The sequence below is a fragment of the Zea mays genome, chromosome 7 (genome assembly GCF_902167145.1).
Source record: "Zea mays cultivar B73 chromosome 7, Zm-B73-REFERENCE-NAM-5.0, whole genome shotgun sequence".
In the NCBI taxonomy this organism is placed as follows: domain Eukaryota; kingdom Viridiplantae; phylum Streptophyta; class Magnoliopsida; order Poales; family Poaceae; genus Zea; species Zea mays.
In genome coordinates this window covers 179407922-179528126 of record NC_050102.1, presented here as the reverse complement: position 1 = coordinate 179528126, position 120205 = coordinate 179407922, and the positions used below count along the sequence as shown (strand labels likewise).

General features: G+C 46.5%; 3 protein-coding genes, 1 long non-coding RNA gene and 3 pseudogenes across 12 annotated transcripts; 2 read left to right on the top strand and 5 right to left on the bottom strand.

The window, feature by feature from the left end:
* The first annotated feature begins 35158 nt into the window (after window positions 1-35158).
* On the top strand, window positions 35159-38371 carry LOC103634425 (cytochrome P450 734A5). The gene is made up of 2 exons (XM_008655948.3): window positions 35159-35619; window positions 36893-38371. Exons 1-2 carry the CDS (start codon window positions 35316-35318, stop codon window positions 38167-38169), a joined length of 1581 nt encoding a protein of 526 aa, XP_008654170.1. The 5' UTR covers window positions 35159-35315; the 3' UTR covers window positions 38170-38371.
* Window positions 38372-38718: 347 nt separating this feature from the next.
* Window positions 38719-43734, bottom strand: LOC109940777 (uncharacterized). Of its 5 annotated transcripts, none has more exons than XR_004851621.1 (3): window positions 40693-43734; window positions 40537-40596; window positions 38719-40350 (listed from the first exon to the last, which is right to left on the bottom strand). It is a non-coding gene; the product is annotated as an uncharacterized lncRNA (long non-coding RNA). The 5 variants fall into 5 exon arrangements; XR_002263472.2 differs by having other exon boundaries at window positions 38719-40254; XR_004851622.1 differs by having other exon boundaries at window positions 38719-40254; window positions 40537-43734.
* Window positions 43735-45805: 2071 nt separating this feature from the next.
* Window positions 45806-48460, bottom strand: LOC103633507 (probable galacturonosyltransferase-like 4). The gene has a single exon (XM_008655190.3). It carries the CDS (start codon window positions 47558-47560, stop codon window positions 46469-46471), a length of 1092 nt encoding a protein of 363 aa, XP_008653412.1. The 5' UTR covers window positions 47561-48460; the 3' UTR covers window positions 45806-46468.
* A 15778-nt stretch (window positions 48461-64238) lies between these two features.
* LOC100274896 (protein phosphatase 2C pseudogene) lies at window positions 64239-67840 on the top strand (annotated as a pseudogene). Its single transcript, NR_158647.1, has 6 exons — window positions 64239-65156; window positions 66716-66847; window positions 66947-67020; window positions 67099-67240; window positions 67325-67377; window positions 67466-67840. The product of NR_158647.1 is annotated as a protein phosphatase 2C pseudogene (transcript).
* LOC103633502 (SAC3 family protein B) lies at window positions 67812-72888 on the bottom strand (annotated as a pseudogene). Its single transcript, XR_004549241.2, has 7 exons — window positions 72657-72888; window positions 72494-72585; window positions 72317-72410; window positions 71284-71376; window positions 70217-71196; window positions 70010-70124; window positions 67812-69760 (listed from the first exon to the last, which is right to left on the bottom strand). The product of XR_004549241.2 is annotated as an SAC3 family protein B (transcript).
* A 14166-nt stretch (window positions 72889-87054) lies between these two features.
* Window positions 87055-99583, bottom strand: LOC103634424 (SAC3 family protein B; annotated as a pseudogene). 2 transcript variants are annotated; one of them, XR_004549239.2, is made up of 11 exons: window positions 99267-99583; window positions 98870-99094; window positions 98522-98760; window positions 98298-98398; window positions 97639-98188; window positions 97476-97567; window positions 97299-97392; window positions 96266-96358; window positions 95199-96178; window positions 94992-95106; window positions 87055-89000 (listed from the first exon to the last, which is right to left on the bottom strand). The product of XR_004549239.2 is annotated as an SAC3 family protein B, transcript variant X1 (transcript). The 2 variants fall into 2 exon arrangements; XR_004549240.2 differs by having other exon boundaries at window positions 99336-99583.
* Window positions 99584-107008: 7425 nt separating this feature from the next.
* LOC103633506 (SAC3 family protein B) lies at window positions 107009-112180 on the bottom strand. Its single transcript, XM_008655189.4, has 8 exons — window positions 111851-112180; window positions 111454-111678; window positions 111128-111366; window positions 110904-111004; window positions 110482-110574; window positions 109415-110394; window positions 109208-109322; window positions 107009-108957 (listed from the first exon to the last, which is right to left on the bottom strand). The coding sequence occupies exons 1-8, from the start codon at window positions 111988-111990 to the stop codon at window positions 107170-107172; spliced, it is 3681 nt and encodes a 1226-aa protein (XP_008653411.1). The 5' UTR covers window positions 111991-112180; the 3' UTR covers window positions 107009-107169.
* Between the last annotated feature and the right edge of the window lie 8025 nt (window positions 112181-120205).

The window sequence follows — 120205 nt, the reverse complement described above, 5'->3', positions numbered from 1 at the left end:
TCTTGTTGATTCTTTAGATTACAACTTGCTTTCTGTTTCTCAATTATGTCAAATGGGCTACAACTGTCTTTTTACTGATATTGGTGTCACTGTCTTTAGAAGAAGTGATGATTCAATAGCATTTAAAGGTGTGTTAGAGGGTCAGCTATACTTAGTAGATTTTGATAGAGCTGAGCTCGACACATGCTTGATTGCTAAGACTAACATGGGTTGGCTCTGGCACCGTCGACTAGCCCATGTTGGGATGAAGAATCTTCACAAACTTCTAAAGGGAGAACACATTTTAGGATTAACTAACGTTCATTTTGAGAAAGACAGGATTTGTAGCGCATGCCAGGCAGGGAAGCAAGTTGGAGTCCATCATCCACACAAGAACATCATGACGACCGACAGGCCGCTTGAGCTACTCCACATGGATCTATTCGGCCCGATTGCTTACATAAGCATCGGCGGGAGTAAGTACTGTCTTGTAATAGTGGATGATTATTCTCGCTTCACTTGGGTATTCTTTTTACAGGAAAAATCTCAAACCCAAGATACTTTAAAGGGATTCGTGAGACGGGCTCAAAATGAGTTCGGCTTAAGGATCAAGAAAATAAGAAGCGACAATGGGACGGAGTTCAAGAACTCTCAAATAGAAGGCTTCCTTGAGGAGGAGGGGATCAAGCATGAGTTCTCTTCTCCCTACACACCTCAACAAAATGGTGTAGTGGAGAGGAAGAATCGAACTCTATTGGACATGGCAAGGACCATGCTTGATGAGTACAAGACTTCGGATCGGTTTTGGGCGGAGGCAGTCAACACCGCCTGCTACGCCATCAACCGGTTGTATCTTCACCGAATCCTCAAGAAGACATCATATGAACTCCTAACCGGTAAAAAGCCCAACATTTCATATTTTAGAGTCTTTGGTAGCAAATGCTTTATTCTTGTTAAAAGAGGTAGAAAATCTAAATTTGCTCCTAAGACTGTAGAAGGCTTTTTACTTGGTTATGACTCAAACACAAGGGCATATAGGGTCTTTAACAAGTCCACTGGACTAGTTGAAGTCTCATGTGACGTTGTGTTTGATGAAACTAACGGCTCTCAAGAAGAGCAAGTTGATCTTGATGAGATAGGTGAAGAAGAGGCTCCATGCATCGCGCTAAGGAACATGTCCATTGGGGATGTGTGTCCTAAGGAATCCGAAGAGCCTCCAAATGCACAAGATCAACCATCCTCCTCAATGCAAGCATCTCCACCGACTCAAAATGAGGATGAAGCTCAAGTTGATGAAGTAGTAGATCAAGCAAATGAGCCACCTCAAGATGATGGCAGTGATCAAGGGGGAGATGCAAATGAGGAAGACAAGGAGGAAGAAGAGCAAAGGCCGCCACACCCAAGAGTCCACCAAGCAATCCAACGAGATCACCCCGTCGACACCATCCTCGGCGATATTCAAAAGGGGGTAACCACTAGATCTCGTGTTGCTCATTTTTGTGAACATTACTCTTTTGTTTCCTCTATTGAGCCACACAGGGTAGAGGAAGCTCTCCAAGATTCGGATTGGGTGGTGGCGATGCAAGAAGAGCTCAACAATTTCACAAGGAACGAGGTATGGCATTTAGTTCCACGTCCTAACCAAAATGTTGTAGGAACCAAATGGGTCTTCCGCAACAAGCAAGATGAGCATGGTGTGGTGACAAGGAACAAAGCTCGACTCGTGGCCAAAGGATATTCACAAGTCGAAGGTTTGGATTTCGGTGAAACCTATGCACCCGTAGCTAGGCTTGAGTCAATTCGCATATTATTAGCCTATGCTACTTACCATGGCTTTAAGCTTTATCAAATGGACGTGAAAAGTGCCTTCCTCAACGGACCGATCAAGGAAGAGGTCTATGTTGAGCAACCTCCCGGCTTTGAAGACAGTGAGTATCCTAACCATGTTTATAGGCTCTCTAAGGCGCTTTATGGGCTCAAGCAAGCCCCAAGAGCATGGTATGAATGCCTTAGAGATTTCCTTATTGCTAATGGCTTCAAAGTCGGAAAAGCCGATCCTACACTCTTTACTAAAATTCTTAAAAATGACTTGTTTGTATGCCAAATTTATGTTGATGATATTATATTTGGGTCTACTAACGAGTCTACATGTGAAGAGTTTAGTAGGATCATGACACAGAAATTCGAGATGTCAATGATGGGGGAGTTGAAGTATTTTCTGGGATTCCAAGTCAAGCAACTCCAAGAGGGCACCTTCATTAGCCAAACGAAGTACACTCAAGACATTCTAACCAAGTTTGGGATGAAGGATGCCAAACCCATCAAGACACCCATGGGAACTAATGGGCATCTCGACCTCGACACGGGAGGTAAGTCCGTGGATCAAAAGGTATACCGGTCGATGATTGGTTCATTGCTTTATTTATGTGCATCTCGACCGGACATTATGCTTTCCGTTTGCATGTGTGCAAGATTTCAATCCGACCCTAAGGAATCACACCTTACGGCCGTAAAACGAATCTTGAGATATTTGGCTTATACTCCTAAGTTTGGGCTTTGGTACCCTCGGGGATCCACATTTGATTTGATTGGTTATTCGGATGCCGATTGGGCGGGGTGCAAAATTAATAGGAAGAGCACATCAGGGACTTGCCAGTTCTTGGGAAGATCCTTGGTGTCTTGGGCTTCAAAGAAGCAAAATTCGGTCGCTCTTTCCACCGCCGAAGCCGAGTACATTGCCGCAGGACATTGTTGCGCGCAATTGCTTTGGATGAGGCAAACCCTGCGGGACTACGGTTACAAATTAACCAAAGTCCCTTTGCTATGTGATAATGAGAGTGCAATCAAAATGGCCGACAATCCCGTCGAGCACAGCCGCACTAAGCACATAGCCATTCGGTATCATTTTCTTAGGGATCACCAACAAAAGGGAGATATCGAGATTTCTTACATTAATACTAAAGATCAATTAGCCGATATCTTTACCAAGCCACTTGATGAACAATCTTTTACCAGACTTAGGCATGAGCTCAATATTCTTGATTCTAGAAATTTCTTTTGCTAAGCTTGCACACATAACTCATTTGAATACCTTTGATCATATCTCCTTTATATGGTATGACTAATGTGTTTTCAAGTCTATTTCAAACCAAGTCATAGGTATATTGAAAGGGAATTGGAGTCTTCGGCGAAAACAAAGGCTTCCACTCCGTAACTCATGCTTTGCCATCACTCCGAGCAACTCTCTATTCCTTGGGGAGAAATGAGCATCAAAGAAAAGGACTTCATCCTTGGGGGAGAGAGTAAAAGCTCAAAAGCAAAAGGATCGAACTTCATCTTTGGTATAATCTTAACTCGTTACTTATGACCAAAGGGGAAGAAGTTACTTCGAGGGCTCTAATGATTCCGTTTTTGGCGATTCATGCCAAAAAGGGGGAGAAATGAGCCCAAAGCAAAAGGACCGCACCACCACCACCAAATTCAAAAACTTAGTGCTTTCCAAAAGTATTTATCATTTGGTATCCTATTGTGTTCAAAAGGGGGAGAAAGTAGTATTTCAAAAATGTTATATCAAAACCCTCTTGAACACTAAGAGGTGGATCTCCTTTAGGGGGAGTTTTGTTTAGTCAAAGAAAAAGCATTTGAAACAGGGGGAGAAAATTTCAAATCTTGAAAATGCTTTGCAAACTCTTATTCATTTACCTTTGACTGTTTGCAAAAGATCTTTGAAATGGATTTACAAAAGAATTTGCAAAAACAAAACATGTGGTGCAAACGTGGTCCAAAATGTTATATAAGAAAGAAACATTCCTTGCATATCTTGTAAGTAGTTATATTGGCTCAATTCCAAGTAACCTTTGCACTTACATTATGTAAACTAGTTCAATTATGCACTTCTATATTTGCTTTGGTTTGTGTTGGCATCAATCACCAAAAAGGGGGAGATTGAAAGGGAATTAGGCTTACACCTAGTTCCTAAATAATTTTGGTGGTTGAATTGTCCAACACAAATATTGGACTGACTAGTTTGCTCTAGTGTATAAGTTTTACAGGTGCAAAAGGTTCACATCTAGCCAATAAAAAGACCAAGTGTTGGATTCAATAGAGGAGTAAAGGGGCAACCGAGGGCACCCCTGGTCTGGCGCACCGGACTGTCCGGTGTGCCACCGGACAGTGCACAGTACCTGTCCGGTGCACCAGGGGACTCAGACTCAAACTCTTCACCTTCGGGAATTCCAGGGGCGACTCGGCTAAAATTCACCGGACTGTCCGGTGTACACCGGACAGTGTCCGGTGCGCCAAAGGAGGTCGGCCTCAGGAACTCGCCAGCCTCGGGTTCGCGCGGCAGCCGCTCCGCTATAATTCACCGGACTGTCCGGTGTGCACCGGACTGTCCGGTGTGCCAGCGGAGCAACGGCTCCCTGCGGCGCCAACGGCTCCCTGCGGTGCATTAAATGCGCGCGCAGCGCGCGCAGTCGTCAGACTCGCCCATACCGGTGCACCGGACATCAAACAGTGCATGTCCGGTGTGCACCGGACACCCAGGCGGGCCCACAAGTCAGAAGCTCCAACGGTCAGAATCCAACGGCAGTGATGACGTGGCAGGGGCACCGGACTGTCCGGTGTGCACCGGACTGTCCGGTGCGCCATCGAGCAGAAGCCTCCAGCCAACGGTCAAGTTTGGTGGTTGGGGCTATAAATACCCCAACCACCCCACCATTCATGGTATCCAAGTTTTCCCACTTCTCAACCACTTACAAGAGCTAGGCATTCAATTCTAGACACATTCAAAGAGATCAAATCCTCTCCAATTCCACACAAAACCCTAGTGACTAGAGAGAGTGATTTGCCGTGTTCTTTTGAGCTCTTGCGCTTGGATCGCATTCTTTCTTTCTCTTGTGCTCTTGTGATCAACACTCAATTGTAACCAAGGCAAGAGGCACCGATTGTGTGGTGGCCCTTGCGGGGAAATTTTGTTCCCGGTTGATTGAGAAGAAGGAAAGCTCACTCGGTCGGAGGGACCGTTTGAGAGAGGGAAGGGTTGAAAGAGACCCGGCCTTTGTGGCCTCCTCAACGGGGAGTAGGTTTGCAAGAACCGAACCTCGGTAAAACAAATCTCCGTGTCTCACTTGCTTATTTGCTTGGGATTTGTTTTGCGCCCTCTCTCTTGGACTCGTTTATTATTACTAACGCTAACCCCGGCTTGTAGTTGTGTTTATATTTGTAAATTTCAGTTTCGCCCTATTCACCCCCCCTCTAGGCGACTATCAAGAAGAAAGGTGGGAAATGGAGGATGTGTGTAGACTACACTGGTCTAAACAAAGCATGTTCGAAGGTTCCCTACCCTCTGCCTCGCATCGATCAAATCGTGGACTCCACTGCTGGGTGCGAAACCTGTCATTCCTCGGTGCCTACTCAGGGTATCACCAAATCAAGATGAAAGAGTCCGACCAGCTCGCGACTTCTTTCATCACACCTTTTGGCATGTACTGCTATATTAATATGCCATTTGGTTTGGGGAATGCAGGCGCGACATACCAAAGGTGCATGAACCACGTGTTCGGAGAGCATATCGGCCGAACGATCGAGGCCTACGTCGATGACATCATAGTCAAGACGAGAAGAGCCTCCGACCTCCTCTCTGACCTTGAAACGACATTCAAGTGTCTGAGGGTGAAGGGCGTAAAGCTTAACCCCGAGAAATGTGTCTTCGGAGTCCCCCGAGGCATGCTCCTGGGGTTTATCGTCTCCGAGCGGGGCATCGAGGCCAACCCAGAGAAAATCGCGGCCATCACCAACATGGGGCCTATCAAAGACTTGAAAGGAGTACAAAGGGTCATGGGATGCCTTGCGGCTCTGAGCCGCTTCATCTCGCGCCTCGGCGAAAGAGGCCTACCCTTGTATCGCCTCTTAAGGAAGACCAAGCGCTTCTCTTGGACCCCCGAGGCCGAGGAAGCCCTCGGAAACTTAAAGGCACTCCTTACAAGTGCGCCCATTCTGGTGCCCCCGCTGCAGGAGAAGCCCTCTTGATCTACGTAGTCGCAACCACTCAGGTGGTCAGCGCCGCGATCGTAGTCGAGAGACGAGAAGAAGGGCATGCACTGCTCGTCCAGAGGCCGATCTACTTCATCAGCGAAGTGCTATCCGAGACCAAGATCCGCTACTGAAAGGGAAATGTACCCTTGGACCATTTCTAAGTGTTTTGGTGATTTAGTGTCCAACACAAGTGACTAAGTGTCAAATGGTGGACAAAGTTCAAATCAAGTAAAAAGGTATGTTTCTCAGACTTAGTACATTGTTTTAGAGACTAATGTATTGTGTCTAAGTGCTGGAAACAAGAAAAGGACAATTGGAAATGTCTTGGCTCGAGCAGCCAAGACTCTGCTCAGTCTGGGAGCACCGGACTGTCCGGTGGTGCACCGGACAGTGTCCGGTGCGCCAGGCTGGCTCAGCCGAACTGGCCGCTCTCGGGAAGAATTCAACGGCGTACGGCTATAATTCACCGGACTGTCCGGTGTGCACCGGACTGTCCGGTGAACCAACGGTCGGCCGGGCCAACGGTCGGCTGCACGATCTGCGCGAGACACGTGGCCGAGCCAACGGTCGGGAGGGGGCACCGGACTGTCCGGTGCGCCAACGGCTCCAAGGCTGCCAACGGTCGGCTTCGCCAAATAAGGAAGGAAATCTGCACCGGACAGTGTCCGGTGGTGCACCGGACTGTCCGGTGCGCCAGGCGACAGAAGGCAAGAATTGCCTTCCCGGATTGCTCTCAACGGCTCCTAGCTGCCTTGGGGCTATAAAAGGGACCCCTAGGCGCATGAAGGAGAACACCAAGCATTCCTTGAGCACTCTTGATCACTCACACTCCATTCTTGCGCACTTGTTCGACATTCTAGTGATCTGAGCTCCGTTCTAGTGTGCTAGCCTTTTGAGCTTAAGTCTGGGTCTTGTGTGTGCGTATTTGCTATGATCTTTGTGTCTTGTGTGAGTTGCTAATCCCTTCCTTACTCCGTGCTTCTTTGTGAACATCTTTGTAAGGGCGAGAGACTCCAAGTTGTGGAGATTCCTCGCGAACGGGATATAGAAAAGAAAAGCAAACACCGTGGTATTCAAGTGGGTCTTTGGACCGCTTGAGAGGGGTTGATTGCAACCCTCGTCCGTTGGGACGCCACAACGTGTAAGTAGGCAAGTGTTGAACTTGGCCAAACCACGGGATAAACCACTGTGTCTACCTGTGTTGATTCTCTTGTGGTTATTGTGTTTCGCTAAGACTCTTCTCTAGCCACTTGGCAATACTATGCTAACGCTTAACCAAATTTTTGTGGCATTAAGTTAAAGTTTTACAGGATCACCTATTCACCCCCCCCTCTAGGTGCTCTCAATTGGTATCGGAGTCGTTCTCTTCAAGAAAGGGACTAACCGCCCGAAGAGATGGATCCTAAGGGGAAGGGAATCGTGATCAATGATAAGGAGAAGGAGTCCTTCGTCAACAAGCCGAAGGATGACAAGCCTACCGACTCAGGCTCATGCCACAAACGAAAGGATGGGAAGAAGAAGAAGACAAGGCGCATCAAGGAGATCGTCTACTATGATGACAGCGACGAGTCCACTTCTTCCCAAAAGGACAACGACGACAACGACTACGAGAGAAGGAAACCGGTTAATTCGAACTTTTCTTTTGACTACTCTCGTATTCCGCAAAGTACAAATGCTCATTTGCTCTCCATTCCACTTGGCAAACCTCCTCACTTTGATGGAGAGGACTACGGATTTTGGAGCCACAAAATGCGTAGTCACCTGTTCTCTCTCCATCCGAGCATATGGGAGATTGTGGAAAGTGGAATGAAATTTGATAGCTCGGATAGTCCTATGTTTATCAATGAACAGATTCATAGAAATGCACAAGCTACTACTGTGTTGTTAGCCTCTTTGTGCAGGGACGAGTATCATAAGGTGAGCGGCTTGGACAATGCCAAGCAGATCTGGGACACCCTCAGGATCTCACATGAGGGGAACGACGTCACCTTACTCACCAAAATGGAGTTGGTGGAGGGCGAGCTTGGAAGATTCGCAATGATCAGGGGAGAGGAGCCAACCCAAACATACAACCGGCTCAAGACCCTCATCAACAAGATAAGGAGCTACGGAAGCACACGATGGACGGACCACGACGTCGTTCGTCTAATGCTAAGGTCCTTTACTGTACTTGATCCACATTTGGTGAACAATATCCGTGAAAATCCTAGGTACACCAAGATGTCGCTCGAAGAAGTTCTTGGGAAATTTGTAAGCGGGCGAATGATGATCAAGGAGGTGAGATATGTCGACGACGCGTTGAACGGTCCAATCCATGAGCCTCAACCCATTGCTCTCAAGGCAACGAGGAGCAAGGAGGCGCTACCTAGCAAGGTGGCGCAAGTCGAGGCGGCCGGGCTCAATGATGAAGAGATGGCCCTCATCATCAAACGCTTCAAGACGGCGCTAAAGGGTCGCAAGGGGCAGCCAAGCAAGACCAAGACAAAGGGGAAGCGCTCATGCTTCAAATGTGGTAAGGTTGGTCATTTTATTGCTAACTGTCCCGACAATGACAGTGACCAGGAACAAGGGAACATGAGGGAGAAGAAGAAGAACTATAAGAAGGCAAAAGGCGAGGCACATCTTGGCAAGGAGTGGGACTCGGATTGTTCGTCGTCCGACTCCGACAACGAAGGACTCGCCGCCACTGCCTTCAACAAGTCATCCCTTTTCCCCAACGAGCATCACACTTGCCTCATGGCAAGGGAAAAGAAGGTAAGCACTCGTAACACTAGCACTTATGATTCTTCTAGTGATGATGAGTCTAGTGATGAAGAAATAGATTACTCTAGTTTGTTCAAGGGATTGGATAGAACTAAAATAGATAAGATCAATGAATTGATTGATGCCTTGAATGAAAAGGATAGACTTTTAGAGAAACAAGAGGACCTTTTATATGAAGAGCATGACAAATTTGTAGAGGCACAAAAATCTCATGCTTTAGAAGTTAAAAGAAATGAAATGCTTTCTTGTGAAATATCTTGCCATGAGACAATTTCTAGCTTAAGGAGCATAAATGATGATTTGAATGCTAAGTTAGAGATAGCCAGTAAATCTAACTCTTGTGTAGAACATGTTACGATTTGCAATAGGTGTAAAGATTTTGACATTGATGCTTGTAGTGAACACCTTGTTACAATTTCTAAATTGAATGATGAAGTAGCTAGTCTTAATGCCCAACTTAAGACTAGCAAAAGCGAATTTGATAAGTTAAAATTTGCAAGGGATGCCTACACGATTGGTAGACACCCCTCAATTAAGGATGGACTTGGTTTCAAGAGGGAAGCCAAGGACTTAACAAGCCATAAGGCTCCCATCCCCGCCAAGGAGAAAGGGAAGGCCCCTATGGCTAGTAGTGCTAAAAGGAACCATGCTTTTATGTATCATGATAGGAGACATGCAAATAGAAGTTATGATGCTTTTGATTCACATGTTTATGATTCATATGCTATGTTTGCTTCTAGTTCTTCCTATATGCATGATAGAAATGTAGCTAGGAGAAATGCTATTAATCACATGCCTAGGAGAAATGGTGTTAATGTTCCTAGGAAAATTAATGAACCTTCTACAATATATCATGCTTGCAATGCTTCATTTGCCATTTGTAGAAAGAATAGGAAGGTAATTGCTAGAAAATTAGGGGCAAGATGCAAGGGAGATAAAACTTGCATTTGGGTCCCTAAAACCATTGTGACTAACCTTGTAGGACCCAACAAGAGTTGGGTACCTAAAACCCAAGCCTAAATTTGCCTTGCAGGTTTATGCATCCGGGGGTTCAAGCTGGATTATCGACAGCGGATGCACAAACCATATGACGAGGGAGAAGAAGATGTTCACCTCCTACGTCAAAAATAAGGATTCCCAAGATTCAATAATATTCGGTGATGGGAATCAAGGCAAGGTAAAAGGGTTAGGTAAAATTGCTATTTCATCCGAGCACTTTATATCTAATGTGTTTTTAGTTGAGTCTCTTGGATATAATTTGTTATCTGTTAGTCAATTATGCAATATGGGATATAATTGTCTATTCACAAATGTAGATGTGTCTGTCTTTAGAAGAAGTGATGGTTCACTAGCTTTTAAGGGTGTATTAGACGGCAAACTTTACTTAGTTGATTTTGCAAAAGAGGAGGTCGGTCTAGATGCATGCTTAATTGCTAAGACTAGCATGGGCTGGCTGTGGCATCGCCGCTTAGCACATGTGGGGATGAAGAACCTTCACAAGCTTCTAAAGGGAGAACACGTGATAGGTTTAACTAATGTGCAATTCGAAAAAGATAGACCTTGTGCAGCTTGTCAAGCAGGTAAACAAGTGGGAGGAGCACATCACACCAAAAATGTGATGACCACATCAAGACCTTTGGAGATGCTTCACATGGACCTCTTCGGACCCGTCGCCTATCTAAGTATAGGAGGAAGTAAGTATGGTCTTGTTATAGTTGATGACTTTTCCCGCTTCACTTGGGTATTCTTTTTGCAGGATAAATCTGAAACCCAAGGGACCCTCAAGCGCTTCCTAAGGAGAGCTCAAAACGAGTTTGAGCTCAAGGTGAAAAAGATAAGGAGCGACAATGGGTCCGAGTTCAAGAACCTTCAAGTGGAGGAGTACCTTGAGGAAGAAGGGATCAAGCACGAGTTCTCCGCTCCATACACACCACAACAAAATGGTGTGGTAGAGAGGAAGAACAGGACGCTTATAGACATGGCGAGGACGATGCTTGGAGAGTTCAAGACCCCCGAGCGCTTTTGGTCGGAAGCCGTGAACACGGCTTTCCACGCCATCAACAGGGTCTACCTTCATCGCCTCCTCAAGAAGACGTCGTATGAGCTACTAACCGGTAACAAACCCAATGTTTCGTATTTTCGAATTTTTGGGAGTAAATGCTACATTCTAGTGAATAAGGGTAGGAATTCCAAGTTTGCTCCCAAAGCCGTAGAAGGGTTTTTGTTAGGTTATGACTCAAATACAAAGGCGTATAGAGTCTTCAACAAATCATCGGGTTTGGTTGAAGTCTCTAGCGACGTTGTATTTGATGAGACTAATGGCTCTCCAAGAGAGCAAGTTGTTGATTTTGATGATGTAGATGAAGAAGAAGTTCCAACGACCGCAATACGCACCATGGCGATTGGAGATGTGCGGCCACAGGAACAAGATGAGCAAGATCAACCTTCTTCCTCAACAATGGTGCAACCCCCAACTCAAGATGATGAACAGGAGGCGTGTGATCAAGGGGGAGCACAAGATGATCATGTAATGGAGGAAGAAGCACAACCGGCACCTCCAACCCAAGTTCGAGCAATGATTCAAAGGGATCATCCCGTCGATCAAATTTTGGGTGATATTAGCAAGGGAGTAACTACTCGATCTCGATTAGTTAATTTTTGTGAGCATTACTCCTTTGTCTCTTCTATTGAGCCTTTCAGGGTAGAAGAGGCCTTGCTAGATCCGAACTGGGTGTTGGCCATGCAGGAGGAGCTCAACAACTTCAAAAGAAATGAAGTTTGGACACTGGTGCCTTGTCCAAAGCAAAATGTTGTGGGAACCAAGTGGGTGTTCTGCAACAAACAAGACGAGCACGAGGTGGTGACAAGGAACAAGGCACGACTTGTGGCAAAAGGTTATGCCCAAGTCGCAGGTTTGGACTTTGAGGAGACATTTGCTCCTGTGGCTAGGCTAGAGTCCATTCGTATTTTGCTAGCATATGTCGCTCACCATTCATTCAGGTTGTTCCAAATGGATGTGAAGAGCGCTTTCCTCAATGGGCCAATCAAGGAGGAGGTGTACGTGGAGCAACCCCCTGGCTTCGAGGATGAACGGTACCCCGACCACGTGTGTAAGCTCTCTAAGGCGCTCTATGGACTTAAGCAAGCCCCAAGAGCATGGTATGAATGCCTTAGAGACTTTTTAATTACTACTGCTTTTAAGGTTGGGAAAGCCGATCCAACTCTTTTTACTAAGACTTGTGATGGTGATCTTTTTGTGTGCCAAATTTATGTTGATGACATAATATTTGGTTCTACTAACCAAAAGTCTTGTGAATAGTTTAGCAGGGTGATGACTCAGAAATTCGAGATCTCAATGATGGGCGAGTTAAGCTACTTCCTTGGGTTCCAAGTCAGGCAACTCAAGGATGGAACCTTCATCTCCCAAACGAAGTACACACAAGATTTGATCAAGAGGTTTGGGATGAAGGACGCCAAGCCCGCAAAGACTCTGATGGGAACCGACGGACACACCGACCTCAACAAAGGAGGTAAGTCTGTTGATCAAAAAGCATACCGGTCTATGATAGGGTCTTTACTTTATTTATGTGCTAGTAGACCGGATATTATGCTTAGCGTGTGCATGTGTGCTAGATTTCAATCCGATCCTAAGGAGTGTCACTTAGTGGCTGTGAAGCGAATTCTTAGATATTTAGTCGCTACGCCTTGTTTCGGGATCTGGTATCCAAAGGGGTCTACCTTTGACTTGATTGGATATTCAGACTCCGACTATGCTGGATGTAAGGTCGATAGGAAGAGTACATCGGGGACGTGCCAATTCTTAGGAAGGTCCCTGGTGTCATGGAGTTCTAAGAAACAAACCTCCGTTGCCCTATCCACCGCTGAGGCCGAGTACGTTGCCGCAGGACAGTGTTGCGCGCAACTACTTTGGATGAGGCAAACCCTCAGGGACTTTGGCTACAATCTGAGCAAAGTCCCACTCCTATGTGATAATGAGAGTGCTATCCGCATGGCGGATAATCCTGATGAACACAGCCACACAAAGCACATAGACATCCGACATCACTTTTTGAGAGACCACCAGCAAAAGGGAGATATCGAAGTATTTCATGTTAGCTCCGAGAACCAGCTAGCTGATATCTTTCCCAAGCCTTTAGATGAGCAGACCTTTTGCAAGTTGCGTAGTGAGCTAAATGTCTTAGATTCGTGGAACTTGGATTGATTTATAGCATACTTGTGTTTATGCCTTTGATCCTGTTCCTTATGCATTTTGTTGTTTATTTATGGTGCTCAAGTTGTACAAACTCTCCCCGGACCTTACAAGTCCATTTGCAAGTGATGCACAAATTTAGGGGGAGATGTGCTACAACTTGACCCTTTGAGACTAACTGTGTGCTTGAGTTTGATTGAATTAGTCTCAAAGGAAGATTGAAAGGGAAAAGGTGAACTTGGACCATGCAAGACTTCCACTGCACTCCGATGAACGAGTAACTTCTTCCAAGTTCATCTTAGTACTCTTATTGCCTTTTACTCTGAGTTAAAGATTTTTGGTGAGGCAATGGGGTTAAAGGGCCAAGATTAATCCCGTTTTGGTGCTTGATGCCAAAGGGGGAGAAAATAAAGGCCAAAGCAATAAATGGATCAGCTACCACTTGAGAAATTTTGAAAATAGTAATATAGAGCTTTTGGTTTGTCAAAACTCTTTTATTATCTCTTTTGTCAAAGTTGGCTTCTTGTGGGGAGAAGTGTTGATTATGGGAAAGTTTTTGAAATCCTTGGTTAATTTCCTTTGGAATACCTCTCTTTATGTTTCAACATGTATGTTTGACTTAAAGATAGGAAATTGAGTTTGATTTGCAAAAACAAACCAAGTGGTGGCAAAGAATGACCCATATATGCCAAATTTGATTCAAAACAAATTTGAGTTCTTATTTGAATTGATTTTGTACTTGTTCTACTTGCTTTATGTTGTGTTGGCATTAATCACCAAAAAGGGGGGAGATTGAAAGGGAAATGTACCCTTGGACCATTTCTAAGTGTTTTGGTGATTTAGTGTCCAACACAAGTGCTAAGTGTCAAATGGTGGACAAAGTACAAATCAAGTAAAAAGGTATGTTTCTCAGACTTAGTACATTGTTTTAGAGACTAATGTATTGTGTCTAAGTGCTGGAAACAGGAAAAGGACAATTGGAAATGTCTTGGCTCGAGCAGCCAAGACTCTGCTCAGTCTGGGAGCACCGGACAGTGTCCGGTGCGCCAGGCTGGCTCAGCCGAACTGGCCGCTCTCGGGAAGAATTCAACGGCGTACGGCTATAATTCACCGGACTGTCCGGTGTGCACCGGACTGTCCGATGAACCAACGGTCGGCCGGGCCAACGGTCGGCTGCGCGATCTGCGCGAGACACGTGGTCGAGCCAACGGTCGGGAGGGGGCACCGGACTGTCCGGTGTGCACCGGACAGTGTCCGGTGCGCCAACGGCTCCAAGGCTGCCAACGGTCGGCTTCGCCAAATAAGGAAGGAAATCCGCACCGGACAGTGTCCGGTGGTGCACCGGACTGTCCGGTGCGCCAGGCGACAGAAGGCAAGAATTGCCTTCCCGGATTGCTCTCAACGGCTCATAGCTGCCTTGGGGCTATAAAAGGGACCCCTAGGCACATGAAGGAGAACACCAAGCATTCCTTGAGCACTCTTGATCACTCACACTCCATTCTTGCGCACTTGTTCGACATTCTAGTGATCTGAGCTCCGTTCTAGTGTGCTAGCCTTTTGAGCTTAAGTCTGGGTCTTGTGTGTGCGTATTTGCTGTGATCTTTGTGTCTTGTGTGAGTTGCTAATCCCTCCCTTACTCTGTGCTTCTTTGTGAACATCTTTGTAAGGGCGAGAGACTCCAAGGGTTGGAGATTCCTCGTGAACGGGATATAGAAAAGAAAAGCAAACACCGTGGTATTCAAGTGGGTCTTTGGACCGCTTGAGAGGGGTTGATTGCAACCCTCGTCCATTGGGACGCCACAACGTGGAAGTAGGCAAGTGTTGAACTTGGCCGAACCATGGGATAAACCACTGTGTCTACCTGTGTTGATTCTCTTGTGGTTATTGTGTTTCGCTAAGACTCTTCTCTAGCCACTTGGCAATATTGTGCTAACGCTTAACCAAGTTTTTGTGGCATTAAGTTAAAGTTTTATAGGATCACCTATTCACCCCCCCTCTTGGTGCTCTCAGCTACCCACAAATTCAGAAGCTACTGTACGCAGTAATTCTAACGCGGCGAAAGTTGCGACACTACTTCGAGTCTCATCCGGTGACTGTGGTGTCATCCTTCCCCCTGGGGGAGATCATCCAGTGCCGAGAGGCCTCGGGTAGGATAGCAAAGTGAGCGGTGGAGATCATGGGCGAGACAATCTCGTTCGCTCCTCGGAAGGCTATCAAGTCCCAAGTCTTGGCAGACTTTGTGGCTGAATGGGTCGACACCCAGCTACCAACAGCTCCGATCCAACCGGAACTCTGGACCATGTACTTCGATGGGTCGCTGATGAAAACAGGAGCACGTGCGGGCCTGCTCTTCATCTCACCCCTCGGGAAGCACCTCCGCTACGTGTTGCGCCTCCATTTCTGTAACACCCCGTCCAATCACTGGACCGACGGTACTTACTCCTGGCAGCTCTCTAGGATCATTTATCGTCCCCACAGACCAACATGAGCCTTTTGTGCACACTTTGTCCTCACTCATGCGCACCCGAGAAAACTTCCCGGTCGGTCACCCATCCTAAATTGCTCCAAGCCAAGCACGCTTAACTTGGAGGTTCTTTCGAGATAGGCTTCCGAAAAAGAAGATGCACCTTGTTGGTATGATTACACTATTAATTCTATTAAGCCTTGGGCCAGGACATCCCATCCTAGGGGCCAGGATATCACAATCCACCCCCCTTAGAAGACCGACGTCCTCGTCGGTCAACCCCAATCCAGGAACCTCCCCTCTTGGCCACGTCTGTATGTCTAGTGTCGTCATATGCCATGCCATGTGACCACTCCGGGCCCACATGCGCCATGCGCCATATACCCGAACCCCCTAGCCCACACACGCCCGTGAAACCGCGAGGGTCGGCTCTGATACCACTTGTAACACCCCGTCCAATCACTGGACCGGCGGTACTTACTCCTGGCAGCTCTCTAGGATCATATATCGTCCCCACAGACCAACATGAGCCTTTTGTGCACACTTTGTCCTCACTCATGCGCACCCGAGAAAACTTCCCGGTCGGTCACCAACCCTAAATTGCTCCAAGCCAAGCACACTTAACTTGGAGGTTCTTTCGAGATAGGCTTCCGAAAAAGAAGATGCACCTTGTTGGTATGATTACACTATTAATTCTATTAATCCTTGGGCCAGGACATCCCATCCTAGGGGCTAGGATATCACAATTTCCCGGCGTCAAACAACATGGCCGAGTATGAGGCTCCGGTTAACGGATTGTGCATCGCCATCGAGCTAGGGGTTTGGTGCCTCGACGCTCGTGGCGACTCGCAACTTGTCATTGACCAAGTCATGAAGAACTCCCACTGCCGCGACCGGAAGATGGAGGCCTACTGCGACGAGGTTCGGCGCCTAGAAGACAAGTTCTACGGACTCGAGCTCAACCACGTCGCCCGACAGTACAACGATACTGCGGACGAGCTGGCTAAGATAGCCTCTGGGCAGACAACGGTTCCCCCGGATGTCTTCTCTAGAGACATACATCAACCCTCCGTCAAGACCAACGACACGCCCGAGCCCGGGGAAGCCTCGGCCCAGCCCGAGGCACCCTCGGCCGCCGAGGGTGAGGCACTGCGTGTCGAGGGAGAGCGGGATAGGGTCACGCCTAATCGAAACTGACAGACCCCGTACCTGCAATATCTCCACCGAGGAGAGCTCCCCCTCGACAAGGCCAAAGCTCGGCGACTGGCGCGGCGCTCCAAGTCGTTCGTCTTACTGGGCGATGAAAGGGAGCTCTACCACCGCAGCCCCTCAGGCATTCTCCAACGATGCATATCCATCGCTGAAGGACAGGAGCTATTGCAAAAGATACACTCGGGGGCTTGCGGTCACCACGCAGCACCTCGAGCCCTCGTTGGGAACGCCTTCCGACAAGGTTTCTACTGGCCGACCGCGGTGGCCGACGCCACTAGGATTGTACGCTCCTGCCAGGGGTGTCAATTCTACGCAAGACAGACGCACCTGCCCGCTCAGGCCCTGCAGACAATACCCATCACTTGGTCGTTTGCTATGTGGGGTCTGGACCTCGCCGGTCCCTTGCAGAAGGCACCCGGGGGCTTCTCGCACCTGCTGGTTGCCATCGACAAATTTTCCAAGTGGATCGAGGTCCGACCCCTAACCAGCATCAGGTCCGAGCAGGTGGTGGCGTTCTTCACCAACATCATCCATCGCTTCGGGGTCCCGAACTCCATCATCACCGACAATGGCACCCAGTTCACTGGCAAGAAGTTCCTGGACTTCTGCGAGGACCACCACATCCGGGTGGACTGGGCCGCCGTGGCTCACCCCATGACAAATGGGCAGGTGGAGTGTCACACCCGGGTTTTAGGGCACCAAGACCCGGGCGCGAACATAAACACCATATATGCTGGGACCAAGTCTCACACATATGATGTATAGTGGCACAGGATCGAATGTCACATCTTTATATATAACAGGAGTTCTATACAAAATAAATAATTACATTATAAGGAGACAACGGTCCAGCAACCCAAAGTTGACTGGGAGGCGACGACCTAGATCTCTCACGAACTCATCGCAGCATCCTCCTTGCGCCTCATCCTGTGGTACCTGCTCTTGACCTGTGGGGGGGGGTGTGAGACAGCAAGAGTGAGCTCACATACGTTCATCGCTCAACAAGTTGTGGAGAATAATGTGAATGAACTCGCCAAAGATGGGAGCTCATGTGAAGTGTAAGGCTTACCAACGGAGATGGTTGAAGCTGAGCATTGCTTTTAAAGTTGGTCAAAATTTTATTAGCAATTACTAAGTATAAGTAAATACCAACCCAATTAAATAGTAGAACAGAAGTAACAACATCACCTGCGATGCAATGCATATGACAAATTGAATTTAGTTCCATAAGTTAATCATGTGAGTGTCCGAGCCGCTCATGACCGTGAGCACGGCTAGTATACCAGTTTTACACTCTGCAGAGGTTGCGCATCTTTACCCACAAGTCATGTTACCCATCTGCCAAGGGATCGCGACTTCCCATACACCTCTACCGAGGAGGCGAGGCAGGGTAACACTACGAGGCCTTTACAAAGTTCCACTAGCTTCAGAAAACCCGCTACAGTTTATAGGAAGCTCCAATGCAGGAATCCCTTGCAGGACCGCCATCACAGCAAAATCCTCCTGAGGGCCTCCCCAGGAATCCCTTGCAGGACCGCCATCACAGCAAAATCCTCCCGAGGGCCTTCCCAGGAATCCCTTGCAGGACCGCCATCACAGCAAAATCCTCCCGAGGGCCTCCCTACACTGACCACTCCCCTACTGCCCTTGCCCCTTTCGGGTAAGGTAGTCTTCCACTAGCTTTCCTAATTAATCGGCCAAGGGCGTCCCATTAAACCCTTGTGGTAGCACTGTTTTCCCGGGTGGTTCTCCATGTTCCAATTAACATAATGATCTTATCATGAACAGTGATAATAAACAGATAATAAAAGTGTGATCATGAATAATGTATCTTCATACCCAAAACCACATAAAGCACTAGCAAGTACTACCCAAAAAGTTCAGTGGTAAACAAGGTATAAAGATAGACAAACTAGGGTAACCTATTGGGTCCCATCAAATTAACCTATGCAGATCATTATGATTAATTAGAACATGAGTGGGTAAAAAGAAGTGATCAAGGGCACAACTTGCCTGGGACTTGAGATTCCAGGTACCAGGATGATCTTCAGATTCTCGTGACCTCACTGCTAGTCGTAGCAATACCAACAAACATGGTATAGGCAAAATTAACATCACACCAAACATATGAACAAAATACATAATACTAATCTACACATTAAAATGAGATCACAGGAACAGGAATCATTAATTTTGGAGTTATAGATTTTAAGTTATGGATTTCCAAAGATTCTAGGTGTTTTGTACAAGATTAATTAGGATATCAATTTTAATATGGTTTTCATGTCAAAACAGAGACACGAAATGATAAACAATAATATTACAAAATTATAGGAACTGGAATGGATCAATGTGTACTTAATATGACTTTTCTATGAATTATTCAAGTTTCTAGCATTTATTTTCTCATTAAAAATCATTTTCTAATTACTTTTACTGGATTTTCTAATTCTCTAGACTGGGCGCATAAATATCATAAACTACAGGGGCAAGAGCGCAAACGTGTCTGAGACTCAGCCACCTCCGCGCAGGACGGCGGGTTTATATCAATAAAACCCAGGGACTCTTTTGTAAGTTGGGACGGCGAAGGGGTATGGGTGAATATCTGTCGTCCGATCAGATTCAACGACACAGATTAGAAGTTACCCATACCGAACCGGTATGCAATCCGAGCCACCCAACGAGCGATTGACGTCCTCGATTTAAAACAACCCAGAAACGATCTCGCTCGTCCGTCCACGATCAGTGGCCCAGATCATATCTCAACGAATCGTTTTTCCCCCCGCTAATCTCACCCGTTCAATCTACATCTGGCGGTCGCAACATCACCAACCCCAGATCTAATCTAAACCGTTGATAGAAGATTGAACGGCCAGGGGCTATCTTCTTCCTTTGCCCCGGACGGACACTGTGCAGTGGCAAGCTAGCCCACGACGGCGCCCAAGATCGAGATTCACAGTTAGGCGCCCAAGACTTTTCCAAAAGCGCGGTACAAGTATCTTACGAGGGCAACACGGTGAATGCCATGAGATGGTTCTTACCGGTAGAAGAGGAGGTTAGCAGGTTCAACCATGGTGTTCGGTGGCCATCAATGGAGCTTTAGTTGACCACCATCGCCATTCCCCGCGCCGGCCATCCGGACCGCGAGGCACTCTATCGTCGCGTCGTAGACAGGCGCAGCGGCGCGGCTGCCATATGTACGCGAGCGTGGGCGACACAGGCGGAAGCCGGTTCAGCCGCCATGGCTACGAGAGGTGACGCAACGCCGGAGAAAACCATGGGCCATTGGGGATCAACCGGCTCCAGTACATCTCCTACCTCCAGTCGCCCAGCATAGCCACATGACTTCGAAGCAGTAGCAGCCGCGCGGGCAGCAACAGCAAGCGACGGCGTGCATCAGGGCGAGGGCTTGCTGGTGCAATTTTCTTCAGGCTTCGAATCTGAGCTTGGCGAGGAGGAAATAGCACGGCCCTGGAACACGCACGTTGCTAATATTGGCGCCCTCGGTGACAGCCTAACCGGTGTGGTGTGAGACGGCGAGGGACAGCGAGGGGAGTAGTTGGTGGTAGCGCGACGGGGTTGCGGCCGGTTTTATAGAGATGGGCAGGGCTGCAGACTCCGCCTGAGATCCGAAGCTCCTAGCGGCGGTTGTGTTCGAGGTGGCAAAACGGCCAGCGAGAAAAATCCGGCCAGCATATATCTTCCGCATGGGAGTTCGGATGAGGAGAAGCAAACGAATCCCGGCTTCCTAGCGATCAAATCTTAACGAAACGGCTGAGGAGGAGATTCTGGGATCATGGCCCCACATGGCGGTCTCAAGAACATGAGAGCGCGCTGGGGCAAGGAGTGGCAAACGGGGCCCACATGCTAGTGAGATGATGGGGAGCGCGCGGGTGAGAGTGGGCCGGCCGGATGAAACAGAGGTGGGCCGAGGCAGGGGTTTGGGTCCATGCAGCAGTTTATTCTTTGCTCTTTTTTTTTCTGTTTCTTATTTCAGATTTTTGTTGAATTTGTCTCAAGTTTTGAACTTCAATTTCTGAAACTACTTCAGGTCTAAATTTCAACATGTTTTTGTAGAAACATTTCATTTATTTCTACAACATTCATTTAAATATTTTAAATTTCCTAGTTATTGAAAGGCATAACCCACTTGTTTTGTTATGAGAAATTGTATTATGACTATATATCTAATTCACATGTTTTAATGATATCATTACATATTTTTGAGACTAAAGGATAGTCTCAACTCATCCTACCTAGAGAATATATATATATTCTAAGTTAAGTTAACCCAAAGAAAAGTTCAACACAGAAGCCAAATATAATTTAGTTTTTAAGTTTATCTTCCCACTTCTTCATGTTAAATTTTGAATTCCGGTTGGGTCTAAATATTCAGATTCCCATTATTATGCACTTATTACAAAAAGACAACATCATGCCATGCATTTATCTATTTTATCTTGTTCATAAAGGATGAGCACCCCTATTTACATATTTTAACCCTACTTTCTTATCGCCTAAGAATTGGGTATTACAAATCCTACCCCCCTTAAAAATAATCTCGTCCTCGAGATTAGTAGAAAAGGGATGTTAAAAGGTTTATTTAAAGTTTAGCCTTTAACTTCTAATTAGTTTATGAATAAGAAGTTTCATGTTATTTAGAAAGTGGTTATGAAAGCATGGGTATATAAGTATATAGTCATTTTATTATGTAGGACGAAAGATGGGTAGGTTAGGGCAAGAATAACCTGGTGTAAGAAAGTTTATGGTGAGAAAGAACTCCTTGTTGGGTGGTAATGTATCTGAAGATCGAGTTTGACTTCACTCCTTCCTTGACGAGGTTGATTTTTTTCCTTCTCCGGTCTTGGTCTCATTGATTCAAGGTTAGTGTATATCATCAGAGTTGGGGAATATGGTTAAGATGGTTATGGATGAGATAGACTACATGGTGTAGGTCAAAAGTTTGTTTGATGTTAGGTGGGGATAGGTAGATCATGCAATCCATCAAGACTCTATTGGTTGGGTTGGTCTCTCATTCTTTATTTAGTGTAGGGTGAACTAAGTTAAAACATGTGGAGAGGGTCTAATCTATTTCACAAGTATTAACTGGTCCATTAAGTAACTCACTTTAGATTAGATCATATTAGGTTAGATGGGATCTAGATTAGATTGGTATGACTAGCTTGACTAGATAGGATCTAATTAATTTGCATTAGATCATGGTTGTTAAACTAGCGCGGGATAAATATGCTTATTGGGGTAAGATGAATCCATAAGGATAAGGTAGAATCTTTTGAGGTCAGATAGATCTATTAGGATAAGATAAATCTTTTCAAAATAAGATAAGAATCTATTTTTTTAGGATAAGATGGATCTATGAGTGTAGGATAGACTTTTTCAAGATAAGATGGATTTTGCTATGCTAGATTCTTTGATGAGGGATAACCTAGTTCATTTAGATATTTTTATCGCCGTTTTTTTCTATATGTATATGCAGATGTGATTGTGGACATTACTCCACAACTAATCACACTCAATCAAAGATCCAAATCAAACAAGTATCATAAGAACAAACATCAAGCATACAAATACCTATAAAAATAGTTTTGTTTTTGTTCCTAAGAGTAGGTCTCCTATTCCTAAAGGTCACTTTAACCACAGGATTTCAAAGTGTGAAATCCAAGTTTGTCTTTAGAAGTGAAAATGTAAGAATAATCAGAGTAAAGCGGAAATAGATGAGAGAAGATTAAGATAAGTTTAGAAAGAATCAGAGTAGTAAAGGTAAGTAGATAATGGTTGTCCAGTTCTATCTAGGTTTCGTCCTACAGTCAACATTCCTATGATACCACTTCTGTCACACCCGGGTTTTAGGGCACCAAGACCCGGGCGCGAACATAAACACCATATATGCTGGGACCAAGTCTCACACATATGATGTATAGTGGCACAGGATCGAATGTCACATCTTTATATATAACAGGAGTTCTATACAAAATAAATAATTACATTATAAGGAGACAACGGTCCAGCAACCCAAAGTTGACTGGGAGGCGACGACCTAGATCTCTCACGAACTCATCGCAGCATCCTCCTTGCGCCTCATCCTGTGGTACCTGCTCTTGACCTGTGGGGGGGGGGGGGGGTGTGAGACAGCAAGAGTGAGCTCACATACGTTCATCGCTCAACAAGTTGTGGAGAATAATGTGAATGAACTCGCCAAAGATGGGAGCTCATGTGAAGTGTAAGGCTTACCAACGGAGATGGTTGAAGCTGAGCATTGCTTTTAAAGTTGGTCAAAATTTTATTAGCAATTACTAAGTATAAGTAAATACCAACCCAATTAAATAGTAGAACAGAAGTAACAACATCACCTGCGATGCAATGCATATGACAAATTGAATTTAGTTCCATAAGTTAATCATGTGAGTGTCCGAGCCGCTCATGACCGTGAGCACGGCTAGTATACCAGTTTTACACTCTGCAGAGGTTGCGCATCTTTACCCACAAGTCATGTTACCCATCTGCCAAGGGATCGCGACTTCCCATACACCTCTACCGAGGAGGCGAGGCAGGGTAACACTACGAGGCCTTTACAAAGTTCCACTAGCTTCAGAAAACCCGCTACAGTTTATAGGAAGCTCCAATGCAGGAATCCCTTGCAGGACCGCCATCACAGCAAAATCCTCCCGAGGGCCTCCCCAGGAATCCCTTGCAGGACCGCCATCACAGCAAAATCCTCCCGAGGGCCTTCCCAGGAATCCCTTGCAGGACCGCCATCACAGCAAAATCCTCCCGAGGGCCTCCCTACACTGACCACTCCCCTACTGCCCTTGCCCCTTTCGGGTAAGGTAGTCTTCCACTAGCTTTCCTAATTAATCGGTCAAGGGCGTCCCATTAAACCCTTGTGGTAGCACTGTTTTCCCGGGTGGTTCTCCATGTTCCAATTAACATAATGATCTTATCATGAACAGTGATAATAAACAGATAATAAAAGTGTGATCATGAATAATGTATCTTCATACCCAAAACCACATAAAGCACTAGCAAGTACTACCCAAAAAGTTCAGTGGTAAACAAGGTATAAAGATAGACAAACTAGGGTAACCTATTGGGTCCCATCAAATTAACCTATGCAGATCATTATGATTAATTAGAACATGAGTGGGTAAAAAGAAGTGATCAAGGGCACAACTTGCCTGGGACTTGAGATTCCAGGTACCAGGATGATCTTCAGATTCTCGTGACCTCACTGCTAGTCGTAGCAATACCAACAAACATGGTATAGGCAAAATTAACATCACACCAAACATATGAACAAAATACATAGTACTAATCTACACATTAAAATGAGATCACAGGAACAGGAATCATTAATTTTGGAGTTATAGATTTTAAGTTATGGATTTCCAAAGATTCTAGGTGTTTTGTACAAGATTAATTAGGATATCAATTTTAATATGGTTTTCATGTCAAAACAGAGACACGAAATGATAAACAATAATATTACAAAATTATAGGAACTGGAATGGATCAATGTGTACTTAATATGACTTTTCTATGAATTATTCAAGTTTCTAGCATTTATTTTCTCATTAAAAATCATTTTCTAATTACTTTTACTGGATTTTCTAATTCTCTAGACTGGGCGCATAAATATCATAAACTACAGGGGCAAGAGCGCAAACGTGTCTGAGACTCAGCCACCTCCGCGCAGGACGGCGGGTTTATATCAATAAAACCCAGGGACTCTTTTGTAAGTTGGGACGGCGAAGGGGTATGGGTGAATATCTGTCGTCCGATCAGATTCAACGACACAGATTAGAAGTTACCCATACCGAACCGGTATGCAATCCGAGCCACCCAACGAGCGATTGACGTCCTCGATTTAAAACAACCCAGAAACGATCTCGCTCGTCCGTCCACGATCAGTGGCCCAGATCATATCTCAACGAATCGTTTTTCCCCCCGCTAATCTCACCCGTTCAATCTACATCTGGCGGTCGCAACATCACCAACCCCAGATCTAATCTAAACCGTTGATAGAAGATTGAACGGCCAGGGGCTATCTTCTTCCTTTGCCCCGGACGGACACTGTGCAGTGGCAAGCTAGCCCACGACGGCGCCCAAGATCGAGATTCACAGTTAGGCGCCCAAGACTTTTCCAAAAGCGCGGTACAAGTATCTTACGAGGGCAACACGGTGAATGCCATGAGATGGTTCTTACCGGTAGAAGAGGAGGTTAGCAGGTTCAACCATGGTGTTCGGTGGCCATCAATGGAGCTTTAGTTGACCACCATCGCCATTCCCCGCGCCGGCCATCCGGACCGCGAGGCACTCTATCGTCGCGTCGTAGACAGGCGCAGCGGCGCGGCTGCCATATGTACGCGAGCGTGGGCGACACAGGCGGAAGCCGGTTCAGCCGCCATGGCTACGAGAGGTGACGCAACGCCGGAGAAAACCATGGGCCATTGGGGATCAACCGGCTCCAGTACATCTCCTACCTCCAGTCGCCCAGCATAGCCACATGACTTCGAAGCAGTAGCAGCCGCGCGGGCAGCAACAGCAAGCGACGGCGTGCATCAGGGCGAGGGCTTGCTGGTGCAATTTTCTTCAGGCTTCGAATCTGAGCTTGGCGAGGAGGAAATAGCACGGCCCTGGAACACGCACGTTGCTAATATTGGCGCCCTCGGTGACAGCCTAACCGGTGTGGTGTGAGACGGCGAGGGACAGCGAGGGGAGTAGTTGGTGGTAGCGCGACGGGGTTGCGGCCGGTTTTATAGAGATGGGCAGGGCTGCAGACTCCGCCTGAGATCCGAAGCTCCTAGCGGCGGTTGTGTTCGAGGTGGCAAAACGGCCAGCGAGAAAAATCCGGCCAGCATATATCTTCCGCATGGGAGTTCGGATGAGGAGAAGCAAACGAATCCCGGCTTCCTAGCGATCAAATCTTAACGAAACGGCTGAGGAGGAGATTCTGGGATCATGGCCCCACATGGCGGTCTCAAGAACATGAGAGCGCGCTGGGGCAAGGAGTGGCAAACGGGGCCCACATGCTAGTGAGATGATGGGGAGCGCGCGGGTGAGAGTGGGCCGGCCGGATGAAACAGAGGTGGGCCGAGGCAGGGGTTTGGGTCCATGCAGCAGTTTATTCTTTGCTCTTTTTTTTCTGTTTCTTATTTCAGATTTTTGTTGAATTTGTCTCAAGTTTTGAACTTCAATTTCTGAAACTACTTCAGGTCTAAATTTCAACATGTTTTTGTAGAAACATTTCATTTATTTCTACAACATTCATTTAAATATTTTAAATTTCCTAGTTATTGAAAGGCATAACCCACTTGTTTTGTTATGAGAAATTGTATTATGACTATATATCTAATTCACATGTTTTAATGATATCATTACATATTTTTGAGACTAAAGGATAGTCTCAACTCATCCTACCTAGAGAATATATATATATTCTAAGTTAAGTTAACCCAAAGAAAAGTTCAACACAGAAGCCAAATATAATTTAGTTTTTAAGTTTATCTTCCCACTTCTTCATGTTAAATTTTGAATTCCGGTTGGGTCTAAATATTCAGATTCCCATTATTATGCACTTATTACAAAAAGACAACATCATGCCATGCATTTATCTATTTTATCTTGTTCATAAAGGATGAGCACCCCTATTTACATATTTTAACCCTACTTTCTTATCGCCTAAGAATTGGGTATTACATGGAGCGTGCCAACGACATGATTCTGCAGGGACTTAAGCCGAGGATCTACAACGACCTCAACAAGTTCGGCAAGCGGTTGATGAAGGAACTACCCTCGGTGGTCTGGAGTTTGAGGACGACGCCAAGCCGGGCCACGGGTTTCTCACCGTTCTTTCTAGTCTATGGGGCCGAGGCTATCTTGCCCATAGACTTAGAATACGGTTCCCCGAGGACAAGGGCGTACGACGACCAAAGCAACCAGACCAGCCGAGAAGACTTGCTAGACTAGCTGGAAGAGGCTCGGGACATGGCCTTGCTACACTCGGCGCGATATCAGCAGTCTCTGCGAAGCTACCACGCCCGAGGGGTTCGGCCCCGAGACCTCCAAGTGGGAGACTTGGTGCTTCGGCTGCGGCAAGACACCTGAGGGCGCCACAAGCTTACTCCTCCCTGGGAGGGGCCATTCATCATCGCCAAGATTTTGAAGCCCGGAACATACAAGCTGGCCAACAATCAAGGCGAGGTCTACAGCAACGCTTGGAACATCCGACAGCTACGTCGCTTTTACCCTTAAGATGTTTTCAAGTCGTTCATATACCTCATTTGCTATACATACACAAATAAAGTCTAACCGTCAAGGAAGGGTCAGCCTTGCCTCGGCAAAGCCCGACCCTTCCTCGGGGGCTAGAAGGGGGGAACCCCCTCTGCGTCAAAAATTTTCCTCGGAAAAAGTCTTTCTGCCAGAACATCTTTCGCGCTTTTCGACTGCTTCGATAGCGGGATCCTGAAAACGACGGAGTACACGTAAGCGGCAAGGTCCACCGAGCCGAGGGACTCCTACGCCTCCAGGATACGGATACCTCACTCATCACCTTCTGCGATAAGTAACTCACGCTTGGATAAGCGATTCTGCTGACCGAACAAGTCTTAACGCTCGAAAACTTTTCTGGCAGAACGATTTTCGTGCCTTCTCGACAATATCGATAACAGAATCCTACGAACGAGTAAGAGTGCACGTAAGCGGCGAGGTCGACCGAGCCGAGGGACTCCTACGCCTCTGGGATACGGATACCTCACTCATCACCTTTCGTGAAAAGTAACTCTCGCTCGGATAAACGATTCTGCTACCGACGAACAAGTTATGATACTCGAAACAAGAGGAAAGGAAACACAGCTTTACAACACAACAATGATATGTTTGGGCCCTGACGGCCGCGAAAAACATACGCACACTACAGACAAACTCTCCCTGCAGGTTCAGACATCAACAGAGGGAGCAGCAGCACCCTAAGCGTTGTCTCCACCTTCGCCGGGATCTGGCCCGGCCTCGGACGGTGACGCGGGCGGAAGGATCTCCACCTCGAAGGAGGAGGCCAGCACCAAGCTCGTGCCATCATAGTCGAGATCTCCGTAAGGGTCCCGACCCGGGCAAACACCTCGACCGGCCGCTCTGTAGCCTCAGCCAGCTGTCCCCCGAGGACATCAGCCCGGCTCATGGCCTCGGCAGCCTGACTCCAGGGTCGGTCCCGCCAGCGGACGACCTGGCCAGGCTCCAGCCGCCGCTGCTGCACCTCCTCGACCAGGGAGGCCACGTGCTCCTGGGCCAACGAAGCTTCTTCTCGAGCCGACTCCGCCCCTGTCCACGCTGACACCGCTGCCTCCAGCTCTGGCTCATTGCAAAGCAGTTGAGGGTTCTTTAGCTGAGCAAGAGAAGCCTTGGGTGGCAAGGCCGACCGAGCCGAGGGACTCCTACGCCTCCGGGATACGGATACCTCACTCGTCACCTTCCGCACAGAGCAACTCACACTCGGTTAAGCGGTTCAGCTAGCCGACAGGCGAGTCCTAGTGCTCGAAACGAGGAAGAAACACAGTATTACACTCAAATACCTAGATGTTCAGGCCTCGACAGCCACAATGAACAAACACCGGCACTCAAGGTGCCATTACGAACGAAACTCCGGTTCCACTCCCGCGGGTATGAACAACCTCCACACCGGAGGGCCTGCGGGACGACAAACTACGGGTAGCTCGCCGCCGACCACTGTAGCAGCGTCAACGACCTCCGACTCGGACGGCAAGACAGCTGCAGCGACGGCCTCAGGGCAAACGCTGCTGCTGGAGGTCCCTCGCCCACATCCCCACACGAGGGGCGAGACAAGCCGCCAAGGCCGAAGAGCTGGAGGTCCGACCGCAGGTGGCGCAGACGATCTCGTCGGCGGAGAAAACTTCTCTGGCTGCCACCACCTCAGCACCGACGACGACAGCCACCTGCCTACCAGCACCGCACCAGCGAGCGCCGGTCGCCCCAAAGCGCACCGGCAGGTCCTCACTCCCGTCCTCGCCGCAAGAACGAGAACGGGACCGTCTCAGAACACGAGTACCGCCCTCGCGGCGTACGACGTGTTGTGAGACCCTCTGGTGCGGCTGGCCACAGTCGCCCGTTCCTCGAACGACTCGCGCACGCGCAACGGCTGCCCCGCGAACCACCCGTCCCGTCGCATTAACTTCGCGGCAGGACAGGCGACACCTTTGGCAGGCGAAGCGGGCGACGTTTCACCTCCGCCATGATGACCGTGTAAAAAAAGGTGCGCCACATCGTTTAAATTCGTATCCGTTTCTTCTTCCCCTTTCTCTCTCTTGCTACAGGGGCCAGGAAAGGGGATATTTCGAAAGGGATCCTTCTCCGCGAAGGAAGCGGGCCCCGAGCCCTCCTACTGATCAGAAGTTCGAAGGCTGACCCCTCGGAAGGGTTCGACGACCGCCCTAGAGCACTCGGGCTTCAGGCTCACTACTGATATGAGGTTCGAAGGCTGGCCCCTCGGAAGGGTTCGACAGCCGCCTTAGAGCACTCGGGCTCTGCGCCCACTACTGATCAGGGGTTTGAAGGCTAGCCCCTCGAAGGGTTCGACAGCCGCCCCAGAGCACGCAGAGCGAGGGATGACTCTGGGTACGTCCGATACATGGCCGAGGCTCGGGCTACGCTCCCGAGGTACCCTAGGACATTTTCGAGACCAGCAGGAGCGATTTTGTAACGGAATCCCATCAGAGGGAGGCATCGAGCCCTCGGACCATATCAAACGGGACCAGGTCCGGCAAATCACCTGCAGGTACTTTTGGAGCGCGCCTCTGGGCCACTAGCCGACCCTTATCGAACGGGGCACGGGCGTCCACTCGGATCACCCGTTAGCAACTCACTGGAGACACCATGTTTGGCGCCCTCCGAGGGCAACATGGCGCTTTCCCCCCTCCTCCTTGCAGAAAGGCGACGAAGGGGCGTATGATAAAAGCCGAGTCAGTCCTTGATCATCCTCTCGCTCTGTGCAGAGGCTCGGGGGCTGCTCTCGCAAACCCGGCTCCGGCCAAACCGTTGACGGCGTCAACAAACCAGCCCGAAAACTCGGAACCTGACCATGCACTCGGACTACGATCAGATCGCATGAGGGAACAACCAGGTCAGCCAAGGCATCACGAAAGGCATTAAGACCTCGGAGGAGTCAAACCACTCCTCCGAGGCCTCGGAGGCTACACCCGGCGGGTGCGCTCGCGCGCACCCACCGGAACAAAATATAACCGAGAAAGGCCGGTCCCCTTGCTAAAAAGTGTGACAAAGCCTCCAAGCGAGTACCAACACTCCCTTTGAGACTCGGGGGCTACTGTCGGGTACCATAATTAGGGATACCCCCAACACTCCTAAACTCGGCTGGTAATCACCATCAGCGCAAACTGCAGAGGCTGATGGGCGCAATTCAGGTCAAGGCTTTGTCTACTCAAGGGACGCGATCTCGCCTCGCCCGAGCCCAGCCTCGGGCGGGAACAGTAGTCCCAGACGGATTCACGCCTTGCCCGAGGGCCTCCTCAAGCAACGGGCACTCCCTCGACTCGCCCGAAGCCCGGCTCGGGCAGGCTTCGTAGTGAAGCAACCTTGGCCAAATCGCATCACCAACCGACCGTATCGCAGGCGCATTCAATGCAAGGATCGCCTGGCGCCTTATCCTGACACGCATGCCTCAGTCGACGAGGTCGAAGTGACCGCAGTCACTTAGCCCTCCCACTGACTGACCTGACAGGAAAGCAGCGCCGCTCGCCCCTCTCCGACTGCTGTGCCACCCGCCAGGGTGAGGCTGACAGCAGCTGAGTCCAGCCTCAGACGCCACAGGAAGCTCCGCCTCGCCCAACCTTGGGCCTCGACCTCAGGAGAAGTCTCCGCCTCGCCCGACCCCAGGGCTCGGCCCCCGCCTCGGCCTCGGAAGATGGACTCCGCCTCGCCCGACCCCAGGGCTCGGCCTCGACCTCGCCCGACCCCAGGGCTCGGCCTCGACCTCGACCTCGCCAGGAATCGCGTCCTCGCCCGACCCCGGCCTCGGCCTCAGGAGGAGTCTCCGCCTCGCCCGATCTCGGGCTCGGACCGACCACACCGCAGGGGGTACATCATTACCCTACCCCTAGCTAGCTCAGGCTACGGGGAACAAGACCGGCGTCCCATCCAGGCTCGCCCCGGTAACAAGTAATGATGGATCCCCGCGTGCGTCCATGACGACGGCGGCTCTCAGCCCCTTACGGAAGCAAGGAGACGTCAGCAAGGTCCCGACAGCCCCGACAGCTGTGCTTCTACAGGGCTCAAACGCTCCTTCGACGGCCACGACACCATGTACACAGGGCCCTAGCACCTCTCCGACAGCCACGTTGGCATGTACATAGGGCTCCGGCTCCTCTCTGCCGGACACGTTAGTATATTGCTACACCCCTATTGTACACCTGGACCCGCTCCTTGCGTCTATAAAAGGAAGGGCCAGGGCCCTCATACAGGGGGTGGTCGCGCGGGACTCTCTCTTTCCCTCGCGAACGCTTGTAAACCCCTACTGCAAGCGCACCCACTCTGGCGCAGGACAACACGAAGCCGCGGTTTCCCCCCTGTGTTCCGTCTCGCGCCAACCCATCTGGGCTAGGGCACGCAGCGACAATTTACTCGTCGGTCCAGGGACCCCCCGGGGTCGAAACGCCGACAAAATGATAGTTAAATTAATTACTAAGAGCTTGTGTATTATTACAAACCAGATCATTTTCCATTCATCGGGTCAATAAACCTTAATTATCTAAATCAAATCAATATAGATAATCAAAGTTCAAGCAAACATAAGTAGATCACCAAACCTGGATCATGTACCAAGTAAAGTGTAAGTTTTCCATCATATTAATATGAATAATAAATCTAATACTTAAAGTTTTCTTTACTTTGTGGCACTTAAAAGCCTTAGAGAAAGTTTAAGGCGAATACTGCACCTAAATGCAAATGAACCGTGGAAGTCTTCGAGTTGTAGGGAGTGCTCCATTTAATGACGTACGTGTGTAAAACATGCTCCTCTGTTTCAAAATAGAATTTGTTTTATACTAAATACATATTTATTCAATAACCTATAAATATAGTTTATATATTTTGAATATGGATGAAAATAGGAGAGATATAAAAACTTACATTTTAGAACGAAGGGAGTATAGCTTATATCAATATTAAAATAGCTTGAAAATGTATGCAAGCATGTAAATCCAAAATATGGACCCACACACGTACAACATTATATTTTCAAAATAGCTTGAAAATGTTTCTCGAAGAAGCACGTGTACACCCAAAATATGTTTAAGTATGTTGTTCATTGCATTCATTAGCTTAGTTTAATGGAAGAAATATAAACCAACCTTTTTAGCAACATTTTTCCAAAAAAATAATAAAGATCAAAACATTTCCTTTGTATTTTATAAAATCTGGTCGTTCAATGGAAGTTAGGTTGCGAGCTACAGTTCCTGTCGGGAAGAATGAAGAGGTGAAATCCTATATCAAAATGTGGCTAAAATTGAGAAAAAATAAAAAAAAATAGTAAGAGAAACATAAACCAAACTTTCCTAGCTATACTTTTCTCTCTAAATAACTAAATTTGAGCAAAAAGAACAATATAATTGGCAATTGAAACATAATTAAGCCAAACTTTCATAGCAACTAATAAAAAAACATTAATTACCAAACATATCTTTCTCTCTCTCCATGCATACAAATTAACACTTGCACCATTCATTAACCAACTAATATTTCTCATGGATAAACTGATTTAAGAACTAAACGTTAAAAAGAAGAGATGATAGACAAAATCTAACCATCTTAAGCAACCTCATTTTAGGAAAACATTGAAAATAACATAAATATATTCTTCTCTCACACACGATGAAAACCTAGATCTAAAAAGTGGCTAAAATTGAGTAAGAATGAACAAAAATTGACAAGAGAAACATAAACCGACTGTTCTTAGCAACCTTTTTTCCCCAAAAAATGAAGATCAACCCCCTTGTATTTTGTGAAATCTAGACCTTCAAAATCGCTTCCAATGGAAGTTAGCCGCGAGCTACAGTTCCTGTCGGGGAGGACGTAATGGTATTTATAATATAAAGTTCACTGGCGGTTCTCTTAACACACCGCCAGTTGAAATGTACGATGTCCACTGGCAGTTCCTTAAGCCGGGCCCATATATTTATTTTCACTGGCGCTCTATAACTGAAATCACCAGTGAAAATTTGTGCATGTTGCAGACTTTAAGCTCTTTTCTACTCGTGTTTCCGAAAAAACAAAAAAGAAACACGTAGAATTTTGTACTGATGTTGATAATTACTCCATCCATCCTAAGATACTAGTCGTTTTAGTTCTTGTTTTTATGTCTATTATGAAGATGAACCTAGATATATATATATATATATAACACATACATTAAATATTGTATAAACCGTTAATTAACTAAAACAAATTTTAATTTAAGATGGAGGGAGTAATTCATTAGTTATTACTGTAACAACGAAGCTTTGATCCCACGCACGCTCCGCCGCCGAGTATTTTTGTGACGAATTTAGCCAAAAATAATGTCAAGGTCATAAGAACAACTTTGCTATATGATATATGAACTTTAACGATGTTTTGCTAAAGAATTTATAAATTTTATGGCTGACCCGATAAACGCCCCTAAAATTCGCCCCTGTGGCGTGCATCTATTATGTGACATGCATGCTATATCTAGAAGGAATACGTGGTAGGACGAACCGACCAGAGGGGCGGGGGATGCACGCTATGCTATCGCTATCCATATGTGACATGTGTACATTGTGAGTTTTTTTTTTCTATTCCCACTTCCCTAATACTAGTAGTCAAGAATTCAATGTACTTAGGGAAGAGCTTAAAGTCTGCAACATGCACAAATTTTCACAATGTCAAGGTCATAATACGTGGTAGTCAAGAATTCAATGTACTTCAAGATTAGTATGCCTCTTGCGGTGCATATATATACTATGTCGATGGCAAACAAGTGGACTGCATATATACTAGCTAATTATTAGTATCTCTATCTAGATAACGTTTTAGACTAAAAATGCATTCATTAATTAATCTATGAATATAGTTTGTAGGTGCGTCCGTATTTATTATATTGATTTAATATGGATGGAAAGACTAGAAAGAACTAAATTTTAGGACAGAGGAATATGTTTTATTTTCTACAAAATGAGTATGTACGCGTACTTTAAGAAACAAAATGAGTATATCTGCATATATATATATATACATGTACTGCCAGCAGGGAAGCATCTTAGTATGCGTTTGTATATCGTCTTAGTATTTGCATATCAATAAACGCCGGTAGTACATATACGCACCTGGAGAATTAATGTAGATGTAGATGGCAGCAGCACACAGTGCAGACATGCAAGGAAGTCGTAGGCAAACAAAGCATGTATCTATCATATTCTAGTCTAAAAAGTAGGAAGCAATCCAACCACTAACACCATAAAAAAGGGTAGAAATGACAAGGATTTGCATGCAAAGCAATACCTGTACCTGGTGACGGAGGGTACGTTTTGATCTGGCTTTTCGGTTCGAACTGAACGGTGGTTAACGACCACGAAAAATAAAGGCGTGTCAGGTCCGGTATTCGTATATATACCAGTGATGTCTGAATATTATAAAACATGAAAAAAATATATATGTAAAGAACAGCTAGCTACATTCCGGCATCAGGAATAGAGAGAAGGAAGGGGGATCGGATCAGCTACCGGCCGGTGCGTGTACGTGGCCAACTGTGCCGTGTTGTGCCGTGCATGCGCGTGGCTGGCGGCGACAGGGCCCCGACCGTACCAACCCCCCGCGCCACGCCTTTTTCCCGGACGGACGACAGCAACACAGCAGGCAGCAGCCGCGAGTGCATGCGCGCGCGGCGCGACCTGACCAGACCTCAGGGTGCCTCAATGCAAAGCTAGCTAGACCTAGACGACATGGAAATCCAACTCCAATCCGGAGTCCATCAGACCAAATTAAAGCAATGTGAAAACCTCTTTTCCCCCCCTCCGAGACTAGACTAAAATTCCGCAACAATGGAGTATGTGTGTGTGTGTGAATCTTGTAGGATGCTTTCATTCGTTTCAAACTTTGTTGACATTGCTCACCTACCCCCTACCATGCATGAACGACGAAGAACAGTCCTCCAATTCCCTGCTTCATCATCAGACCCATATACAATTCAATATATGCTCTACTACAAAGTGTTAATAAATAAAGAGGAAAAAAGAAAAATTCCGTGGATGGCAGCAACCTGGAGCACAGATAAGGCCTCTGTATTCAATTCAATAATCCAAATACGAAAAGCTGCCGATCGACATCGCAGTCTCATGCATGAATGCATCTCATCCTTCCCACTGCTGTCGCCCAGCAGCTAGCTATGTGCCTGTCTTCTGTCTATATAAACCTGGCGTCCCGCGTAGGGAAGGCGTACTACCAGGTCCCCATTGCGGCCTCCTGCCTCCACTCCACCTCGAAAGGGCGAGGCGGGGCAGCTAGCACCGCAGCTGCTGCTTCTTCCTCCACGCCGGTGCACCGGCAAATAACCCCCCCGCGGGCACCCGCCGCCCCGAGCGTAGCGCGCGCCATATGACGACGGCGTGGTGTTGGCCGTGGCCGTGGCAAGCGACCTTGCTCGCGGCCGCGGCGTGGCTGTGCCTGCACGCGGCCGTGGCGCGGCTCATGGAGGCGCTGTGGTGGCGGCCGCGCCGGCTGGAGCGCCACTTCGCGCGCCACGGCGTGCGTGGGCCGGGCTACCGCTTGTACCTGGGCAGCTCCATCGAGCTCAGCCGCCTCATGGAGGACGCCTCCTCCCGCCCCGCGCCGCGCGATGAGCCGCACCGAGTTCTGCCCCGGGTGCTCGCCTTCCACCACCATTGGGACAAACTCTACGGTACGGTATATCGATCGACACCCCACTAGTTGGCCTGTTGCATGCCTAATCTCTGCAGTGCATCCTGGATCAATAATCAACTAATTACTTAATTAATCCATCCAGTTCTTCTCTTACGATCACCTGAGATTCGTCCATCCATCGAATTCTTCAAAACATTATTCCCTTTTTTTATTTCCTTCGATCGAAAACCTTAGCCTTTGACAAAGCCAAAAGGAAGAATCAACGACGGTGCAACTTTACAGGTTTACCGGTTCCAACTCCGCATGAATGGAAATTAAACAAAAGGCGTGCATTTGCGCGTATGCATATACAAATCTATATCATATTTTTTAAATAAATAAATAAATAAAAGAGTGGACGTACGACGCGCGCGCGCGGGCGGGAAAGGAGGCGACATGCTTCCATGCTTTTGGCAGACAGAAACACAACAACTCATCTAAACTATGCTCTATTGTTGAGTAGAGTGACCTTCATTTCGTCATCTCAGTTTCGCTTTGAATTCACCAACTCAATCTCACTTTAAACATATGTGGATCCATCCGTGCGGTACGTGCAAGCGGCCGGCTTTCATGCTTGCTTCGTGCTTCGTGCAATCTCACTTTAAACATATGTAGAAGTTGTAGTCAGAGTTGATCGAGCGAGGATCCAAACCCGTTGGTTGCTTACTCGCTGTTAGTTTATGCTATATTATGCTAATCTTTGCGGAGATCGTTGATGATAATTAGTCGACGCGGTTTGTGGAGTATAACATGGAAAGGACAACCCTAGCCAGCTACGACGACTTACCTACACATGCTATAGATCATGCGCATGCATGCATGTGCGTTTAAAACACTGAAGCAAAGTGCTGCGGCCTTAGCTTGGCTGCACGGCAACCCAGTACGCCTAGAGATTTTATCATTGCCTGCTTGCACTTGCCGCGTTTCCCATGGTATGGTATCACATGCATATGCGCTTGCTTGATCATGCTACGTCGGATGCAGCATATATGATTTCATATGCCAACTTGCATTTTGTCAAAAGAATTATACTAGACGTGGTTTATATATTCACTCACACACACATGCATGACCGATGAAAACCAATAAGGTTTTCTCTCTCCTTTTTTAAGAGAGACAAGCAATTGGATTAATTAGTTCTATGTTCAGGTCTAATCACCCCATTTATATATATTTTGGCGCCTCGCATCATGATTCATGCTCTAATTACCCATTATATTTATATATATTTTGGCGCCTCGCATGATGGTTCATGCATATGATGCATGCAGGTCCAATGCATCTGATCTGGTTCGGGACGACGCCGCGGCTGGTCGTGAGCTCGCCGGAGCTGATCCGGGAGGTGCTGCTGTCGCGGTCGCAGCATTTTGACCGGTACGAGGCACACCCGCTGATCCGCCAGTTCGAGGGCCTCGGCCTCAGCAACATCCACGGCGACGAGTGGGCGCGCCGCCGCAAGATCCTGGCGCCCGCCTTCCACGCCGAGAACCTCAAGCTGCTCGCGCCCTTCGTCGCCGGCACCGTGCAGCGGATGCTGGAGGAGCGCGTGCTGCTGCCGGGCGGGCCCGGCGAGGTGGAGCTGGACGTCGCGGACTGGTACCGGCGGCTGCCGCAGGAGGTCATCACCGTCGCCACGTTCGGCCGCAACAACAGCGACGAGGGCAGCGCCGTGTTCCGGCTGCAGGCCGAGCACGCCAGCTACGCCACCGAGGCGCACAGCAAGGTCTTCTTCCCGGGCTACAGGTTCCTGCCCACCAGGAGGAACAGGCGCGTGTGGCAGCTGGACAGGGAGATCAGGAGACTGCTGGCCAAGCTCGTCGCCGGACTGCAGAGCGGCGGCAGCGGTGATCACCGACACCAGGGCCGGGACCACGGGCGCGCCGGCGGCGGCATGAGGGACTTCATGAGCTTCATGGCCCCGGCCATGGCGGCGGACGAGATCATCGAGGAATCCAAGAACTTCTTCTTCGCCGGGCAGGAGACGCTCACCAGTTTGCTCACCTGGGCCACCGTCGCGCTAGCCATGCACCAGGAATGGCAAGACCGCGCTCGCGAGGAGGTCATGGAAGTCTGCGGCAGCCGGGCCGTCCCCACCAAGGACCACATACCCAGGCTCAAGACGCTCGGGATGGTCATCAACGAGACGCTCAGGCTCTACCCGCCGGCGGTGGCCATGATCCGGAAGGCGAAGCGGGACGTGGAGCTCGGCGGCTGCGTGGTGCCGGCGGGCACGGAGATCATGATCCCCATCATGGCGGTACACCACGACGCCGGCGTGTGGGGCGACGACGCCACGGAGTTCGACCCCGCGCGCTTCGCGGACGATGGTGACCGCCGGCCGCGGCAGCAGATGGCGTTCTTCCCGTTCGGCGGCGGCGCGCGGGTGTGCATCGGCCAGTACCTGGCGCTCATGGAGGCCAAGATCGCCTTGGCTACGGTGCTGCAGCGCTGCAAGTTCCGCCTGTCGCCGGCGTACGTGCACGCGCCGAGGGTGCTTATGATTCTCAACCCACAGCACGGCGCGCCGGTCATCTTCCGGCCATTGTGAAGCCAGCCATCTCGCAGCTTCGATCGAATTCAATTGCTTCTTGTAAATAAGTTATCATCTCTCATTGCCAATTGCAAATATATAAAGTATATCATACTTACGTGACAGGTGTCAGATGTACAAAGAAGGATAGAAACATTTCTAGCGACATTTGTTCACTCGTACCAATTCGTATATACGTATTTGGCCTTGAGAAATTGAACCGAAGTGTACGTGTCCTTTGGAAAGAAGAGGAAGAAAGAAGAAGGGGAAGGGAAAGGAAGAAAGAAGATGAAGAGAGAGAAAAAAAGAGGAAGAATAAGAGAGAGAAAAGAGCAAGAATAAGAGAGAGAAAATAAGATAATCAGCCTCGACACCCATTGCAACAGATGGATCCACTTGATGACAATCTTACTCATATAAAATACTACACACCCTCACCCAATTTTCTCGATGGTACCAACACCAAACCACAGTGCAGTTTATTCCTGCAGCGAATTCTGCTACAAGTGCATAAATCAATGAATTCCGATACGAATGCTAAGTGTTTCACACGGAGAATGCAGTTTGTGGCCAAACCTTTTCCATATATGAAAAACAAGCTCCATACAGGGCAGCACATTACACAGGATGTCTTCAGAACTTTGAGGTGAGAAAGGGTTCCTGAACATCAACATCAAGGAGCTATGTTCGAATTTCCTGAGGGTTTATACTGACATCCGCGCAAGCTTCTCGATTTCTTTGATAATTAAAATGGGGCACATTATTAGCGCTTCAATGCACATCACTCAGAAATCTTAACATCGAGTTCCAATCATCATATTCTGTTACTCTATTACTAGCATCGATTGCTTGGACACAGAATAGGGTTAGGGTTAAGTTAGAATTAGGCAATACAGTAGTAATACCTTTGCTAGTGGGGAGATTGTGGAGTAGCTTCAACAGTTCTCTGTGATTGTCAGCCAAAACCTGAGATAATCTCTCGAGGTTTGTTTGGATTGGCAACAAATACCTGCATCCGCGTAGTGAAAATGAACCTTCCAAAAAATGGCAACAACATAGTGCTCACGCAAAGCTATGATTAATTCAAACCAACAGCTATCCAACGTAAAACCGAAAGGGTAAACGTATACCTTCAAAATGTGCAAGGAACATATCCTGATATTTTTGGTTGAATCCTACAAAAGACACTGGCTAGTACTCCCTCCGTTCTTTTTTATTTGTCACGTTTTAGGTCAAAAATAAACTAGCGGACGACAAATATTCGAGAACGGAGGTAGTACTTAGTAGAGGCATTAAAAAAAGAATGTGTATAGCATGAAAAAGATGGCCACTAGTTATGAAGATGAAAACAAACTATCTATGACTAACCTGTGTTGTTTTCATCATTTGTCTTAAAAGAAGAAAATTTGTAGCACTGGCTAGTTGGCAAGTGTGTATATTTGGACTACTTTTTTTCTCTCAAACAACGCAGGAGATTTGCGTGTCATTTCATTTAAGAAGGAATATTTGAACTACTTTTGTATTAGAAACTATGAGAACTGCTCGAATACTCACTGTTAGATACAAGATGACTGGGGTACCCAAGCAATACATAAATAGCCCAGAGAAATAAAATGGTAGTATTCAACATGAACAATGGTGCTATGCAATTTAGCTATAAACAGAAAGCCATTTAGATCTGAATGGCCGGATCTCTGGCAGTCACTAAAGAACAATTGCAAGAGTATAGTTCTGCACGTATATCTTAGTCTCTGAGGATGACCTTTGCTTGGCAAGATATCCAAAAGCCAAAGCAGGATCTCTCATCTATTGTGCTAATAACAACCGCCATTTTTCACAAGATAATGGCACTAAAATGTCATAACTACTTAAGTGAAAAATCAAGAAACAGAGGAAATGAGAAGGGTGATCAATATCATTGCTGATTCTTTAAATATAAGCAGGGAACTTATACTCTAATACCTTCAGAAGACCCACCATAATGTTTAAGTAACGAACTTCGAAAATGAAACTCTTCACTATTGAGCATTTGGGGCCTCTAACAGAAACTCTGAACGAAACTGGCATGCAGCGAAGTGCCTTAAAGCATCGCATTTTTGTACCCTACAAGAAATTGCAATTTAAATAGTCTAACCTTCACCGATTGTCTTTGTGTAGAGTAAAAACTGCGCATGTTTACAATGGATCGGCGCTTCAAAACTTTAGCAATACAAAAGAACAATTATTCATTAAAAGCCAAACCAACCTATGCAAAAGATGACACGGAGGAAGATACAAAATGCAAGGGACAGGGTGGAGCAAAACTATTGGTCCTCTTAATTATTTGGAATAAACATTAAAATTATGAATTTCATTCGTTCTACATAAAGGTATTATTTGGCTGACCTGTTCATAATTTGAGCTCAGGAATTCAGAGACTTGATCTTCATGTTTGGTTAGCAAATCCTGCAAGTATCTTGTCAACAGCAAACATCAATCCTGAAGAAGCAAACATAAATCCATTTTTTATTTTAAAGATCAAATTGACAAGATTATATTTACCTTGAAGGTGTTCAGAGCATCAGAAGCAATATCGAAGTTTGGCAATTCAACTTACTGGAAAAACAACTCGAAGCTACTTGACTCCAATATATATCTGAAAGAGCAGTATAAAATCAAATGTATGAAAACATAATCATTTGCAAAATTAACTAACTCATTTATTTGTTTGTTTGCTTTAGTTTTTTTTGCAAAATCTAACATCTGCATACTACAGAGTACATTTCCATGACTGCTTGTTTTAGCGAATGCATTATGTACTATATCTGTCCATGCATGCAACTACAAAGGGCCAGAGGTTCTAAAAAAACAGATGTCAGGCGAAGGCATATATGCTGGAAACTGTATGCTATTGCAGATCCACTAAGAAAAGAAAATATAGTTGAACAAATATTCCAAACCTTACTTCCAAGTTCTTGTAGCTGGTAAAACATAGTTAAATCAGTCAGGCGCAGGAGTATTACAATGGCATATACTACAGGAGCAGTTCATAGACAAACACACAAAAATAATGCAAGTCCTGCTATACAGCCTTCTTCATGGGTTCCATTTCATTTGAGCCATCGAAAAGATTGTGGAAGACTTGGGCTCCCTCAAAATGCAAGTTTTTCCTTTGGTTGTCAATAAGGAATAAGTGTTGGACTGTTGATAGACTTCAAATGAGAGGATTGCAATACCTGGTGTGTCCCCTATGTGATCAAGAGCAAGAAACAACCCAATATCTCCTTTGCACTTGCAGTTTTGCTAGACAGTTTTTGCATCATATTTTGTCGCTCATGGGACTGGGTGATCTCACTTTTGATATTGATGAGATCTCTTTTGCTGTGCGGTGGGGAAAGGCTCTTAAAAAAGTGCATAAGAGCAGGATAAAAGGCTTCAATAGTGTCATAATTCTAGGGGCTTGGTGCTTATGGCTTCTTCGTAACAAGGTTGTTTTTGATGGAGTGAATCCTTCCATTAGCACTGTCAAAAGACTGTTTTTAGATTAATTGATCTGCTGGGATAAGGCGGGTGCTAAGCATCTTGAGAGTCTTGGGCTTGCAGTTGCCTTAAATAGGGTCTTGGCTACTTCTAGTGCTACAGTTTAGACTAGTCGGGTCTGCCTTATCCTTTGCTTATGTTTCTTCTCTTGTGTTGTTGGAGAGGAGGCATGGGTGTTAGGTTCATGGTGCTTACTGCTTACGTCCAGTTTTTTCTGCACTCCGGGCTTTGTACTCTGGTCCACTTTAGACCTTTTCTCCTCTCTTAATATAATGATGTGCAACTCTCTTGTGCGTTTGAGGAAAAAAAATAATGCAAGTAGAAGTGGTAAAACTATTGCATATACTACAAATGCATTTCACAAACAAACACACAAAATAATACAACTATGCAAATATAAGTGGTAAAAATAAATAGCCATAGGAAGCAATCAGTTATCTATATATTTCTGCAATTGCATTCCCATTTCCAGCCAAGAAACGAATCAGCATGCTCCAATTCCCTGTGTTCCAATCCAATTCATAACTTCAGAAACAGGCCTTACCAAACAACAAGGAAATCCAGAAGATCAAAATGATTTTCAATATACTGGAGCAACATAACTCCGCCTACGTTGTCTCAACATAGCAGGTTCGAAGCCCTAGTAAAGGAAGAGAAGGGTTGTGATAGGCTTGGCGAGCCAACGTTGAATATAGCTATTCTCGTGGAGACAAGACACGGAAGAAATCCGTTGGGGCACCAATAAGGCTAATAACACAGTGAAAAAGGTTGTCACACTCAATTTGTGAATATACATACCTCCCAACCCTTTCTTTCTTCTATTAATGCAATGATATGCAGTCCTCCTGAATTTCAGAAGAAGAAAAAAACATACCTCCCAACCCAAGGAAGGAAGATTCTGAACAAAGAAGGAAATAACACCCTCCTTGCAAATCTCAAGGGCTATCTGCAGAACCTGCTCTTGATTTGGTTCCACTTCACCAGCAAGTGTATGCCTAAACGTAAGTATGTTTTTCTCAGCATCCTCAAGAGCCTAACAGGAGCATGCACAAATTCATGAGCAACATGTTTTTTGTACCATGGTGTTCACTGCTCAGTGCACAAGAAATCTATACAGGGGCTACACATCAACCAGAGAACAACTAAAACTGTAAATTAAATAAGTAAACAGGTTCTCACTTAAAGCTGGCTCAACATACATATCTAATTATCTATTTCCATGCGAACAGTGTTGAAAAGAACATGAGAGAAGTGCAGATTCGGAAGTGATCTGGCTCTTGCAGTTGTTGTATGTCAAAGATCAATGATATGTTGCAAAAAGATCACAACTGCTAACTTATACATGTGGTGAACAAGTAAGACCAAGTGTCATCTCACTGTCATGATTAACTTTATAACTACATCAAACAAATGAGTGTAGAACCAAACTTCCATTACCACCACCTACATGGAGGCACAAATGTGCAATCCAGTGGCAATTGCAACCTCACAGCCCTCATTACAATCCACTAGTCAGTTGTTTTCTGAAGCTTTGAGCGACAAGCTAAAGAGACAGACCAACCATTCAAACCGCCCTGACAATTAACAAAGTATCAGGCAATGCCCCCATCAATACCAGCAATCTCTACTTGCCGATGTCAAGCAACATTCGTCAACTGACAGAGAACTGGAGTACTGTCAGTCTGTCACCAAGAAAAGGGAGTCTACCAAAAAAACGCGACTCTATCTCTATGGGACTCCGCACAAGTCCAGAAACAAAAGCAACTCAACCTCGTTGACAGGACCCAAGATGATCCGGTTGGTGGGTGGACGAGACGTTAGCGGCGAGCCTGCAGTCCTGCACACGCGGATGGAATGCGGGACCAAGATGTTGGAGGGCCGCGCATATACCTTCGCGCCGCCGCGCCGGTCATGGTGTCGAGGGCGACGAGGGGGGTCCTTGACGGAGCGCGCGATCTCCTGCGGCTACGGGCGCGCTTTTACGGAACAAGAAGGACATCTCGCCGCTATGTTACGGCTGATGGCCGGCACTGCAGTAGTAGAGGAATTGTTGAAGATTGTTGTTCAGTTGAGGATTAGGAAAGAGGTGGCAATAGCCTTCAGTGTCAGGAACTCAGGATTGAGTATTGGGCCGTTATTGGGCCATGCAAGCGGAGAGTAGGATGGCAACACGTTATTGGGCTAGTTTGGCAACCTTATTTTTCTATGGGATTTTCAATTTCTCAAGGGAAAATGAACTAATTTCCCATGAGAAAATGAAAAACCCTTGGGAAATTGTGGTTCCCAAACCAGCCCTAAGGTGCGGATTTTGGTGTGAAATTGTACCCACGGGTACGGTTGCGAGCTTGGTTTTCAATCGATAATTTTTTTTCTCGCGGGTACGAAAATATTATACTCATGCCCGCAAATCTGTGTACTCACAATAGATATATATGTGTATAAATGTAATTATATATGTGTGTATATGGTATATATTTGTGTGCGCGCGCGTGTAATTATGTGCTCACGGGTATACCCATGGGTTTATGGCAACCTATAGTCATAGGTATGGATAATATATTATATCTGTCGTGGGTAATAGGTACGGTGCGAGTTTAATATTAAACCCGCGAATACGGATTTAAAAACCCTCTACTCGTGAGTTTTAAACTCATTGTCATCCCTATTGAAGAGAGAGGTTCATGTAACCAGGCTTATGCGTAGCTAAAAGATAGAGAAACAAAAGTTTTGAATGAATTTTGAAGTAGCTTAACGTTGTCAATGATGCAAAATCATTCATTAGCTTTTTGTCATTTTCTACAAATGATTAAAATTGTTGTCAAAGGTGTCGGCAAAATTCGTGAGTCGTCACTGCGGTGCAATGCACGTGCATATTATTTTCTGAAAAGGATCAAAACCGTACACCGTAGCCCATAGCGCATGAGCTAAAAATTCATGACCTGGGACCTAGGTACACATGTTCAAATGGGCCGCCCCGACAGTGGGGCCCGTGATCTGGCACGTGCACGATTTGGCCCAACTAAAAGCGTGTCCGATCCGGCCTAGCCCGATAGCCATGTTGGGCTTTGGCCGGTGGTGCAGGTACGGGTCTGGTCTGCTTGAGTGACTAGTTTTATAACGGTTAGTCTGTTTTAGCTATAATACTGAAGATCCTGTTATTATATGAGAGTATTTATAATTATGATATGTGTTTTTATGTGTATCTGAAACTATTTGTCTAAATATGTATCTAAAATTATAAATATAATTATTTGAATCTAAAATAAGTTCGAATATTGCCTTTAAATTCTGAATTTTGGAGTTTTTTACGGGTCTGGGTCCAATCCGGCACGGCAGGCCTGTCGTGCCTTCAGCCAGACACGGTCCGTGTAAAAATAATCGTACTAGGTCTAGGCTGCGTCAGCCTGTCCGCGGGCCACCCCGGCCCAGCACGATATGAACCGTGCCGGGCTTGGATTGATATCCCTCGTACCGAGCCCAGTCGTGCCTGAACTGGCTCGTTGAACATGTATCTCCTTGACTTGACATATATAGAAGTGATAATTTTTTTGGGCTTTCCCGAATACAAATTATTCGATGAAGGGCAACATGGTCTTTATTTTCCTTTTGTGTTCTCTCTCGGTGTGTTGTTCGGTATAGGGATGGCAATAGAAAATTTTCCGTCGGGTTTTAGTTTCCCTTACTCGACCCCGTGACAAAAAAAAATTCCGCGATAATCCTGACGAACGCTTGCAGGGGATATTTCTTCCCCATCCATATTCCCCGCAGAGATAAATCAGTGTCGGGGATCTCTATCCCCACTTAAATTATAATTAGATCGTACTTAATTTGTTATTAATGTAAAACATTGTAACTTATACACATTGTTAGATCTAAAAAATCATTATGTGTACATTAAAATGAACATATTTGTACAACGGGTGATCTCTTGATAAAATAATTATTTATTTTTATCATTAACCATTACATATGAAAACATCGTCACATTTAAGTTTAACGGGTCTCCATGGGGATGGGGAATGTTTCACCATTCCCGTCCTCGTTTATCCGTCGGTGGATAATTTTTTCCAGTTTACATCCCCGTGGGGGAAGAAACTTTTCCATCCCCATCCCCGTGACAGGAATTCCCTGCGGGAAATCGGAAATCGGGTCCCGTTGCTATCTCTAGTTCAGTAGTATACAACTCGGTTTTGTTAGTGTGTAGTATCCCCTCCACCGCATCACCCTAGTCGATCTCTTTACAAATTACAACACACCACCAACCCTCTAGATCTGATGACCCCCACGAGATGATGACCTATAATGTATACAATACAAAAACGACGACGTACGTAGGATCTCGGATCGACTAACAAACCCAATGAAGACGTACGATCGAGAGGAAGAGCGAGCGAGTGAGGTGTCTCGATCGAGACATGCACGATTATTCCCTCCGGCCGACCTTTTACACACGTACTACGTACGATTGGCTGATCATCCACGCATGCATCGATCTTCCGCCAATGCAACTCACCGTCTCCTCGATCTCCTCTCAGCAATATACGTACAATCCTTCGTCGCTCATCTTGATCGGAGTAGCTAGTTCTCTTCTGAAATGATGCATATGCCCTAGCTGCTCGCTGCCGTGTGCACACGGCACACACGTACGCACGGACACACCTCCTCTTGGATCGATCGTCTCCCTGCTCGCCGCCGTCGGCCGCCGTCGTGCCCCGGGTCGATCTCGATCGTTGACCCATGCATGGCCGCCAAGACGCATTCCGGTGTAGCTTGCTTAGCATGGACGGACGGGTCACTACTACTCCTCCAGCGCGGTGGCCGCGGCCTTGTAGAGGTCGTAGGGCGCCCAGAGGTAGTCGACGGTGCAGGGCTTCCGGGAGTCGAGCCGCAGCCAGGGCTTGCCCTTGCCGCTCCAGTGCAGCAGGCTGATGGGGCCCGGGTGCAGGCTCCGGCACCTGCCCTCGACGTTGTCGCCGCCCAGGCCGTGCTGGTTCCAGCGGTGGTCCACGGGCCTGATGTCGCCGGCGAGCACCAGCAGGAACGGAGGCAGCGACCCCAGGTGGTAGATCCGCTTCCGCTTCTGCACCGCCATCCACTCCTCCACCCGCCGGGTGTACCCTCCCCGCCGCCAGCGCGCCACGTCCATGACCATCACGCCCGTGTTGAAGTAGCAGGGGCGGCGGTCCCGGAAGGCGGCGCGCAGCTCCCGGTCGGACCAGAAGGCGTCGGTGAAGTACTTGGTGAAGTTGGCGTGGCAGTACTCGGGCGCCGCCACCACGTGGCGCTCGCCCAGGTCCACGGACCAGAGCTTGCGCACGTCGTCCACCACCACCACGTCGGAGTCCAGGTAGATGACCCGGCGCACGACGGCCGGGAGCGTGTCGGCCAGGTAGATGCGCGCGTAGTTGAGTGGCTGGTCCAGCGCGTGGCGCACGGAGCGGGAGATGCGGCCGCGCACCCGGGAGGGGTCGAACCGGTGCACGCTCGGGTCAAGGTACGGGAACGTGGCGCGGATCGCCGCCAGCGGGTCCGGGTCCGAGTCCGAGTCCGGGTCCGCTGCGGCGGCTAGGAAGTGGAACGCCACGTTCTCCGGGCACGCCGTGTGCTGCAGGATGGAGAAGACGGCCGCCATGGTGCCGCGCAGGTAGTTGGCGTCCAGCGTCATGGCGACGTCGACGTGGCCGTCGGGGGAGCCACGGGGCGGGCACTCGTCCCCGTTGCGGAACGCGGGCGCCTCGCGGAACGCCGGGGGCGACGGCGGCTGCGGCGGCGCGGACGACGATGATGATATCCGGACCACGTCCACCCGGATGGCCGACGCGGCGGCCACGAGCAGGAGCAGGAGGGCGGCTGCTGGTGCTGCAGCCATCCTGCAGCAGGCCCTCGCCATGGTGACCGGACCGGACCCGACGACCGGGGGTGGTGGCAGACGTGGGAAGGGGCGCCACGCCCCCACCGCGCGCCAGAGGTGTTTGTGGGGTGGTTGGGCAGGGGAGGATAAAGTTGGCAAGGGAGGAGGCGGGACGCGCGCGCGCGAAGGGCGAGGTTGGTGTCGAGGGACGGACGGACGGCGTCGACGACGCCCTGTGCGCCTATGCTATACTTAGACGATGATCCATATCATCAGTAGGTGACTGACGGCACATGCGCCACCATGCCAATCATCATCCATATGATCCGTCTCCACATGCCTGCGTATGTGCTTTGCAGCTCTCTTGCCTGACCTGCCTATCTATCTATGTTTCTATGTATATCTGCTAAGTATCTGCTCGGTCGTCAGCCGCCGTAGGCTGCAAATGGACAGGATCGTCGTGTCTGCGCTGCGGCTGCGGCTGCGGCGGCCGGCGGCGTCCTGATTGGACTATTGGAGAGGAGAGGAAGCCGCCGTGCCGCGTGACAACAATGCTGCGGCTGGAGGGTGGCCCGACCAGTTTATTTATACCTGGGACACGTACGACGTGCGGCAGAGCCTAGAGGGAAGAAGACAGGAAATGATGGGGATGGGGAGAGGAGGAAGACGACGGACGGACGGACGGACGTGTCGGCGAGCAGTCCAGCTTGCCGCTGCGTGTCCAACTCCAAGGTCAAGGCCGGCCTAGGCTCCACTACCACTATATGCATCCATAACAGCCAGCTGCTCCTCGTGACATGCGTGCACATGTGCTGTTAGTTGCACTGCATTATGTTGCATGTACGCACGCAAGCCTGCCATTCCTCTCAATAATCAGCGGTTGTTGGATGGAGGGTCGTCTCCTGGGGTTATTCTATCGTTTAGCCGTCCTCTTGGCGAGTTCAGATGAAGCCATGGAATATATGGTTCCCGAAACAACTCAGTGGAACGGAAGATGCCAGCTGAATGTATCCATGCTTATTTGGATTTTCCCTCTAAAGTTAGCTTCAAATTTTAGCATATCTCACACTAAAATTTTAGAGTTTATTTTTGAAGTTCTTTAAATTTTTATAGCTCTAAAATTTACTAGAAGATCTAAACATACATTTGTTAGAAAATTAGGCATTATCAGTTTTAATTTAATCCAGAAAACCAGTGTGATGTATGTGACGACATGTATGTGCATGTATGTATGACTACTCGCATAAGCAGTAAACAACAGTAAAAAATGCACAATTGTTAAGAACAGAATGTACCCTGCTGTTAGCAACCCTCACCGATAGAGCATGAATCACTGAACCAGACAAAGCATAACTCAAGCAACAAGTGCTGGATAGATGGAGTTTGGGAAGGAAACAACAAGTAGGGAAATCACAGCTAGAAGGAAGATGCTATAATGTTCTAGAAGATCCGGGTACAAGAGAGAATTGGGGAAAGAAGAACAGCGCTAGATAAAGCAGGAAGATGAATAATAAAAGGTTCTCATATTTTCTCTCATCCTTCCTTCGTGCTGACCTTCACTGCGCCTTTGTAGTATTTTTCCTTAGCTACTTGGGCCGGCATGGACCGTTAGACATAATGGGCCGATGTCCCTAACATTCTCCCCTCCTTAAAAATCGACTCGCCCTCGAGTCGATGTAGATTTTGTAAACCAGGATCCCATGACATCTGTAGTTCTTTGGTGCTATCCTGTGAGAGGAATCCATCAAGCAAGGCTAATTTGGTCAGTGAAATCACCACCCCACTTGTGTTGATGTGATGCTCTATAAGTGAAGTAACATGTGCTCTGAACTTGCTCGGTTGCCGTAAGACTGAAAGTCCAATCCTCCAGCATCATCACCTGTCAACTTATCGTGGTGCTGGGCACTCAGAACTGCAGCCAAGCCATCAATTCATTCTACATTGAGAACTAGATGGCCCAGAGAAAATAAAATCTCCCTGTCATCAAAATTCATGGGAAAGGGAGCACCAACTTCATCAACCTTGTCGAACCATTGTACCGTGACCATGATGCATGAATTAATATCCCAATAGAGATCGGCCAGATGAGCAATAAGTCTCTTCATCTTCACTCAAGATGTATACAAACTATGCTTCGAGAATGGAATTCTTCTACAACAGAAAATTTTGTAGTGCTTCAAACGGTTGTTGGCAATGCCATGGAGCTCCCAACCATGTGAATAGATTTGAAGCTTCTATATAAGAAATAGCCTTCGAAGCAGTAACTTGAGTGCTGTCATCATATGAATCCCTACTGCACGTATTAGCCATTGAGGAAGAACCACAAATATAACCTATCATCAGCATCATTTCAGCCTTGACATCTCCTTGCTTATGTTCCTGGCATTGTAGCAGCAGCTCTTGCAACACTGGAATGGCACCTGAAGCGGTCAATGTGCCAGCACGATCACCAGGATCCCAAACAAAGATGGAGAAATTGCCTTGCCAAACACTGACAGCACCCAGACCAGAAGTAACCAAGCCGCGATCACCAGGATCCCAAGCAAAAATGGAAAAATTGCCTTGCCCAACCAAGCCAATGCCAGCACCAATATCTGGACCAATAAGACTGTGCCCAGCGCCCATGCCAGTGACTACAAGCTGATCACCACGCAACTTCCTGAGGTCTTCCTCTGCTGTCGTCGCTAACAACATGGTGGAAGCCAGGTAGAAAGACCCGATTGTGCATACCCACTCGCCATTCCGCACCAAGTGCTTGCAGCACTCTGGCAGTCCCTTGCAGATCTTCATCTGCTCCTCGTCTGCCAGGCGGCCGTGAACCTTGGCCAGGTACAAATCCGCGAGCTTGCCCACCGTGTCAGGGCCAAGCACGACGAATTCCTCGAACCAGCAGATGCGACTGACGCAGAATCCGCCTTGCAGGTTGAGGCTGTTGCTCTTGGTGTCAGACGAGAACCAGCACGTCGTGCTCTCTGGTGAGGAGCCCATGGGCGTGACTTTCTCGGCTGGTGAGGGAACGACCATTTGGGACACCTTTGTCGCCATGGCCGCGTCTAACGCGCCGGTCGAGTCCACGAGCGAGACCAGGCGCTGGCATCTTTTCACGGCGTCCACGACAGTGTGCCACAACCCATGCTGCATCTCCTCCAGCGCCTTCTCTGTCATCCGCACCAGGCTCGGCACGGCCTTGGCCTCAGGCGCGTCTGCCGCTGCCATGTCCAGGAACTCTGCCGACCAATGCGCTGGCTCATGGCTGATGCATTTTGTCAAACACTTGTTGAGCGAGTAGCTGGTGGTGGTATCCTTGACTGCAACTCGAGCTGCTTGTGATATGGTCGGGGATGAGAACGACGAGGGTGATGCCGCAGATGCCATGTACTTCTCGCTGGTGGTGGCGAAGGTTGCGACGCCGTCGACGATACCGGTTGCGCACGCCGCGAGGGCGACCTCTCGCCTCGCATCGGCCCCCCAGTTGTCGGCGATGATGGGCTCCTCGAAGAGCTGTTCGTCGGAGTCGACGCCTCTGCCGAAGAGGCCGCCCCAGTCGTCAGCAACCACGTTTAGCCACCCATGGGTCGCGGCGACCTGAGTGTCTTGCTCCGCCCTCAACGTTGCGGATGGCGCAGTGGCCACCGCTACCTCCAGGTCGTGGATCGACGTCGAATGGTGCGCTATTATCGACTCCCGACCGTGCCACTGTGCTTCCTGGGCAGCGAGGCGGGCACTAATCTCGCGAAGGATCTTCGTGTGTTCCTGGATTGCGAACCGCAGGTTGGGCTCCATGGACTCTGAGATCGGTGACATCGACTCCAGAGCTCCGACGTCGTGGACCTTGCGCGCGCAGATCTCAGACCGGCGCGCGTCGTCGATGCCCGCGAGCGACATCACCGGCGCCTTGCCTCTGTCCTCGCGCACGAACGACGTGTCCAGCGTCTTCTCCCCCGCCGCCGTTGTCCGGAGGAACGTAACGCGCTTCGAATCCGCTACGCGGGACTCCAGGGCGGCGACGCGGAAGTCCCATTTGCGGTCGCGAGCCTGAAAACGCTTGTCCAACGCCGAGAAGAGGGTGCATGTTTGATGATCTAGCGCCTGGGTGACGGTGATGTTGGTGCCGATGGATGGAGAAGACTCCATGAAACGAGGATCCGAGGACCGATGAATCTGATACCACTTGTTAGCAACCCTCACCGATAGAGCATGAATCACTGAACCAGACAAAGCATAACTCAAGCAACAAGTGCTGGATAGATGGAGTTTGGGAAGGAAACAACAAGTAGGGAAATCACAGCTAGAAGGAAGATGCTATAATGTTCTAGAAGATCCGGGTACAAGAGAGAATTGGGGGAAAGAAGAACAGCGCTAGACAAAGCAGGAAGATGAATAACAAAAGGTTCTCATATTTTCTCTCATCCTTCCTTCGTGCTGACCTTCACTGCGCCTTTGTAGTATTTTTCCTTAGCTACTTGGGCCGGCATGGACCGTTAGACATAATGGGTCGATGTCCCTAACACCTGCAGAGGATCCGATGCTAAAGGTATCAGTGGCTCCATTCACACGAGACTCTCGTGTATATGTTCGAAGCAGGCAAATGTACGTAGTGCAGTCACTCGAACGGCACCGAGGACGAGAAACTTGATCAGCATTGGTCGAGCGGACGAAACGAGCAGTAACGAATACACTCCCCAAAAACCTGATCGCTCGCACACCCGTGCAAGTGTAGCTCAGCGAACGACGATTTCAAAGGCCTGCTCTCCAAGGTCCGATCTACCACGGGCCATGGGCCACGTCCCGGCGGGCGACGCGTGCGTGTGGCAGTCCTTCATCCTTTTCTCAACTTCTCAATAGATGCATCAATGATCCACCTATTTAAGTTGATTAATTTGTCCTTTGAACTTTCGATATGATACTAAAGTATTAGTACACCGTAGCATTAAAGTGAGTCTTAAACATTGACTATTATTGAATATTAATTTAGGCTAGACCCACATTAATCCAACAACCTTTAGTATAGATAACACGACTGATGACCGACTCCGTATCTTATTGGTTAACTCGTTGATCTTGATCAATATGCACAATAAAGTTATCAAACCATCTTAATATCTTTACATTCATGTTATTAATATAAAATAGAGGTCTTTAAAGATGTGTTTGGTTTGAGGTCAAAGTGAGATGAGGCGGGGGCAACACCATACCCTCGATTTTTGGGATCACGCCGCCACAAAAAACTACTCCGGTGTTTACCTCGGCCCTACGTGAATCTCATCTAAACACTATAGAAAATGTAGCCGCCCTCTTCTATCCCTTCATGTACATCCAACCAAACACACTCTAAAGGGAGCATCCCATGAAAAAAATAAATTCTACAAATCATCACATTAATTAGAAAATATCCAGCATAAAACTTGTTGTAACAATATTATATTAAAAATGTAAAGACTTATCTAAAATAATTAGTGCTCGCCTATGCCTGACTCTAGGCCATCTAGACGGCATGATGCAAGTCTTGAGGTTAACCACTAGTTTAACCCCTAGACTTTAGGCTAGATGGCTAGATCGCCTAGACAATCAACTTCGGTCAAATTATAAATGTGGGAGATAGACAATTATTAGACATAATTAGATGATCGTCTAGACATCCTAAATTTAAGTATAGGTTCCTAAATTCAAGTATAGGTGATGGACCGTGTCGTGGACTGGGACTGCGTTGAGCATCATGCTTGTTCATTGGAGGTCGATATATGAGCCATAGATGGCCCGAATACGCAAGAGACACTCTCGGTTGATTCTTGTTCGGGCCTCTACGCCTTACATCAAACAGTATGGCCTTTCCCCATACCAGGAGATACCTAATCGGGAGTTGTTACAACCATGGAATCAAGAGAGCTTGGCTGAGAATCAGGATTATGCTATCCTTGGTTATTGGCTATCACTAAGAGAGCTTGGCTGAGAATCAAGATTCTGTTATCCTTGGTTATTGGCTATCACGTTTGATTGAGTGATCAAGGACACAGTTCCCCAACAGGATCCCATGTTTCTCCTTATATACTATGAAGAGAATGGGGTGTACAAATCGGTTGGATTCTAACATGGAACTTCTTGGCCTGCTACTTTTGACTTCTTTGTCTTATGTCACCATATACTGAGAGCACCTAGAGGGGGGTGAATAGGTGATCCTGTAAAACTTAAACTTATAGCCACAAAAAAACTTGTTAAGTGTTAGCACAATTATTGCCAAGTGGCTAGAGAGGAGTCTCAACAAAACACAATACCACAAGAGATCAAACACAGAGATGACACAGTGGTTTATCCTGTGGTTCGGCCAAGACCAACGCTTGCCTACTCCACGTTGTGGCGTCCCAACGGACGAGGGTTGCAATCAACCCCTCTCAAGCGGTCCAAAGACCAACTTGAATACCACGGTGTTTTGCTTTGCCTTTCAATATCCCGTTTGCGAGGAATCTCCACAACTTGGAGTCTCTCGCCCTTACACTTGAGATTCACAAAGAAATACGGAGTAAGCAAGGGAATGAGCAACGCACACAAGACTTCAAAAGATCAGAGCAACACGCACACAAGCAACAACAAGAGCTTGCAACACAACCCAAGGAGTTCACAACTCCACAAGAGCTCTATATGCTATCACAATGAAACGAATGCGCGAGATTGATGTCTTGGTGCTTAGGAATCTTGTAGGAATGCTTGGTGTCTCCCTCCATGCGCCTAGGGGTCCCTTTTATAGCCCCAAGGCAGCTAGGAGCCGTTGAGAACAAATCTGGAAGGCCATCCTTGCCTTCTGTCGTCGGGCGCACCGGACAGTCCGGTGCACACCGGACACTGTCCGGTGCCCGATTTCTTTCCTTAAACGGCGCAGCCGACCGTTGCCGACCGTTGCAGATCTGGCGCACCGGACATGTCCGGTGCACACCGGACAGTCCGGTGCCTCTTTCCAACCGTTGGCCAGACCACGTGTCGCGCGCAGATTCCGCGGCCGACCGTTGGCTCGGCCGACCGTTGGCTCACCGGACAGTCCGGTGCACACCGGACAGTCCGGTGAATTTTAGTCGTACGCCGTCGGCAAATTCCCGAGAGCGGCTTCTTCGCCCGAGGCAGCCTGGCGCACCGGACAGTCCGGTGCCCCAGACCGAAACAGCCTTTTGGCTGTACACAACCAACTCTTCTTTTCTTTTCTTCTTTCTGTTTCTAACACTTAGACAAGTATATTAGTACACAAAACCAATGTACTAAGGCTTAGAAACATACCTTTACTCATGATTTTCACTTTGTTCATCCATGGGCATAGATTCACATTTAAGCACTTGTGTTTGCACTCAATCACCAAAATACTTAGAAATGGCCCAAGGGCACATTTCCCTTTCAATCTCCCCCTTTATGGTGATTTATGCCAACACAACATAAAGCAACTAGAACAAGTGCAAAATCACTTCAAATAAAATAATTCGAGTTTTATTCAATTTTGGCATATATGGATCATCCTTTGCCACCACTTGGTTTGTTTTTGCAAATCAAACTCAAATCTCTATCTCTAAGTCAAACACACATGTTGAAGCATAAAGAGAGTCATTCCAAAAAGAGATTGATCAAAGATTTCAAAAACTCCCCCTATTTCCCATAATCAACACTTCTCCCCACAAGAGGCCAACTTTTGACAAAAGAGACAATACAAGAGTTTTGACAAACCAAAAACTCTACTCTACTATTTTCAAATCTCTCAAGTGGTAGCTGATCCATTTATTGCTTTGGCCTTTATTTTCTCCCCCTTTGGCATCAAGCACCAAAACGGGATCAATCTTGGCCCTTTAACCCCATTGCCTCACCAAAATCTTCAATTAAGAGCAAATGGCAATAAGAGTTCATGAGATTAACTTGGAATAAGTTACCCTCTCATCGGAGTGCAGTGGAAGTCTTTCATGGTCCAAGTCCACCTTTTCCCTTTCCTTCTCCTTCGAGACTAAGTCAAGCAAACTCAAGCATATGATTAGTCTCAAAGGGTCAAGTTGTAACACAACTCCCCCTAAACATGTGCATCACTTTGCAACGGACTTGTGAGGTCCAGGGAGTGTTTGTACAACTTGAGCACCATAATAAACAACAAAATGCAGAATGAACATGATCAAAGGCATAAACACATGTATGCCACAATTCAATCCAAGTTCCGCGAATCTAAGACATTTAGCTCACTACGCAATCTGCAAAAGGTCTTCTCATCTAGAGGCTTGGTAAAGATATCGGCTAGCTGGTTCTCGGTGCTAACATGAAACACTTCGATATCTCCCTTTTGCTGGTGGTCTCTCAAAAAGTGATGCCGGATGTCTATGTGCTTTGTGCGGCTGTGCTCAACAGGATTTCCCGCCATGCGGATAGCACTCTCATTATCACATAGGAGTGGGGCTTTGCTCAAATTGTAGCCAAAGTCCCTGAGGGTTTGCCTCATCCAAAGTAGTTGCGCGCAACACTGTCCTGCGGCAACATACTCGGCCTCAGCGGTGGATAGGGCAACAGAAGTTTGTTTCTTAGAGTTCCATGACACCAGGGACCTTCCTAAGAATTGGCACGTCCCCGATGTACTCTTCCTATCGACCTTACATCCAGCATAGTCGGAATCTGAATATCCAATCAAGTCAAAGGTAGACCCCTTTGGATACCAGAGCCCGAAGCAAGGCGTAGCAACTAAATATCTAAGAATTCGCTTCACCGCCACTAAGTGACACTCCTTAGGATCGGATTGAAATCTAGCACACATGCATACACTAAGCATAATATCTGGTCTACTAGCACATAAGTAAAGTAATGACCCTATCATTGACCGGTATGCCTTTTGATCAACGGACTTACCTCCTTTGTTGAGGTCAGTGTGTCCGTCGGTCCCCATCGGAGTCTTTGCGGGCTTGGCATCCTTCATCCCAAACCGCTTCAGCAAGTCTTGCGTGTACTTCGTTTGAGAGATGAAGGTGCCGTCCTTGAGTTGCTTCACTTGGAACCCAAGGAAGTAGTTCAACTCGCCCATCATTGACATCTCGAATTTCTGCGTCATCACCCTGCTAAACTCTTCACAAGACCTTTTATTAGTAGAACCAAATATTATGTCATCAACATAAATTTGGCACACAAACAAATCACCATCACATGTCTTAGTGAAAAGAGTTGGATCGGCTTTCCCAACCTTGAAAGCATTAGCAATTAAGAAATCTCTAAGGCATTCATACCATGCTCTTGGGGCTTGCTTAAGTCCATAGAGCGCCTTAGAGAGCTTACACACGTGGTCGGGGTACCGTTCATCCTCGAAGCCAGGGGGTTGCTCCACGTACACCTCCTCCTTTATTGGCCCGTTGAGGAAAGCGCTCTTCACATCCATTTGGAACAACCTGAAAGAATGGTGAGCGGCATATGCTAGCAAGATACGAATTGATTCTAGCCTAGCCACAGGAGCAAACGTCTCCTCAAAGTCCAGACCTGCGACTTGGGCATAACCTTTTGCCACAAGTCGAGCCTTGTTCCTCGTCACCACTCCGTGCTCGTCTTGTTTGTTGCGGAACACCCACTTGGTTCCCACAACATTCTGCTTAGGACGAGGCACCAGCGTCCAAACTTCATTCCTCTTGAAGTTATTGAGCTCCTCTTGCATGGCCAACACCCAGTCCGGATCTAGCAAGGCCTCTTCTACCCTGAAAGGCTCAATAGAAGAGACAAAGGAGTAATGTTCACAAAAATTAACTAATCGAGACCGAGTAGTTACTCCCTTGCTAATGTCACCCAGAATTTGGTCGACGGGATGATCCCTTTGAATCATCGCTCGAACTTGGATTGGAGGTGCCGGTTGCGCTTCTTCCTCCATCACATGATCATCTTGTGCTCCCCCTTGATCACACGCCTCCTGTTCATCGTCTTGAGTTGGGGGATGCACCATAGTTGAGGAAGAGGGTTGATCTCGTTCATCTTGTTCCTGTGGCCGAACTTCTCCAATCGCCATGGTTCGTATAGCGGCTGTCGGAACATCTTCTTCATCTACATCATCACAATCAAAAACTTGCTCTCTTGGAGAGCCATTAGTCTCATCAAATACAACGTCGCTAGAGATTTCAACCAAACCCGATGATTTGTTGAAGACTCTATACGCCTTTGTATTTGAGTCATAACCTAACAAAAACCCTTCTACAGCTTTGGGAGCAAATTTAGAATTTCTACCCTTCTTCACTAGAATGTAGCACTTGCTCCCAAATACACGAAAGTAAGATACATTGGGTTTGTTACCGGTTAGTAGCTCATACGACGTCTTCTTGAGGAGGCGATGAAGGTAGACCCTGTTGATGGCGTGGCAAGCCGTATTCACGGCTTCCGTCCAAAAACACTCGGGGGTCTTGAACTCTCCTAGCATCGTCCTCGCCATGTCGATGAGCGTCCTGTTCTTCCTCTCTACCACACCATTTTGCTGTGGTGTGTAGGGAGCGGAGAACTCGTGCTTGATCCCTTCCTCTTCAAGGAACTCCTCCACTTGAAGGTTCTTGAACTCGGACCCGTTGTCGCTCCTTATCTTCTTCACCTTGAGCTCAAACTCATTTTGAGCTCTCCTGAGGAAGCGCTTGAGGGTCCCTTGGGTTTCAGACTTATCCTGCAAAAAGAACACCCAAGTGAAGCGGGAAAAGTCATCAACAATAACTAGACCATACTTACTTCCTCCTATGCTCAGATAGGCGACGGGTCCGAAGAGGTCCATATGCAGCAGCTCCAGAGGTCTTGAAGTGGTCATCACATTCTTGCTGTGATGTGCTCCTCCCACTTGTTTACCTGCTTGACAAGCTGCACAAGGTCTATCTTTTTCGAATTGAACGTTAGTCAAACCTGTCACGTGTTCTCCCTTTAGAAGCTTGTGAAGGTTCTTCATTCCCACATGTGCTAAGCGGCGATGCCACAGCCAGCCCATGCTAGTCTTAGCTATTAAGCATGCATCTAGACCGGCTTCTTCTTTTGCAAAATCAACTAAATAAAGTTTGCCGTCTAATACACCCTTAAAAGCTAGTGAACCATCACTTCTTCTAAAGACAGACACATCTACATTTGTAAATAGACAGTTATATCCCATATTGCATAATTGACTAACAGATAGTAAATTATATCCCAGAGACTCAACTAAAAACACATTAGAAATTGAGTGCTCATTTGAGATTGCAATTTTACCTAACCCTTTTACCTTGCCTTGATTCCCATCACCGAATATAATTGAATCTTGGGAATCCTTATTCTTGACGTAGGAGGTGAACATCTTCTTCTCCCCCGTCATATGGTTTGTGCATCCGCTGTCGATAATCCAGCTTGAACCCCCGGATGCATAAACCTGCAAGGCAATTTTAGGCTTGGGTTTTAGGTACCCAACTCATGTTGGGTCCTACAAGGTTAGCACAAATATTCTTAGGGACCCAAATGCAAGTTTTGTCTCCCTTGTATCTTGCCCCTAACTTCCTAGCAATTACCTTTCTATCCTTTCTACAAATTGCAAAGGAAGCATTCAAAGCATGATATATTGTAGAAGGCTCATTAACTTTCCTAGGAATATTAACAACATTTCTCCTAGGCATATTATGAACAACATCCCTTCTACCAACATTTCTATCATGCACATATGAAGAACTAGAAGCAAACATAGCATGAGAAAAATCATCGTACGCATTATAACTCCTATAAGCATTTCTAGTTTGTCTCCTATCATGATACAAAAAGGCATGGTTCTTTTTAGCACTAGTAGCCATAGGGGCCTTCCCTTTCTCCTTAGCGGGAATGGGAGCCTTATGGCTTGTTAAGTTCTTGGCTTCCCTCTTGAAGCCAAGTCCATCCTTAATTGAGGGGTGTCTACCGATCGTGTAGGCATCCCTTGCAAATTTTAGTTTATCAAATTCATTCTTGCTAGTCTCAAGTTGAGCATTAAGACTAGCCAATTCCTCAGTTAATTTAGAAATTGAAACTAAATGATCACTACAAGCATCAACATCGAAATCTTTACACCTAGTGCAAATCTCAACATGTTCTACACAAGAATTAGATTTACTAGCTACTTCTAGTTTAGCATTTAAGTCATCATTAACACTCTTAAAAGTAGCAATGGTTTCATGACAAGAGGATAGTTCACTAGAAAGCACTTCATTTCTTTTAACTTCTAAAGCATAAGATTTTTGTGCCTCTACAAATTTGTCATGCTCTTCATATAAAAGGTCCTCTTGTTTTTCTAAGAGTCTATCTTTTTCATTCAAGGCATCAATCAATTCATTAATTTTATCTACTTTAGTTCTATCCAAACCCTTGAACAAACTAGAGTAATCTATTTCATCATCACTAGACTCATCATCACTGGAAGAATCATAAGTGACATTGTTTTGATTACACACCTTCTTCTCCCTTGCCATAAGGCATGTGTGACGCTCGTTGGGGAAGAGGGATGACTTGTTGAAGGCAGTGGCGGCGAGTCCTTCATTGTCGGAGTCGGAGGAGGAGCAATCCGAATCCCACTCCTTTCCGATATGTGCCTCGCCCTTGGCCTTCTTGTAATGCTTCTTCTTTTCCCTCTTGCTCCCGTGTTCCTGGTCACTATCATTGTCGGGACAGCTAGCAATAAAATGACCAAGCTTACCGCATTTGAAGCATGATCACTTTCCCTTGGTCTTAGTCTTGCTTGGCTGTCCCTTGCGACCCTTTAGTGCCGTCTTGAATCTTTTGATGATGAGGGCCATCTCTTCATCATTAAGACCGGCTGCCTCAATTTGCGCCACCTTGCTGGGTAGCGCCTCCTTGCTCCTTGTTGCCTTGAGAGCAATGGGTTGAGGCTCATGGATTGGGCCATTCAACGCGTCGTCCACGTACCTCGCTTCCTTGATCATCATTCGCCCGCTTACAAAATTTCCAAGAATTTCTTCGGGCGACATCTTGATGTACCTAGGATTTTCACGAATATTGTTCACCAAGTGAGGATCAAGAATGGTAAATGACCTTAGCATTAGGCGGACGACGTCGTGATCCGTCCATCGTGTGCTTCCGTAGCTCCTTATTTTGTTGATAAGGATCTTGAGCCGGTTGTATGTTTGTGTCGGCTCCTCGCCCCTTATCATCGCGAATCGTCCGAGCTCGCCCTCCACCAACTCCATCTTGGTGAGTAAGGTGACATCATTCCCCTCATGAGAGATCTTGAGGGTGTCCCAAATCTGCTTGGCATTGTCCAAGCCGCTCACCTTGTGATACTCGTCTCTGCACAAAGAAGCTAGCAACACAGTAGTAGCTTGTGCATTTTTATGGATCTGTTCATTAATAAACGAAGGGCTATCCGAACTATCAAATTTCATTCCACTTTCTACAATCTCCCAAATGCTTGGATGGAGAGAAAATAGGTGAGTACGCATTTTGTGACTCCAAAATCCGTAGTCTTCTCCATCAAAGTGAGGAGGCTTGCCAAGTGGAATGGGGAGCAAATGAGCATTTGAGCTATGCGGAATGCGCGAATAATCAAAAGAAAAGTTTGAGTTAACCGTCTTTTGTTTGTCATAGTCGTTGTCGTCGTTGTTCCTTTGGGAAGAGGAAGATTCGTCGCTGTCGTCGTAGTAGACGATCTCCTTGATGCGCCTTGTCTTCTTCTTCTTCCCTTCCTTCCGTCTATGGCCCGAGCCGGAGTCGGTAGGCTTGTCATCTTTGGGCTCGTTGACGAAGGACTCCTTCTCCTTATCGTTGATCACGATTCCCTTCCCCTTAGGATCCATCTCTTCGGGCGGTTAGTCCCTTTCTTGAAGAGAACGCCTCTGATACCAATTGAGAGCACCTAGAGGGGGGGGTGAATAGGTGATCCTGTAAAACTTAAACTTATAGCCACAAAAAAACTTGTTAAGTGTTAGCACAATTATTGCCAAGTGGCTAGAGAGGAGTCTCAACAAAACACAATACCACAAGAGATCAAACACAGAGATGACACAGTGGTTTATCCCGTGGTTCGGCCAAGACCAACGCTTGCCTACTCCACGTTGTGGCGTCCCAACGGACGAGGGTTGCAATCAACCCCTCTCAAGCGGTCCAAAGACCAACTTGAATACCACGGTGTTTTGCTTTGCCTTTCAATATCCCGTTTGCGAGGAATCTCCACAACTTGGAGTCTCTCGCCCTTACACTTGAGATTCACAAAGAAATACGGAGTAAGGAAGGGAATGAGCAACGCACACAAGACTTCAAAAGATCAGAGCAACACGCACACAAGCAGCAACAAGAGCTTGCAACACAACCCAAGGAGTTCACAACTCCACAAGAGCTCTATATGCTATCACAATGAAACGAATGCGCGAGATTGATGTCTTGGTGCTTAGGAATCTTGTAGGAATGCTTGGTGTCTCCCTCCATGCGCCTAGGGGTCCCTTTTATAGCCCCAAGGCAGCTAGGAGCCGTTGAGAACAAATCTGGAAGGCCATCCTTGCCTTCTGTCGTCGGGCGCACCGGACAGTCCGGTGCACACCGGACACTGTCCGGTGCCCGATTTCTTTCCTTAAACGGCGCAGCCGACCGTTGCCGACCGTTGCAGATCTGGCGCACCGGACATGTCCGGTGCACACCGGACAGTCCGGTGCCTCTTTCCAACCGTTGGCCAGACCACGTGTCGCGCGCAGATTCCGCGGCCGACCGTTGGCTCGGCCGACCGTTGGCTCACCGGACAGTCCGGTGCACACCGGACAGTCCGGTGAATTTTAGCCGTACGCCGTCTGCAAATTCCCGAGAGCGGCTTCTTCGCCCGAGGCAGCCTGGCGCACCGGACAGTCCGGTGCCCCAGACCGAAACAGCCTTTTGGCTGTACACAGCCAACTCTTCTTTTCTTTTCTTCTTTCTGTTTCTAACACTTAGACAAGTATATTAGTACACAAAACCAATGTACTAAGGCTTAGAAACATACCTTTACTCATGATTTTCACTTTATTCATCCATGGGCATAGATTCACATTTAAGCACTTGTGTTTGCACTCAATCACCAAAATACTTAGAAATGGCCCAAGGGCACATTTCCCTTTCATATACTCCTTTGTCATGTAACAGATTGCCAACAATGTCGCAACCACTTTCTGATGTGTCTTTGCTGCCTGATGCTTGACCATTAGGTGTTATCTGCCACAACATGCCTCTCCGGGTGAGCCTTCTTAAGGCTTCATCCTTGGTGCACAAGGTGCTTCTCCCACCTAGAGGGGCTAACGAGATGGCCTAGAGCCCTCTACCCCTAAGGTCGAAGGAGTCCATTGTTCTAATGTGTCACGTTGAGAGCACATAGAGGGGTGAATAGGTAATCCTGCAAAAATGACTTAAAACAACCTAAACTTGGTCTAAAAATAAAGTTAGTGTAAGCTAGAACAAAGCTTGAATAAAGAGAAGGGAGACAAAAGTCCTGTTCACTTGATTGCTCTTTCAAGATGTGAATTATACTAAGAGCAATATCGCAGGTGAAGTAGAGAACTTAGGAAGAAAGAAAATCGCAATAAAGGACAAGAGAGACAACAATTTTATCTCGTGGTTTGGCAAAGCCTACATCCATGCTGTGGTGTCCTCCTTTGGAAAAGGGTTACAATCCATCCCTCTCAAGTGATCAGGATCCGCCTCGCGGTTATGCTCGGCAGATACTTGATCGGTTGCTCCGCTCCATGGACTTGCTCAGCAGGGGTCTAGTCAATCGCCTTATCTTGTGGACGTGCTCGGCGGGGACCTGGTCGGTCAATCTGGGTCGCAGCCTTGCTCGGCAGGGACCTGACTGGTCGCTCCGCGCCGCGGACTTACTCGATAGGGACCTGGTTAGTCGCTTCGTCTCGTGGACTTGCTTGATAGGGAGACTTTGGTCTGCAAGAATGTTTAATGGGTCTTACTTTAGATACCCTATTCCTAGGTACCCACAATACTTTCTCTCTCTTCTCTCATCTATCTATTTTTTATACTTTAGGTAATCTTCTTCTCTATTTATTTTTATACTTTAAACAATAAATTAAGCAAACCTAAAATATGTATAAGGCATTTGATTGTATGGTAAATATGTATGTAAAAGTCTGAAGCAAAATAGTATATGTATAATATAGAGGAGTAAATCTTTTATGAGGTGTTTGGTTTGATGAATCACTCTATCCAAAATGAAGTGGTGCATCATGGGTCCATTCCTCAAATTCGGTGAGATGACTCTATTCCAAATATTAGTACTGAACAACTAACTATGAGGAATGAGGTGGTGATGAATTAACTCACTTCATTCTACAAACCAAACAAAAAAGTGAGGAGTGAGAAGATGATGGACTATATCATTCCTCAAACCAAACACTTCATTAGAGTCTATGATATTTTTTTGGTTTTAGAGTCTATTTAGACAATGACTCTGTTTTATATTATGAGAATAGAACCATTTTTTCTGAGCCATTTTGTTTTGTATTTTGTTTTGTGTTTGGTTTTAGAGTGAAGAAAAATTGAGCGATTCTATCCTATCTTTTGTTGAGTGGACAGAGGAGGAGGAATTGGTCATGAGCCACTAAATTCGGTCGATTTGACATATAATAATATCTATGAAATATTGGAACGGTTTCCTTTCAAGAATCCAACCAAACCCCGACTCTGTCCTAGAATATGTCCCAGTCAGATGAGTGTCTTGCGGTTGCTTTAAGCCTTTAACTCCCCGAGCCTGCAAAATCACACACCCACAGAGCAGAGAGGGGGAGAGGCTCCAAACCCTAGCCACACACGACGCAACGCAACGCCGATGGGGTGCGCGCAGGGCAAGTGCTGCCTACGGCGGCACCCGAGGAGGGGCTCCGCCGCTGCCGCCGTTGGCGGCGGCGCCACGCTCGGCCGCGCCGCGGTGCCCGGGGCCGGGCTGGTACTGGAGTACGCCGCGCTGGCTGTGGCGGGGCTGTACCCGGACTCCACAGCCCGGGAGTCCCAGGACGCGCACCTTGTCGCCACGCGCTTCGCGGGGGACCCGGACCTCCACCTCTTCGCTGTCTTCGACGGTCATGGCACTGCCGGCACCGCCTGCGCTGGGTTCGCGCGGGACGCGCTCCCGCGCCTCCTCGCGTCGCTCTCCCTCGCCAGCGCCGCCGACCCCACCGCGGCGTTCCGCGAGGCCATGCTGGGCGCCAACGCCGAGATGCACGCGGCTCCCGAGGTCGACGACTCCATGAGCGGGACCACCGCCGTGGCCGCCCTCGTCTCCGGCGGCGCTCTCCACGTCGCCAACGTCGGCGACTCGCGCGCCGTCGCCGGGGTCTGGCGCGCCGGCCGCGTCGTCGCCGAGGACCTCTCCTGGGACCAGACTCCGTTCCGCGCCGACGAGCGCGAGCGCGTCAGGGCCTGCGGTGCCCGGGTCATGTCCGTCGAACAGGTGGAGGGCATGCGCGATCCGGAGGCCGAGCGCTGGGCGCCCGACGAGGGGGACCCGCCCCGCGTCTGGGCGCGCGACGGCCTCTACCCCGGCACAGCCTTCACGCGCAGCCTCGGTGACCTCGCCGCCGAGGCCATCGGGGTCATCGCCGAGCCGGAGGTCAAGAGCGTCGAGATCACTCCATCGCACCTCTTCTTCGTTGTCGCCAGCGATGGCGTGTTCGAGTTCCTCTCCAGCCAGGAAGTTGTTGACAGGGTACCGGCTTTCATTCTCTGCTCTATTTTCCTTCTTTCCTGTTTGTTTGCCCTTTTTTTACCGGGATTCCCGCATATCGTTGTCTACGGAATAGACAGGTAGTAGAGTAGTAGTTGTGAATTGCAATGTGGTTGGTCTAATGTTTGCAAGTTAGCTGTTACATTCTGCCTTGATTACCTACAAGAAGTCAAGAACTACAATAATCACACGTGTTTGTGCATTTCATCCAACCAACTGCAGTCCTGGTATACAGCTTTAAGCTGTACACTCGAGAGGTAGTGAGGTACTATGGAACATTGGAACCTAGCTGATTGCATAGTGCTAAATGATTTCAGATGAGATCTGTGTGTGCTATTAGGAATAGGATAGAGATGGTGTTCACTGGTCGCTAATAATTTGACAGTTTAGCTACACGTACACTATAGTGTCCAACTTTGACTTGCTGTAAACAGAAACAGTACAAATGAACCTCCCGTTTTGACTTTTAACTCTTCTTCTTTTTCTTCATTGTACCTCCCATTTTGACTTTTAGCTACTATTATTTTTCTTCATACTATAAAGTTGCTTTTCTCAGAAAGCTGAAACTGCAGGATGGTGTAATGATTATGGAATAGTGAGGGTTCCAAGGTCGATCGCCGTTGTCATCATTATTAAAGCTTGCTTGCTCTCCCTCCCTCCCTCTCGCTGAATAAAGTTCTGCCAAAGTGGAGGTAACTTTATGGAGTAGTAGAACAATAGACTAGCATTTGAGCTGTGATGGAAAATTGGCTAATCCGAAGTGTGAAGAAAAGTGGGAGGACAAGCTAGGCAAATGGCTGTAAGGACAAAGTAAACTTTCCTAAAGTACTGCTGATAAAGTGGTAAAAAGGAATGTTGGCTATCTTGTTGGTCCCAAAACTGACATATCATTTCAGATTGAACTGATGATTGCTGAATTACTAGGGTCGTACCTGCATTTTGTCGATTTTATTTTGATTTGGTCCAAAGGTTACTATAGTTTGGATGGTCCCCTTTATCATAACCTCCTACTTTTCCGCCCCAACATTTCCTCCAGTTTTGAAACACTATATACTTATACAACGAAACCAGGCTGCTTATAGCTATTTCCCGTTCTCATGCTTTTTTTATGTACTCCCTCCGTACATAAATATATGACACTGTTGACTTCTTTTGAAACTTTGACCACTCGTTTTATTTAAAAAAATTGAGTTATCGTTTATTTTGTTATGATTTGTTTTATTACTTACTGTTGTTTGAGTGTGACTTAAAATTTTACATTTTCAAATAAATATTTTGAATAAAACGAGTGGTCAAAGTTTTGAAAAAAGTCAACGGCGTCATATATTTGTGAACGGAGGTAGTATATTATTTTGTCCTGTGGTACGAGTCGGTTATTTATGAGTCGGTTATTTATGCCATGCTTGGGGCAATAAAAAAACTACCTTAATTTAGCATGACTGCTAGAACTTTTTCAGTTATGAACCAATGATAAATATGCGATTTTTCTTGCTTGGCTTTATCTGTGTCGCTAATGCTAAATTCTTCCTTGTTTCCTACAGGTTGCCACGTATCAAGATCCTCGAGATGCCTGCTCAGCAATCGCTGCAGAGTCATACAAACTATGGCTGGAGCACGAAAATAGGACAGATGATATAACGATAATCATTGTGCATATCCGAGACATGGAAAGTGTAGGTGCACCAAAATTTTAAATTCTGCAAGCATAAACAGAAGTAACTTATTCAGTGACTGACAGAAAATTTGTTGTTCTTCCCAAAATTTACTGTCAGGCCCTGCAGGGAGTGACAAAGCGGACTACGGTAGCGTGGGAGCGTCAATAGCTGTGCACGCAATACAGTCAGAGGTACCTGTATTTGTAGAATCAGAAGCAAGTCACATGAACAGATCTTTCTCCTATACACCCTTTGCTGATGCATGGCAGAATATCAGATGCTTCCAAGCCCGTGCAAAGCGAGCAGCGAGCTGCATCACAACCGGTGCAAACTTGGCATCAAATGGACGGGGGTACTGGATTGGTCTATGCAGCAAAGCATCCCACCTCCAACCTCCTGATGAAAGTGGAGGTAAATCTGATAATCTTCTAAATCCTTTGCTATGAAGGAGAAATTGCAAACCAGCTCACAATAAGTGTGCACATTCTATTGCAGAATGGAAGTTGAATGACAAAAGGAGGCCTCGCAATAACCCACCGCCATCCTCCGTAAGATATTTGTCTAGAGACCTTATTCTTTTCTGTTAGATTTTTGGAGGAACCATTATTGTTATTGAGAGGCCGTTGTCTTTTGCAGAGAGCTACTAACCGTACAATGGATGTGATGTCTGCCAGCAGCAAATCTCGTGTTGCTGCTCTTGTTTTGGTAGAGCATCTGCTGCTGCCGACGATGCAAGGTTTCTGATCCTGTGTGGGATCTAGCCATGAGCAAGGTTTCCGTGGAATGGAGTGTAGTTAGGTGGGTGTCAATGTATGTTTGGAGCTAAACCCATATCTGCGATCATTTTAGTTTATTTTTGTAATTTAAATGTCTTGGGTCTGCCTGGCACGATTATACTGACAGAACGTGTTTAGATCTTGCTCGTGGCCTACCGTGCTGGTCTGACCCAAATCGTGCTTTAGGTACTTTACTGACAATGACATGATTCGAGAAGAAAAATGACGCTTCTATATTTCATTCCTGCCAAACAAGAACGCTTTAACTTGGCAGTGTTAGTTTTCACTTCCACAAAATCTAGCTTTACAAGTTACAACAAATGTGGAAGGATGGTGTAACAAAACCCTTCCAGCCTTACTACGGGGCTCAAAAGTATATGGAAAGTGTCTCATCGATCCTGTCCTGCAGCTTGGTGCACTGCTCCAGTAGCCGGGAAAGCTTGTCGTCCGTCTCGATGGGCATCACCTCGCCCAACTCTACTCTTAGCTGGGAAAGCTTGTCGTCTGTCTCGATGGGCATCACCTCTCCCAACTCTACTCTTCTTGGTATGTACATTTCATCAACTCCATGCACGCCGTTGTTGTCAGCAAGTGCCTGAGGTTCTTCATGAACATGCACAGGCAGTCGTGGTGCCAGAGTTACGGGCTGCGCATCAACAGCATCGAGGTCACAACTGATCTCAATGATTTCGTCTAGTGTGATGCCGGTTGAAACAGCAGGCATCATGATGTGATCCACAGCATCGCTGCTGGCGGTGTTAGCAGTAAGCCCTTGTGTGGTACCATTTGAGCCAGCTGCTGCAGGAGCCTGATACAGGTGCTGAGTCAGAACATAAGCTTCGGAGAACTTTCCGGTAGAGAGCTTTGCTAGCCTCCAGTTGTAAATACGACGGAAGATCGCCACCCATCTGGGAGCGAGATAGTAAGACGAATCCCGGAGTTCAAGGCCAACACAATTCTGCACCATAACATTCACTTCGGTGACCACCTGGCTTTCATCTAACAGCCGGGCTGATTCGGTCAAGTATCTCGCCAAGCACTCCTCAAGTAACTTCTTCTGATCCTGGATCTGCTTGCCCATGTGAGAACCATGGTTTAGCCAAGATAGATCGTAACTGAACTCTGGAATCTTGCAGCTATTAATGGCTGCAAGCAGTGGCTGGATCCTTGATGGCGAAGACCATCCAATGCTAGGCAAGAACATTTCTGCATATATCCTCTCATTGCTTGTTCTCTCCAGAAGATCAATCTCGGGAGCTGGCCATTGGCTACGGTTTGCGTTTGCTGCAGCCAAAATCTCTTCTGCAAGTTGATTGACAGCATTGTTGAATACTGAAATGCAATCGCCAGGACCAGCTCCAGGTGCAACATGGGTGTTAAGCAGCTCAAGTTGTGGATTCAAGTATTCCAGAAGCAATTCATGGGTCTTCACAAGAGTGACATCAGGCTGCACTGGCAAACTACTTACCAGCCACTTCAGGCCCTCACGCAGTTTGTCATCATCAAAGAAACCATTGGCATGGTCTTCTGTGTAGTTTTCAACAAGAAAAATAACCAAAGACGAACCGATCTTTCCTCTGTTAAGACCATTGAGGCCAAGCCTGTTGATGATGTACTTTGACGCATACTCGTATCCTTCGTTATATGTATCGCCACTGAAAATCAGAAGAGGAAGATTGGATTCATCTGGTATGCAGGCTAAAAGACTGTTAAACCGTTCCTTCTGCATTTCCCATGAAATGCTTTCAGACACTACAAATACTATACAGCTTGTACTGTTAGCAATATCATTATCAATAACTTGTTGATCGCTGGCCCTAACAACAGACAAACAACATGCATTTGGAAAACTGATCCACTCTGTCCAAATTGATAGGCCTGCTGAAGAAACAACCAATCCAATATCTCCGATTCCATAACCCATGAGCTTTCTAAGTAACCATTTTGAGACAAAACTGTTGGTCTGGGATTCCATACCGGTTGGAACAAGTACAAGCAACTTCCAGCAGAGGCATCTAGCATCAGGGTTATTTTCATTTAGAATGGGACCAGACAACTCCGAAACATTTAGCCGTGACCAAGACCTTTGCTTTCTTGCTTGTCTTTCTTTAAAGGCGTGGCCAATATCTAGTTCTTCAACTGCTAGCTTAGACACCTTCATAGTAGTATAGTACACAAGTCTTAATCATTATCACTTTTTAACAACACTAGAAAAAATCACTAAAACATCAGTTCACACAGAAATTTCACCAAAGTTCGATGATTTATCAATTAATAATAGAGGTACACAATTCCATCCAATTTAATTTTTATCTTGCAGAAAGTGATATTTATAATGCAGCGAGAGAAGAAAAGTGATACCTCAATTTACTGATACTGGAAAAAAAACTATGGCATGTCTTACCGTTGTACTTTTATGAACTGGTGGGCCAAGTGATAGAGAACACAATGCTGCAACAGCAAGAGCATTCTTCTGCTCCCTAAGTAATCGCTTGTCAGCAGCATGCTGCCTCCATTTCCTGAAACACCACAATAGGAATCAAGCTTTTATAAGTTACCACCAAAGTTCTACTAATGGGAGCATAAACGAATAGAACAAGTATAAAAGAACCTCAGTATTGCTTTCAGGTTTTCATCAGAAATTAGTTTCTTTGCGGGCATAACAATTGGTAACCAATCATCATTTGTGCCGTTACTAATACTATGATCCTCATATTCCTCATGATAGGACAAAGGGGAGCTAATAGGCAATCCAGCTCCAATAACCAGACATTCATGATCTGGTGGAGTTCCCTCATCCATATCTGCACCGATGCCAGAAACATGTGCCCTGAAGTCATCTTCCGCTCCATACATACTGGAGTAATTTAAAGACATGCTATCTGCAAGAGGATGTGAAATAATTGGTTCTGCCAGAGCATTGGCGTTTTGCGTGTTAGCTTGTGACCACAGTATGTCTGTTTGCATCTCTACCTTCTGAGGGATCTCAGCAACACCACTATCCTGGTCTTCAGCTATAAGGCCATTAACCAATTTGGTCTTGCCTTCAGCTTTTGGTGAAGCTACTTTTGGTGTTTTTGACAGTATGTCCCTCTTGCCAGTACGTGGAGAAACAGCAGTAAGGACAGATGAAAACCTGTCTTTTCTACCATCAGTTGGGGAGAGAGGCTTTGGATGTGTTGAACTGAATAGTTTGCTGGCAGCTCTTGGAGAGAAAGGATCTGAAAACAATGGGCTAATCTGTCTGTCAGGAGTGATTGAAATAGGCCCAGGAAATGAAGGATCCAAATCCATTCTGCCATCAGGAGGAATCGCAGGAGCATTCTGTGGTAGAAATAGATCTCTTTTGCCAGCAACTGGTTGACTAGTATATGGAAAGACAGTCTTTTCTTTGCTAGTTGGAGCACAATCTGGCCCAGAAGAAACATCATCAACGACCCTCTGCGATTTTTTAGAATGCACAAGCTGTGAACAGCCAGATGGGAAATCACTTTCACTGTTAAGAAAAGGTCCTTCTTTGACTAAGTACAGTTCTTCATACTGCCTCAACCCAAAACCATGGTATTCTAATAGATTTTCAACATCCTCGTCCTTGAAAGAGAAAATGAAGGCATATAAGGATTTCACAAGTTCCCAGTTCAGAATTAGTTTCTGTCCAAAGGAAGAAAACATACTAACCTCCATAGCAAGCCACACCACAACCTGCGAAATAGGGATGCCTTGGCCATTCTGAAGACCACTGTGCAAGGAAGCGAGTGCTTGCCTCCTTAGCTGGGAAGAGACTTCGCTTGTTAATTTACAAAAAAAAAGGTGCACTTGAAATTGAACAGCAGCCTACTACATGAAAGTACACCGAAGTAGTGATTTAGAAGTACTGAAAGACACTGCTATCACAAAATGATCTAATGCTAATAACCAAATAATGTGTAACAGCATGCACTCATTAAGTCACGATGAATTAAGTTCAGAGGATTTTAAAGTTAGAAATTCCAATGTGATGCTCAAGATTTTAGATAATTAGACAGTTTAGGTGGTTCTTTGTCCACTCTTTTAACTTGTGGAGCTCTATCTCTTATTTTCTGTATCTTTGTGCATGGACTCCATTTATCATATAAATATAGCTTTTACTCTCTGTAAAGCTTTTCCGTAACGTTATCAAAATGTTGGAAGTATACTGAGCATGCAGTACGATGCCAGGCATATGATATACCGAGTGAGTTCAGTGCCTTTTCCAATCATTGAGGTAGATGATAATTTGCCACCCTTGAGCAGTAGTCACCGGCAATGGGCCAGGGTGGCAAAACCTTTCCACTCAATCGAGTGCCAAATTGTTATAGGACAAACATACAATGGTAAGCATGCAACAACTGAAATGAATCAAGTTTATCTTTATACCACAGTAGATTTTTTGCATTGTGAAAAGAATGCTCGCATTCTAAATCCATTATCACAGGTAATTCCATTATATTATAGGAACTGAGCCTAGCTCAGTTGATTGAGAGTGTGGATGCACCCGTAAGCCACCCAAGTTCGATTGTGCCTATTTCTTCTTAATAAGAAGTCACCTAGTTCCTACCAGGTTGGTCATTGTTTTTTTGTTGCCATTACAGTATTTCAAACACAGTTGGCCTAGGAAATATAAGAGCTTAGGAAGAATAAATTCCACTGAAAGGGTATGTTGATGAACAGCTTTTAGAGACAATAATTCTACCTTTGCAAAATGAGCATGCATCAAACAGGCCTGCAAATATGTAGCTTTCCTTGCAAGACGGAAGAAGGAAATAAAGTTCCCCATTCTGCATGCTCTGAATGTATAGGAAATGTAGGCATTAGATGAAAGCTAGTACAAATATGATAAGCACAAAATAATGCTTGATGGTATGACTACCTTGCAACTTCTCTTGCAAACAAGATCTCTGGACTGCCTCTAATTTCACGAGACATCTTAGCAAGATCCAGAGATAACTCAGCAGGTTCAACCTAATTCAGATGTATCTATGAGTCAGCAAATATCAAAACGCAAAAGACCAGATCTGCTCAAGTTGCCTCACCTTGTAACCAGGATGTTTGTCTAATTTGAGCAGTGCATAATAACCCCGAAACTCCTTTTCTGTTGAGAAGAGAACACCTTCTCTCCTATGGTCATCATACATTTGAAATAGCTCAACTGATGTTTTATTCATCTGCTCAATGTTGAGGTGTGCATCAAAACCCTCGGGAAAACCTTCTCCTTTGTTGTATTCACATAATTCATGCATCGCAATTATGTGGAGCCTTATCTGCTCAACAAAAGACAGCTTCAAGATGAAACATTCCAGGAAATAAGGGTGCCCACAGAATAAATTCATAGTGGCTGATGAAATAAACACATGACAAAACAGGGATATATATCTCAAGCATAGAAATAGCCTCTTGATTGAAGAAATGCTGCATTCTAAGATCCATTCTTATTGCTCGCATCCTATCCCACAAGAAGTTGTATAAGCCCAAGAAACTGTCATCATATGTGTGATCCAGCAAACTAAGAAGATACTCCATTGTCTTCTGTAAAATTGGCAGAGGCCTTATCAAGTCTGCATCTCTCTCAGCAGTCCTATTATACTGTAACAATCACATAATGTATTCCATCAAACTTCTTGTTATCAGTGATTAGAAATAATTCAAATGAAATACTGTCATACTGCCAGCTTACAAGGAATGTAGTATGTACCTTTTTAACAGCGAGAAGCTCAGTAGTTAGGTTTCTGTCTCCGTCCAATCTTTCATACCTATCAAGATCTCCTTTTCTCTCACGCTCTGCCCTCTCAGGTTCTAAAGGGAAACAAGGATATATATGCAAAAGATATATTAGTTCTGTATGTTTAGAGGAAGGTATATAGAAAAGGCAATGTGAATAACTAAATAGTATCGTGTGAAGACGATCTAAGGAAGAACCTGGGCACATATCAGGGCAAAGCCCAACTATTGCAGCCAAAGCTGTGGAATCCATGTCAACCAAAGTATTGTCATCGGTGTCATCATTTGTTCTCAAAGGAGTTCTTCCCACTGATGTGGCTTGTTTGGACTTATCTGCAGAGCTTTTAACTGTTTTCACAAAATCATTAGTATTTTGTACTGGCCTGCTTAATTCAACATGGAAACGAGCCAGCCGCTTGGCTTTTGCTTGTTCCTCCCTGCACAAAATGCTTCATGAGTAACGCCAACAGGCAACATACCTAATCATTAATAAAGTATTGTTGCAAGGAGAGAAAAGTGAAAAGCCATCTAGTGGATAATAAGTACCTCTCAAGTTCAGTTGAAGGGGTCAAATGATCATCATCAGTAGCATCCAAAGAAGAGATCCCTGTTCTTCTGGTAGCACTAAGGATAGAAGGCTTTGGTGGAGAAATAGCTAACGTGTTTAGTTCATTGGAGTCTGAAAGATGAGACATCTGTTGTGATGGTGAACATGCACCACCAATGCGTGATTGTATTTGATTTCTGAACTTGGAAAAGGATGCATCAGACCTGTAATAATTGCACAAAAAACAACTATTAGTATCAATGATCAACAGGCACAATAAGAGCTCTCACTTTTTTTGCTAACTACTGCTGCATGTTAAAATGTTAGCACTACCCAAAATCAACACTCTAACCAAAACTAACATGAAACGAAACAAATTCAAAGAAAAAAAAGTATTACTTCTTGTTAGACTACCCGTCTAGGGTTTGTGTTATTCCCCATGTAATGACCGTCATACCCCCAGTGTAATGGGCCTGGCCCAGTTACCTACTCTATTAATATCACTCCCAACCCTGTTTAGGATATGGGTTCAGTTTCCTACATGGTATCAGCTTAGGTTTTTCCTCCCTCCCAGCCGCCAGCCGCCGGCTCCTCTTCTCCTCTCTCCTTCCCCACCGCCGGGCGCCGCTTGGGCTGCCGGATCCGTGCCCAGGAGCCCCTGCACCCATCGGATCCGCGACCAGGCCAACCTCCGCCTGGGCCGCCGCTCCCGTAGCCGCGCCCCCGACGCCACGCGCCACCAGGGCTGCCGCTCCCGACGCCGCGCGCTTCACCCGCGCGCTCCAGCGACCTGCGCTGCCGCCGCACCCGCGCGACTCGACCGGCCCCGCCCCTGTCCCGACCGCGCCAGGCCGCGACCGGAGACTCGCACGCCAGGAGCCCCGTCGCGCCCGACTTGCCGCCGTGCTCGGTGGCCGCTACCCAGCCGACGGCCGCCCGCTGGGCTCCCCAGCCACCGGCGTGGCAGCTCCCTGCGCCGCCGAGCAACCCCAGGCGCGAGCCGTCCGCGCGCCGTGCCCCGGCCTCCCCGCGGCCGGATCCGAGCGTCTGCCCCGACCGCGCGCCCGCCCGCTGCTCCAGCAGTGAGTGAGGGTGGTAAACGTGTCGGACTTCAGCCGAAGGGGGAAAGTCCAAAGGAAATGAGAGTAGTCGTGTTGGCGCTGGTGGAGGAAGTCAACACTCTAACCAAAACTAACATGAAACGAAACAAATTCAAAGAAAAAAAATTACTTCTGGACATCAGCATATGCATGAAGATTCTGGACTGAGTTGTTGCTGCCAAAATCTACAGATGATGACCTGATATTGCCTCTGGTATCCGATGGTGGTGACTTGACCATGCGTGTGAACTCTGATGCAGGTGATCGCATCCTTTTTGAGGCTTCAACATTTTCATCATTGATGGTATCCGAATAGTCAACCAGTCTGCAAACAGAGCAGGGGGGATATTGCTCACGTTAGCTGAAAGCCCATAGTAAATCAGTCGTGGCACAGGGCTGTTAGGTTGTGCGTCCAGGCAGCAGCCCCCAGACCATTGATTCTGATCGCCTCGCGGCTGGGATATGTTGCCTAGCAGACATTTGCCCGCGAGGCCATCAACCAAACACGGGCTAAGTAGATGTGTGGGACATTCATGCTAGCTTTCATAATAGCAGAATATATATATATATATATATAACCTCTTCCTAATTTAACATTTCCAGAAAACCATGGGACAAAATGAAGACAACAAAAAATATTGGTAGGAAATGAAATAAAAAATCAATCCATTCGAAAAATTCAACACAGCGACAGAAAAACGGAAAAACTAAAATAAACGTTAATATCATATAAACTTGAATAAGGGACTAATGGTTCTGAACAAAACAAACCAAAGTGCAACAAGAAAACTCCAGGAAACTTACTACTCATAAACAGAAGAAATTGTTACATGGTTGCCCCTGTTCGAGGATGCAACTTCGTTTTTACTCCTGTTTTTTAAAGTTTGCATGTATGCCCGTAGTTTTTTTTAAAACTAACACCTAGTTTGCCCCTATTCCATTATCAGCACTTAATGGTGTTAAATCAGTCCACAAAGATACCCATGCACCATTGCGCTCTTTTTATTAAATGTTTATAAACTTGCCCCATTTTAATATGAAAGTTTGGAATATAATTATAACATAAATTTGATCACAAATTTTAAAAACCAAAATTTTGACTTTGAATTTAAAATATTTTGAAAATTTTGATGAAAATGAATTGAATTTAACACTAAAAGTTTGGGGGGGATGGCAAGACTATAATTTTAAAATGTTTTAGTTTTAATATATTTTCAAAAATATAAATAAATTGTTGTCGGTTTGTCAAAATTTAATGCCAGAATCGTTTTTTATCGAGTTCGAAATATTTTTAATTCAAAGCTCAAATATTGATTTTCAAAACTTATGGTCTGATTTATGTTATAATTATATTCCAAACTTTCATATAAAAGTGGGGGCAAATTTTTAAAAGGTTAGTAAACAGAAGAGCAATGAAGGGCGGGCCTGGTGCAGCGGTAGAGCCTATCGTCTGTAATCGGAAGGTCCCAGGTTCGAGCCCCACCCTCTGCATATTATGCAGGTATAAGGCTTGGCGCTTAAAGATACCCTTCCCCAGACCCTGCGGTGCGAGAAGCCTGCGGCACTGGGTACGCCCTATTTAGTAATATTTAGTAAACACAAGACCAATGGTGTGAACATTTTTTTGCAAGCTGAGTTAACACCGTTAAGTGGTGAAACGGGCAAACTGGCTCTTCATTTCAAAAAAGGAGGGGCATACGTGCGAACTTTAAAAAACTGGGATAAAAACGGAATTGCAACCCCGAGTAGGGGCAACCATCAATTGCCCCATAGAAGAAACATTCACAACAGTATTTTTGCCAAATAAATATGTAAGCATGCTCTTGTTGCTTCAGTTTAATAATGATTCCAACCATATGGCAAAATAATTCCTAATGGATTTTTTCTTTCCAACAGAAAAGTACAAGGTAGCAAAAAAGACAATAAAGCGAGCTGTAACTTTGGCAAAGGGTAGGGCGTACGAGGATGTTTACCAAAATCTGAGTACAAAGAAATGAGAGAATAATATATAGGAATATAGGATGACTAATGTCCGTGAGAGAAAGACAAGGGACTTCAACCAAGTTAAGTGCATTAAGATTGAAATGGGGCAGCTCTTAGTGAAGAATGAGATCAGACATAGATAGCGGGAGTATTTTGACAAATTGTTCAATATTGAGAATGGGAACACAACCTTTCAGTCGAATGACTCTTTTGATGACACCAATAGACGCTTTGTGTGTAGGATCTAAAAATCTGAGGTTAGAGAGTCATTGAAAAGTGTGAAAGGGGGTAAGGCAATGGGCCATGATGGTATCCCAATCGAGGCATAGAGATGCCTCAAGAACATAGTTATAATATGGCTAACTAAGTTGTTCAACCATATCTTCCGGTCAAACAAGATGTATGACGAGTGAAGTATATTGGTACCGATAAAGATGGTGGTTACCCACTACCCTAAACCCGATGGGTTTTTGCTCTATTTGGGCATGAGTTTGGGCTATTTTTTCTAACCATGGGTTTGTTCATGGGTTCAAAAGGAAACCGAGTATGTGAACATGGGTTTGTTCTTGCACTACCCATACCCGCAAACCCATGGGTTTTAAAACCCCGCCTTAAAATCAACATAACTTGTGAATGCCTCATAACACTACTAATTGAATATGTTCTAGTTGAAATGAACTACTTGTAACAAAGTTTAAGGTAAAGTTAGTTATCACTTGTTTCTTTTATCCTTGCTTATTAATATATTGAATGTCATTTACGCGATGAATTATTTTTCATGTTGATGTTAGTGGGTATGGGAAACTCGTTGGGTACCCAAAACCAGCATGAGTAAGGGTTTGGGCAAAAATTCGTACCCATCATGGGTATGGTTTTTTAGCGAGCGTGTTTTTTCTTCGTGGGTATGGTTTTGGGCAAGAGATACCAATGGGTTTTTACCCACTGCCATCTCTAGGCACCAATCTACAAGAACAAGAGAGATATTCGAGGTTGTACCACTTACCGAGGAATTAAGTTGTTGAGCCACAATATGAAACTATAATAGAGTCATTGAGCATTGTTTGGGAGGAATAAAAAGGATCCCTATGAACCAATTTGGTTTCATGCACGAAAGGTCAACCATGGAAGCCATTTTCTTCATAAGATAAGTGATGGAGCAGTATAGGAAGCATTAGGACCTAGACATGGTTTTCATTAACTTGGAGAAGGCTTATGACAAAATGACAAGAAATGTTATGTGGTGAGCCTTTGACAAACATAAAGTTCAAATGAAGTATGTTGGACTCCTTAAGGACATGCATAACAAAGTTGTGACTAGTGTTCAAACAAGTGATAGAGACATGGATAACTTCCTAATAAGAATAGAACCACATCAAGGGTCAACTTTGAGCCCTTACCTTTTTGCCTTGGTGATGGATGTCTCACAAGGGACATATAATAGGATATCCCTTGGTGTATGTTTTTTGTGGATGATGTCATGCTAGTTAATGGAAGTTGGACAAGGATAAATAATAAAGTGGAGTTGTAGCTGGAGACTCTGGAGTTGACTCCATAAACTAAAACCGAATATATGAGATGTGACTTTGGCACTACTACACATGAGAAAGGAGATGTTAGTTTGGAATTTGGAAGGTTAAATAGTGCCCACGAAGGATACCTTTCTGTATTTAGGATCAATGCTATAGAGAGACGAGGATATTGATGAAGACGTTAGCCATTGTTGGTGTAAATAGTTCAATGTAAAAGGACCTCCTTGTATAATGGAGTAATATAGTTTGTGGGAGCTGCAGCCCGAGAGGGTACAGCACAGTACACCAAACAACATGGTATTCGGAGCTAGGGTTAGCCTCCCCTACCGTCGGTGCTGCCATTGGAGCTCGAGCTCGAGCTCGCACGCGTGAGGGAAGGGAAGGCCGCCCATCGGCCCCGGAGCACGTCGGCGAGCGCGTCGGCGGTTGGGAGGAGGCGGCTGCTCCCGGCCGTCCACCGGCCCTGGAGCGAGGCGGCTGCTTCCGGCCGTCCACCGGCCCCGGAGCGCGTCGGCAGCTAGCAAGGAGGCGGTTGCTCCCGCACCGCGCAACTCGTCGCAGAACCCGCCACCGGACCGGCCCGCCGTCACCACGGTCTTTGCTGGCACAACGCCGGCCTGTTGCTGCTGGGCACTGCTGCTGCCCCGTGGGTGCTGCTGCTGCCCTGCTGTCTCGAGTGGTGGCCGCGGCTCAGGTCAGAGGAGGAGGCGGACAGCTAGAAATTGCTGTCGTGGTGCAGTAAGAGGAGGAGCTGGTGCGGTAAGAGGAGGCAGCTAGAAGGAGTTGGTGTGGCTGCAGTGCTGCTGTTATTGGAAGTTGTGTTTGCCGGTGCTTGTTGTATAGCTGCTTGATTCGGTGTGAAGATGAGTACAGAAGAGATGGATCCCAAGAGAAGGGAAGAAGAGGCTGCAACGAAGGGAACAATTGGTGGTGGTTCAGGTGGGATTACAAAGAGTGAGATGATGAGTGAGATGAGGATTATGATTCAGGAGCTTATGGGGTTGGGGTTGATTGGTGCCAAGGCCAATACAAACCCATCTGAGTTAAAGTTAGAACTTGTGCCGAACGATGTGAAGCTAGAGGGCAGCAAAAATTACTTGAGCTGGTCGAGGAGAGTGCGCGTCCTCTTAGGAGGCAAGGGAGTGGAGCACTACTTGGAGGAGACCTGTGTTGAGCCGGTTGATAAGCTTGGCACTGAATGGAGAACTTGGCATACAACAAACTCTGTGATAGTGGCATGGTTATTGGCATCTATGTCTCCCACTGTTAGCAAGAGGGTGGAAGCTATGCGCACTGCATCACAGATATGGCAAACCTTGAGTAGCATATACTCTCGGAGGGGGAATGTGGTGGTGATGATGGAGATTCAGAATAAGGCAGATGTGGTGAAACAAGCAGGGAGACCAGTGGAGCAATATGCTAGTGAGCTTCAGTACTTATGGGGAGAACTAGATCACTATGCCCCTCTCCAAATGGTTTGTCCACAGGACGCACACATTGTTCATAAGTGGGTAGAGGACAGGAGAGTGACCCACTTCTTAAAGAATCTGGATCCTGAGTTTGAGAGTAGGAGAGCTGCCTTTTGTCACCAGGAGAATCTTCCTACCATGGATGAGGCTGTGTCAGCCATGATTGATGAAGAGAGCAGACTTCGAGTGATGGCTAATGATAATCATGTGAAACCGGTCTATGCTGCAATCGAGGATCGAGAATGCTATAATTGTGGGGAAAAGGGACACCTAAGTTACAATTGTCCTAATCCAAGAGGAAATGGTGGCCGAGGAGGATCTCGTGGAGGTCGATGGGGTACTCGTGGGAGTTATGGAAGAGGTCGTGGTAGTCGTGGAGGAGGTCGAGGTCGTGGTGGTTCTAGGGCCAACATAGCTACCACTGAAGAGAGTCCCTCTGTTACTCTAACTGGGGAACAAGTTAAACAGTGGGAACAATGGCAGAAGGGCAAGTCTTCTGAGTGCCTCACTGTACCTGTTGAACAAGCCACCAACAACTTTGGTAACTTTGCCAACTATGCCCACATGGGCAAAGGTACTCAGGCACAAGTTTTTGCATCCTCATGTAGGCATCGCATAGATTGGGTCATAGATTCAGGAGCATCAAAGCATGTGACCGGCATGTCCACTTCTTTCAAAACATACACTCCTTATACACATTCTGAGTCGGTTCAAATTGCTGATGGTACATCCCAACAAATCCATGGTATAGGGTCCATAGAGTGTACACCATCTCTGAGCTTGTCATCAGTCCTGCATGTTCCATCTTTTCCAGTCAATCTCCTTTCTGTGAGTTCAATCATTGATCAATTCAAGTGCACAGTAACATTTGATGAAACCTCTTGTGTCTTTCAGGAGAGGAGGACTGGGAGAAAGATTGGGACTGGAGTCAGGCATAATGGGTTGTGGTTCATCAGTCATGAGGAATCAGCTTTGAAAGCAACTGTTGAAGGGGATGTGAAGGAGATTCTGCTACTTCATCGTCGGTTAGGACATATATCTTTTGAGAACTTAAGTCGGTTGTACCCTATGATGTTTAAGGGAATGGACAAGAGTAGGCTTGTATGTGATGCATGTGAACTTGGCAAGCATACTAGATCCAACTATCCTAGTATTGGTCTTCGCAGTTGTGAACCGTTTATTCTAATACACTCAGATGTTTGGGGTCCTTGTTCAGTCACTTCTGTGAATGGTGCAAAGTGGTTCGTCACTTTTATTGATTGTTACACTCGTATGACTTGGATCTATATACTTAAGCATAAGAATGAGGTGTTAAAATGCTTTCAAGACTTCCATAAACTGGTTGCTAATCAGTTTAATGCAAGGATTCGAATTATTAGGACTCATAATGGAACAGAGTATGTGAATAATGAATTTAGATCATATCTGTCAGGTCAAGGGATTATTCACCAAACAACTTGTCCTGGAACTCCACCTCAGAATGGTGTCGCAGAGCGAAAAAATCGTCATTTGTTGGAGGTAGCAAGATCTCTCATGTTTCAGATGAATGTGCCCAAGTATCTGTGGAGTGAGGCAGTAATGACAGCCACATACCTCATCAATCGAATGCCCTCAAGAATACTTGATATGAAATCACCTACTGAGCTTCTGTTGGGAAAGAGTGACTTTCGAGTTCCACCCAAGGTCTTTGGTTGTGTCTGCTTTGTAAAAGATCATCGACCTATGGTGAGCAAGTTGGATCCTCAAGCAGTCAAGTGCATTTTTGTGGGTTATGCATCTACTCAGAAAGGATACAAGTGTTGGGATCCCATTGGTAGGCGACTATTTGTGAGTATGGATGTGACATTTCGAGAGGAAGACCCATACTACACAAAGAAAGTTAATCTAGAACAAATCATGGATGACTTCTCTCCGGTTGATGGAAGATACCGTAGAGAGGGGGAGGATGATAGTAGCCAGGATGGTTGTGGTCGCGGTAGTGATGAGGCTAGTGGAGCTTCAGGAGGGGTAATTGTTGGAGGTATGATTCCACCAGAAATGGAGGAAGGGATGACTACGGAGATACTAAGTAATGATGAAGGTAGAGGGGACCATGGTGATCCAACTATGAACATTCAGGAGGAGATAGAGGATGATGAGGCGGTGATTGTTGGGTCTATCCCATGTTCCACGGTAAGGAAGTTGAATGAGAAACATGGGGAGCAACCTGATTGTTCCATTGGAAGACAAGTGAATGAAAAACATGGGAAGCAACCTATAGTATACTATCGGAAGCGGACTAAGAAGCAGGGGGAGCAACCACAACCTGAACAAGTTGAAACTCCAGTCCCATATCCTGAACAAGTTGAAGCTCCAGTCCCATATCTCTCTTCAGACTCCTCTCCAGATCTAACTAGTAATGTTTCTCCAATCTCTGTTTCTCCCATCCCTGAACATGAAGAGTTACCTCTTGCACAAAGAAGAGAACCTAGAATAAATGCTGGGAAACCTCCTTCTCATTATTGTTATGAACATGACATTGCTAAGTATGTCTCATACTCTAGTGTCTCTTCTGCATATAGAACCTTCATTACATCATTACAAACTGTGTCTATCCCGAAAGATTGGAGGTGTGCTAAACAGGATCCAAAGTGGAAGGATGCCATGAAAGAAGAGTTGTTTGCCCTTCAAAAGAACAAGACATGGGAACTTGTTCATCTTCCAGAAGGAAAGAAGGCAGTTGGATGCAAGTGGGTCTTCACAGTAAAGCAGACTCCAGAAGGAAAGGTTGACAGGTACAAAGCGAGGCTGGTGGCGAAAGGATATAGTCAGACATATGGGATTGACTATGATGAGACCTTCGCACCCGTGGCAAAAATGGGCACGGTGAGGACCTTAATCTCATGTGCGGCCAATTTTGGTTGGCCACTTCATCAGTTGGATGTGAAGAATGCATTTCTTCATGGTGACCTACAGGAAGAGGTCTATATGGAAATTCCACCTGGGTTTGCAAATGAACAGACTGTTGGAAAAGTGTGCAGACTTAAGAAATCACTCTATGGCCTGAAGCAATCACCACGTGCATGGTTTGATAGATTCAGGCGAGCAGTTTGTGATATGAGCTACTATCAATGTAATGGAGATCACACGGTCTTCTACAAACATCAAGGCTCTTGTATCACTATCCTGGCTGTCTATGTTGATGACATAGTGATCACCGGAGACGATGTGGAGGAGATCAAGAAACTGAAGAAAAAACTAAGTGGAGCCTTTGAGGTAAAGGATCTTGGACCACTTCATTACTTTCTTGGGATTGAGATTGCTAGATCGTCTAAAGGGATCATTCTCTCTCAAAGGAAGTATGTTCTTGATCTATTGACAGAGACAGGAATGCTTGGGTGTCGTCCATGTGGCTCACCCATTGATAAAAATCACCAAACTTGTGCCGAGTCAGGTGACCCTGTGAATCAAGAAAGATATCAGAGGATAGTGGGTCGGTTGATATACCTTTGTCATACGAGACCGGACATTGCTTATGCAGTGAGTGTGGTGAGTAGGTATATGCATGATCCTAGAACAAGACATATGGAGGTGGTCTATCAAATTCTGAGATACCTGAAGGGAACCCCTGGCAAGGGGTTGTGGTTTAGAGCAAATCAACACCTGAATCTGGAGGGTTACTGTGATGCTGATTGGGCAAGCAGTAGAGATGATCGGAGATCCACATCTGGATATTGTGTGTTTGTGGGAGGTAATCTTGTTTCATGGAGAAGCAAGAAACAAGTTGTAGTGTCTCGGTCTACTGCAGAAGCCGAATATAGAGCGATGGCTTTAGCTCTATGTGAGATGATGTGGTTGAAAGGTCTTCTGAAGGAGCTTCGGGTGTTGAAAAACGAAACTATGTTACTTCATTGTGATAATGTAGCAGCGATCAATATAGCAAATAATGCAGTCCAGTTTGACCGCATGAAACATGTGGAGATTGATAGGTTCTTCATCAAGGAGAAGATTGATGTTGGGACTTTGAAGTTGAAGTATGTTAAGTCTCGTAATCAGTTAGCAGATAGTCTCACAAAAGGTCTAGGTCCTAAAGATAATGAGTTGGCATGTAGCAAGATGGGAATGTTGAATATATTTAGCCCATCTTGAGGGGGAGTGTTGGTGTAAATAGTTCAATGTAAAAGGACCTCCTTGTATAATGGAGTAATATAGTTTGTGGGAGCTGCAGCCCGAGAGGGTACAGCACAGTACACCAAACAACAGCCATAGAATCAAAGTCAGGTGGATGAAGTGATGTCAAGCATTTGGCGTTCTATGTGACAAGAGGATACTACATAACTAAAAGGCAAATTTTATAGGACAACGATTAGACATGTTATGTTGTATGGTGTAGAATGTTGGCCACTTGGCCTACAAAAAGATGATATGTTCAGCAGGTAAGTGTTGTGGAAATGTGTATGTTGTGTTGGATTTGTGGCCATACAAGAAAGACTCGAGTAAGGAACGATGATATACATGACAAGGTAGGGGTAGCACTAATTGAAGAAAAGCTTGACCAACACCAATAGAGATGGTTTGGACATGTCAAACGTAGATATCTAGAGACACTAGTGCGCGTGGGATCCTAAGGTGCAATAGTAATGTGGAGAGAAGTAGCGGAAGACCGAAGTTGACACCAAAAGAGGCAGCACAAAGAAGACTTGAAATGATCGAATATACCCAAAGCTTTAGCTTTAAATAGAAGCGCATGGAAAACATTCTATCCACGTCACCACATGCTTGAACCTTGACTTATGCCTTCTGTTTGGTTTCAACTCTAGCCTACCCCAACTTTAGTTGGGACTAAATGGCTTCGATGTTGATTTCCAACATAATTTAATACCTCGAAGTCATTTTGCTGCAGAACTAGGTGTTTAAGCACTACAGAAAGCAAGGTTACTATGCACAAAATGTATTAAATTACCCCAGAAAAAACAAACATCATTCGATACCTTCTAGAATTTCCACCAGTATTAACATGAGCTTTCGTGCCATCAGCATCCTCGTAGGACAAAGTAGGTGACCTTGACCTTTTTGAAATGTTATGATCTGATGATTGATTCTGCATTGAACCCGTGAATCTACTAATAAAGAAGAAAACACATTACAATAGCATAAACACACATGCAGGCACACAAGCAAAAAAGCACAAGGCGTTTGTGCACGCTGAATACGACAGTTTTGGACATTGAATTTATATTTAACTGTATAATGGCATGAAAATAACAATATTTTAATTTTCATTCAACAAATAATTACAGTGTGAAACTTGGTTTTATCATCCACGATGTGCTTAAGTTAGTATTATAATTCATTGATATTCATTCAAAAAAGGAAACATCAACAGAAACCCTACAAACAGTGAGTGCATTTACTGAAACCCAATGTGCCCCGTGTGATATCAACTAGAGCATTCCTAGTGCAACTCCAACATCCAACTGGCAAGACAATAGACATAAACAATATTCCATCTGGAATGCTTTATGAGCTAAGACTTCTATTCCATAAGGACTTGGTTATTGCGTTCAATATTCCATATGGAGTGGATTATTGAGTTCAATCACACCCACAAGAAAAAAAGAAAAATGGAAAAGTACATGCAGAAGAAATTCAGATCAAAGTTATGAGCACTTCTAACAATTCTAGCTCACAGAACTTTCGTGGTTCCATGAACACATCCATGTCTTGTTAAACCATAAAATCATAAATGATAGCATTAAATTACTAAAATTACTCACGTGACCAACATGGACAAGATGAACTACTTCCCAGGGTATAACATTGCCTGTCATATCCAGGACTAATGGATTACTGTTATAACGAGGAAAAAAGTTGTACATGATGGTACTATAATTTAGGCCATAGCAAACGACATTTTGTACTGAAAGTATAACCAATGGCTAGAGTAATTATAACATTCATTTTCTGGTCAGGATGACACAATAACCGAATATAAAAAGTATCAGTACAAATATGGTGAAAATTGAACGAAAGCACTCACTTATACACATTAGCACGAGGATCAACAATCTGCACATGATGGTGATCTTGGAAGTCTGATGGATGTCTAAACTTGCTGGCTATGTTTGATGGTGATTTGGTTGAAGTTTGTGACCTCATGTTCTCGGAAGGCCGCATCCTCAATTGCTCTGAAGATTGCAAACTTCCATTTTCAAACAATGGGTCTGCAAAGTGCACCAACCTGTTAATAGAAGAAATGTCAGGTACCAAATTTCTTATGAACAGTAAGTTCTAGGAGAACTTAAAAAACATACATAACAAAAAGAACCTTTGAGAACCATTCAATATATGATACTGTTGACTTTTTTTGAAAATTTGACCACTCGTTTTATTTAAAAAATTGAGTTATTGTTTATTTTGTTATGATTTGTTTTATCACTTACGGTTGTTTGAGTGTGACTTAAAATTTTACATTTTCAAATAAATATTTTGAATAAAACGAAGTGGTCAAAGTTTTGAAAAAAAAATCAATGGCGTTATATATTTGTGAACGGAGGTAGTATATTATTTTGTCCTGTGGTAGGAGTCGGTTATTTATGCCATGCTCGGGGCAATAAAAAACTACTTTAATTTAGCATGACTGCTAGAACTTTTTCAGTTATGAACCAATGATAAATATGCAATTTTTCTTGATTGGCTTTATCTGTGTCGCTAATGTTAAATTCTTCCTTGTTTCCTACAGGTTGCCACGTATCAAGATCCTCGAGATGCCTGCTCAGCAATCGCTGCAGAGTCATACAAACTATGGCTGGAGCACGAAAATAGGACAGATGATATAACGATAATCATTGTGCATATCCGAGACATGGAAAGTGTAGGTGCACCAAAATTTTAAATTCTGCAAGCATAAACAGAAGTAACTTATTCAGTGACTGGCTGAAAATTTGTTGTTCTTCCCAAAATTTACTGTCAGGCCCTGCAGGGAGTGACAAAGCGGACTACGGTAGCGTGGGAGCGTCAATAGCTGTGCACGCAATACAGTTATGCTCGCACCGGGCTGGTCTGACCCAAATCGTGCTTTAGGTACTTTACTGACAATGACATGATTCGAGAAGAAAAATGACGCTTCTATATTTCATTCCTGCGAAACAAGAACGCTTTAACTTGGCAGTGTTAGTTTTCACTTCCACAAAATCTAGTTTTACAAGTTACAACAAATGTGGAAGGATGGTGTAACAAAACCCTTCCAGCCTTACTACGGGGCTCAAAAGTATATGGAAAGTGTCTCATCGATCCTGTCCTGCAGCTTGGTGCACTGCTCCAGTAGCCGGGAAAGCTTGTCGTCCGTCTCGATGGGCATCACCTCGCCCAACTCTACTCTTAGCTGGGAAAGCTTGTCGTCTGTCTCGATGGGCATCACCTCTCCCAACTCTACTCTTCTTGGTATGTACATTTCATCAACTCCATGCACGCCGTTGTTGTCAGCAAGTGCCTGAGGTTCTTCATGAACATGCACAGGCAGTCGTGGTGCCAGAGTTACGGGCTGCGCATCAACAGCATCGAGGTCACAACTGATCTCAATGATTTCGTCTAGTGTGATGCCGGTTGAAACAGCAGGCATCATGATGTGATCCACAGCATCGCTGCTGGCGGTGTTAGCAGTAAGCCCTTGTGTGGTACCATTTGAGCCAGCTGCTGCAGGAGCCTGATACAGGTGCTGAGTCAGAACATAAGCTTCTGAGAACTTTCCGGTAGAGAGCTTTGCTAGCCTCCAGTTGTAAATACGACGGAAGATCGCCACCCATCTGGGAGCGAGATAGTAAGACGAATCCCGGAGTTCAAGGCCAACACAATTCTGCACCATAACATTCACTTCGGTGACCACCTGGCTTTCATCTAACAGCCGGGCTGATTCGGTCAAGTATCTCGCCAAGCACTCCTCAAGTAACTTCTTCTGATCCTGGATCTGCTTGCCCATGTGAGAACCATGGTTTAGCCAAGATAGATCGTAACTGAACTCTGGAATCTTGCAGCTATTAATGGCTGCAAGCAGTGGCTGGATCCTTGATGGCGAAGACCATCCAATGCTAGGCAAGGACATTTCTGCATATATCCTCTCATTGCTTGTTCTCTCCAGAAGACCAATCTCGGGAGCTGGCCATTGGCTACAGTTTGTGTTTGCTGCAGCCAAAATCTCTTCTGCAAGTTGATTGACAGCATTGTTGAATACTGAAATGCAATCGCCAGGACCAGCTCCAGGTGCAACATGGGTGTTAAGCAGCTCAAGTTGTGGATTCAAGTATTCCAGAAGCAATTCATGGGTCTTCACAAGAGTGACATCAGGCTGCACTGGCAAACTACTTACCAGCCACTTCAGGCCCTCACGCAGTTTGTCATCATCAAAGAAACCATTGGCATGGTCTTCTGTGTAGTTTTCAACAAGAAAAATAACCAAAGACAAACCGATCTTTCCTCTGTTAAGACCATTGAGGCCAAGCCTGTTGATGATGTACTTTGACGCATACTCATATCCTTCGTTATATGTATCGCCACTGAAAATCAGAAGGGGAAGATTGGATTCATCTGGTATGTAGGCTAAAAGACTGTTAAACCGTTCCTTCTGCATTTCCCATGAAATGCTTTCAGACACTACAAATACTATACAGCTTGTACTGTTAGCAATATCATTATCAATAACTTGCTGATCGCTGGCCCTAACAACAGACAAACAACATGCATTTGGAAAACTGATCCACTCTGTCCAAATTGATAGGCCTGCTGAAGAAACAACCAATCCAATATCTCCGATTCCATAACCCATGAGCTTTCTAAGTAACCATTTTGAGACAAAACTGTTGGTCTGGGATTCCATACCCGGTGGAACAAGTACAAGCAACTTCCAGCAGAGGCATCTAGCATCAGGGTTATTTTCATTTAGAATGGGACCAGACAGCTCCGAAACATTTAGCCGTGACCAGGACCTTTGCTTTCTTGCTTGTCTTTCTTTAAAGGCGTGGCCAATATCTAGTTCTTCAACTGCTAGCTTAGACACCTTCATAGTAGTATAGTACACAAGTCTTAATCATTATCACTTTTTAACAACACTAGAAAAAATCACTAAAACATCAGTTCACACAGAAATTTCACCAAAGTTCGATGATTTATCAATTAATAATAGAGGTACACAATTCCATCCAATTTAATTTTTATCTTGCAGAAAGTGATATTTATAATGCAGCGAGAGAAGAAAAGTGTTGGAATGAGAACCCATGCCCTAATCAGGGGTTGGGAGTGATATTAAATAGAGAGAGTAACTGGGCCAAGGCCCATTACACAGGGGTATAACAGTCATTACACAGGGAATAACACAAACCCTAGACGGGTAGTCTAACACCCCCCCGCAGTCACAACTCTATCCTGTACAGATGTTGAGACTGGATCGGAAGTCTAAAAAGACACTCGACGGTAACCCCTTGGTGAAGATGTCGGCGAACTGAAGCGTGGTGGGGACGCTGAGAACGCGGACGTCACCGGCAGCGACACGCTCGCGGACGAAGTGGAGGTCGATCTCCACATGCTTCGTGCGCTGATGCTGCACGGGGTTGGTGGAGAGGTAGACCGCGCTGACATTGTCGCAGTAGACGAGGGTGGCGCGCTGGAGGGGACTGTGAAGCTCGTGGAGGAGCTGGCGCAGCCAGGAAGCCTCGGCCACGCCGTTGGCCACAGCACGGTACTCGGCCTCAGCGCTGGAGCGAGAGACGACGGGCTGCCTCTTGGCGGCCCAAGAGACGAGGTTGGCGCCCAGGAAGACGGCGTAGCCGGAGGTGGACCGGCGCGTGTCGGGACAGCCAGCCCAGTCAGCGTCGGTGTAGACCACGAGCTCCGTCGTCGGGGATGGGCGGAGTAGGAGGCCGTAGTCGAGGGAGCCGCGGAGGTAGCGTAGAATCCGCTTGAGTGCAGTGAGATGGGGCTCCCGCGGAGTGTGCATGTGGAGGCACACCTGCTGGACGGCGTAAGCGATGTCGGGCCTGGAGAACGTGAGGTACTGGAGTGCGCCGGTGAGGCTCCGGTAGGACGTCGCGTCGGCGACCGGAGGCCCGTCGTCCTCAGAGAGCTTCGCCTGAGTGTCGACAGGCGTGGTGCAGGGCTTGCAGTCAGACATGCCAGCCCGCTCCAGGATGTCGATGGCGTACTGGCGCTGGTGGAGGAAGAGACCCTGAGGCCGACGTTCGGCGGTGACGCCGAGGAAGTGGTGGAGGGGCCCCAGGTCCTTCATCGCGAACTCCCGCTGAAGGGCGACGATCGTGCGGTGAAGGAGGTCGGCGGTGGATGCCGTGAGCACAATGTCGTCGACGTAGAGCAGGAGGTAGACGGTGTCGTCGCCGCGCCGGTAGATGAACAGGGACGTGTCCGACTTGGCCTCGACGAAGCCGACGGAGGCCAGGTAGGAGGCGAAGCGGCTGTACCAAGCCCGTGGCGCCTGCTTGAGGCCGTACAGGGATCGGTTCAGCCGGCAAACCAGGTCCGGACGGTCAGCGTCGACGAAGCCGGTGGGCTGGCTGCAGTAGACAGTCTCCGTCAGAGTGCCATGGAGGAAGGCATTCTTGACATCGAGCTGATGGATCGCCCAGTCGCGGGAGAGGGCGAGGGAGAGGACAGCGCGAACAGTGGCGAACTTGACGACAGGGCTGAAGGTCTCGTCGTAGTCCACTCCGGGGCGCTGGGTGAAGCCCCGAAGGACCCAACGGGCCTTGTAGCGGTCGAGGGAGCCGTCTGAGGTCAGCTTGTGGCGAAATAGCCACTTGCCGGTGACCACGTTGGTGCCTGGTGGACGCGGCACCAGGTCCCAAGTGTGGTTGGCCAAGAGGGCCGCGTACTCCTCCTCCATAGCGCGACGCCAGTGTGGGTCGGCGAGGGCAGTGCGAACGGAGGAGGGTACCGGGGAAGCGTCGGGTGGAGTGCTGGTCGTAGCGGCTGCCAGGATGAGCCGGTCGACGGGGCGGAGAACGCCAGCAGCGCGTCGAGTCACCATCGGGTGGACGTGCCCGGGGTCGCGATGGATGGCGACCGGGTGGTATACGGATGACTCGGAGTGAGCCACCGGAACGTCGGGAGCGGCTGGAGGGGCCGGCTCACGGCGGTGATAGACGACGGCGAGGTCGGCGAAGCGGGCCGCGCTCGTCGATGGGCACGCGTCGGGGGGTGCCGAGGTAGTGGCGTGGCCGCGGCGATGGTAGACGAGGGCGGGGTTGGCGAATCGAGCCGGAGTCGACGGGGCCGCGCGCGGCGCAGGCGGGGTCGACGGGGCCGCGCGTGGCGCAGGCGGGGTCGACGGGGCCGCGCGTGGCGCGGAAGAGGTCGTGGGGGCCGCACGAGGAGCAGGTAACGGCGCAAGACGGGGAGCCGAAGGTGGGGGAGGAATCGGATCGGACTCGAGGAGGGAGTCAAGATCGGTGGGTGGGGTGGAGCCAGCAAGGGGAAACACATCTTCGTCAAAGACGACATGACGAGAGATGATGATGCGGTGGGAGGTGAGGTCCAGACACCGGTACCCCTTGTGGTCAGGGGAGTAGCCAAGGAATAGACAGCGGGTGGAGCGAGGAGAAAGCTTATGTGGAGCAGTAGCAGAAGTGTTAGGGTAGCAGGCACAGCCGAACACGCGAAGGTGGTCATAGGAAGGGGTTGTGCCGTAAAGGGCGAAGTGGGGGGTAGGGTGGCGTACCGCCGTCGAGGGAAGACGGTTGAGGAGGTGGGTGGCAGTATGCAGGGCCTCTGCCCAGTAGCTGGCGGGGAGAGACGCCTGGAAGAGGAGACAGCGGAGCATATTAGTGGTGGTGCGGATCATGCGTTCGGCTCGGCCGTTCTGGGCAGAAGTGTAGGGGCACGAGAGACGCAACTGGACGCCATGAGTGAGGAAGAAGGAGCGAGAGGCGTTGTTATCGAACTCGCGGCCATTGTCACACTGCAGAGCACGGACCGGGCGACGAAACTGAGTGGATACCCAGGTGAAGAAGTGTGTGAGGGTGGTGAATGTGTCCGACTTCAACCGAAGCGGGAAGGTCCAGAGAAAATGGGAAAAATCATCCAAAATCACCAGATAATATTTATAACCAGAAAGACTGAGTACAGGGGAGGTCCAAAGGTCACAATGAACCAGATCAAAAGCCTGCTCAGCCCGAGAAGAAGAAGTAGTAAATGGGAGACGAGTATGTCGGCCTAACTGACAAGCATGACAGAGACCCTCAAAATGTCCCCTACTACATGAACGATCGAGACTACTGGTAATCTTGGTCATGACGTCGGGTCCAGGATGGCCGAGACGTCGATGCCATGTGGTGGAGGAGGTGGTGGAGACCAAGGCAGGAGGTGGAGACACGCCGGCGGTGGGGGGCTGGAGCGGGTAGAGAGGCCCCGAGCTGTCACAGCGGGCGAGAAGGGTCCTGGTGGCCAGATCCTTCACAGAAAAACCAGAGGGGTCAAACTCAATGGAACAGGAGTTGTCAGTAGTGAATCGACGAACAGAAAGAAGATTGTGGGTGATGTGGGGAGCTACGAGAACATCGTTGAGGTAAAACGGCCCAGGGAGAACCGAGGCACCTACTGAGGTGACTGGCAGAGTGGAACCGTTTCCAACGACGATCGAGGATGGGTGAGAGGGGAGTGGGGGATGAGAGCGAGAGAGCGTGCCTGCCGTGGGGGTGGTGTGGTACGAGGCACCGGAGTCGATCACCCAGTCGGAGGGGGGTGGGGTCATCGCCATGGTGCTGAAAGCAGCAGCGAGGGAGGTGCTGTCCCAACCACCAGCCGGCGGGGACCAAGGCGTCGAGGTGTGGGTCCCCGGGGGCTGGAGCGCGGGCGGAGCCTGGGGCACGACGGGAACACCATAAGGAGGTGCGCCGTAGTGAGGAGTAGTCAGGAGGGCGGGCGCCGGAGGACGGGGGGTACTCGGTGCCTGGCCCGGCCACATGGCGATGGTCCCGGTCCAGGGGTTGTAGAAGGACGGCCACGCGTGGCCGCCACCCCGGCCGGAGGGACCACCACGAGAGGAGCCGCCGCTCCCACGGCCGCCCTTGCGGGAGCGACGACCCCCGTCGGTCGTAGAAGTCGGACGAGGGGCCGCCGAGACGGCAGGAGGGGGGCGGGTGGGAGCCCCGGTCGACGGAGGACGGGTGGCCTGGCCCCCTGAAGGCGGCTGACCACTGGTGGGAGCGCTGTAGAGGGCCGAGGCAGGAGTGGGTGCCTCATTCGCCATGGTGAGCTCCTCGAGGAGAAGCTCGTTCCGCACGGCGTGGAAGGTGGGGAAGGGCACGCTCCTCTTGATGAGAGCCTTCAGGTGGCCGTAGCGGGGGCTGAGGCCACGCAGGAGGTTCAGCACCAGGGTACGATCGGCAACTGGCTCGCCGAGATCGCGGAGAGAGTCAGCCAGGCCCTTCATCTGGCGGCAGTATTCTCCCACGGAGAGGTCTCCCTGAGAGAACAGGTGGAACTGGGCGTCGAGGTGGAGCGCCCGCGCATCCCGATTCCCGAGGAACTGGTCCTCGAGAGCGAGCCACGCCTGGCGAGCAGTGTCCGCCTGATCGCGGATGATGTCCTGCAGCTCAACGGTGATGGTGCCGTGGAGCCACGAGAGGACAACGCTGTCCATGAGGCACCAGGAGCGAGGCGGTGGAGCGTCGTGGTCGACGAGGACGTGATCGTCGAGGACGAACCGCCGCAGCGTGAGGAGGACCTGTCCTCGCCAGCGGGGGTAGTGGGAAGACGCCGGATCCAACACCACGGACACGAGGGCCCGGATGTTGTGCAGACCAGCGGCCTGAGCGTGAAGAGCAGCGATGAGGTCGGCGTCGAGGTCGGAGTCGCGGGGGTCCTCCGGGGGTTCCACAGGGGCGACCGGCGGGCGACCGAGGAGGCGCTGCGTGGTGGCCATCTGGGTGGTCAGAGCGGCACCCAGAGCACGCTCTCGCTCCAGGGCGAGGGAGGCGGCGCGCTCGCGCTCCCGCGAGGCCGTCACAGCGGCCTGGATCTCCGCGAGGGTGTCGACGAGCGGGGAGGCGACGGTGGGAAGTGCGGAGGGCGTGACGGCGTGGCTCCAGGTGGGTGAAGCGAGGGTGGGAAACCCCGGCGGAGATCCGCGGCGCAGGGTCAGCGGGGAGACGGCAGGAAGCGGCGCAAGGCCGGTGATGTAGGGGGCCCCTCCATGGGCGGGCGCGCTGCTGATCGCAGCGGGGGTGATGGGGCCGGTGGCGGCAGAGGTGGTGTCGTCCATGGCAGCGACGGTTGGAGGAAGTCACAGCAAGGAACGAAGCCGGGTCGGGGAGGGAGCGAGGTAGGGAAGCCTGCCTGAAGAACAACACCGGAGGGAGCAGTGGAGGTGAGCGGCTGCTCCCTGCTGCGTCCAGAAACAGAGGAGGGATGCTGGCGTGGGACACCGGGCGCTGGGTCGCGGAGCCGGGGCGGCTGCCCGCGCGCGGCCGGGAGCGTTGGTCGGCGGTGCGGGAGCTCCTGGCGCTGGGTCGCGGAGCCAGGGGCGGCTGCCCGCGCGTGGCCTGGAGCGGTGGTCGCGGCAGAGGGTTGCGCGGCCTCGGACGAAGGGACGTCCACGACCAGGCGGGACGTCGGAGGCGCGGCACCGGGGAGTGGCGGCCGCGCAGGGGCGGCGGCCCTGTGAGCGACGGTCGCGCACCGACGGGAGCGGCGACCCAGGGGAGGGCGGCGCGCCGGGGAGATGGGAGGGAGGCCGGCGGCCGGAGGTGGGTCAGGGGAGGGCGGCGGCTGGGTGGAGGCCGGTCGGTTGGAACCGACGGCTGAGAGAGAAAAAAAAAACCTAAACCTAGCTCTGTGATACCATGTTGGAATGAGAACCCATGCCCTAATCAGGGGTTGGGAGTGATATTAAATAGAGAGAGTAACTGGGCCAAGGCCCATTACACAGGGGTATAACAGTCATTACACAGGGAATAACACAAACCCTAGACGGGTAGTCTAACAAAAAGTGATACCTCAATTTACTGATACTGGAAAAAAAAACTATGACATGTCTTACCGTTGTACTTTTATGAACTGGTGGGCCAAGTGATAGAGAACACAATGCTGCAACAGCAAGAGCATTCTTCTGCTCCCTAAGTAATCGCTTGTCAGCAGCATGCTGCCTCCATTTCCTGAAACACCACAATAGGAATCAAGCTTTTATAAGTTACCACCAAAGTTCTACTGATGGGAGCATAAACGAATAGAACAAGTATAAAAGAACCTCAGTATTGCTTTCAGGTTTTCATCAGAAATTAGTTTCTTTGCGGGCATAACAATTGGTAACCAATCATCATTTGTGCCGTTACTAATACTATGATCCTCATATTCCTCATGATAGGACAAAGGGGAGCTAATAGGCAATCCAGCTCCAATAACCAGACATTCATGATCTGGTGGAGTTCCCTCATCCATATCTGCACCGATGCCAGAAACATGTGCCCTGAAGTCATCTTCCGCTCCATACATACTGGAGTAATTTAAAGACATGCTATCTGCAAGAGGATGTGAAATAATTGGTTCTGCCAGAGCATTGGCGTTTTGCGTGTTAGCTTGTGACCACAGTATGTCTGTTTGCATCTCTACCTTCTGAGGGATCTCAGCAACACCACTATCCTGGTCTTCAGCTATAAGGCCATTAACCAATTTGGTCTTGCCTTCAGCTTTTGGTGAAGCTACTTTTGGTGTTTTTGACAGTATGTCCCTCTTGCCAGTACGTGGAGAAACAGCAGTAAGGACAGATGAAAACCTGTCTTTTCTACCATCAGTTGGGGAGAGAGGCTTTGGATGTGTTGAACTGAATAGTTTGCTGGCAGCTCTTGGAGAGAAAGGATCTGAAAACAATGGGCTAATCTGTCTGTCAGGAGTGATTGAAATAGGCCCAGGAAATGATGGATCCAAATCCATTCTGCCATCAGGAGGAATCGCAGGAGCATTCTGTGGTAGAAATAGATCTCTTTTGCCAGCAACTGGTTGACCAGTATATGGAAAGACAGTCTTTTCTTTGCTAGTTGGAGCACAATCTGGCCCAGAAGAAACATCATCAACGACCCTCTGCGATTTTTTAGAATGCACAAGCTGTGAACAGCCAGATGGGAAATCACTTTCACTGTTAAGAAAAGGTCCTTCTTTGACTAAGTACAGTTCTTCATACTGCCTCAACCCAAAACCATGGTATTCTAATAGATTTTCAACATCCTCGTCCTTGAAAGAGAAAATGAAGGCATATAAGGATTTCACAAGTTCCCAGTTCAGAATTAGTTTATGTCCAAAGGAAGAAAACATACTAACCTCCATAGCAAGCCACACCACAACCTGCGAAATAGGGATGCCTTGGCCATTCTGAAGACCACTGTGCAAGGAAGCGAGTGCTTGCCTCCTTAGCTGGGAAGAGACTTCGCTTGTTAATTTACAAAAAAAAAGGTGCACTTGAAATTGAACAGCAGCCTACTACATGAAAGTACACCGAAGTAGTGATTTAGAAGTACTGAAAGACACTGCTATCACAAAATGATCTAATGCTAATAACCAAATAATGTGTAACAGCATGCACTCATCAAGTCACGATGAATTAAGTTCAGAGGATTTTAAAGTTAGAAATTCCAATGTGATGCTCAAGATTTTAGATAATTAGACAGGTTAGGTGGTTCTTTGTCCACTCTTTTAACTTGTGGAGCTCTATCTCTTATTTTCTGTATCTTTGTGCATGGACTCCATTTATCATATAAATATAGCTTTTACTCTCTGTAAAGCTTTTCCGTAACGTTATCAAAATGTTGGAAGTATACTGAGCATGCAGTACGATGCCAGGCATATGATATACCGAGTGAGTTCAGTGCCTTTTCCAATCATTGAGGTAGATGATAATTTGCCACCCTTGAGCAGTAGTCACCGGCAATGGGCCAGGGTGGCAAAACCTTTCCACTCAATCGAGTGCCAAATTGTTATAGGACAAACATACAATGGTAAGCATGCAACAACTGAAATGAATCAAGTTTATCTTTATACCACAGTAGATTTTTTGCATTGTGAAAAGAATGCTCGCATTCTAAATCCATTATCACAGGTAATTCCATTATATTATAGGAACTGAGCCTAGCTCAGTTGATTGAGAGTGTGGATGCACCCGTAAGCCACCCAAGTTCGATTGTGCCTATTTCTTCTTAATAAGAAGTCACCTAGTTCCTACCAGGTTGGTCATTGTTTTTTTGTTGCCATTACAGTATTTCAAACACAGTTGGCCTAGGAAATATAAGAGCTTAGGAAGAATAAATTCCACTGAAAGGGTATGTTGATGAACAGCTTTTAGAGACAATAATTCTACCTTTGCAAAATGAGCATGCATCAAACAGGCCTGCAAATATGTAGCTTTCCTTGCAAGACGGAAGAAGGAAATAAAGTTCCCCATTCTGCATGCTCTGAATGTATAGGAAATGTAGGCATTAGATGAAAGCTAGTACAAATATGATAAGCACAAAATAATGCTTGATGGTATGACTACCTTGCAACTTCTCTTGCAAACAAGATCTCTGGACTGCCTCTAATTTCACGAGACATCTTAGCAAGATCCAGAGATAACTCAGCAGGTTCAACCTAATTCAGATGTATCTATGAGTCAGCAAATATCAAAACGCAAAAGACCAGATCTGCTCAAGTTGCCTCACCTTGTAACCAGGATGTTTGTCTAATTTGAGCAGTGCATAATAACCCCGAAACTCCTTTTCTGTTGAGAAGAGAACACCTTCTCTCCTATGGTCATCATACATTTGAAATAGCTCAACTGATGTTTTATTCATCTGCTCAATGTTGAGGTGTGCATCAAAACCCTCGGAAAAACCTTCTCCTTTGTTGTATTCACATAATTCATGCATCGCAATTATGTGGAGCCTTATCTGCTCAACAAAAGACAGCTTCAAGATGAAACATTCCAGGAAATAAGGGTGCCCACAGAATAAATTCATAGTGGCTGATGAAATAAACACATGACAAAACAGGGATATATATCTCAAGCATAGAAATAGCCTCTTGATTGAAGAAATGCTGCATTCTAAGATCCATTCTTATTGCTCGCATCCTATCCCACAAGAAGTTGTATAAGCCCAAGAAACTGTCATCATATGTGTGATCCAGCAAACTAAGAAGATACTCCATTGTCTTCTGTAAAATTGGCAGAGGCCTTATCAAGTCTGCATCTCTCTCAGCAGTCCTATTATACTGTAACAATCACATAATGTATTCCATCAAACTTCTTGTTATCAGTGATTAGAAATAATTCAAATGAAATACTGTCATACTGCCAGCTTACAAGGAATGTAGTATGTACCTTTTTAACAGCGAGAAGCTCAGTAGTTAGGTTTCTGTCTCCGTCCAATCTTTCATACCTATCAAGATCTCCTTTTCTCTCACGCTCTGCCCTCTCAGGTTCTAAAGGGAAACAAGGATATATATGCAAAAGATATATTAGTTCTGTATGTTTAGAGGAAGGTATATAGAAAAGGCAATGTGAATAACTAAATAGTATCGTGTGAAGACGATCTAAGGAAGAACCTGGGCACATATCAGGGCAAAGCCCAACTATTGCAGCCAAAGCTGTGGAATCCATGTCAACCAAAGTATTGTCATCGGTGTCATCATTTGTTCTCAAAGGAGTTCTTCCCACTGATGTGGCTTGTTTGGACTTATCTGCAGAGCTTTTAACTGTTTTCACAAAATCATTAGTATTTTGTACTGGCCTGCTTAATTCAACATGGAAACGAGCCAGCCGCTTGGCTTTTGCTTGTTCCTCCCTGCACAAAATGCTTCATGAGTAACGCCAACAGGCAACATACCTAATCATTAATTAAGTATTGTTGCAAGGAGAGAAAAGTGAAAAGCCATCTAGTGGATAATAAGTACCTCTCAAGTTCAGTTGAAGGGGTCAAATGATCATCATCAGTAGCATCCAAAGAAGAGATCCCTGTTCTTCTGGTAGCACTAAGGATAGAAGGCTTTGGTGGAGAAATAGCTAACGTGTTTAGTTCATTGGAGTCTGAAAGATGAGACATCTGTTGTGATGGTGAACATGCACCACCAATGCGTGATTGTATTTGATTTCTGAACTTGGAAAAGGATGCATCAGACCTGTAATAATTGCACAAAAAACAACTATTAGTATCAATGATCAACAGGCACAATAAGAGCTCTCACTTTTTTTCCTAACTACTGCTGCATGTTAAAATGTTAGCACTACCCAAAATCAACACTCTAACCAAAACTAACATGAAACGAAACAAATTCAAAGAAAAAAAATTACTTCTGGACATCAGCATATGCATGAAGATTCTGGACTGAGTAGTTGCTGCCAAAATCTACAGATGATGACCTGATATTGCCTCTGGTATCCGATGGTGGTGACTTGACCATGCGTGTGAACTCTGATGCAGGTGATCGCATCCTTTTTGAGGCTTCAACATTTTCATCATTGATGGTATCCGAATAGTCAACCAGTCTGCAAACAGAGCAGGGGGGATATTGCTCACGTTAGCTGAAAGCCCATAGTAAATCAGTCGTGGCACAGGGCTGTTAGGTTGTGCGTCCAGGCAGCAGCCCCCAGACCATTGATTCTGATCGCCTCGCGGCTGGGATATGTTGCCTAGCAGACATTTGCCTGCGAGGCCATACCTCTTCCTAATTTAACATTTCCAGAAAACCATGGGACAAAATGAAGACAACAAAAAATATTGGTAGGAAATTAAATAAAAAATCAATCCGTTCGAAAAATTGAACACAGCGACAGAAAAACGGAAAAACTAAAATAAATGTTAATATCATATAAACTTGAATAAGGGACTAATGGTTCTGAATAAAACAAACCAAAGTGCAACAAGAAAACTCCAGGAAACTAACTACTCATAAACAGAAGAAATTGTTACATGGTTCCCCTGTTCGAGGATGCAACTTCGTTTTTGCTCCTGTTTTTTTAAGTTTGCATGTATGCCCGTAGTTTTTTTAAAACTAACACCTAGTTTGCCCCTATTCCATTATCAGCACTTAGCGGTGTTAAATCAGTCCACAAAGATACCCATGCACCATTGCGCTCTTTTTATTAAATGTTTATAAACTTGCCGCATTTTAATATGAAAGTTTGGAATATAATTATAACATAAATTTGATCACAAATTTTTAAAACCAAAATTTTGACTTTGGATTTAAAATATTTTGAAAAAATTGATGAAAATGAATTGAATTTAATATTAAAAGTTTGGGGGTGGCAAGACTATAATTTTAAAATGTTTTAGTTTTAATATGTTTTCAAAATTATAAATAAATTGTTCTCGGTTTGTCGAAATTTAATGCCAAAATCATTTTTTATCGATTTCGAAATATTTTTAATTCAAAGCTCAAATATTGATTTTCAAAACTTATGGTCTGATTTATGTTATAATTATATTCCAAACTTTCATATAAAAGTGGGGGCAAGTTTTTAAAAGGTTAGTAAATATAAGAGCAATGAAGGGCGGGTCTGGTGCAGCGGTAGAGCCTATCGTCTGTAATCGGAAGGTCCCAGGTTTGAGCCCCACCCTCTGCATATTATGCAGGTAAGGCTTGGCGCATAAAGATACCCTTCCTCAGACCCTGCACGGTGCGGGCCTGCGGCATTGGGTACACCCTATTTAGTAATATTTAGTAAACAGAAGACCAATGGTGTGAACATTTTTTTGCAGGCTGAGTTAACACCGTTAAGTGGTGAAAGGGGCAAACTGGCTCTTCATTTCAAAAAAGGAGGGGCATACGTGCAGACTTTAAAAAACTGGGATAAAAACGGAGTTGCAACCCCGAGTAGGGGCAACCATCAATTGCCCCATAGAAGAAACATTCACAACAGTATTTTTGCCATATAAATATGTAAGCATGCTCTTGCTGCTTCAGTTTAATAATGATTCCAACCATATGGCAAAATAATTCCTAATGTATTTTTTCTTTCCAACAGAAAAGTACAAGGTAGCAAAAAAGACAATAAAGCGAGCTGTAAGTTTGGCAAAGGGTAGGGCGTACGAGGATGTTTACCAAAATCAGAGTACAAAGAAATGAGAGAATAATATATAGGTAGCATGACTAATGTCCATGAGAGAAAGACAAGGAACTTCAACCAAGTTAAGTGCATTAAGATTGAAATGGGGCAGCTCTTAGTGAAGAATGAGATCAGACATAGATAGCGGGAGTATTTTGACAAATTGTTCAATATTGAGAATGGGAACACAACCTTTCAGTCAACTGACTCTTTTGATGACACCAATAGACGCTTTGTGTGTAGGATCTAAGAATCTGAGGTTAGAGAGTCATTGAAAACGAGTATGTGGACATGGGTTTGTTCTTGTACTACCCATACCCGCAAACCCATGGGTTTTAAAACCCCGCCTTAAAATCAATATAACTTGTGAATGTCTCATAACACTACTAATTGAATATGTTCTAGTTGAAATGAACTACTTGTAACAAAGTTTAAGGTAAAGTTAGTTATCACTTGTTTCTTTTATCCATGCTTATTAATATATTGAATGTCATTTACGCGATGAATTATTTTTCATTTTGATGTTAGTAGGTATGGGAAACTCGTTGGGTACCCAAAACCAGCATGAGTAAGGGTTTGGGCAAAAATTCGTACCCGTCATGGGTATGGTTTTTTAGCGAGCGTGTTTTTTCTTCGTGGGTATGGTTTTGGGCAAGAGATACCAATGGGTTTTTACCCATTGCCATCTCTAGGTACCAATCTACAAGAACAAGAGAGATATTCGAGGTTGTACCACTTAACGAGGAATTAAGTTGTTGAGCCACAATATGAAACTATAATAGAGTCATTGAACATTGTTTGAGAGGAATAAAAAGGATCCCTATGAACCAATTTGGTTTCATGCACGAAAGGTCAACCATGGAAGCCATTTTCTTCATAAGATAAGTGATGGAGCAGTATAGGGAGCATTAGGACCTAGACATGGTTTTCATTAACTTGGAGAAGGCTTATGACAAAATAACAAGAAATGTTATGTGTGTTAAGGCCCATTAGGCCCAGGCCTACTGGCTATATATATTACCTACAATCCTTAGGGACTAATCATCAATTATCAATCCAAGGTTAGTAACATGGTATCAGAGGAGGTTACGATTAGGGTTTCCTAGTTTTCTAGCCATCGTCGCGGCCCTTGCATCCCCAGCCGCCGTCGCGGCCCTCCCTCCCCCAGCCGTCGTCGCGGCCATCTCCTGCGCTCTTCTGTGCGCGCGGCCAGCCGCTGTCGCGACCACCGCGCACTGTCCGCCCGCCCCTGCGCTCCTTTGCGCGCGCCAGCCGCCGTCGCGGCCACCGCACCGTTCGCCCGCCCCTGCGCTCCTTTGCTCCGTCTGCAGCGTCGCCCGTCTCTGCTCCGGCGTCGCGACCCTGACTCGCGGATCTGCCTCCATCTGCGCGCGTCCCTGCTACGTTTGCAGCGCCGCCCGCCTCTGCTCCACGGATCTGCCTCCGTCTGTGCGCGCCCCTGCTACGTCTGCAGCGCCTGACTCGCGGCTCTGCCTCCGTCTGCCTTTGCTCCATTAACCGTGCCATCCGCCCCTGCTCCGGCGTTGCAGCCCTGCATTCGCCAGCAGCACCGTCCGCCCCTACTCCGCCGTCGCGGCTCTGCCTCCGTCAGCAACGGCCCCTGCTCTGCTAGATTCTGTGTGTATTTGAGCCGAGTGCGGCCCTGGCTAGATCTATTTATCTGCTGTGACTGGGCACGGTTTCGTCCAAGACTGCAGCCGACGTATCTACTGTTCATCCGCTGCACCCGCTAGGGTTTCTTTTATTTGGTACCATCAAGCCAGTCTATTTCAGATCTGTTATTCTTCATTGTTTTATTGCTCCTCAATATGTCGGCCAACGCTATTGTTGTCAATATTGTGCTTGATGGGCATAATTACCCAGAATGGACCTTTTGTGTTCAGACTGCATTAAGAGGTCACGGTTTACTATTTCATTTGACTGAAGATTCTCCAGTTTTAGCAGCTGATAGAAGCAATGTTGCTGCAATCAAGACTTGGCAGATCAATGATGGCAAGGTAATGGCTGCAATGGTCAATAGCACTAAACCAACTATGATTATGAGTCTGTCCAAATTTACCACTTCTAAGGCTATCTGGTCACATCTGAAGGATCGATTTGTTCAGGATAGTGGTGCTCTTTTACATACCCTTATGCGGCAGACTCATGTGATTGAACAACATGATATGTCCATTGATGAATATTATTCCGCCTTTGATCGTCTTATGAGTGCATTGACCTCCATGGTGCCCGCTTGTACAGTTGTGCCTTGTCCAGCCCACAAGTTTATTGAGAAGTTCTTTACCTACAGATTTGTTATGGGAGTTCGACCTGAATTTGATTCCCTTCGTGCAATGCTGCTTCACAGTTTGGATACTCTCACCATGGCTCAGACATTGTCTGAATTGCTTGCTGAAGAGACTCGTCTGAAGTCTATGTCCTTTATTACTGGTGTGAGTTCTCGCAGTGTGTTGGCTGCTGCTCAGAGGTCTAGGAACACCTCCTTTCAGCCTTGTGAACACTGCAAAAAGACCACTCATCGGTCTGAGAACTGTTTTGCTAAGTTTCCAGAGAAGCTGGCTGATTTTCGTGTCCGTCGTGCTACTTGTGGTCGTGGTACAGGACCATCTCCTCGAGGCTCAGTTGCGGTTGCTGCTACTTCATCTGCTGGTGCTTTGTCATCATCTTGGGTTCTTGATTCTGGAGCTTCCTTTCATGTGACATCTGATCAGTCACGGCTGGCGTCTACTACACCTATCACCGAGGCGAGGGTACTTCTGTTCAGACTGCTGATGGTACATTATGTCATGTCACCCACAAGGGTTCTCTTTCTGATCCAACTTTTACTGTCCCAAATATATTTTTTGTACCTCAGTTATCCATGGATCTACTATCAGTTGGTCAAATTACCGATCACAATTGTTTTGTTGGATTTGATGACTCATCTTGTTTTGTACAGGATCGCAAAACAGGGGATGTGATTGGGACTGGTCGTCGCCGTAAATCTTCGCCTCGCCTCTACATCTTGGACACTTTGCGTCTTCCTTCATCCCCTACCACTACACCTCATGTGCTCGCTGCTTCGGGCCCCACGACGTCATTCGCCCAGTGGCATCATCGTCTGGGTCACTTATGAGGATCTCGTCTGTCTACTCTAATAAAGTCAGGATGTTTAGGCTCTACTCATATTGAGTCTAGTTTTCATTGTAAAGGGTGTCATCTTGGAAAACAAATACAGCTTCCATGTTTTACTAGTAATTCCCATTCTGCTAAACCTTTTGATCTAATTCACTCTGATGTTTGGGGTCCAACTCCGTTTATTTCTAAAGATGGTCATAAATATTATGTCATTTTTATTGATGATCATTCTCGTTATACTTGGATTTACTTCATGAAACGTCGCTCGGAATTGCCTTCTATTTACAAGTCCTTCACTCGCATGGTTCACACCCTGTTTTCTGCTACTATTAAAAAATTTCGTTCAGATTCTGGTGGTGAATTCCTATCTGATAATTTTCGCCAGATATTGACCATAGAGGGTACTCTAGCTCAACTTTCTTGTCCTGGTGCTCATGCCCAAAATGGTGTTGTTGAACGCAAACACTGTCATATTATTGAGAGTGCTCGTACTCTTTTGATATCTTCTTTTGTACCTTCGCACTTTTGGAGTGAAGTTGTTTCCACTGTCGTGTATCTCATTAATAGACAACCTTCATCTAAACTTTCTGGTAAATCACCGGGTAAAGTTCTTTTTGGGACTTCTCCACGATATGATCATCTTCGTGTGTTTGGATGTATATGCTGTGTCTTGCTACTATTATTTTTCTTCATACTATAAAGTACTCCATCAATCAAGTTTCTTTTCTCAGAAAGCTGAAACTGCAGGATGGTGTAATGATTATGGAATAGTGAGGGTTCCAAGGTCGATCGCCGTTGTCATCATTATTAAAGCTTGCTTGCTCTCCCTCCCTCTCTCTCTGTGAATAAAGTTCTGCCAAAGTGGAGGTAACTTTATGGAGTAGTAGAACAATAGACTAGCATTTGAGCTGTGATAGAAAATTGGCTAATCGGAAGTGTGAAGAAAAGTGGGAGGACAAGCTAGGCAAATGGCTGTAAGGACAAAGTAAACTTTCCTAAAGTACTGCTGATAAAGTGATAAAAAGGAATGCTGGCTATCTTGTTGGTCCCAAAACTGACATATCATTTCAGATTGAACTGATGATTGCTGAATTACTATGGTCGTACCTGCATTTTGTCGATTTTATTTTGATTTGGTCCAAAGGTGACTATAGTTTGGATGGTCCCCTTATCATAACCTCCTACTTTTCCACCCCAACATTTCCTCCAGTTTAGAAACACTATATACTTATACAACGAAACCAGGCTGCTAATAGCTGTTTCCCGTTCTCATGCTTTTTTTTATGTACTCCCTCCGTACATAAATATATGACACCGTTGACTTTTTTAAAAAAAAACTTTGACCACTCATTTTATTTTAAAAAAAATGAGTTATAGTTTATTTTGTTATGATTTGTTTTATCACTTACGGTTGTTTGAGTGTGACTTAAAATTTTACATTTTCAAATAAATATGTTCAATAAAACGAATGGTCAAAGTTTTGAAAAAAAAGTCAACAGCATCATATATTTATTTGTGAACTGAGGTAGTATATTATTTTGTCCTGTGGTACGAATCGTCATTTATGCCATGCTTGGGGCAATAAAAAAAAACTACCTTAATTTAGCATGACTGCTAGAACTTTTTCAGTTATGAACCAATGATAAATATGCGATTTTTCTTGCTGGGCTTTATCTGTGTCGCTAATGCTAAATTCTTCCTTGTTTCCTACAGGTTGCCACGTATCAAGATCCTCGAGATGCCTGCTCAGCAATCGCTGCAGAGTCATACAAACTATGGCTGGAGCACGAAAATAGGACAGATGATATAACGATAATCATTGTGCATATCTGAGACATGGAAAGTGTAGGTGCACCAAAATTTTAAGTTCTGCAAGCATAAACAGAAGTAACTTATTCAGTGACTGGCTGAAAATTTGTTGTTCTTCCCAAAATTTACTGTCAGGCCCTGCAGGGAGTGACAAAGCGGACTACGGTAGCGTGGGAGCGTCAATAGCTGTGCACACAATACAGTCAGAGGTACCTGTATTTGTAGAATCAGAAGCAAGTCACATGAACAGATCTGCTCTCCAACGGAACGAAGCCTCTCATGTGTTGCTCTTTCTCCTATGCACCCTTTGCCGATGCATGGCAGAATATCAGATGCTTCCAAGCCCGTGCAAAGCGAGCAGCGAGCTGCATCACAACCGGTGCAAACTTGGCATCAAATGGACGGGGGTACTGGATTGGTCTATGCAGCAAAGCATCCCACCTCCAACCTCCTGATGAAAGTGGAGGTAAATCTGATAATCTTCTAAATCCTTTGCTATGAAGGAGAAATTGCAAACCAGCTCACAATAAGTGTGCACATTCTATTGCAGAATGGAAGTTGAATGACAAAAGGAGGCCTCGCAATAACCCACCGCCATCCTCCGTAAGATATTTGTCTAGAGACCTTATTCTTTTCTGTTAGATTTTTGGAGGAACCATTATTGTTATTGAGAGGCCGTTGTCTTTTGCAGAGAGCTACTAACCGTACAATGGATGTGATGTCTGCCAGCAGCAAATCTCGTGTTGCTGCTCTTGTTTTGGTAGAGCATCTGCTGCTGCCGACGATGCAAGGTTTCTGATCCTGTGTGGGATCTAGCCATGAGCAAGGTTTCCGTGGAATGGAGTGTAGTTAGGTGGGTGTCAATGTATGTTTGGAGCTAAACCCATATCTGCGATCATTTTAGTTTATTTTTGTAATTTAAATGTCTTGGGTCTGCCTGGCACGATTATACTGACAGAACGTGTTTAGATCTTGCTCGTGGCCTACCGTGCTGGTCTGACCCAAATCGTGCTTTAGGTACTTTACTGACAATGACATGATTCGAGAAGAAAAATGACGCTTCTATATTTCATTCCTGCCAAACAAGAACGCTTTAACTTGGCAGTGTTAGTTTTCACTTCCACAAAATCTAGCTTTACAAGTTACAACAAATGTGGAAGGATGGTGTAACAAAACCCTTCCAGCCTTACTACGGGGCTCAAAAGTATATGGAAAGTGTCTCATCGATCCTGTCCTGCAGCTTGGTGCACTGCTCCAGTAGCCGGGAAAGCTTGTCGTCCGTCTCGATGGGCATCACCTCGCCCAACTCTACTCTTAGCTGGGAAAGCTTGTCGTCTGTCTCGATGGGCATCACCTCTCCCAACTCTACTCTTCTTGGTATGTACATTTCATCAACTCCATGCACGCCGTTGTTGTCAGCAAGTGCCTGAGGTTCTTCATGAACATGCACAGGCAGTCGTGGTGCCAGAGTTACGGGCTGCGCATCAACAGCATCGAGGTCACAACTGATCTCAATGATTTCGTCTAGTGTGATGCCGGTTGAAACAGCAGGCATCATGATGTGATCCACAGCATCGCTGCTGGCGGTGTTAGCAGTAAGCCCTTGTGTGGTACCATTTGAGCCAGCTGCTGCAGGAGCCTGATACAGGTGCTGAGTCAGAACATAAGCTTCGGAGAACTTTCCGGTAGAGAGCTTTGCTAGCCTCCAGTTGTAAATACGACGGAAGATCGCCACCCATCTGGGAGCGAGATAGTAAGACGAATCCCGGAGTTCAAGGCCAACACAATTCTGCACCATAACATTCACTTCGGTGACCACCTGGCTTTCATCTAACAGCCGGGCTGATTCGGTCAAGTATCTCGCCAAGCACTCCTCAAGTAACTTCTTCTGATCCTGGATCTGCTTGCCCATGTGAGAACCATGGTTTAGCCAAGATAGATCGTAACTGAACTCTGGAATCTTGCAGCTATTAATGGCTGCAAGCAGTGGCTGGATCCTTGATGGCGAAGACCATCCAATGCTAGGCAAGAACATTTCTGCATATATCCTCTCATTGCTTGTTCTCTCCAGAAGATCAATCTCGGGAGCTGGCCATTGGCTACGGTTTGCGTTTGCTGCAGCCAAAATCTCTTCTGCAAGTTGATTGACAGCATTGTTGAATACTGAAATGCAATCGCCAGGACCAGCTCCAGGTGCAACATGGGTGTTAAGCAGCTCAAGTTGTGGATTCAAGTATTCCAGAAGCAATTCATGGGTCTTCACAAGAGTGACATCAGGCTGCACTGGCAAACTACTTACCAGCCACTTCAGGCCCTCACGCAGTTTGTCATCATCAAAGAAACCATTGGCATGGTCTTCTGTGTAGTTTTCAACAAGAAAAATAACCAAAGACAAACCGATCTTTCCTCTGTTAAGACCATTGAGGCCAAGCATGTTGATGATGTACTTTGACGCATACTCATATCCTTCGTTATATGTATCGCCACTGAAAATCAGAAGGGGAAGATTGGATTCATCTGGTATGTAGGCTAAAAGACTGTTAAACCGTTCCTTCTGCATTTCCCATGAAATGCTTTCAGACACTACAAATACTATACAACTTGTACTGTTAGCAATATCATTATCAATAACTTGCTGATCGCTGGCCCTAACAACAGACAAACAACATGCATTTGGAAAACTGATCCACTCTGTCCAAATTGATAGGCCTGCTGAAGAAACAACCAATCCAATATCTCCGATTCCATAACCCATGAGCTTTCTAAGTAACCATTTTGAGACAAAACTGTTGGTCTGGGATTCCATACCCGGTGGAACAAGTACAAGCAACTTCCAGCAGAGGCATCTAGCATCAGGGTTATTTTCATTTAGAATGGGACCAGACAACTCCGAAACATTTAGCCGTGACCAGGACCTTTGCTTTCTTGCTTGTCTTTCTTTAAAGGCGTGGCCAATATCTAGTTCTTCGACTGCTAGCTTAGACACCTTCATAGTAGTATAGTACACAAGTCTTAATCATTATCACTTTTTAACAACACTAGAAAAAATCACTAAAACATCAGTTCACACAGAAATTTCACCAAAGTTCGATGATTTATCAATTAATAATAGAGGTACACAATTCCATCCAATTTAATTTTTATCTTGCAGAAAGTGATATTTATAATGCAGCGAGAGAAGAAAAGTGATACCTCAATTTACTGATACTGGAAAAAAAAACTATGACATGTCTTACCGTTGTACTTTTATGAACTGGTGGGCCAAGTGATAGAGAACACAATGCTGCAACAGCAAGAGCATTCTTCTGCTCCCTAAGTAATCGCTTGTCAGCAGCATGCTGCCTCCATTTCCTGAAACACCACAATAGGAATCAAGCTTTTATAAGTTACCACCAAAGTTCTACTGATGGGAGCATAAACGAATAGAACAAGTATAAAAGAACCTCAGTATTGCTTTCAGGTTTTCATCAGAAATTAGTTTCTTTGCGGGCATAACAATTGGTAACCAATCATCATTTGTGCCGTTACTAATACTATGATCCTCATATTCCTCATGATAGGACAAAGGGGAGCTAATAGGCAATCCAGCTCCAATAACCAGACATTCATGATCTGGTGGAGTTCCCTCATCCATATCTGCACCGATGCCAGAAACATGTGCCCTGAAGTCATCTTCCGCTCCATACATACTGGAGTAATTTAAAGACATGCTATCTGCAAGAGGATGTGAAATAATTGGTTCTGCCAGAGCATTGGCGTTTTGCGTGTTAGCTTGTGACCACAGTATGTCTGTTTGCATCTCTACCTTCTGAGGGATCTCAGCAACACCACTATCCTGGTCTTCAGCTATAAGGTCATTAACCAATTTGGTCTTGCCTTCAGCTTTTGGTGAAGCTACTTTTGGTGTTTTTGACAGTATGTCCCTCTTGCCAGTACGTGGAGAAACAGCAGTAAGGACAGATGAAAACCTGTCTTTTCTACCATCAGTTGGGGAGAGAGGCTTTGGATGTGTTGAACTGAATAGTTTACTGGCAGCTCTTGGAGAGAAAGGATCTGAAAACAATGGGCTAATCTGTCTGTCAGGAGTGATTGAAATAGGCCCAGGAAATGATGGATCCAAATCCATTCTGCCATCAGGAGGAATCGCAGGAGCATTCTGTGGTAGAAATAGATCTCTTTTGCCAGCAACTGGTTGACCAGTATATGGAAAGACAGTCTTTTCTTTGCTAGTTGGAGCACAATCTGGCCCAGAAGAAACATCATCAACGACCCTCTGCGATTTTTTAGAATGCACAAGATGTGAACAGCCAGATGGGAAATCACTTTCACTGTTAAGAAAAGGTCCTTCTTTGACTAAGTACAGTTCTTCATACTGCCTCAACCCAAAACCATGGTATTCTAATAGATTTTCAACATCCTCGTCCTTGAAAGAGAAAATGAAGGCATATAAGGATTTCACAAGTTCCCAGTTCAGAATTAGTTTCTGTCCAAAGGAAGAAAACACACTAACCTCCATAGCAAGCCACACCACAACCTGCGAAATAGGGATGCCTTGGCCATTCTGAAGACCACTGTGCAAGGAAGCGAGTGCTTGCCTCCTTAGCTGGGAAGAGAGTTCGCTTGTTAAATTTACAAAAAAAAAAGTGCACTTGAAATTGAACAGCAGCCTACTACATGAAAGTACACCGAAGTAGTGATTTAGAAGTACTGAAAGACACTGCTATCACAAAATGATCTAATGCTAATAACCAAATAATGTGTAACAACATGCACTCATTAAGTCACGATGAATTAAGTTCAGAGGATTTTAAAGTTAGAAATTCCAATGTGATGCTCAAGATTTTAGATAATTAGACAGGTTACGTGGTTCTTTGTCCACTCCTTTAGATAAATAATGTCATACTGCAAGCTTACAAGGAATGTAGTATGTACCTTTTTAACAGCGAGAAGCTCAGTAGTTAGGTTTCTGTCTCCGTCCAATCTTTCATACCTATCAAGATCTCCTTTTCTCTCACGCTCTGCCCTCTCAGGTTCTAAAGGGAAACAAGGATATATATGCAAAAGATATATTAGTTCTGTATGTTTAGAGGAAGGTATATAGAAAAGGCAATTTGAATAACTAAATAGTATCGTGTGAAGACGATCTAAGGAAGAACCTGGGCACATATCAGGGCAAAGCCCAACTATTGCAGCCAAAGCTGTGGAATCCATGTCAACCAAAGTATTGTCATCGGTGTCATCATTTGTTCTCAAAGGAGTTCTTCCCACTGATGTGGCTTGTTTGGACTTATCTGCAGAGCTTTTAACTGTTTTCACAAAATCATTAGTATTTTGTACTGGCCTGCTTAATTCAACGTGGAAACGAGCCAGCCGCTTGGCTTTTGCTTGTTCCTCCCTGCACAAAATGCTTCATGAGTAACGCCAACAGGCAACATACCTAATCATTAATTAAGTGAAAAGCCATCTAGTGGATAATAAGTACCTCTCAAGTTCAGTTGAAGGGGTCAAATGATCATCATCAGTAGCATCCAAAGAAGAGATCCCTGTTCTTCTGGTAGCACTAAGGATAGAAGGCTTTGGTGGAGAAATAGCTAACGTGTTTAGTTCATTGGAGTCTGAAAGATGAGACATCTGTTGTGATGGTGAACATGCACCACCAATGCGTGATTGTATTTGATTTCTGAACTTGGAAAAGGATGCATCAGACCTGTAATAATTGCACAAAAAACAACTATTAGTATCAATGATCAACAGGCACAATAAGAGCTCTCACTTTTTTTGCTAACTACTGCTGCATGTTAAAATGTTAGCACTACCCAAAATCAACACTCTAACCAAAACTAACATGAAACGAAACAAATTCAAAGAAAAAAAATTACTTCTGGACATCAGCATATGCATGAAGATTCTGGACTGAGTTGTTGCTGCCAAAATCTACAGATGATGACCTGATATTGCCTCTGGTATCCGATGGTGGTGACTTGACCATGCGTGTGAACTCTGATGCAGGTGATCGCATCCTTTTTGAGGCTTCAACATTTTCATCATTGATGGTATCCGAATAGTCAACCAGTCTGCAAACAGAGCAGGGGGGATATTGCTCACGTTAGCTGAAAGCCCATAGTAAATCAGTCGTGGCACAGGGCTGTTAGGTTGTGCGTCCAGGCAGCAGCCCCCAGACCATTGATTCTGATCGCCTCGCGGCTGGGATATGTTGCCTAGCAGACATTTGCCTGCGAGGCCATACCTCTTCCTAATTTAACATTTCCAGAAAACCATGGGACAAAATGAAGACAACAAAAAATATTGGTAGGAAATGAAATAAAAAATCAATCCGTTCGAAAAATTGAACACAGCGACAGAAAAACGGAAAAACTAAAATAAATGTTAATATCATATAAACTTGAATAAGGGACTAATGGTTCTGAATAAAACAAACCAAAGTGCAACAAGAAAACTCCAGGAAACTAACTACTCATAAACAGAAGAAATTGTTACATGGTTCCCCTGTTCGAGGATGCAACTTCGTTTTTGCTCCTGTTTTTTAAAGTTTGCATGTATGCCCGTAGTTTTTTTAAAACTAACACCTAGTTTGCCCCTATTCCATTATCAGCACTTAGCGGTGTTAAATCAGTCCACAAAGATACCCATGCACCATTGCGCTCTTTTTATTAAATGTTTATAAACTTGCCCCATTTTAATATGAAAGTTTGGAATATAATTATAACATAAATTTGATCACAAATTTTAAAAACCAAAATTTTGACTTTGGATTTAAAATATTTTGAAAAAATTGATGAAAATGAATTGAATTTAATATTAAAAGTTTGGGGGGTGGCAAGACTATAATTTTAAAATGTTTTAGTTTTAATATATTTTCAAAATTGTAAATAAATTGTTCTCGGTTTGTCGAAATTTAATGCCAAAATCATTTTTTATCGATTTCGAAATATTTTTAATTCAAAGCTCAAATATTGATTTTCAAAACTTATGGTCTGATTTATGTTATAATTATATTCCAAACTTTCATATAAAAGTGGGGGCAAATTTTTAAAAGGTTAGTAAACAGAAGAGCAATGAAGGGCGGGTCTGGTGCAGCGGTAGAGCCTATCGTCCGTAATCGGAAGGTCCCAGATTTGAGCCCCACCCTCTGCATATTATGCAGGTAAGGCTTGGCGCATAAAGATACCCTTCCTCAGACCCTGCACGGTGCGGGCCTGCGGCATTAGGTACGCCCTATTTAGTAATATTTAGTAAACAGAAGACCAATGGTGTGAACATTTTTTTGCAGGCTGAGTTAACACTGTTAAGTGGTGAAAGGGGCAAACTGGCTCTTCATTTCAAAAAAGGAGGGGCATACGTGCGAACTTTAAAAAACTGGGATAAACACGGAGTTGCAACCCCGAGTAGGGGCAACCATCAATTGCCCCATAGAAGAAACATTCACAACAGTATTTTTGCCATATAAATATGTAAGCATGCTCTTGCTGCTTCAGTTTAATAATGATTCCAACCATATGGCAAAATAATTCCTAATGGATTTTTTCTTTCCAACAGAAAAGTACAAGGTAGCAAAAAAGACAATAAAGCGAGCTGTAAGTTTGGCAAAGGGTAGGGCGTACGAGGATGTTTACCAAAATCAGAGTACAAAGAAATGAGAGAATAATATATAGGTAGGATGACTAATGTCCGTGAGAGAAAGACAAGGAACTTCAACCAAGTTAAGTGCATTAAGATTGAAATGGGGCAGCTCTTAGTGAAGAATGAGATCAGACATAGATAGCGGGAGTATTTTGACAAATTGTTCAATATTGAGAATGGGAACACAACCTTTCAGTCGAATGACTCTTTTGATGACACCAATAGACGCTTTGTGTGTAGGATCTAAGAATCTGAGGTTAGAGAGTCATTGAAAACGAGTATGTGGACATGGGTTTGTTCTTGTACTACCCATACCCGCAAACCCATGGATTTTAAAACCCCGCCTTAAAATCAACATAACTTGTGAATGTCTCATAACACTACTAATTGAATATGTTCTAGTTGAAATGAACTACTTGTAACGAAGTTTAAGGTAAAGTTAGTTATCACTTGTTTCTTTTATCCATGCTTATTAATATATTGAATGTCATTTACGCGATGAATTATTTTTCATTTTGATGTTAGTAGGTATGGGAAACTCGTTGGGTACCAAAACCAGCATGAGTAAGGGTTTGGGCAAAAATTTGTACCCGTCATGGGTATGGTTTTTTAGCGAGCGTGTTTTTTCTTCGTGGGTATGGTTTTGGGCAAGAGATACCAATGGTTTTTACCCATTGCCATCTCTAGGTACCAATCTACAAGAACAAGAGAGATATTCGAGGTTGTACCACTTAACGAGGAATTAAGTTGTTGAGCCACAATATGAAACTATAATAGAGTCATTGAACATTGTTTGAGAGGAATAAAAAGGATCCCTATGAACCAATTTGGTTTCATGCACGAAAGGTCAACCATGGAAGCCATTTTCTTCATAAGATAAGTGATGGAGCAGTATAGGGAGCATTAGGACCTAGACATGGTTTTCATTAACTTGGAGAAGGCTTATGACAAAATAACAAGAAATGTTATGTGTGTTAAGGCCCATTAGGCCCAGGCCTACTAGCTATATATATTACTTACAACCCTTAGGGACTAATCATCAATTATCAATCCAAGGTTAGTAACATGGTATCAGAGGAGGTTACGATTAGGGTTTCCTAGTTTTCTAGCCGCCTTCGCGGCCCTTGCATCCCCAGCCGCCGTCGCGGCCCTCCCTCCCCCAGCCGTCGTCGCGGCCATCTCCTGCGCTCTTCTGCGCGCGCGGCCAGCCGCTGTCGCGGCCACCGCGCACTGTCCGCTCGCCCCTGCGCTCCTTTGCGCGCGCCAGCCGCCGTCGCGGCCACTGCACCGTTCGCCCGCCCCTGCGCTCCTTTGCTCCGTCTGCAGCGTCGCCCGTCTCTGCTCCTGCGTCGCGACCCTGACTCGTGGATCTGCCTCCATCTGCGCGCGTCCCTGCTACATTTGCAGCGCCGCCCGCCTCTGCTCCGCGGATCTACCTTCGTCTGTGCGCGCCCCTGCTACGTCTGCAGCGCCTGACTCGCGGCTCTGCCTCCGTCTACCTTTGCTCCATTAACCGTGCCATCCGCCCCTGCTCCGGCGTTGCAGCCCTGCATTCGCCAGCAGCACCGTCCGCCCCTACTCCGCCGTCGCGGCTCTGCCTCCGTCAGCAACGGCCCCTGCTCTGCCAGATTCTGTGTGTATTTGAGCTGAGTGCGGCCCTGGCTAGATCTGTTTATCTGCTGTGACTGGGCACAGTTTCGTCCAAGACTGCAACCGGCGTATCTACTGTTCATCCGCTGCACCCGCTAGGGTTTCTTTTATTTGGTACCATCAAGCCAGTCTATTTCAGATATGTTATTCTTCATTGTTTTATTGCTCCTCAATATGTCGGCCAACGCTATTGTTGTCAATATTGTGCTTGATGGGCATAATTACCCAGAATGGACCTTTTGTGTTCAGACTGCATTAAGAGGTCACGGTTTACTATTTCATTTGACTGAAGATTCTCCAGTTTTAGCAGCTGATAGAAGCAATGTTGCTGCAATCAAGACTTGGCAGATCAATGATGGCAAGGTAATGGCTGCAATGGTCAATAGCACTAAACCAACTATGATTATGAGTCTGTCCAAATTTACCACTTCTAAGGCTATCTGGTCACATCTGAAGGATCGATTTGTTCAGGATAATGGTGCTCTTTTACATACCCTTATGCGGCAGACTCGTGTGATTGAACAACATGATATGTCCATTGATGAATATTATTCCGCCTTTGATCGTCTTATGAGTGCATTGACCTCCATGGTGCCCGCTTGTACAGTTGTGCCTTGTCCAGCCCACAAGTTTATTGAGAAGTTCTTTACCTACAGATTTGTTATGGGAGTTCGACCTGAATTTGATTCCCTTCGTGCAATGCTGCTTCATAGTTCGGATACTCTCACCATGGCTCAGGCATTGTCCGAATTGCTTGCTGAAGAGACTCGTCTGAAGTCTATGTCCTTTATTACTGGTGTGAGTTCTCGCAGTGTGTTGGCTGCTGCTCAGAGGTCTAGGAACACCTCCTTGTTGAACACCAAAATGAGCGGACGGTCCGGCCCATAGGCCCGGACGGTCCGCGTGTCCCGAGATTAGATTAACTCGGATGTTTATCCTTATCTCGTGCGTGGTTATCCATCTAATCACGTGGGAGTTTGTTGGCTATCTCTTAGGAAAAGGTCCAGACCTCCTCCCCTATAAATAAAAGGGGTACGGCCGATTGAGAACCCCCGAACACATTCCAATCGAACCAATTACCTTACTTACTTTTCCTGCCCTAGGAGTAGATGTAGCATAGTTCTAGTTGTAGCCTTCCGCATATCCACCTCCACCCCTAGTCGACTCTACGTCGTCTAGATCCGTCTTGGGTGGCCTGCCGATCCTAAGACGACCCTAGGATCTCACCCCTCCCGGGGGGCAAGATCTAGTTGTCCATCCAAGACCTCTTCCTCGATTTGATCTCTTAATTCCTAGGCGACTCCACGTCGTCTGGGGACGCCCCGGGTGACCTGTCGACCCGGAGCACCTTAAGATCTTTTCCCCCAGGGGACGAGATCTAGATTCCAGCAAGGAGGAGGAAGACGACCCTGTCGCCAGGTCGCGGACCGTCCGGCCCAGAGCTGCGGACCGTCCGGTGTGACGCAAGGAAGACACCGCTCCTGCGCCCAGGTCGCGGACCATCCGCGCCGTCGCAGAGGGCACTACCAGGCGATCCAGCGACCTATCGCAGGCCGCACTACTGTTCATCTTGCAGAGCCGAACCCAAGGTGCCAAGTACCGCCAAGCGGTTCATTATTGTGTTTGGTGACCAAAAAGGCACCAACATACTTTTGGCGACTCCGCTGGGGAACGAGGTTGAAGATCTACAAAATCAGGCTTATATGGCCGATTCTAAAGATCTCAACAGGGCTTCTCCAAACAGCAGCACAAGGCTGACTAATTTATCGGCCGCTGAGCATAAAAGATTAAAAGATGACATGAAGAAAATAGATGAGGAGGTCCAACGACAAAAGGATCAGGTGCTCAAGGTGGCGGATAAATGGTTCCTCTCGCACTTCAGGGTGGATTGCCACCAGAAGACCGTCCAAGAAAGGGAAATAGACGCCGATTACATGTCATCCGTGCTGCAACAGCTCCCCACAATAGGTGATGTCAGGTCAGTCGATGATATTCCATCTATTAAAATTTCTTTTGATAATCGGATTAAAAGTATCACAGAGGATATAGAAAGGATGGCGCATGCATTAGGAAAAACTCACATGCCTAGTTTTTTATCACATAAATTAGGCGCCAAAACAATTGCGCCAAACACATCGGCAACAAAAGGGTTTTCCCAGCCATACTCTGGTATGCCGATGGACTCATATCCAGGACGAGCGTCACCACCATCTTCGCTAAATGGTGAGTCAACTCTGAGCGCGGCCGGACCGTCCGCACACAATTGCGGACCGTCCGGCACCCTACGCCGGACAGTCCGGAGTTACACAGAGCCCACCACAAGGGTCACAGGTGTTGCCTGACGTGACCGGACAGTCCGAGAATAGTACCGGACCGTCCGATCCACCCGCAGACCGTCCGACTGCGCAGGTCGGACCGTCCGGAGCACCAGAAGTCACCTGTGATCCGCCTAGTGCGGAAGTCCGACATAAATATAACCGGCCACCCAAGCCCCAAGAACAAAAAAAGTCACACGTCCCTGAGCTTGTTTGGCCCACTAAGGCCAAACCTTCTGTTCGCTCTCACCCGCACTCGACACAAAAGGAAAAGGTTAAGTTCACATTTAATATTACTAAATGTGATAAAATATTTGATGAGTTGCTTAAACATGGTAATATTAAATTGTCACATGTAATTCCTCCGGTTGAACAATTAAAAGGGCGTGTTTATTGCAAATGGCACGGCTCCTTTCTCCATAACACCAATGATTGTGTTGTCTTCCGTCGGCAAATACAATCGGCTATAAACGAAGGCCGGTTGAGGTTTCAAAAAGAGGTGAAAATTGACAGGCCACCTGTTCCTGTCACCACATTAGAGCCAACGAGCAAAAGGGCCATAATTCGGCCTTGTGCGCCCGATAAAAGTAAAAATAAAAATATCGTCATTGGTGATCCTCGCACACCAAATATGTCACGCATAATGGTTACTCTGAAGGCTCCGGACAGAAGAAAGACCGGAGGCACCGGGGGGCAAGCACGATCGGACACCCGATCACGGTCACCTGTCCTGCGTACGCCGGACGATCCGGGTACTAAGGCCGAACAGTCCGAGACAGGCGCGGACAGTCCGGCTATGATGGCCGGACGGTCCGCAGATGGTCAGAAGCAACAACCTCAGACCATCGGACCACAACGTTCAAACACAAGTGTTAGGAAACAAAACACTACTAAGACGTCTGGACGACTCAGTAGAGTCGGCCCTACTTTTGGTCAGTTGCTTGCCAAATATATGAAGAAGGCCGTTCCACACAACCGGCCAATAAAACAAACGAAGTCAAAAGGGCGACCTGTGCGAAAGCAAAAGCCGACTAAACGGACCCAAAGGGTAGCACAACCAAGATCGCCTTGTCATCCTCCTCCAGGGATAGCATGGTGCGTCCCGTTCTATCCATCGCCGATGTGTTGTCCTGCTCATGTGTGGGGTGGTACGACGATGAATTTGTATTACTGGCCCAATCCGTTTGCTTATTTGGGCTGGGGGGCACCACAAGTTTTTGCCTATTGACAGGTTGATCAGGTAGACATGGCCGAAGAGGATGCGATCTGAAACGGCCTCTATGCATTAAAGTCCTATCAAGTATTTATATTATCTGATCGCAAGAGCCGATGACTTGCATCGAGCTGAGTCCTTACTTCGGAAACAAAACCTCATGAGGTCAATTGTTTCCGAAGTTTTCACTGATGCTTTTGGTTCGCCAAGCTCCACCAAAAGGCAGGGAGGCATATGTTGAACACCAAAATGAGCGGACGGTCCGGCCCATGGGCCCGGGCGGTCCGCGTGTCCCGAGATTAGATTAACTCGGATGTTTATCCTTATCTCGTGCGTGGTTATCCATCTAATCACGTGGGAGTTTGTTGGCTATCTCTTAGGAAAAGGTCTAGACCTCCTCCCCTATAAATATAAAGGGGTACGACCGATTGAGAACCCCTGAACACATTCCAATCGAACCAATTACCTTACTTACTTTTCCTGCCCTAGGAGTAGATGTAGCATAGTTCTAGTTGTAGCCTTCCGCATATCCACCTCCACCCCTAGTCGACTCTACGTCGTCTAGATCCGTCTTGGGTGGCCTGCCGATCCTAAGACGACCCTAGGATCTCACCCCTCCCGGGGGGCAAGATCTAGTTGTCCATCCAAGACCTCTTCCTCGATTTGATCTCTTAATTCCTAGGCGACTCCACGTCGTCTAGGGACGCCCCGGATGACCTGTCGACCTGGAGCACCTTAAGATCTTTTCCCCCAGGGGACGAGATCTAGATTCCAGCAAGGAGGAGGAAGACGACCCTGTCGCCAGGTCGCGGACCGTCCGACCCAGAGCTGCGGACCGTTCGGTGTGACGCAGGGAAGACACCGCTCCTGCGCCCAGGTCGCGGACCGTCCGCGCCGTCGCAGAGGGCACTACCAGGCGATCCAGCGACCTATCGCAGGCCGCACTACTGTTCATCTTGCAGAGCCGAACCCAAGGTGCCAAGTACCGCCAAGCGGTTCATTATTGTGTTTGGTAACCAAAAAGGCACCAACACTCCTTTCAGCCTTGTGAACACTGCAAAAAGACCACTCATCGGTCTGAGAACTGTTTTGCTAAGTTTCCAGAGAAGCTGGCTGATTTTCGTGTCCGTCGTGCTACTCGTGGTCGTGGTACAGGACCATCTCCTCGAGGCTCAGTTGCGGTTGCTGCTACTTCATCTGCTGGTACTTTGTCATCATCTTGGGTTCTTGATTCTGGAGCTTCCTTTCATGTGACATCTGATCAGTCACGGCTGGCGTCTACTACACCTATCACCGAGGGTACTTCTGTTCAGACTGCTGATGGTACATTATGTCATGTCACCCACAAGGGTTCTCTTTCTGATCCAACTTTTACTGTCCAAAATATATTTTTTGTACCTCAGTTATCCATGGAT

Coding starts and splice junctions, on each gene's coding strand:
- LOC103634425 (XM_008655948.3), top strand. CDS start 35,316: ATGACGACGGCGTGGTGTTGGCCGTGGCCGTGGCAAGCGACCTTGCTC. Junction 35,620..36,892: donor CCATTGGGACAAACTCTACG/GTACGGTATATC, acceptor TGATGCATGCAG/GTCCAATGCATCTGATCTGG.
- LOC103633506 (XM_008655189.4), bottom strand. CDS start 111,990: ATGCGATCACCTGCATCAGAGTTCACACGCATGGTCAAGTCACCACCA. Junction 110,575..110,903: donor AGCTTCTCGCTGTTAAAAAG/GTACATACTACA, acceptor CTCTCTTCCCAG/CTAAGGAGGCAAGCACTCGC. Junction 110,395..110,481: donor TGGTGTGGCTTGCTATGGAG/GTTAGTGTGTTT, acceptor TTCTCTTTCAAG/GACGAGGATGTTGAAAATCT.
- LOC103633507 (XM_008655190.3), bottom strand. CDS start 47,560: ATGGCGAGGGCCTGCTGCAGGATGGCTGCAGCACCAGCAGCCGCCCTC.